Source organism: Perognathus longimembris, chromosome 3 (assembly GCF_023159225.1).
Source record: "Perognathus longimembris pacificus isolate PPM17 chromosome 3, ASM2315922v1, whole genome shotgun sequence".
Lineage (NCBI taxonomy): Eukaryota > Metazoa > Chordata > Mammalia > Rodentia > Heteromyidae > Perognathus > Perognathus longimembris.
In genome coordinates this window covers 123,089,728-123,203,164 of record NC_063163.1, presented here as the reverse complement: position 1 = coordinate 123,203,164, position 113,437 = coordinate 123,089,728, and the positions used below count along the sequence as shown (strand labels likewise).

The 113,437-nt window shown below is 43.9% G+C and overlaps 4 protein-coding genes across 15 annotated transcripts in view; 3 read left to right on the top strand and 1 right to left on the bottom strand.

The window, feature by feature from the left end:
- The first annotated feature begins 2,363 nt into the window (after positions 1 to 2,363).
- Amotl1 (angiomotin like 1) lies at positions 2,364 to 81,530 on the top strand. Of its 10 annotated transcripts, XM_048344075.1 has the most exons (14): positions 24,199 to 24,331; positions 26,207 to 26,383; positions 29,966 to 30,115; positions 33,682 to 34,603; positions 43,046 to 43,334; positions 49,056 to 49,200; positions 50,888 to 50,977; positions 61,603 to 61,748; positions 64,170 to 64,319; positions 68,138 to 68,328; positions 69,949 to 70,074; positions 71,328 to 71,554; positions 74,620 to 74,895; positions 76,076 to 81,530. In XM_048344075.1, the coding sequence occupies exons 2-14, from the start codon at positions 26,374 to 26,376 to the stop codon at positions 76,165 to 76,167; spliced, it is 2,814 nt and encodes a 937-aa protein (XP_048200032.1). In that variant the 5' UTR covers positions 24,199 to 24,331; positions 26,207 to 26,373; the 3' UTR covers positions 76,168 to 81,530. The 10 variants fall into 10 exon arrangements, with proteins under 10 accessions (XP_048200037.1, XP_048200039.1, XP_048200034.1 ...); XM_048344080.1 differs by lacking the exons at positions 24,199 to 24,331; positions 26,207 to 26,383 and adding an exon at positions 2,364 to 2,458; XM_048344082.1 differs by lacking the exons at positions 24,199 to 24,331; positions 26,207 to 26,383 and adding an exon at positions 15,706 to 15,776.
- A 1,122-nt stretch (positions 81,531 to 82,652) lies between these two features.
- Cwc15 (CWC15 spliceosome associated protein homolog) lies at positions 82,653 to 94,317 on the bottom strand. Of its 2 annotated transcripts, none has more exons than XM_048344086.1 (7): positions 94,266 to 94,317; positions 92,026 to 92,164; positions 91,135 to 91,247; positions 90,325 to 90,407; positions 89,876 to 89,983; positions 85,656 to 85,774; positions 82,653 to 83,088 (listed from the first exon to the last, which is right to left on the bottom strand). In XM_048344086.1, the coding sequence occupies exons 2-7, from the start codon at positions 92,154 to 92,156 to the stop codon at positions 82,959 to 82,961; spliced, it is 684 nt and encodes a 227-aa protein (XP_048200043.1). In that variant the 5' UTR covers positions 92,157 to 92,164; positions 94,266 to 94,317; the 3' UTR covers positions 82,653 to 82,958. The 2 variants fall into 2 exon arrangements, with proteins under 2 accessions (XP_048200043.1, XP_048200044.1); XM_048344087.1 differs by lacking the exon at positions 94,266 to 94,317 and adding an exon at positions 93,813 to 93,845.
- A 54-nt stretch (positions 94,318 to 94,371) lies between these two features.
- Kdm4d (lysine demethylase 4D) lies at positions 94,372 to 98,924 on the top strand. The gene is given in 3 exon segments (XM_048344085.1): positions 94,372 to 94,736; positions 96,389 to 97,028; positions 97,031 to 98,924. Coding segments are annotated over 2 exon segments (1,386 nt in total). The 5' UTR covers positions 94,372 to 94,736; positions 96,389 to 96,739; the 3' UTR covers positions 98,128 to 98,924.
- Positions 98,925 to 110,409: 11,485 nt separating this feature from the next.
- Positions 110,410 to 113,437, top strand: part of Endod1 (endonuclease domain containing 1) — a 12,789-nt gene continuing 9,761 nt past the window's right edge. Inside the window, exon 1 of one of the 2 annotated variants that reach the window (XM_048344084.1) lies at positions 110,410 to 110,667. In XM_048344084.1, the coding sequence (XP_048200041.1) occupies positions 110,512 to 110,667 (156 nt within the window). In that variant the 5' untranslated portion in view covers positions 110,410 to 110,511. Of the gene's footprint in view, positions 110,812 to 113,437 lie in introns of both variants that reach the window. The other variant, XM_048344083.1, reaches the window with a different exon arrangement.

The window sequence follows — 113,437 nt, the reverse complement described above, 5'->3', positions numbered from 1 at the left end:
AAATAGCTCAGCAAGAAATGTAATACATGTCCAGTGACCTAAAGTCACCCACGTAGAAGTATGGGAGAAAGGGCAGCTGGCTGTAAGACAGAGCCCGATGCTCCACTTCCAAGACAAGGTCACCCATTGCCATTCCTTTATGTGGTATCCCAGCCAGAAATCCTTTACTTGTGAGTCCATCCTGGGGCTTGAACTCAGAGCCTGTGCACTTTCTCTGAGCTTTTTGCTCAAGGCCAAGCTAAAAATCTTTCTCTAAGTTCAGTCTAAAGACTTGGCATCAAGAGGAGGAATCTGGAAAAAATTATACTAAGTGAAGTGAGCCAGACCCAAAGAAACATGGACTCTATGGTCTCCCTCATAGGGAATAATTAGCACAGGTTTAGGCTAGTCATAGCAGAAGATCACAAGAGCCCAATAGCTATGCCCTTATGAACACATAAGATGATGCTAAGTGAAATGAACTCCAGGTTATGGAAATGACTGTTATATCACTCTTGTAATTACTTTCAATATGCCATGTGAAACCGTAGCTTCTATTGTTGATGATCTTCTTGTATCCCCTTCCTGTGGTTATACCCGCACTATCACTGGATCTCATCTGAGTACACTGGATACTGTATATACTGGTATTAAAACTAGGAAAGTGAAAGGGAATATCAAAATCGAGAAACACAAGATAAAAAGACAAAAGACACCAAAAGCAATGCTTGCAAAACCATTTGGTGTAAACCAACTGAACAACTCATGGGGGGAGAGGGAAAGGGGGAAGAGGAAGGGGAGAATGAGGGAGGAGGTAACAAATAGTACAAGAAATGTATCCAAGGCCTAACATATGAAACTGTAACCTCTCTGTACATCACTTTGACAATAAATAAGAAAAAATATATATCTAAAAAAATAAAAAAAGAGGAGGAATCTGGCCCAATGAGTAGTTTGCCATGGCCTTGAATCTCATGAAAGATATCCAACTGGTGTATCCTCAACTTTTAACATATAGAAAAAAATTCTTATTTAGATGTTCTAAAATTTTCCTGGTCAAAAGTAGACACCTTTTGGGCTGGGAATGTGGCTTAGTGGTAGAGTGCTTGCCTAGAATGCATGAAGCCCTGGGTTTAATTCCTCAGTACCACATAAACAGAAAAAGCCGGAAGTGGCGCTGTGGCTCAAGAGGTAGAGTGCTAGCCTTGAGCAAAAAGAAGCCAGGGACGGTGATCAGGCCCTCAGTCCCAAGCCCCAAGACTGCCAAAAAAAAAAAAAAAGAAAAAAAGGAGATACATTTTGCCAAGCACCAGTGGCTCATACCTGTAATCCTAGCTACTCAGGAGGCTGAGATCAGGATCTCAGTCTGAAAACAGCCCAGGCAGGAAACTCCGTGAGACTTTTACCTTTAACTACTCAAAAAAGCAGGAAGTGAGGAAGAGGAGCTGCAGCTCAAGAAGTAAAGCACTCACTTTGACTAAAAGAAGCTCAGGTTCAAGCCCCAGGACTGGCAAAAAAAAAAAAAAGTAGACACATTTTGAGCTGGTGTATTAGTATCACAAATGACCCTCAAGTTGGCTAAGTGATACTGTATTCAACAAAAAGAAAATAAGAATCATCAGGGTACCAGTGGCTCATATCTATAATCCTAGCTTCTCAGGAGGCTCAGATCTGAGGGTCTCAGTTTGAAGCTAGCCTGGGCAGGAAAGTCCATAAGATGCTCAAAAGACCAGAAAACCAGAAGTGGTGCTGTGCATCAAAGTGGTAGAGCACTAGCTTTGAATGCAAAAGCTCAGGGACAATGCCCAGGCCCTGAATTCAAGCCCCATGACCAAAATTTTTTTTAATTAATTTCCTTTGTAAGAAAACTTTTCATACTTTCTTTCCTCAAATGACCCACTCCTGTTCTTAAATGAATATCCAGACAGTCACTCATTTGTCATCTTTGTGCACTTGCAAATCTACCATTTCTGAAAACTTCTTTGGAAGGTTATAGTTCCCAGCTTTTTTGACAGCTCTTCCTCCCAGCTGGAATAGCTTTGCTGTTTCTCCCTCTTTGCCACTTTCTGAAACTATCAGAAGTCTATCTTGTTCCTTCCCTGGAGTTGGACTCTTGGAGATGATACAATTCAAGGGAGTAGGTAGATGGTTTGCCTCTCCTTGCTGCCAGTCCAGGTGATGGGTGCTTTAGGACCTGGTGAGCTCTGAAAACAGCAGAGCGAGTCAGGCTCCAGCCATCCACCTTCTTGAGGCTGAGCATGTCCGGGCAACAGCTGAATAATCTGGATGGAGGCATCACTGACTAGGTAGAGTTGGCTCAGTCAGAGAGCACTCGCTGCTCTTTTTAAACTCCACGGCCCCAGGGGTGAGGTCACTTTTCTTGTTTTGAAACAGAGTGGATTTGCCTTGGGAGTCCCTGTCACTTCTATAAGAACTTAGTGTTTGTTTTTTTCCACTCATCCTCAGGATTTTCTCTCTGGTAAGTAAGTGTTTACTTAAATGGGTGCCCATCCAGGAGAGCTTAATTTGGTGGTGGGGGCACTTAGTTTGGGGGTACACTAATCCTGAGTGTATCTGGAAAGAGAGATCAGGAGACACTCAATCATCCAGTGAGGAGAATGGCTGGAGACTCCATGTTGCTCTACCTGGTGAGGTGATGGACTCCAGCTGGGAGAACTCCACTGTGAGCTACAAGGTTGGCCATGGAAATAGAATACAGGCTTGTTTTGGGTTCCTATTCTAGTAGTTGTGTGAGTCTAGTAGTTGGTGTGTCAGTTGGCAGTCATCTCCTTTGGGCTACCTCCATCCATAACCTCTTGTCCCCATACTAACTGGTTTTGCACTTGGATAGACCCATATAGGGTCGGGTTATAACATCTGGTGTACAGAAAATCAGAAGCTCTCTGGTTAGCCTTGATTTGGTTTTTACCTGGCTTGAATGCTTCTGGCATGTAACAAGAAACAAAGGGGCCCAGGATCCCTGTCCTGACATGCAGGAATCTCTTGTAATCAACAGTTGTGCTGCAATGGGTTGGGAAGAAGTTCTTGTTTATACAAGTTCTTTGGAGAAAATGAGCATGAAATGGGGGTGGGGGAAGGAAGAAAGGAAGGGAGAGAGGGAGGGAGGGAGGGAGAGAAAGGAAAAAAAATGTCTCCAGTAGAGAATCTGAATGAGCACTGCTTAACTGGGACCAGTCAACCCAGGAGACAGCAATATTTTGAATTGTCTAAGTTTGGTGGTGGGTTTTGATGCAGCCTGTTGTAGAGCATTTGGGCTTGGATATTGCAAAAAGTGCTACAATGAACATAGGTGTGCAGGTGCCTCTATTGTATCCTGACATGCATTCCTTTGAATTAAGAGTGGCATTGACAGATTGTATGGTAGTTTTGTCTTTAGGTTTTCTGTATGTTCTTTTTTTTTAAAAAATTTCTTTTTTATTATACAGGTAATGCATACAGGGGTTATAGTTACCCACTCCTTCAGTTTCTCCTGCTCCCCCCCCCAACTTTTTGTATGTTCTTTTGTTTGTTTTTGAGGAAGGAAACTCATACTGACTTCCATAATAGCCTCACTGGTTTACATTCCCATAGTGTCCTAATGGTTCCTTTTTTGCATTGTCATCATTCTATCCAGCATTTGTTGTTCCTATTCTTAATGACCGCCATTCTGATTTGCATTTCTTTATGGCCAGAGATGCTGAGCATCTCTTCATATATTTGTTAGCCATTTGTACTTTTTTTGAGAAGTACCTGCTCAGTTCATTTGTCCATTTATTAATTGGTTTATTAATTATCTAAGATTTTAGTTTTTGAGCTACCTTTATGTTCTGGTTATCAACCCTCTTTACATGTATAACTGGCAGAGTTTCCTCCCATTCTTAGGCTGTCTTTTGAGGCTAATGACTATGTTTTTGCTATGCAAAAACCTCTTTATCTTGATGCAGTCTTATTTGTTGATTTTTTGTTCCTATTAGAACTCCTAATAATCCAAATACAAAATATATTAGAATACTTGTCTCAGTTTAAGACAAAATTCAGATGTACCAATTTAAAAAAAAAACACTTTAAGTATCCACTGAGAAAAAAATGCCCCTTTTCATGAGTCAAAATTTATGCAATGCTGGACAGAGAGAGACCTCCTCCATCTGGAATGGCTGATGTTTGAGAGCTGAGATGATTATCTGGGTATTCTTATTTTCCAAGAATTCTTACCAGTCTTGTAGAATGAAAAGCTTCAGTAACTTGCAAACTGGCTTGTCCAACTGGACAGAGTATTTATAATGTTACTATGTAATTTATTGATGTGAATACTTTAAGCATTCCAATAAATAATATGTGCCACCACTCTGAGGAGCCATGGAAAACAGCATATTTTTATGAAACCTAATAAAGTTAAAAAGTTATGAGATCTTCGGCAGAACTCTTAGTAACTCAGGCCTTTTGTCTCTAATTTTACCCATTAAAATCTAACTCAGAGATCTCCCTCTCCCTCTGTAAAACATTACCAGGCAGACTTTTCCTTCTCCCTTTGTTTCTCACAACTTTTTGTGGGGGAGGGAGGTTGATCATGGGGCTTGAACTCAGGGCCTGGCCGCTATGCCTGAACAATTTTTGCTCAAGATTAGGGCTCTACCACTTTGAGCCACAGCTCTACTTCCAGTGTTTGAGTAGTTAACTGGAGGTAAGAGTCTCACGGCAGTGTGTGTGTGTGTGTGTGTGTGTGTGTGTGTGTGTGTGTGTGTGTGTGTGTGTGTAGGGGAATATGGCATAGTGGTAGAATGCTTGCCTCCTATGAATGAAACTCTGGAGAGTGCTAGCCTTGAGCAAAAAGAAGCCAGGGACAGTGCTCAGGCCCTGAGTTCAAGCCCCAGTACTGGAAAAAAAAAATCTCATGGGGACTTATCTGCCTGGTCTGGCTTCAAACTGAGATCCTAGGATTACAGGCTTGAGCCACCGGCACCTGGCTCTCAGAACTCTTAATATTCATTAGACAATATGGTTCCAATGGAGCATCGTACTCTAATATGATTGTCTTTCCTGTTAGAATGCTGTTTCCCCAGGACAAAGTCACATCCTACCCACCCTCCTAACACAATATGCCTGATCAGACTTGGCATCGCTTCAGCTAAGGCATAATGCAGAGTTATGCTGGGAACCATAGCAGGATACTTTTCACCAAGAGAAGTCATCTAGTCAGCTCTACACCCAAGTATGCATTAATGAGTAAAGGGGTTCTCATCTATTGCTTTATCTCTCTGAAATGCAGTTTTTCTAATATATGAAATAGGGCTCATGAAGTTCTTCCTTCTTAAATGTCACATGGGTCTAGATAATCATCAAAACAATACATGAAAGCAAAACAGTGCTAGTATTTCAGCAAATTTGCTTATGACACCAACAGCAGTTCAGGATTGAATTTTTGTTTGGTTGCTCAACTTAGGAGGTGATGTGGTGGGTGGGAGGCACCATGAACATAGCAGTGAAGACCAAGGACTTTGGGATGGGTCTGGACTTTGTCCCACACCTGCCATTTCTTAGCAGTGGACTGTAGGCAAGACACAGAACATCACTGAGACTGATTTTCCCATGTGCAACAAGGACTCTTAGTAATGCTTTGTCAGATATTGTAAGGTTAGATGAGCCATATCTGTAAGGACCTAGAGAAATCTGAGCCAGTGGTAAAAACTCAGGATGTAACAATAGGTACTTGGTAGTTAGGGGTTGTTTTTACTATTACCATTATTAAAATTTCTAGCAGATATACTTCTGAAAGTGACTTGATCCTACCCTTCACTCCCTTCCATGGGTTATTGGAATGAATTGTGTGGAAGCTTTGGGAGGAAGAGATGTTGGCTAGAATATACTTCTCCAGAAAAAGATAGATGAAAAAAATGGGTAAGGGTGCAATGCAAATGCGACTCCATTGCTGTGTGCCAATTCTTGAAAGTGGGGAGGCGGGGAGAAAGCCAAGAAAGGGCAACAGACTGTGAATAGGCAGAGGGAAATTCTGACAGTGCCTGCTGAGACAGCGCCACTGGCATCCCAGGCTGGCAAGGGTGCAAGGAAACCACAGGAAAGGATTAAGTGGCCCTATCTGAGAGAAGGTGCTGGACTGAAGCCTGGGAGACAAACAGCCAAAATGAGATAAACTACCACAGCTCCAGTTACCAACTAAGAATAGTGTGTTGATGAGCCCACCACAAGGACTGTTGTTCGTACACACATCTTGCAGCCATATCTGGGCAGGAGAAATACCACGGTTACTATCCAACTCTGTGCAACCCATTAAAAACATGTGAGCCACATCTAGTGTTTCAAATTCTCTAATACTACATTTTAGCAAGCTCAGAATAGGATAACAAAATACTAACAAAATAGGATAACAAAATACGTGTGGCTTAAACCACAGACATTAATGCTCACAGTCCTGGAGACTGGGAAATCCCCAGACCAAATGCCAACGGATTCTATTAAAACACCTTTTCGGGTCTGGGAATATGGCCTAGTGGCAAGAGTGCTTGCCTCGTATATATGAAGCCCTGGGTTGGATTCCCAAGCACCACATATATAGAAAATGGCCAGAAGTGGCACTATGGCTCAAGTGGCATAGTGCTAGCCTTGAGCAAAAAGAAGCCAGGGACAGTGCTCAAGCCATGAGCCCAAGGCCCAGGACTGGCAAAAAAAAAAAAAAAGAAAAGAAAAGAAAAAAAAGAATGGCAACTCCTTTGTACAACTAACTAAAGAAAATAAAAATATAGGGGCTGGGAATATGGCCTAGTGGCAAGAGTGCTTGCCTCATATACATGAAGCCCTGGGTTGGATTCCCCAGCACCACATATACAGAAAACGGCCAGAAGTGGCGCTGTGGCTCAAGTGGCAGAGTGCTAGCCTTGAGCAAAAAGAAGCCAGGGACAGTGCTCAGGCCCTGAGTTGAAGGCCCAGGACTGGCAAAGTAAATAAATAAATAAATAAGAAAACACCTTTTCCTGGGTTGTGGATGGTAACCTTTTCCCTTTCCCCACATACTGGAGAACGTGAGAGCAAGCATGTACTCCAGACTCTCCTTCCCTCCCTCCGTCCTGCCCTTCCCTTCTTCCTCCCTCCCTTCCTTCCCCTCCTCTCTTTCTCTCTCCCTCCCTCCTTCCTTCCCTCTTTCCTTCCTTCTCTTCCTCTCTCTCTGCTCTCTTTTACCTTTTTTTTTTTTCTTTTTTGGTGGTATTGGGGTTAAACTTAGGACTTCAAGCTTGCTAGGAAATTCCTTTGCCATTTAAAGTATGTCCGTAGCCCTTTTTGCTTTAGGTCATTTTTAGATAGAGTCATAGTTTTTTTTAATCTTGGAGCTCTTTTGGGATTGCCAATACCATTCACAGTGTAAGAGAAATTCTTGGCTGTTCCTGGCTTTCAATGATATTCTGTATTTTTCAGGGTTATAGCTAGTTTACAAAGAAATTCCTTACATGTTGGAGGAGTCTGAATGACTTTTCTTTTGATTTCAAATTTTAAAATGCCTACCATTACACAACGCAAGTTATTTTCCATGTCTTTCCTTGGACTTGTTTTTACTCGTTCTCATGACATTACATTCCAGCCTGACAGAGAAGTTATGGATTACTCCAGATTACATTACCAAGTAATTATCTTTTGAAACTACTTAATCACAGTGGCCTTCTAGGGACCCTTGAAGCCACACTTTGTCTACATACAAATCATCGGAGAACTTCTGAAATATACTGGTGTCTCAGGCTCTGGTCCAGGGTGAAGTCAACCTCTGGGGCAAGTTCCCTGAGCACCCATCTTTCTTGTTTTGTTTTTGTTTTTTTGGCCAATCCTGGGGCTTGGACTCAGGGCCTGAGCACTGTCCCTGGCTTCTTCTTGCTCAAGGCTAGCACTCTGCCACTTGAGCCACAGCGCCACTTCTGGCCATTTTCTGTATATGTGGTGCTGGGGAATCGAACCCAGGGCCTCATGTATACGAGGCAAGCACTCTTGCCACTAGGCCATATCCCCAGCCCCGCACCCATCTTTCTTATGTAGAGTATCAACTGAGAAACCCGATGTTCAAAATATGTTCTTCTATGGATGTGGGTTTCTGGCAGAGAAAATCAGATACCATTATACTTTCATGTGCTCCTTTCTCAAAGTTGTCTATGCCTCTCTGTAAATATGTATATATAAACATGTGAAATAGTGAACTATGAAGACAAAATTAAACAATATAATCTTGTTAGGATAGACAGAATATTTGGTAGAACAGACTAAAACTCACCTTGTTTGAGAGATTAGGGTTTAAGAGGATAGAGGGGGTGGGCGATGGAGAGAGATTTAGTGAGTGAATACAGTCATAATACTCATGTACACATGTGAAAATGGAACACAATGATGAGGGGAGGATTATGGAGGGGATGGAACATGGGGGAGGATGGTGGAAGTGATGACACAAACAAGGTGCACTGTGCTCATGAACTGACATATTGAAACTCCCTTGTACAACTACTTTAAAAAATAAAATAGAGGCTGGGAATGTGGCTTAGTGGTAGAGTGCTTGCCTAGCATACATGAAGCCCCAAGTTTGATTTCTCAGCACCACATGAATAGAAAGGCCAGAAATGTCACTGTGGTTCAAGTGGTAGAGTGCTAACCTTGAGCAGAAGGAAGCCAGAGACAGTGTTCAGGCCCTGAGTTCAAGCTCCAGGACTGGATAAATAAATAAATAAATAAATAAATAAATAAATAATAAATCAAATGAATTTTGCCAGGCCCAACATTATGGGCTCACACCTGTACTCCTACCTACTCAGAAGGCTGAGATCTGAGGATTACTGTTTGAAACCACCCCAGGCAGAAAAGTCATGGTGAGACTCTTTTTTTTTTTTTGCCAGTCCTGGGCCTTGGACTCAGGGCCTGAGCACTGTCCCTGGCTTCTTTTTGCTCAAGGCTAGCACTCTGCCACTTGAGCCACAGCGCCACTTCGGGCCGTTTTCTATATATGTGGTGCTGGGGAATCGAACCCAGGGCTTCATGTATGCGAGGCAAGCACTTTTGCCACTAGGCCATATTCCCAGCCCCATGGTGAGACTCTTATCTCTAATTAACCACTCAAAAACTAGAAGTGGTGCTCTAGCTCAAACTTCTACACTAGACTTGAGAAAAAAGTTCAGGAACAGCTCACAGGCACACAGTTTAAGTTCAGGACCAACAGAAAATAAAATTTAAAAACACTTTGTTGAGAATCTAAAAATTAATTATATGACAGAAGTGTTTACAATGGGTTACTTGGGGAGGAAGTGAGCTCCTTTTCACTGGTGTTGTTTAAGAATAAACTGAGTTAGGCATATACCAGGGAGTCATCCATAAGATTATCTTCCAGCTTCTAGAGTCTATTTGTAGATCCCTGGTTGACTCTGTGTATACTTCTACATTTGTACTTAGCACATTGTTCTATTTGTCTCCTCCACAAGTCTGAAAAACTACTTGAAGAAAAGAACAATATTTATTCTTCTGTATCATAAGTGCTTAGCATAATACATGTTGAATATCAGTATGTATACACATGCGTATATCTTAATTTATAGTTTAAGCTATCAGCAAGTTGCCTTGCTTGCTGTGATTGTGTTTATATTCCTTAGAACCAATGATTCCTTAAATATTTGGATGATGAAATGTTTATTCTCCAAGCATGGTACTTATACCTAATTAATTTCTTTTCTATAGTTGGAACCACAAAATGGAATGTGAAATAAAGCCAAAGTATGAGCCAGGACTTCTGAATTTATATTACTAGTGCCAGAAATAGCTCTGGGAGTGGTGGTTTGAGCCCCAGGGGTGACTCAGCTGCAATGGGTAGCAGGTGTCTCCCAGGGTTAATAGGAAACATGAAGAGAGAAATTGATGTGTGAGAGATGTTCTGGAGGCATTTTGGGCTTGGGGGCAGGTATGCAAGTTCACATATGAGGTGAAATTTGGGTGGGGAATGTCAGCTGGCTAAGACTGGATAAGGTTTGAATGGAGTAGGAAGCAGAGGCAAACAAGGTATGGTTTTGAGGTAGAGAAATTACTAATGAAGCAGAGTAGGTGGGTGAAGCTGCAAACAGAATGCTTTTAACCTGACATGTTAACTTGAGGTAGGCTATGCCAAACACAACCATTTCATTTGCTCATATTCATTCATTCATTCATTCAGCATAGCCATGTTGAATGTTTACCTTGTGATAGTCACTGCAGAGATGCTAAGGATATCAGTGCAATAAGAAAGAAGTTTGTTCTTAAGTATATAAATGATAAACCAAATTCTACAAACACAACACGGTGAGATAAAAATAAAACCAAGTAAGCACAAATAGGCTGTGGGAGTTCCGAGGAACATGTGACCCTGTGCAAAATGAAACTGAAGGATAAATTATAGTGAGCAAGGTGTAGAGGATGGGTAGCAATAACAACCCTTTATTACCTTATTAGAATTTTTGTTTAGTGCAATTCCCACGAGTACTATCCTTTTCTAGGCAGCCATTCAAAATGTAACAAGTCAGTCTGTCATGTCTGCAATGCAGCAGGCAGCACAGGATCTTTTTTTTTTTTTTTTGGCCAGTCCTGGGCCTTGGACTCAGGGCCTGAGCACTGTCCCTGGCTTCTTCCGCTCAAGGCTAGCACTCTGCCACTTGAGCCACAGCGCCACTTCTGGCCATTTTCTGTATATGTGGTGCTGGGGAATCGAACCCAGGGCCTCATGTATACGAGGCAAACGCTCTTGCCACTAGGCCATATCCCCAGCCCAAGCAGCACAGGATCTTACAGGGTAACTTTGATCAGTACTCTTGAGACTAAACAAGCTATGCTAAGGACAGCAAATGGTGATCAGTGTCCATCCTAATTATGCTGGCAGGATTTCTACCATAGAGGATGTTCTACTTTCTGTCTTCATAGGTATGTGACTCAGTCATGTTCAATTATTTAACCACTTTTATTTTAAGGACATGTTACATGCACAGTTTTGTTACAATCTATTTATAATGTGGGTAGAATTTGGCCATGAGTTATTATCAGTCCAGATATAGTTTATACATACCTATTCTCCAGGAGGGCCTTCTCAGAGGCAGACAGCATAATGAGATAACTTTTCCATGAAAGTTAGGAATCTTTGTGACAAGCGCCTTTCTATTATGATTTTCAAAAGGAAGTTGAGAACTGCTCTCCTTGTCCTCCTTCTTGGCTGTGGGGTTTTTAAGTAATACTTATGTAACACATTTCTGATTACAAAAGTATAAGTTTGGCCTAGTGGCAAGAGTGCTTGCCTCGTATACATGAAGCCCTAGGTTAGATTCCTCAGCACCACATATATAGAAAAGGGCAGAAGTGGTGCTGTGACTCTGGTGGTAGAGTGCTATCCTTGAGTAAAAAAAAAAAAAAAAAAAGCCAGGGACAGTGCTCAGGCCCTGCGTTCAAGCCCCAGGACTGGCAAATAAATTAATAAATAAATAAAATATTTTTTTTAAAGTATAAGTTTGCTTTAAAGTTGCAGAATATTAAAAAGACAATCAAAATGAGTTAATAATTTCAATACAATTATAGCGACTTAACAACGCTTTTTGGTGGTGGTGGTGGGGCTTGATCTCAGGGCCTGGGTACTGTCCTTGAGGGCTTTTTGTTTGTTTATTTTAAACTCAAGTTTACTGCTCTGCCACAGTGCCACTTCCAGTTTTCTGGTGGTTAACTGGAGATAAAAGTCTGATGGGCTTTCTTGCTGGGCTGTCTTTGAACCTTGATCCTCAGATCTCAGCCTTTTGAGTAGCTAGGATTCTTGGTGTGAGCCACCAGCACGCAGTAGTTCACAACTTTTTAGTAGAAAATTTGCCAATTTTTTTGATCTTCATTTTAGACACATTTAAGATTATATACCTCTTTCCTCATTTTGTTTTGTTTGGTTTTGTTTTTCTAGAAATTAAGATCCCATGTATCCTTCCCTGAAATAACTAAGGGAATGAAGTAGAAACTGGCTATTTTCCTCTCAGAAATCTTCCTGAGAGGCATCCGTAGGCCTCTTTTGTGCTTATTATGTATTTTAGGAGATTTCATTGAGAGCTGCACATACAAGGGGTTTTGTGGAAATATGGACCTTGGTGAGAAATGGGCTTTGGAGGAAGGAAACTGGATGTCTCAGGCTGGAATTCATCGTTTTCCAAACACCAGTGGGGGTATGGCCACCTTTGATGTCCCTGATATACATGGTGCTCTTCAACTTGAACAGCTCATTATGCTAGCCCAGGTGCTTTCAGGATGTGACCAGTGTGGCTGCCCTTTTCAAAAGCAGCTGGATAGATAGGAAAGGTATAGGCTTTGAAGTCAGTTGAACCTACTTTCAGATCCTGAATTTCTTCTTTATAAGCTATGTGGCCTTAAGAAAAGCTGTTTCATGGGGTCTAATGTGACAGTAAGAATTCCTATTTCACAAGGTTCTGCTAGAGTCATCAGTTAATGTAGACAGCTATTTTCTTGACTTCTGTCCCTCACCAGGACATCAGTAAACATCTTTGTCACATACTATGTGTTGAACACTATGTTTTTGTTGTGCTCATCTCCTCTGATCAAACATCAAATGAGGGACACAGCAACCACTGCAAACCAAAGGTCAGCTACCCTTGCTTCTTTTTCTTTATTAATTATCTAATCAATATAGTATACTCTTAAAAGACAGTGAGATGGTTGCTTTCTTAGAGTGGAAAATGCAAGGTACAAAACAGAACCTCAACACAGAGCTGTGGCCCTCTAATGTTAGGCTGATCCCTCAAATCTGAGGGAGATCTACACTGATGGGGAAAATATTCCTCCCACTTGCTGTTTATTCATCTGCTTGAGACTACTACTGAGAGTCTATTATATGCTACACCCTGGAATACAAGAAAGAGAGCAAGGAAGATATAGCTATCACTTAGTGTTATAAGTATTGATGAGCTTGTCAAACAGCCATTCTTTCTATAGGACAGAATGTAAGTTCAGCTCTGGTTAGAATGTAAGAGGTGGAAGGAAGTTGAAGGAAAATTGTTGTGATAGGGATGGGCGGTACATGTCTATAATCCTAGCACATGGGAGGTAGAGGGAGGAGGATGTTGGATTTGAGGCTGTATGGGCCACGTTGTGGGTTCCAGGCCAGCTTGAGCAACATAACAAGACTTTGTCTCAAAGTTCAAAAAAGAATTTTTTTAAAAAAAAAAGAAAGGAAGAAAACTGGTTTTGTGCTCACATCCTGATAATAACCAATGTGTGAGTTTCCAGACCAAATTTGCTTAGATTGTCGAAGTCTAAGCAGATGTCAACTGAGTCTAGTACCCTATAGTTTAAGTCCTGACAGTGCTCAGTGTTAGTGCAGCTCTCACATGTTGAGGGCTCAGCTGCCCTTCTCCCTTTACATGAAATCAATTCCTAGCCTTTTTCTTTCCCTTGAGGTTGGCTGGGTGTGAAAGAGTTGCATCAGCTGAAGGTTCCAAACGTTTAAGTTGGTTCTGCGGGCAATCAGCCCCAATTCTGAGTCTAGGCAGGGACTTTTCAGCTGCAGGTCATCTTACTAGCATAAATTCAGATATGGTGGAGAGAAATAGCTATAAAAAAATTAAAAATACTCCTGTCACCTTCCTCACTCATGAAACTCCAAAGGTTTTAGCAGGTCTATGCCAGAAATCAGCAACAAAGCCCAAATACTGGGGATTGGACTCAGGGCTTGAGCACTGTCCCTGGCTTCTTTTTGCTCAAGGCTAGCATTCTACCACTTCAGCCACAGCGCCACTTCTGGATTTTTCTATCTATGTGGTGCTGAGGAATCGAACCCAGGGCTTCATGTATATGAGGCAAGCACTCTAACAGTAGGCCATATTCCCAGCCCCAAATACTCTTTTTTTTTGTTGATGTTGGTCATCGGATTTGAACTCAGGGCTGGGCACTGTCCCTGAGCTTTCTTGCTCAAGACAAGTGCTCTACAACTTTGAGCCACAGCTCCACTTTCAGTTTTCTGATGATTAATTGGAGATGAGAGTCTCATGGACTTTCCTAACCACCATCTCAGTCTCCTATGTAGCTAGGATCACAGGTATGAGCCACCAGTGCCTAGCTCCAAATACTCTTAACAAAAGATGCTGCTATCATTTCCATTACTCAGGAAGTCAGAAGGGTTTTAGGAGTGCTTTGCCTGCAACTGGGGATGAAGATCAAATATATGTTCCTTACTGTATCACATTAGAGAAATCCTAAAAATGGAGTTAGAATTCTATTTTATTGTTGTTACTCATTTGAAACACTTACTTTTCTTGCTTAAAGAGTGGAATTGTCTTTATTGTCCCACATAGCACCAAACTATCTTTACTTCTCAGTATCCTATCTAGTCTTCAAAAATCCAAACGATCGTGGGCTGGGAATATGGCCTAGTGGTAAAGTGCTCGCCTGGTATACAAGAAACCCTGGGTTTGATTCCTCAGTACCACATATATAGAAAAAAATGCCAGAAGTGGCGCTGTGGCTCAAGTGGTAGAGTGCTAGCCTTGAGCAAAAAGAAGCCAGGGACAGTGTTCAGGCCCTGAGTCCACACCCAGGACTGGCAACAAAAACAAAAACAAAAAAATCCAAATGGTCTCTCTGTCATACTTACTTTATTACTCCAGCTATTATGACTGAGCCTCAATTTTGGTCATAGGCGCTTATTCTTTTGTACTATTTAGAAAACATTGGGCTGCTGTAACAATGGTCAAAATGATAATTACCTAAAGAAGATACAAACTAATTTTCCTTTCACTAGCAGGGTTGGAAAATCTGTTTTTCTGCCAATGGCCATTTGAATATTTACAACATCATTTTCAGGCCATACTAAATTATCAGTAGACTAGCACTAGGAATCCCATGAGAAGAACCTATGTCTGTCTGCAATGATTTCATGGGCCTTACATGGCTAGGGAATGGACACTGCCTTAGAACGTAAGTCGTCCAGAGTTGATATGGGGATGTTTTTGGTGTAGTGTCCTAAGTAGCTGGTTTAAAAAAATTAATGTCAAGGTGATATACAGGGGGGTTACAGTTACATACATAAAGTAGAGAGTACATATCTTGTCAAACTTGTTACCTCCTCCATCATTTTTCTCCCACCTTCTTCCCTCCTCCCCAATTCCCCCCAAGTAGCTGGTTTTGAGATACTGTTACATCCATATTCCAATTTATAGGAAAAAAATAGTAGTCACAACCTAAAGCTTATATTCTATTTAATTTCTCTCTCTCTCTCTCTCTCTCTCGCTCTCTCTCTCTCTCTCTCTCGTCAGTCCTGGGACTTGAACTCAGGGCCTAGGCACTGTCCCTGAGCTTCTTTTGCTCAAGGCTAGCCACTGCACCACTGTTTATGTGGTACCAAGGAATCGAACCTAGGGCTTCATGCATGCTAGGCAAGGCAAGCACTTTACCACCAAGCCACATTCCCAGCCCTTCATTTATATTTCATTGCTCTAGACTTTAGTCTTATGACCATACTTTGCTCCAAACAAGCTGGAAATTGGTTGGGAATAGAAAGGAGTCAGTTTTCAGAATAATTGAGTAGAGGGAGAGGAGGTACTGGATGACTAGGCACCCTAAAAGCCATCCTCAAATCATTCTTTGGGGATGATACTGTGGTTTCAATTTAGGATTCCTTTGCTAGACAAGGGCTCTACCAGTTGAGATATACTTCCAGCCCATTTTACTTATTTTTCAGGTAGGGTCTCAGTTTTGCCTGCCTGAGCCAACCTTGGACTGCAATTCCTCCTGTTCTTCCTTCCGCATAGCTGGGATTGTGGGTATGTATCACTATACCTGGCAAGATGTCTTGTCCTCTTCCTATGGGCCCCAGAGGGAGATGACAGGGAGGGAGTTCTCACTCCATTTTAACTTTTTCTCAGGATGATTGCAGTGGAAAATTCAATTCCCTCCACAGGAAACCTCACCCTACCATAGGGTGTGGTCCAATCTCCAGGCTCCAGCAAAACAATCACAGAAGATGTCAGCCTTGTTGCAGTTCCCCACATCTGGGCAGCATGATCTCTCCCATAACTGATTCTTTAGGGCATATCAACTCATTTCATCTCCAGAACAACTCAGTGAAGCAGATAGAGTGGCTTTCATTTTATGAAGGAGAAAAAAGAAGCTCAGAACAGTTAAATGATCTACGCAGTGTCACACGGTTGCTGAGAGGTTTAGATTGAACATATCTCTAGAATCAATCTCAGTTTCTTGCAGGGAGGAATACACAGTTACTCTTCTTCAGGGAGATTTTGTTGTGGACATAATAAAATAATATTTGCAGAAATACAGTGTACTTGTACCTCTGGTTTATACATCTGCAGATTCAACCAACTATTTTTTTTTAAAAACTTATTACACTGAACATGTACACACTTTTTGTTATTATTTCCTAAGCAATACTGTGTAACTACAGTATTAACATAGCATTTGCATTGCAATAGGTGTAGGTAATAGAGATAAAGTTTGTGGGAGGCTGTACATAGGTTATATGCAAACACTAAGCCATTTTAAATGAAGAGCCTGAGAATGTATAGATTTTGGTAACCCTATGAGTGGTTGTGGAGCCACTTCCTTATGGGTATAGAGGGTTGATAGTATGCCGCAGAGAACCTGGAGTAAGTGACTGTTTAGGACATGATTGTTAATTAATTGCGTTTTATTTTATTCAAGTATTCAGTATGCTCCAAAGGAATTTTCCATAATGGAGACTATTATATCCACATAAACACTTCTTAGCTTACTGCAGCATTGAACTACTGCTCTGTATAGCAGCCATGCCTAGACAGAACATGAAATCTCTCATGGTTCCTTATGGTATGTACTGACCCACTTTTTTTTTTTTGACACTGGGTCCTGAGGTTGTGGACCTGGCTGGCCTAGAATCTGTGGTCTTCCTGCTTCTACCTCCTAAGTGCTAGGATGTTAGGTGTTGGCCACCACTTCTGGTTTCTGAACCACTTTTGGAGGAAAACAAAGTTTAGCAGAGCATATACTGGAGCAGGGCGGTAGAAATCAGGCACAGTATGGAAGTATCATGGAAGGTAACTGGGACTCAGATGAGTGTGTAAGATGGATCACTGTGACTTCCCTAAATTTGCTTGCAGTGATGTTATGCCTTGTCTAGAAGTGAAGTTTCCTAGTTGGGAAAGAGAATGAAGTCAAAAATGGGATAATGACAATTAATTATAAGGGATAAATGGTCATCTACTTTGGTTGAAACAACAGAAAATAGAGCAAAGAAAGGATATGGAATTCTGAGATAAAATACACACACACACACACACACACACACACACACACACACACGGACATTTTCTTTACCAAAGATAGTAGCTACTCATTCTCAAACATCTATAAGCATGATTCTACAGCAATGGTGCTATTTTACTAATTGTTGAGCACAAGGAGTCTTGGTCATTTCCAGGCTTCTATTTCCAGTATGGTTTTTGGATCACCTTCTTACTGGATGAAAATTCTGGAAGATGGACTGTTTGTTTCTATCATGTTCCTCTAATCTGTTTTACCTACTACAGTGGACACATTAAGTTGATTTGCTGTCATTGTTTAGTGTTTCGCTCATGCCCTTGTCCCCATTTCTTCCCTCTTTCCTTGCCCATTTCTCTCCTCTTTCTCTCTCCTTGCTCATTTCTCCCTTCTGTCTCCTTGCCCATTTCTCCCCTCTGTCTCTCTCCTTCCCCATTTCTATCTCTGTTTCCTTAGGTCACTCTTCCCTTCTTCCTCTTCTTTCTCTCTGACCTTCCTTTTTCTACCTGAAGTTGGAATATGGAGAGAAAAAAAACAAGACAGTGCTTATTTTCCCAAAGTCTTTTGTCAGAATGTAACAGGTCTCATTATAAAAGGGGATTTTAAAAAGTGTTTGTTGGCACAATGAGAGAAACAGATGTTCAAAGATGTTTTTGCTGTCTCTTACCTCTTGCTCCCTGATGAAACACATTGCTTTGTCACCAGAGCACACTTACTTATGTCTGAATGTTTATTTTTCTTTAATTCTCTCTTTCTTGTCCCCTCAAGTCTAGCTTTGGTAATGTTATTGACTATTTAGTTAGTCGTATTATTTTCATCATCTTTTCAGAGCTATGAAAAGGACAAACAAACTACCCCCCTCCCCCAAAGGCCACTAGGAAGAGTGGGCATGGTAGCTGCTTCAGATCACTTTGTAACAAACAGTAAACATACTATAGAAACTTCACATTCTCAAGAAAGTAGAAAGGAACTGGAGGAGTAGCCTGGTCTGGAATAACTCTGAGGAAATCTTAGGAGGGATTGTGGGAAGGAAAAAGGAAATGATGTTCACTTACCAGCCTGCCAGAGCTCCTTTGCTTCCATCTCCAAAGGTTTGCTGTCTGTGGCCGTCAACCACAAACAAATGCTCATTATTACTGCTCTTATGGTTGGGTAGCCAAAAAGCTTAAACTTTCTCTTTTCAGAAAAGATTGCCCTTTTGAGAGTCAAACCAAGACTCTAGCCTCTGAATATTTCATATGGATGGAGGACTGTAGCAAATCAATTTTCATTTTGCTGTTGTTCTGTTTTTTCTCCACCCCCTCCCCATTTTTTGGACAGGGTCTCACTGGGTAACCCAGGTTGTCCTCACATTGGTGCTTCTCATGCCTCAGCTTCTAGGTGTGCAATCCCACACCTGGGTGGCAGGCCATTTTATGTGTAGGTTAGCTTCGTGTCTATGCACTCCTTCTACCTCCTTTACTGACTTACAGTGGTACCTGACAAGCATTCTCCTTCAGTTCCTTATTCCCCTTCTGCTGCTTTCCATTCTTGCTTGCTTTTCTCTACCTCCCTCATCACAGTTAGGGATGGCTTCTTTCCCACAAATCTAGGCCATTTCTATTCCCTCTTCCTGGACTATTCCTGGTTGCTCCATATGGGGTCCTTGCAGGGTCCAAACTCCCTTTGCTTCCTTAGAGATGCTCACATTCAAGGGGAACTCTGAATGGGCTGCTTGCTCAGGCTGTTCCTCTTTCTTCCTCCTCCTGTGGTTAAGCCTTCCTGTTCTGAGGTTACAGGCATACACTACAAACACTTTGTTTTTAATATTGGTTGTTACATTGCCATGGTTTTAGAAACTTTAGTTTGTTTCTAGTTTTATAATAAAAAAGTCTGTATCATTGCTGGAAATAAAATAGGATTAGTTTTTTGGTTCAAGAAAGGATAATACAGCAACTGCCATCATATGACATGTTGATGACACATGGATAGAAAACTGTGATTCACTGATAGACTGCTTTCTGTCAGTATACAAATGGATTCACTCAACAGATCAGTGGAATGGTCAATATAGTTAGGAGTTTGGGAGTTTCTTGAAGCCAATTCAGTTGTTTTCAGCCAAGGGAAAATTAAGGGACTAAAAATGATTTGTCAATGTCTGGAGATGTTTTCATAAATGGGGGTCAAAGGGACTGGTTGCTACTAGCATCTGACAGGTAGAGGCTATCCTAGAATGCATAGGGCAACCACATGAAAGAAATTCTAAGCCCCAATGTCAGTAAGTGCCCAAGATTAAGACAAGGTGAATTAACCAACCAGTCAGTACTCCCACGGTTTCTGTAGTAATGAGAATAATTATCTTTTGTTGAATTATCCTTTGTTGTTACCATATACCAAGTTCTTTATATTCACAGCTCTTTTGTCTCATGCAGAATCTGATCCCAGGTTAGTTTGTAGCTATTGTCTCTACTCCTTGTCCTTATCTATCTGGTGTTGGTGTAATTTCTCTCTGGACACGATCATATTTGCTGTGTGTGTACACGCGTGCGTGCGCACATGTGTGTGCTTGTCTACATGCAGGTCCTGGGGCTTGAACTCAGGGCCTGAGCACTGTCCCTGGCTTCTTTTTGCTCAAGGCTAGCACTCTACCACTTGGACCATAGCACCACTTCCAGCCTTTGATGTTTACATGATACCAAGGAATTGAACCCAGGGCTTCATGCATGCTAGGAAAGCACTCTACCACTAAGCCACATTTCCAGCCCTGCTCTCGCCCTTTGAGCCACAGCTGTTTCTGGCTTTTGGTGATTAATTGGAGATAAGAGTCTTTCTGACTTTTCTACCTAGGCTGCTTTCGAACCTCCATCCTCAGATCTTAGCCTCCTGAGTAGCTAGGATTACAGGCATGAACCACCAATGTATATCTGCCTTCTTTCCCCCCCAGATTAAACATAGATCAAACGACATGTTTAGTGCCTATTAGTTAATAAAACTCATAAGAGAAAGCAATGAGACAAGGAGACTGGTATGTCACTGCAAACAACCAGATAAACAGGCTTCCAATCCAAAACTTAGCAAGTGAGCCAGGCTCCCCATTGGGCTACTAAATATTTATTGGGATTTTTTTTTCATAATTGAAGCAGAATCCTTGGAGAAGAGTTTCCAAATGATCCATTCAGTTATGTCACATTTGATTTTTCCTAGGAGTTGTTTTTTTCACCCATAGAGAGCTGCTATTTCCAGACCACAGGGTATCTTGCCTTTTTTTTTTTTTAACTCTTCCATTCTTATTCCATCTGGTCCTGGCAAGGGCTCATCCCTCTTTTCACAGTACTGATGTACATCCAGCACCCAAGGGCACTCTTAGTGTTCCCTGAATTATGCCCCTGTCAACTGTTGGCACAATGAGTACAGGGAATATGTCAGAATCTCCAGAGGAGGCATGCACTGTGTGAAAAAGCCTATTCAAGAACATGATTTTATCTTTGGAAACAAGCCGAGGAGTACAGAGGACTGAACAACTATTGTCTTTGTAAAACAGAGGAGTGAAAGGAAAGCTTGGAAAAAAGTATTTTGCCTGATGATAATACAGTGGTGCTCCCTTATGTAGGCTAGATATGTTCCAGGATGACCTGGAACTTTATTGCCAAACAGGTATTATCTTTTTTCCTATACATGCATATGATAAAGTTGAACTTACTAAATAGGCATTGTAATAGATTGAGTAAACTATGAAAACAGAATAAGGAAATCTGCTGGGAGTGCTATTTTTCAGGGGGGAAGAAAACAGTGTGACAGAGTGGGTGAAATTGATTGGAATACTGTGTAAATATGTGGAGATGTAATGAAATCTTTGTATAAAACTAAGCCAATAAAAAGAGAAATAATGAGATAAAATAATTCTCATAAGGAACTGTCGTAGAAGTAGGTGTAGTTCTGTGTCTTGGGGTATTCTGTATTGGTCACACTAATGGGTGGGTAGCATATTCTGAATGCATACTGTGGACAAAGATGTGCAGGCAGGTCAGAACTTGTCACACTGTTCACAAAGGCATGCAAATCTTAGGATTTTCTTTTTAATCTTAAAATGTTCCTTTTAGCATTTCTGGACTGCAGCTGACTGAGTTAAATGCCACACAGAAAGAGAAAACACAGATAAAGGAGGACTTATTATCTGTGAGGACATAAACAGGGACTTACCAAATCAGGTTTTGGTATGACCATTTTATGTTTATGAAGAGGGTAAAAGAAAAAGTATTGAAAAATGTAATATATCCCCCCCCCCCTTTTCTTAAAAAAAAAAGGCACACTGTGTATGCACGGCAGTGTATGCGGCTTTTTGTGGGTCTATGGCTATGCTTGAAACATATTCCTTTCAGCACTTGGATTGCTTGGAACCGATCCTTGTATATCTATCTGTGCTCCTATACTGTTTTTTTTTCACCCTTAATAAGTTGCATCACCCTTTGCTTCTAGTAGGTTAAGTTCTGATGTTGTCAGTCAATGTTTCTGGAAAAAAAAAAAAAAAAGCAAGATCACCAGAACCCCAGTGAGCCAGTGAGAAATGTCAGGATGCTGGAACTGACCTGTTTGAGCTCTGGGACTCTACCCTTAGGCATTCTGAAATCTGGAGGTGAGACAGGAGGAATTTAAATGTTGACATGCTTTGGTTCATAAATCACACTTTGCAGCACTGGGGAACTTGGACTTTAAAATATCCTAACTTAAGTCAGTGCTTATGGCTCAAGCCTGTAATCCTAGCTGGTAGGAAAATAGAGGAGAACAGAAAAGGAATAGGCCAGACTCAACAACAGGTGATGATTGTTTATTGGGGGCACAAAATTTCCCGCAGGTTTGGCGGTTGTGTGAGGGGATGAATTTGGGACCAGGCACATATGGGGACTGAGCAAGGAGGCTGAGGTTACTGAAAGTGCCATTAGGTCTAGGAAGTTGGTGGCTTTTCCTTGGGCCCACCCAGCTGGGCCTAGGTGAACTGCCCTGCCTGCATAGCAAAGCAGGTTCACAAATACCTGAGGCTTTGCCTGGTGTCTGTATGAGCCTGGGGCAATAGGGTGGGGGTCAATCCTTCACTAGCCTACTCTGGAGGATGAGACCTGAGGATCAAGGGAGATCAGAAGCCAGCCCAGTCAGAAAAGTCCCCTTGAGACTCTTTCTTATCTCCAAATTAACCACTCAAAAAACCAGTGGTGGGGCTGTGGCTAAAAGTGGGGGAGCACTAGCCTTGAGCAAAAGAGCTCAGGGACAACACCAAGGCTCTGAGTTCAAGCCCCACAAGCAATAAACAAATACATAAAAAATAAAAATACAACCATTTAACTTTTTCTCCCGAAGCAGAAGTGATTTTGGTTAAAGTAGCCTGATTCTTTTCAATAATTTGTTCATTTAAGTCATTGTGATCTACATATTATAGTAACTGTCTTAAGGGAGGATGGGCAGTAGCTGATTCTTTTGTGGTCATGTCCACCCTCTTGCCTTTGCTATTTGCCCTCTTCCTCCCAGCAAGCTCTGACCCACCCTTAGGGTCTACCGTGCAAATAGTTTAGTGGATAGTTAGAACCTGGATGGGAACTTAGGTTTATTTAGATGCCTTCATCACCTCAACCCCCCCCCCCCAACTTTTTCACAGCCGTTACCCTTATCAGGAACATCCTGATAAATATCCTATTTGGGAATTAAAGAATGTTCTTTGGCCGTTCAAAAGAAAGCTTAGAAAACATTGCCTGGTACAATTCTGCAGGGGTTAGCAAGTGGCTAATTTATAAAGGGTGCTGGCTGGTCTTTAGCGGTGTGTCTGTGAACACAGACCCCCAAAGGCACAGAGGTGGCTCACGGCTCAGCTGCTAGTACAGCTTGCATACATTTTCCTTTTCTATTTTTTAAATAATTGTGAAGCGATGAAGGAGCTCAGCATGAGAAGGGGGAAGTGGGCAGGACTCGGCCTGCGCCCCACCCATGCGATAACTTGGGACCAACGTGAGCCCACGGGCGGCGCCAAGCCCTCCACGGCAAGTCTTTTATAGCTTTGTGTGTTGTTTTTCCAGAGCTGAGGACCGAACTCGGGGAGCCTTGCGCTCGCCAGGCAGGCGCTCTTCCGCTGAGCCACGGGTCTGGGATCTGTGGCCACGGGGAAGCCGACTTCCCAACACTTCCTCTGCCCCCTCCCCCCAGCGTCTACGGGCCCCAGCGCTTCCTACTTCCCCGGCTCTCGGCCCGCGTTCGCTGGTGGCCGCCCTCTCGGTTCTCTCCCGTCGCCGTCGCCCATCCTTGCCTTGAGCCAGGTCTGGGTGCCGCCGCTTCCCCTCTCGGCTCCGAAGCGCGATCGTTCCAGGAATAGCTCGCCGCTACCCGACCGCAGCTAACTCGGCCACCTCCCCAGCGCTCTCCTTGGCCCGGGAAAGCCATTTTCAGCGGGAAGAGTACAATCTCGCTTCACACCTGGCCGGGTCTGTGGTGTCTTTTCTTTCCCTGGCTCCCGTCGCACCTGGCCCGCTCCCCCTCAGGGTGGAGGCCAATGGCACGGGCGTCCGCCGCCCGCGATGCTCCCGGTCCTCTCACCCCCACCCCCAACCACGCCGCACACTCCGCCGCCTCCGGGGCACCGGCCGGGCCGGAGCCGGACGTTCGGACTTCGGGCAAATCCCGGCCGCGAACTCGGCCAGACGTGGGAGGATACCGCCCCGAGCCTGACGCGGACTCCGGCGCGGCCCGGCAGTGCGGGCCCCGAGGGGCGGCGGCGGGCGGGCTTTAGGGCCGCGCGGCCGGGTGGGACGCGTTTGGGGCAGCCCGGCCCCAGCTACCCACGGGCGGGCGCGAGCCGAGCTGCGCGGAGCCCGGGGGGCGGCGGCGCGGGCGAGGCCCGAGGCGCGCGGACCCCGCGGAGGGCGTCGGGTTCCGGGCGGGGGCGGGGCCTGGCCTTTCCCGGCTTCCCGCGTGGCCCGGCCGCCCGTCGGGAGCCGCCCGCGCGCCGCCCCGCCGGCGGCCGTCCCCTCGCGCCGCGGGCCGCGCCATGGTCGCCCCATGTGGAGGACGAGGCCGCGTCGGGGAGCTGCTGGGCCGGCGAAGGGAGGTAAGCAGGCCGGAGGCGCCCGAGATGCCCACTCGGAGGGCCCGTGCCCCGGCGTTCGCGGTTCCCCCCACCCCCGCCCCGCGCCTCCAGATGTTGCGGCTTAGGCCACCGACCCGTGGCGGGAGCCCGTGAGGGCCCGCCGAGGGGTGGGGGTGGGGGGCCAGGGACCCGCGCCTCTCTTCAACCCTGGCCCCGCGCCGCCGCCTCCCTGGTTCTGGTGCCCACGTCGCATGTGGGAACGGCCAGGCGCCCATCGAAGATTGGAAACTTGTGCCCATCACCGGGGCCGCCCTTCCCGGAGGGCGCTGCCGAGGGGCCTGAGCCCCGGACGCCCGGGTGTCCCGGCCTTGGAAGGAAGGGTGGAACGGGGGGGGGGGGGCGGGCAGCTTCTCCCCCGAAGCCCTTCCAAGCCCCTGTGCCGGCTCCAGGTGTCCATCCTCCCCCCGCCCTCCCCGGAGCCCCTTCTCCCGCCCTAACTCCCCCTCCCCCGCCCCCTCCCCCATCTTTCCTACCCTCCTCCCTCGGAACCCCCTCTTCCCCCCCCCCCGGCGCCCACCCCTCCCCCGGTGCAGACAAAGACGCCGGCGGCCCTTCCCGCCCCCTCCCTGCTGCGGGGTCCGGCTCTTGCGAGCGGGCGGCGCCGGGACCCCCGGCCTCGGTCCCAGCAACCCCGCGCCCTTTGTTCTCGCCGGGACTCGGTTCGGGGACGGCCGGGCGGTCTGGGCCCTCTCCAGCCTGCCGGGCCCGCTAGTAAGAGTGGTTTCCGGGGACCGTGAACTTTCCGTGCGGAGCCGGTCCTCCGGGGACGGGACGACTGCGGCGAGGGGAGGCGCTGCCAGCCCGAGGTGGGGGAACGGGGCCCGAGGCCGGGGGCGCCGGGAGGCTGGGGGCGGGGCCTGAGGGCCGGGGCCGGGGGCGGGGGGGCGGGGCGGCGGAGAGCCTGAGGCCCGGGGCCGGAGCCGGAGGCCGAGGGCCGGGGCGGGGCCCCCCTCCGGGCCCCCAAGGCCAGGCCGAGCTCGGCGCCCGGTTTCCCCTCTGACTTCCAGGCCGCGGCTCCAGGCCTGGCCTGCAGGCTGGAGCAATGCTCTTCCTCTGGAGTTGGTGGCTGAAGACCACCGGTTCCTTGGGCCTCCCCGGCCTTGGGTGCGGGCGTACCGACCCCGCAGGGCCAGCGACGTCTACCGGCCCCCGAGGCATTGCAGCCGGGACTGGCCGTTCATCACACTGCCGGTCCTTTTGACTACCCAAAACAGTGCCCCTATGTCACCAGAGGGGACTAAAGCCAGAAGAGAAAGATATGAATGGCTACAACTCCAGAAAATTCCCTTCCTTGAAACAGCAGAAAGTCGGGCTTGAAACACTCAATAATCATGGCTCCTTGCTTCCGAAACTGGGCCGTGGGTCCCTGCCAGAGTAGCTAAGATTTCGTCTGGCCGGCACTTCTGGCCCCAGCCCACTGGCACTGAAGATCCAGATTCATGGTTCGGGGTCAGGATCACAGCGTCTTGAAGAATCAGAGCTCTGAGCCCTGAACATTGTACAGTAACTGTCTGCTAGGAAACTTTTTCATGAGAGTAATGTGTGAAGATTTAAATACATTTTGAACCTATCTGAAGGGGATTGTAAAGGGCCAGGGAGCACCAGTTGGACCAGAATGAGGACTAGGACCAAGTGGAAGGCTCTAGATTAGATACCTCTTCACCGGTTAGAGGTGTCTGGTCAGCCAGAGGGGAGGACATTTAGTTCTTTCATAGTCATAATTTTGCTTTTGCTTTTTGTGGTACGTTTTTCAAGATAAATAGAGAAATCCTTGTGCATGTGCAAGTGGACAGGAGAGAGAGGGGTACTACCTCTATAATTCCCTTCTCACTTTAGATGCACAGAATCTTGGGTCTTTTAAGCTCTGCAGATGAAGGGTGAAGAATGCTAATGTACTGAAGGGCATGAGGAAATCAAAGCATTTAATACATCTTCATGAAGCTAATGGAGGACTTTCAGAGTAAATGAGGCTTTAAAGTGCAGACCTTAAGAAAAGCACACGAATGAAGAAATGTGAGCAACTTTATGGGGAGGCCCTCTGCCCGTGGCCAGTTAGTCTGGAACTTCTCACGAGGGTAGGGGTGCTCCTTTATGATGCTGCACTAACTCAAGGTAGAGTTCTGCACAGGATAGCCTCTAAGTGTGATGCTACATTTCTTCAAGTGGAAGTGCTTTGAAAATGATAAAGCACAGTACAGGATTAGGCTTTAAAAATAATGACATGAGGGGCTGGGGATATAGCCTAGTGGCAAGAGTGCCTGCCTCGGATACACGAGGCCCTAGGTTCGATTCCCCAGCACCACATATACAGAAAACGGCCAGAAGCGGCGCTGTGGCTCACGTGGCAGAGTGCTAGCCTTGAGCGGGAAGAAGCCAGGGACAGTGCTCAGGCCCTGAGTCCAAGGCCCAGGACTGGCCAAAAAAAAAAAAATAAATAAATAATGACATGAAACAAGGAAAATTGTAATGGAAATGATTTTTTTAACCAAAAAGTTAAAATTATAAACCTATTAATATTTCTGGTATGTAAATTCTCCTTAAGCAATACTTCTTTCCTTTTTATGGGGGGGGAGAATGGGGTCAGATTTGGAATGTGAGGTGTGGCTGTGTGCACTTTAAATGCATTGGAAAGTTTGGGTCAGGGAAATTTGCAATATTTCGAATAAGTTTCCTTCAGTTTCTTTTCGGTGATTTTGGATGGCTCTCACAATCCAGAAGTCAGAATATAATAGAATCCTTGAAAAACAAGGGTGGTATAGAGGTCAAACAATATTTGATTACAAGGGTTGCTGGAAATAGTTGTTTAGGATTATTGAGGATTTTTTGTTTGTTTGCTGGTGACTTTTTTCTTTTTCTGGGTTGACTCTGTTTTGTCCTGGAGAAGAGATGTAATGTAAATCCTGGCTGCTGTGGGTAAGTACACACTTTTGCTGGAAGGAAGCCACCTGACCTCCTGGCTTATGTATTGGTACCAGACTGAGTTCTCCTATCATGGTGAGACTTGGCTCCACCCTGCAGGCCATGTTTCAAAACATTTCAATATATACATAGCAGCCATCAATATATAGTGTGTTCATATCTGTATTTTGGACCTTCACTGGCCAGTATTACAGGAAATACACCTCTTGCTGGTCATTTTGTTTTTTAGTAAAATGTCAGTTGTGGTTTAAAAAAATTTTTTTAGCTGCTCTAATAGATACTCTGTGTGTGTGTGTATGTGTGTGTGTGTTTGTGTGTGTGTGTGTTCGTGTGTGTTCATGGGTTTGAAGTCAGGGCCTGGGCACTGTCCCTGAGCTTTTTGGCTCAAGGTTAGTACTCTACCACTTTGAGCCACAGTGTTGCTTCCAGTTTTCTAGGGGTTAATTGGAGATAATGGTCTCATGGACTTTCTTTCCTGGGCTGGCTCTGAACCACTATCCTCAGATCTGAGCCTCCTGAGTAGCTAGGACTACAGACGTGAGCCACCAGTGCCTGGCTCTAATGTGTTTTAATATTATTGTGGTTTTAATTTGCATTTCCCTAATAGATAATGGTTTTGAGCAGTTTTTCCTATGCTTATTACTTGCCATTCATGTTTCTTCTTAGCTGAAATGTTTATTTATATCTTCTTCCCATTTTCTAACTGGATTATTTATTTTACTACTGAACTTTGACTTTGTATAGTATAGATGTGAATCCTTCCTCAGGTGTGTGGCTTGAGTATGTATCCTCCCTTCAGGTTGTCTTTCTTTTCTTCCTGGGACATTTGTAGAGTAAATTTTATTTATTTGTTTATTTTTTCTGGTGCTAGAAATTGAACTTTGGGATTGCATTATTAGGCAGTTGCTCTACCACTAAACTAAATGTCTGCCCTTTGTTATTTTTATTTTGGGATAGGACCTCACAAAGTTGCCCAGACCAGCCTGGTGCTTACTATTGCAGCCCAGTTTTGCCTTAAATGTGTGATTCTCCTGCTCTAACTCATATCTTAGCTTACAAGTGTGTGACACCACACCCGGCTAAAGTTTTAAATTTTGATATAGACTATTTTGTTGACTTTTGCTTCAAGGAGGTTTTGCATTTAACATTTAATTTATAGCTCACTTTTATCTTAAGAATTCAAGTTGGAAGTAATGCTGTAGCTCAAGTGGTAGAGTGTTAGCTTTGAGAAATTCAGAGACAGCACCTAGAAATGGCAAAATAAAAATAAAAAGAAGTCTTAGATATTGACTAGGCATTTAGCATTCTTCAACTATACAGAGTGACATGGGCATGGTTCCTGTTCTCAAGAGCGCCCAGGTCCTGTGGACATTTAACACACATTAGGAACTATAATATAGACACATGGTACTTATGGGGCCCAGGGGATAAATCAGTTCTCTGAGCTGAGAGAGCTCCCTTCAGCCCTCGTAGTGGCAATAAAATTGCCCCTTGCCTTTGATCCAGTTCTTGGATATCTTTATTAGCATCACTCATTCAATGTATATTACTATAAATTCTTGAGTATAGACTGAAGGAGCTGGGTTAGTGGAGTGGCTTAAGACTTTTTTTCTTTAGATAAGATATCTCTATGATAACAGGTCAGCACACATACTAATGCCATTGCACATGTTGAGGTCAAGCCTCAGGAAGAAGAGTACATTCCCTAGCTCAGGGTCTTCAGAATCATTAGTCACTTCCCATAGTTTTGACCTGAGAAATGGCTAAGTAACTCAACTAGGGAGCAATTTCACATAACTGATTTGAAGCAATTGCTGAAAATGTTATTTTTCCTTTAATGGGATTATCTTTTGGACAGGGACTTTTATTTAATAACTAGTGTCACTTCCCAGAGTAAACTAATTTATTTGTGCATTTTTCCAAAAAGAGCCTTAAACTTAATTCTTACACAGAGAAGCCAGAGTAGAGGGAGAAAGCAGGTTCAACCTACCCTGCTAGAAGTTCTCACGAGTGTGGCATGTGTGCTATCAGTATTTCTGGGGTGGTATCTCGTGTTGGTGACTGTGGGACAGACCACAGTGTCACATTTAATTGGAACAGGAAGCACATTCTAGTTCTGTATGGAGCAGATTAACGAGTTGAAAGGCCTGCACTTGGCTGAGGCCCAGAACCTAGGCTCCATGCTGCCACATTGACTTTGGAAACCTTCAAATGAAGCAAAATATACTGTATTCTGTGCTGGAACATTCTCTTACTAGGGCCTAACCTTGCAAAGTGACCACCTCATTTCTATATCTTGCATGTATTTTGGGACATAGCTGTTGTTCTGTTTTAGTTTTCCTTTTCTGATCTCATTTCCTCTCCTTCCCCACCTCCCCAGTTTGCCCATCTGGAACTTTGTGGCTCTAATTCCACAGAGGACTTTTGTTGGTGTTGCTCTTGTTGCCCTTGGAACTGGGAAGTGTAAAAAGCATTTGGGCCTTCACTTAGTGCGTCTTTAAGACTTCTGTTGAGGCTGGGCTTGGAATCATTCTGAATAGTAACTTTGGAATTTTGTGAATCAGGGAAACAGCTTCCATGACCAGTGGAAGTGTGGGAGAGTGACTCTCATGCCTGTGATTCACAGGAAGGAGAAGCACTTCATCAGCACTAACATGAACTTTCCTTTCCTTTTAGTAGCATTGCCTTCCGTCTGTTACAGCCCCAGCAGTCCTGGGCAGACCCAACAAGACTCAAGCTGCTTTTATACAGACTGGCAGCTCTCTTATAGGAGATATGAAGCATCTTCTTTGGTAGAGGCAAACACCAGCATCAGGGAAAAAGTCGGTAAGTCCTACTGCTGTCACTGGTATTGGAACCAGAGGGCCCTGTTTCTTATTTGTAACCCTTATCTTTGACTGCATTTTTCCATAGCTTCCAATTATGTGAGGTCAACTGAAGTCTGAAAATGTTAAATGAAAAATAGCAGGAATTACCAATTTGTATATTTCAGATAACCTCATTGCAGTATGTTCCATTTTATTCGTTTAAAATTTCTGAGTGCCTAATCTGTAAATTTAACTTCATCATATGTGTGTACAGGAAAAAAAGCATATGTAGGATTTGGTAGTACCGTTGGTTTCAGGCACTCACTTGGGGTCTTGGAATATAGCTTCCAAGGATAAACAGGGACTACTCAGTGCATATTTCCCATTATTTCCTTTCCTCCTTTTAAAAATAAACATGTGAGATTATTGGTTTCTTTATTGGAAAGTGCTTTATTTATCATCATGTCCTGTGATGTAAGAACTTCAGAGGTGTATCATTTAGTCTCTAGTTTTTCCTCTAACTCTTTTTCCTACTGTTTCTCAGAATCTTAAACTTTTTTGCAAATAATGAAGAAATTCAAAGACATAATTCAAAACTAGTATGGAAGGAACTACCTCCTTTGTAGTAATTTCCTGTCTGTGAAGACTTTGGAAACTGATAAAGCAATCAGAACATTTAAAAAATTATTTTAGGGTTCTGGGTTTTTTTGTTTTGTTTTGTTTTTTTGGCAAGTCCTGGGGCTTGAACCCAGGGTCTGGGCACTGTCCCTGAGCTTTTTTTTTTTTTTTCTTTCTTTTTTTTTTGTTCAAGGCTAACACTCTTGTCACTTAAACCACATATCCACTTCCAGCTTTTTCTGTTTATGTGGTACTGAGAAATGGAACCCAGGGTTTCATGCGTGCTAAGCAAGCACTCTACCACTAAGCCACATTCTCAGCCAGAACTTAGGGTTCTTTTTTTTGGGGGGGCCAGTCCTGGGCCTTGGACTCAGGGCCTGAGCACTGTCCCTGGCTTCTTCCCGCTCAAGGCTAGCACTCTGCCACTTGAGCCACAGCGCCGCTTCTGGCCATTTTCTGTATATGTGGTGCTGGGGAATCGAACCTAGGGCCTCATGTATCCGAGGCAGGCACTCTTGCCACTAGGCTATATCCCCAGCCCAGAACTTAGGGTTCTTGACAAATGTACTTATAACTCATCTCTGTCCAGTGAAAAAGTAGTTCTATAGTTGAAAATTTTAATCCAAATTATTTTCTATTAGAATTATATTTTTACCTTAGCTTATTGATTTCTTCTTTGAACTTTTATTTAGATTCTTATCTAAATAAGGTTTTCCATTAATTCAGATCTGTTACCCAATGGTAAATGCTCTTTCCTCTTTAGTCTCATACTTTCAACACTTACCAGCATATAATAGCTTTCAAGACATTTTTGTCAAGTGAATGGGTGGGCTCACATTGATCTCTTCTCAGAATGTTCATTGTTTTTTACATTTATCTGCCAATTCATCTTACATGAACTTTTTTTTTTTTTTTTCTGCCAGTCCTGGGGCTTGAACTCAGGGCCTAAGCACTGTCCCTGGGTTCTGTTTTGCCCAAGGCTAGCATTCTACCACTTGAGCCACAACGCCACTTCTGGCTTTTTCTATATATGTGGTGCTGAGGAATTGAACCCAGGGCTTCATGCATGCTAGGCAAACACTCTACCACTAGGCACATTCCCAGCTTACATGAACTTTTGACAATCTATTTTTATTGTTGTACTTTTGGGTTTATGTTTCAATTACAGCATGCATTCCTTAAAGCTAAGGGATAAGTCTGACTTGATAGTCTTATTTTTCAACTATTTTTCAAATAGTCTTATTTTTCAAAATTATTTGGCAGAAAAGCCAAATAATTTGCCTGAGATAGCAGTAAGTTTTTGTTTTATTTATTTATTTACTTAATTTATTTTGCAAGGAGTTAGGGCAAATCTTAAGATCAAAGCTCAGTTTCAGGGGGCTGGGGATATAGCCTAGTGGCAAGAGTGCCTGCCTCAGATACACGAGGCCCTAGGTTCGATTCCCCAGCACCACATATACAGAAAATGGCCAGAAGCGGCGCTGTGGCTCAAGTGGCAGAGTGCTAGCCTTGAGCGGGAAGAAGCCAGGGACAGTGCTCAGGCCCTGAGTCCAAGGCCCAGGACTGGCCAAAACAAAACAAAACAAAAACAAAGCTCAGTTTCAGGGTCTATAAAATTGTTCAGAATTTTCTTGGGGAGGCCTATGCTGGGGCTTAGACTTGGGGCCTTGTGCCCATAGATAGATGTTCTACTGTGGAGTCATGCCTCCAGCCCTGTACAATTTCTTAGTTTTTCCAGCAGTCGCCTACTGGATATCCCTATGTATAGGCCAGTGTTATAGGTAGTGGGGACATAACCCCTGGCATACTAGACAGCTTTCTCTGCCACTGGAGATTGGATTTGGAGAAGAGGTCAGAGGCTTAGGATTAGCAGGCTGTCAGGATGCCTCAGCAACTGGTACTTGTACTGGAGTCAGATCCTGGCTCTGTGATTTACTTCATCTAAGTGTCTTTGCTCACTAAATTGGGGGGATTAACATCTTCATCATAGGATTATATGTGGAATGAATAAAATAACACATAGAAAGACCTTTGTGTAATGCATAGCACCTCATTTATAATTTTAAAATAATTCTTTGAAGGGATGAAGAATTTAGGAGGGAGGTATAGCAAAGGGAGTTAGGGAATAAGTACACAGAGGTATGAGGAGGAGCAGCCTGGATACTGAATTCGGAGAACATTCAGGAGGAGCATGAGCCATGTCAAGTGTGTAGGAGGCCAGATGTTTAATGAGAGCTGGATACTCTCCTTGGGCTTTGTTATTAATCAGAGCATTTGAGATTTTGGGTGTGTAGGTTGCTCACTGAAGGCAACTAGAAGACAAGAAAAGGAGAGATAAAGTGTAACAATTAGAAGTCTGTGGTGGAACCCTCAGAAGGTAGTTTTTTTTGTGTATGTTTGAATTGGTTTGAGCTTTTAAATTTTTTATTTTTTAAGATGGGAGAGAGTTGGATATGTTTACATGGTGAAGAGGAGGGACCTGTGGAGAGATTAAAGGAAAAGGGCGGGGGGCTGGGGATATAGCCTAGCGGCAAGAGTGCCAGCCTCGGATACACGAGGCCCTAGGTTCGATTCCCCAGCACCACATATACAGAAAACGGCCAGAAGCGGCGCTGTGGCTCAAGTGGCAGAGTGCTAGCCTTGAGCGGGAAGAAGCCAGGGACAGTGCTCAGGCCCTGAGTCCAAAGCCCAGGACTGGAAAAAAAAAAAAAAGGAAAAGGGCGGGGGCGGGGTTGAAGGATACAGAAGTTTATGAGTGAGTGCAGAGAGGGACTGAAGAATAGGGAGGGAATGCTGGGAGTTGGAGAAATAGGTCCATGAGATATCACAGGGGAGATGAAATTGATGGTATATTTGACATTTTGTCTTTAAATGTTACTGTAATGAAAATGTTAATTGTTTGCCACACACAGATACATGCTTTCTGGGGAATGGCCTGATGTTTCTTTTCTTGTGTTTATCCTTTAGTTGAAGATCCTCTTTGTAACTTCCTGAGGATCTCAGAGGTGGAAATGAGAGGTTCAGAAGATGTGGCAGCTGGAACAGTGTTACAGCGGCTGATCCAGGAACAACTGCGCTATGGCACTCCTACCGAGAACATGAATTTGCTGGCCATTCAGCACCAGGCCACAGGGAGTGCAGGACCATCCCACACAACAAACAACTTTTCTTCCACAGAAAACCTCATTCAAGAAGACCCACAAATGGTCTACCAGTCAGCACGCCAGGAGCCGCAGGGTCAGGAACACCAGGTGGACAATACGGTGATGGAGAAACAGGTCCGGCCCACGCAGCCTCAGCAGAACAATGAGGAACTGCCCACATATGAGGAGGCCAAAGCCCAGTCACAGTTTTTCAGAGGGCAGCAACAGCAGCAGCAACCACAGCAGCAGCAGCAGCAGACACCTGTGGGCCATGGCTACTACATGGCTGGGGGCACAAGCCAGAAGTCTCGCACCGAGGGGAGACCCACAGTGAACCGTGCCAACAGTGGACAGGCACATAAGGATGAGGCTTTGAAAGAACTAAAGCAGGGTCACGTCCGCTCTCTCAGTGAGAGGATTATGCAGCTGTCATTGGAAAGGAATGGTGCAAAGCAACACCTCCCTGGCTCAGGGAATGGAAAGGGATTCAAAGCTGGAGGTGGACCCAGTCCAGCCCAGCCTGCTAGTAAAGCCCTGGACCCTCGCGGTCCTCCACCCGATTACCCCTTCAAGACCAAGCAGATGGTATCCCCAGTCAGCAAGAACCAGGATCATGGACTTTTCTACAGCGACCAGCACCCTGGGATGCTCCATGAGATGGTCACACCTTACCCTGCCCCTCAGCCTGTGAGAACGGAAGTGGCAGTCCTGAGATACCAGCCTCCTCCAGAGTATGGGGTCACCAGGTGATTATCAAGCCTAGAGGCTCAGTTCAGCAACTCTGTTCTCAGTGCTTACTACTTTCAAGGCATGTTAGTTCTCTTCACTTTTTTTTCACTTGTGCATAATATTTAATAAGATGATTTAGGGCTAAAATTTGTAGGCTGGAATAAAGTGCAAGCAACTGGGGGTTCCCTTCATACCCAGCAGAGGTTGACTGGCGAAGGAAGGGTGTTAGAGAGCAGCTTTCCATGTGGCCCTTTGGAGCTCTGCCTAGAGGCCTGCACAAGAGCAGCCTACCTGACTGGCCTTGTAGAGTGTCCAGGTTCCTGGAACATGTTTATTATAAGGGCTTTATAGTCTGCATTGTAGATTTAAAGGAAAAATGCTAGGATGGAAGTATAAAAGAAACTATGGAACAGTCATTTAACAGATGGACACTAAAGCCTGGAAAGATTAATAAATGTCCAAAGCACAAGCTCTCAGGCCACAAGAGGCTAGACACAAGTAGCCTGATGAAGGGCATCTTCACTCTCCTGACCTAATTCCTCTTGTAGTCTTTTAAAGCTCTTTTGGCTGATTCATAGATTCAGCAACACTTCCTGAGGATGTACTATGTAGCCCTATGCCAAGTTCAAGTTCAAGATAAAGATAGGGTCACTGCACCAAGCACTTTGTACCATCATTTCCAGGGAAAGTAGTATTGACCACAGTGTGTTTAGGAGAGAAGTATGCAACAAGTACTAAGGGAATAGACAGAACAGTATTGTTCATAACTAGAGTAGAACTAGAGATAGACCGTGGGAATTTGCCTGCAACAAGGGAAAAAACACAGAGCACAGCTGGACTAGGTATGTTAAGAATGACAGATGATGTGTTTGAACAGGAAATTCGCAACAGTGGGTCCCGGTCATACTAAGGAATTTAGAATTTATCCATTAACAGGGTCAAAGTGTTGATGCTTAAGGGCTGAACATTGGCTGTGTAGGATGGATTAGAGGAAAGACAGGAATCATGAGGCCAGAGAATGAATGAGGGTAGATGAAGCTTGAGGCAGTAGGAATAAAGAAATACTATATGTTAAGAGAGTCAGGAAAGCTGAGCACTGGTGGCTCACACTGTTAATCCTAGAAAATCAGGAGCCTGAGATCTGAGGATTGCAGTTCAAAGCTAGCCCAGGCAGGAAAGTCCCCATGAGATTCTTATATTCAGTTAACCACCAGAAAACCAAAGTGGAGCTATGGCTCAAAGTGCTAGCCTTGAGCAAAAGAGCTCAAGGACAGTGTCCAGACCCTGAGTTCATGTCCCATGACCAACGAAAAAAAAAAAGAAAAGAGAGTCAGGGAAATAGAATTGATAGGATTCTATGATTGGTTGAATATCGGCGATGAACACAGTAGTTGGGAATAGGGCAGTTTGAAAGGCCATTAGGAGAGAATTTGGGAGTCACCAGTGTTTGGATGTGGCTGGGTTTATGCAGGAAGAACATAAATCATGAGAAGAAAAAACTCATGTCCCCTCTGTACCTGGTTGTATCACTCTAGGGGTCCCCATGAGAGCTCAGTGGTGGGTTGCTGGGTGTGCTCTGTGGCATACATACCTTCTACCGCCAGCATACCCTGGGTACATAGCTTCTGGAACAGGGGTCAGTGGAGCATAGCAGTACATGCTGGCAAGCCTCCTCCATACTCCCTAGCTCTGATGCATGGCTGCAGTAGGTGGGGAAGGCTTGCTCTGAAGCAGCCAACTGTAAGGCCCCTGACGGACAGTGGAACACCTTCTTCCTAATGGAGCTGAAGATAACGTCACAGGGGAGTATGAGACAGGGCCTGGGGCACTTCTTTGCTTTCATGGCTCCTATTTCAAAGGAGAAATTTAAAAAAGCCATTAAATCTCTGATATTTTCATCATAATGGTTTACCTCACTTGTTTTAAAATACTACATGGTGTTACTTGAACATCATTCAGACCTTGTGATTTTTCACTTTTTCCCTGAACATTTAACTCAGCCTCCACATAGCTCAATAAAGGGTGAAATAAAGTTGCCTATCTCCATAGTGTTTTTCATATTTGTTAAGTGGCCATGTTGTGAGCCTGGCTGTAGCCAGCTAGCATGGCTCCAATGGTGCAGCTCTTGGCTGGCTGGGCACACAGAGCTGCCTGCACTCGTCCTGTTCTGACATCACCTTATGGCAAAGAGTTGGACTTGAAACTCAGCATTATGTGTGTTCAGCTTAATTTTGACCCAAGAGACAAGCAATCCTGAATTTTACCAACATGTTCTTCTGTTGGCTGTATAAATTCCATATCACAGACTCTTAAGACCAGAGGAAAGACTTCTGACCGAGGTCACCCAGTTCCATCCCCCTGCCCAGTGCTGCAAGCTTGAGCACAAGATTTAATGAATACTAGTGGTTTGGCTCAATTCATTATGCTTTGAGATTTCTTTTCATCTCAGACAGATCTGAAGAGACAAGTGAGAGAATTTAGGAGAAAAACAAGAATTTGGATTTCTTGTTTTCATTTCTGACTCACTGTTGGTTATATATCCCTCTCTTTGCTGTGATGCACTGAAGAAGAGTTGTCTGGTAGACGATACACTAGTTTTCCAGAAGCAGAAAGAAGAGCCATGCCTCTTAACTAATATTCTGTTCGTCTATGAATATTTTGTTCATCTATGACTTTTAGTGTATAGCTACTTAATAAAAGCATTAGGATGCAAGTGTTTAGTCCAGCTCTTCTGTCCTAGGCTAACTAAAACATCTTCAAGATAGTGTTAGAGCCAGAGGTGCTGTGGATTTCCTTCCACAGATCTAGATTCGCACTTCTTGTCTCATGCCTGCCTCCAGTACCCCTTTTCTTCTCTTTGGTGCAAGGGATCTGCAGTGTACTATGTTAATTGAGGAGAACTTGTGATATGACTAATTTCCCTATTTTCCCTATGACTATTTTCCTTATAAAAATGTGTTATCCAAAACAAATGTGTTGTCCATTTATTCTCCAGAAAACACCCTGGTTTTGTTTTGCTTAGAATGCAGTCAGATGTCATTTCTGGGAAGATGAGAAAGGACACTGCACAGAGAAGGGAGAGAGTAATGGGGAGAGGACAGCCCTGGAGGGCATGTGAAAATTAAAGATAATTCCATCCTTAAGGAATCCACATCAACCCAGCAATGCAGCAGCAACACTGTTTAGCAAGAATAGTCATAAAGAAACGTGTTAAGTGGAAGGTCTTTCTCTTGGTGGGATCCATGTTTAGCATGTGCTGCATTAGAAAAAAGAAACTTTGGAGAAAAAAGAAACTTTGACCGGGCTCCAGTGACTCAGGCCTGTAACCTTAGCTAGTCAGGAGGCTGAGATCTGAGGATTTCAGGTTGAAGCTAACTCAGGCAGGAAAGTCTGTGAGACATTTATCTCCAATTAAACACAAAAAACTGAAAGTAGAGCTGTGGCTCAAGTGGTACAGCACTGGTCTTGAGTACAAAAGCTCAGCCCAGGCTTGGGCCCAAGACTTGGCAACAAAAAAAAAAAAAAAAAGAGAGAAAGAAAAGAAAAGAAAAAGTAAGATACTTTGGTGGTCCCATAGTTAGAAGTGGCTGAAGGAAGGAGGAGAGTTTTGAGTTATGTGTGTGTTTCCAAAATGGTAAATTACAATTTGCAGCTTATGCCATAGGGTCAAAAGGTGGTAAACCAGATTTACATTTGTTCAGTTAAAAATAGTGTGTTTCACTTAGTGAAAGTAAGGCCATGGAGACTTGTTTCAACGCCACCATGAAAGCACGTTAGAATATCAGCATCAGAACTTGGGAGGTTCTGTGGTGTTTAGGCTTACCGCTGGGTAAGACAAGTAAAATGCCCTTTGTTCTGACACAGCTCTGCAGTGTGGGAATTTTAAGAAGTTGGGGTCAAGATCAAGTTACTTTCAAGAAACTTGTCAAGAAACGACAATTCCATCTATAATTCATTAAAGGAATGACTTTTCTAAACAAGAGAGTTATCTGTATTTACCTACATAGCAATCATTTTGATTTTAGTTTACCCAACCATCGAGACTTGATTTTAACATTTATGAAACAGGTTTGCTTCACCAAAGGAATTCAGGTGGATAGTTTGATGTGTTTGGGAAGTTTCTAAGGGGTTTCAGTTCTGGTTCTCCCCTGATGTGACAGCAAACTAAGTTCCCAAAACCACAGTTTCACCTCTCTCTCTCCCTCCCTCTCTTTCCCTATGTGTTTCTCTCTTCTCTTTCCTCCTCTTCTCTTCTCCCTCTGTCCTACTCTGTCTATGAGTGTTTCACTGTGTTGCTCAGCTGGTCTTGAACACTTGAGCTCAAGTGATCTCTTGCCTCAACTTTCTAAGTAACTGGGCTTATAGGCATGTACTACTCTTGTTTTTATCCACAATTTGTTATAGCCATTTTTTCTTTAAACTAACTGACATACTTCCACAAATAAAACATGCTCATTGTGGATAGTTGGGAAATACATGTAATTCCTATCATTTTACTTGTTCCTCTAAAAGACGGAAAATAGTAATCACCTCAGTGATAATCAGAGATAATCAATTTAAACAAATTGTTTACTATGTAGCTTTGAGAGTCAGAAAATTCTAGAAAATATTGACAGTTGCAGAACTCCCAATAAATATGAAGTGTTCTTACTGAATGAAAAGTATCCAAATTTGAACCTTTCCATGGCAAAAAAGGCCTTTATCATTCCATTTTTTTTCAGTTTTGTTTATAGTTTCTTCTCTTCTATGCTGCATATGTATTACTTAGGTAATGATTTATGTTTTAACATATAGCTATGCACATTCATTATTGAAAATGTGTAAAGAACAACCAAGTATGAAAAATCAGAAAAAACCCATTAACCCTTTGCTTGGAGGCCATTGCCTTTAGTCTGGGGCTTTAGTTTTATTTTAATTTATATTTTATATACTGAATTTTTACATAGAAAAAATTCTAATATGTATTATATCTTGGGAAATCTTTTTAAAATCCTTGCTTAGGGGCTCAGTAAAAGTTTATGGAACTGAATTGTTAATATTTATAAACCGAAAAAATACTTTCATTATATTTTGTTGTTTATCAGTTTATGTTGAAAAATAGGTATTTAGCCACTTCTGCCTCTCTTTTGTGAATTACTTAGCTAGATCATTCATCTGTCTATTATTTTTTTCTTATCATATTTTACAAGGCTTTGTCAGCCAACCATTTTTACTAAAGATTGGGCTGATGGCTAAGTGTAGCAGTTGTAAAGTTTATCATATTGAACACAGTGTATGTTTACTACTCAGGCCATTCACGTGGGCCTGGGACTCCAGGGTAGGACAGCCAGTTGGCATTTCTCTGCTCTCCAAGGTGAGGATCTGTGGTGCAGTGCTGTACAGTGCGGGCTAGCAGAGCATTGTCTGATGGAATTATAGTATGAGCTTCATGTCTCATGTAAAGATGTCTAGCTGCCACTTTTTTTTTAATGTGTGCTTGTTCCAGGGCTTGAACTCAGGGCCTGAGCACTGTGGCTGAGCTTTTTTTGTGAAATGATAGTACTCTACTACTTGAACTACAGAGCCTTGTGGCAGCTAATTGGAGATGAGCCTTATGATTTTTCCCTGCTTGGGCTGGCTTTGAACCACCATTCTCAGAGGTATGAGCTACCAGTGCCTGGCTCTAGCTGCTTCTTTTTTTTTTTTTTTTTTTTTGCCAGTCCTGGGGCTTGGACTCAGGGCCTGAGCACTGTCCCTGGCTTCTTCCCGCTCAAGGCTAGTACTCTGCCACTTGAGCCACAGCGCCACCTCTGGCCATTTTCTGTATATGTGGTGCCGGGAAATTGAACCCAGGGCCTCATGTATACGAGGCAAGTGCTCTTGCCACTAGGCCATATCCCCAGCCCTGTTTTTTTTTTTTTTTTTTTTTTTGGCCAGTCCTGGGGCTTGGACTTAGGGCCTGAGCACTGTCCCTGGCTTCTTTTTTGCTCAAGGCTAGCACTCTGCCACTTGAGCCACAGCGCCACTTCTGGCCATTTTCTGTATGTGTGGTGCTGGGGAATTGAACCCAGGGCTTCATGCATGCTAGACAAGCTCTCTACCACTAAGCCAGATTCCCAGACCCTGACAATGCTTCAAGTGTATATGCATCATTTCATTTAATTATCAGAATTCTGAGATGGATACTATTATTGCCACCACTTAAAGGCAAAGAACAAGTTAAAAACTTAATCATGATTATATGGCTAACGTAGCAGAACCAGAATTCAACCCCAGGGTGAATGTTATTTCTTATATTAAGAAACAGTGCTGTTATATGTTAAATACAAGAAGCAGCTTGGTGTGATGAGCTTGTGTGGAATCAAAACTCATTGTTTCCTGTGTGAGATCTTTGGTTTATTGTGTGAATCTTCTGAGCGTTGATTTGTATATTTACAGAATAGCACTAGATATGGAATATAGTGCTTGTGAGGGATAAGCATGCAATAAAAAGTGGTACCTGGCAAACAGCATAGACCATCAGTAAACATTAGCTAAATGCTTTCTGTAAGACAAGGTCTTAACCTGTGGGACATGATCTAGTTTGTAGTCCAGGAAAACCACTTGGGCAGGTTTCTAGCCCTCAGCATCAATCCCAGGATCTCTTGAAACTTCAAAAACTTCCATTGACTTGAAACCCTCTGTACAACTCCTTAAAGCTAATTAAGAAAATAATACAAAAAAGTTCTGTTGGGCTGGGAATATGGCTTAGCGGTAAAGTGTTTGCCTTGTATACATGAAGCCCTGGATTTGATTCCTCAGCACCACATATATAGAAAAAGCCAGAAGTGGGGCTGTGGCTCAAGGGGTAGAGTGCTAGCCTTGAGCAAAAAAGAAGCTCAGGGACAGTGCCCAGGCCCTGAGTTAAAGCCCCAGGACTGGCCAAAAAAAAAAAAAAAAAATTCTGTTGACATCGTTTTAGAATGTGAATCACACATACAATGATAGCTCAGGCTGGGTCACAATTAAATGTTATAAAACAGGAGTAGAGCACCAAAGAATGGCTGCCTTTCCTCTTAGCTTATTCTCCAATATCCATAGGTGAGCCGTGAACAGCAGGAATTCTAGAATCAGCATGCCTGTATTTGACTTTCCTTTATGTTCCTTTTGTCTGTTTTAATCTGTTCCTGAATTTTGCAGATAACTTCCCATGCCTTGTTTTGCTTGTCTAAATTGATTTACCATGATACTAATTTCATAAAGGTCACAATGGGTCACTACATTTAGCAGCTGGTACCATAGTGGCTGGAGCATAAAAAGGTCTCAGTAAATGTTTGTCAAAACATATGTTCACTTTGGCAGCACTTACACTAAACTAGAGAAAGAGAGAACTTCAGTTTTGTTTTGTTTTGTTTTTGGCCAGTCCTGGGCCTTGGACTCAGGGCCTGAGCACTGTCCCTGGCTTCTTCCCGCTCAAGGCTAGCACTCTGCCACTTGAGCCACAGCGCCACTTCTGGCCATTTTCTGTATATGTGGTGCTGGGGAATCGAACCTAGGGCCTCGTGTATCCGAGGCAGGCACTCTTGCCACTAGGCTATATCCCCAGCCCGAGAACTTCAGTTTTAACAGAAACATTTACTGAGCTTCTCATGAGTGCCTATGCTGGATTCTGTGTTAGGGAAGGTAGAACACAACAATAGTTGTCATAATGGTGACACAAGAGTTAACATTTGGAAAAGCTTACTACATGCCAGTCTTCATGAAAGTCTTTTAGATCCTTTACAATAAATTCTATGAGAAGAGTATGTGTATATAAACACGAGTATATACACACACATATGCATATACACACATATTACTAGAAAACGGAGGCACAGGCTGTCTTCTATGAGATTGCGCTGTTCAGTCTATTTTCTTCCTTCTTTCCTTTTTAAAATTTTAAACTGGGCCTTGCACTTAGTAGACAAACACTCTATCACTTGAGCTATTCCTCCAGCCTCCCTTACTTTACAGTCTAGGAGGGTTCCTTCTTTTTCCATTTTCTTTTCATCTCTACTACTGGGAAATGTTTATCCCAGTAATGGCTCTTAGTTTCCATCCTTTGTGAAGAGGGCATAGTCTTGTTTTGCATTCCCTGTCTAGTCCCTCCGTAGACCTGTCTTTAGCTACTGTTTGCTGGTGTGCTGTATATTGGCTTGCGTTCTTCCACTTGTTGGTTCTGGTACTAGTTCTTGCCATTGACCCTGTGCACTAGCAGATTCCTCTCCTAGAATGCAAGCTTCTGAGAGCAGGACCTGGTCTGCTGGCTCACGGTGTCTCTACCAGCCCACAGGGTGTGATTCAGAGAAATAAGCGTCTGGGGTGCACCACCGAACCTGCCACTCAGCTGAGCACATTACCTCTTGGCATGGAAGCCATGGACAGTGCGTGCTTGGTGAGTTTCCTCCCTTCTTGCACTGCTTACCCCTGGGGTCTGACTACTTGTCTTCTGTTCCCTGCAGCCGCCCATGCCAGCTTCCATTCCCGTCAACAGTACAGCAGCACAGCCCTATGTCCTCCCAGACCTCCTCCATCAGCGGGCCGCTGCATTCTGTCTCCTTGCCACTTCCACTTCCAATGGCCTTGGCAGCTCCCCAGGCCCCACCAGCCTCTCCCAGCCAGCAGCTGGGTCCCGATGCGTTTGCAATTGTGGAGCGAGCCCAGCAGATGGTGGAGATCCTCACGGAGGAGAATCGTGTGCTTCACCAGGAGCTTCAGGGTTATTATGACAACGCTGACAAGCTGCACAAGGTGTGTGACTCCCAAGCATGGGATGGGGACTTCTTGGAAGAGCTAAAGGATTTGATGATGACTTAAATTTGGTTTAAGGACTTAATTCCAGTGTTTCTTGAGGCCCTTTTTTGTGCCAGCGACTGCAAAGCTTTAGGGAGTCAAAAATAAGTATGACCTGGTGCCTAATGCCTGCTGGATAGAGCTTGTAGTCCCAAAGGGGAGAAGTTGTGTAAGTTAATACCTACAGAGGAGTGTGCAGAAGCTCCAGCAGGACAGCCCAGGTGACCCTCGCTGACCGACTCTGAGGCAAAGTGGGGGTTTCCCAGTTTTGGAAGAGGAAACACAGAGTAACCTGGGAATGGATCCAGAGTAATTTCCTTGAAATCTAGGAAGCTTAGGAACCTTGTGATGGTCATGTTTGTTTCACTGGGTGATAACTAAAACAGTATTACCTTGACACTGGCAGGTCAAGAGTAAGTGTTATTGGGCTGGAGAATTTGTCATTCAAGTGGTAGACTTGCTTAAGAAATGTGAGACCCCCAGGTTCAAATCCTAGTACCACAAAAAGAAAGGGGAAGAGAGACAGGAAGGGAGGGAGGGGGAAAGGAGGAAGGGTGCAGGTTTCTGTGTTCTTCCCTTTACTTGCCCCTGTCAGGTTGGAAGACACTTAGTCCTTGCAGCTTCTGTAGGCATCGTGGAGCTATCAGATCATGTGGGGACCTTTTATCCTTAGAACTAAGAGCTGAAGTAAAGAGAATATCACCCAGCAAGGGTGATTCATGACTCACCTATCAGGGTCTGATGTGCTGCAGGATAAAGAGGAGAAGAGATAAAGGTATGGTATGTTTCCAGCCACAGGACCCTGGAGTTTGGTTTCGACTGGACGGGACAGGACAGGACGAGGTTGTGTGGTGGTAGGGATCTTAGGAGTCCTAAGTGCCTGATTCTGTCCTGGCAATAGGGGATTTTGTAAGGCGAGACAGCAGGAATGTTGACGCTCATGGTTCTTTGGGCTCCACACGAGAGTGAATGGTCCTGACTGGACCATTCCTTGTGCATTACTTAACAGTGCTCCCACAGGGAAGGCTGTCTTTTCATGAGGGTTTGGCTCCTCTTTTACCAGGGGTCTGGGCTAGACAGTTCAGTGATTACTTACTTGTGCTTTCGTGGGTCCAAGTTAATCATTACTTAGTAGTGCTTTAAAGGTTCATCTTTTCACAAGAGTGTGGCCCCATCCACTTCCAAGCGCTGTCACTAAACCGCTGGGGGTAGCAGTGTATTTGATGATGCACATGTACACAGATCTGTCAGGGCAGATCTAGGCAGAGTTTCCACCAAAAGGTCTGGAGATACCAGGAGACCAAACTTGAGTCTTGGTATTGGAGGGGAAATGTTAGAGCCAGAAACAAACAGAGTTGCCTGAAGGTTGTACCTGAACCCTTAGAGGCTGAAAAATACAACATGTTACCTTCTGGCTCCAGCTTGCTTCTGACACACATCAGGGTAGCTCTTCCTTTGTACAGCCTGAGCATTAGGAAGGCCCACTCAGCACCTAAGAAGACAAGCATGTCTTCTTCCTTATAGAATCTCCGGGGCAGACATTCCTGAGAGCTCTAAGGACTCCCCTGAGGGCATTGTGGTACTGGGCCTTTATATGGGTGGTGGAGAAAGGTCTTTATCTTTCTCATTATTTTGTACTTTTTACTGACCAGTAACATGTCTTAAGTTTGAAGTACAATTCTCTGTGTCTCTGTTTCTGTTGGTCTCTTTGTCTCTCTCCCAGTGCCAATACTGGGGCTTTAAACTCAGGGCTTGACACTGTCACTTGGCTTCTTTTCTCCCAGTTGGTGTTCTACCACTTGAGCCAGTTTAGCCAGAGGTAGCCTCCAGTCTAGCATTTTTCAGGTTAATTGGTCAGTTGGAGATGGCTTTTCTGCATGGACTGTCTTTAAACCATGATCCTCCAGGTCTCAGCCCTTGAGTGGCTAGGATTGCAGGTGTGAACCACTGTTACCTGTCTGTACATTTCTCTTTTAAAAAATAAAATCTTCCAATGTATAATTTCTCTGCATAGAGGATGATCCTTAGAAATTGGGGCCAAAAGGATTGAAATGACTTATGGAAAAGAAGACAAAAGTTGTTCTACTTCTGGAATCTACAACTTTATTCCCTTGAATATTATAAATGGTTCTATAAATACTGCATTCTGTTGTCCTATCATGTGTTAAGACAGTTGTTAACTTGCAACTCTAGATTCTGTGATACACATCTCTAGTTCTACAGCTGTTTTCAGCAAGGATGATATGTGACTTAAATTTCTGTAGCTTATGACAAAGCCAGACTCAGAATTTAGGATTTCAGGTCCTGGTGGTGTAGTTTTTCCTGTTGCCCAAAAGGGCAGAAGGAGGTGGTTGTGGGGATAGAGATGGTCAGTGTGCTTCCATGGGAGACAGACGTCACTACTGCAGAGATTCCTCTGGTCATGGTATGGAAGATGCTGGGGGAGTCAGCACGGTGATGCAGTGAGGCACTTGTGGGTTTGTATAAAGGTGAAAGCGGAAAACGGACTGAGAGGGGAGAGTTGTAAGCTTCTTTTCTCGTCTAGTTCATTCTAAATAAATGATACCTAGTTTATTAAATGGCAGTCCTCAGATCTCAGCATCCTGAGTAGCTAGGATTATGGGCATCAGCCACCAGCACCTGGTCTAGTTTATTTTTTATGCAACACAGTAGTTCTTTTTAAGAAAACATGAACATTTTAATCAGCATAAAATTGTATTTGACCATTTTCCTTTATTTGAGCAACAGTTTAATCCTAGTGCTGCTCTTTCTAGGCCATCTTTCCTGTTTGACTCTATACTGCATGGTTAGGCTGTGCCTTCTGTTATAGGAGTCACATGATAAAGTACTTCCATATTTAAACAGCAGTCACATAGTTTCCAATGAGGGAAGTGCCTCAGAAGCACTCTGAAGTCAGGACTGGGGATGTCTTCTGGATGATGTGGTTCAGGAAGGCCTCCCATGTCCTGGGTTTGCAGAATCCGTGGCCTTCTTGGGGCAGGTGCTTTAGAATCTTTTTAGTGATGTGGGGAGGCTCTGTAGCCTTGAAGGGGACTGTCCCTGCTTACACTCCTTTAACCAGAATCAAAGACCTCCTTTTACACATAAAATTAGCATAAAGTGATGATTTGGAGCTGTCTATTTAGAAAACAATATGAAAAGGAAGGAACATTGTACAGTAGCACAGTGAACACAACTTTAGAACATGCTATTCTCTGTGTCATCATGCTACCAGCAATTCATGGTATCTGGAAGAACAGAAAGGCTTTGTGGGATATGCAGAGAGTGGAGAGCAAACTCTGGCATAATTCAGCCTCAAGTAGAAGAGAGTGCAACCAAAAGGAGCCTTGATATCTGGGCCCCACCCACACTGGCTGCCTCCAAGGAGAAGTCCCAAGGGCCTTCTAACTTTTCATTGGTCTTCTCCCAGACTGTCTTGGTTGTACTGTCACTTCTAGGAGCATTGGCCATGATTTCTCTTCTTTTTAAAGCTTTTCACTCCAGTACATAAAGCACCACTGGAGTCTCTCCCCCTGGTTCTTTTGCCCCACTCCTCTCTCACCCATTCTCTCTCTTGTCCCCTTAATCTTGTGACACTTTGTCTTTGTTCTTGACCATTGTCATCTGTTCACTGATGATACTACAAATACTTGCCTGACTTTCAGACCTGTACCTCTCCCTGCTAATGGGAAATCTTTGATATTCTGCCGGATCCTCAAACATGGTATTTTCATAGCTAAATAGGTTTTCTTTCTTCAGCAAACCTGTTCTCTTACCATCGTTTATCTTGGTTCAGTTGTATTACCCATCTTCTACACCATTTGTCTTTGATTTCTTTTTCTCCTACCATTTAGCCAAGACCTACTCATTCTGCTCTTCAATAACCTTGTATTTTGTGTTTTAAGTTGTCCTAGTTTGTGTCTTGTTATCTGCTTCTGAACTGTTTACATTGTCTTTGCACCTAGACTTGTTTTCTCCTGGTTCTTCCATCCATTCCTGCTCTCAACCCCATTCTTGAGTTTTACCTGTGTAAAATTATATTGTCCACCCCTCCATAACTCTTCTTTACCCTGCTCTTCCCAGAACTCTACCTTGCCTGTAATGTAAAGAAAGCCCTTCCTTTGGTCCTGGCTCCTGCCACTTCTACCTGTTCTCAGCCCTGGACTGGATGTGCACTTATTTTCATGGAGCTGTTTTTTTGCTCATTTTCTGCCTAGAATGCCAAAGCCCATTGACCTTTCTTAGGAAAGGAATAGGAAATTTTCCTGTTTGCCTTAAGTCTCATTTCAAATGAAATGAGATTTTTTTCAAGGAACCCCCTATTAAATTACTTATGCCATCTCTAGGTCTCATGGCATTTTACTGTCATACCCCTTAGAACTCTATATTGTATGAGGACACGTGGTTGAGTACACACCAGCTTAGCCTTGACTCCCTAGAAGTAGAGAATTGTCTTGCTTCTTTGTATATTCTGAGACCCAGAAGACTATACATTGTAAAAACAGAATGAATGTACTTTAGTGTTTGTGTTATTCATTTAAATCCAGGGAGCCACTTTCTGATCTAGATAGTTGGATTCAGAAAAGAGGTTCCCATGCCATTGTTCTCTTCTAGAATGATGAAAAATTGTGATTCTGGCCTTTTGGAGTCCAGTGAGGTGCACTAGTAATTTCATTTTGTCAACTCTGCTTCAGATTCTGTCTACCACAGCAGCTTCCACGTTTACAGACCTCTTACCCAGTTCTTACCTTTCCTCATACATTTGTTACTTAGCAACACTTCAAGAATCTTCAAAAACAAGATTATTTTAGATTCATTATAGCAATTGTGGCTACTTGTCATTATGGTTTTCAATTTAGTGAAATATGGAAAATAAATCATTTTAATCCTGCATATATGGGGGAATTTCTGTAGTACATTTGTTTGTTTGTTTTTGTTTTTGCCAGTCCTGGGGCTTGAAGTAAGGGCCTGAGCACTGTCCCTGGCTTCTTTGTGCTCAAGGCTAGCACTCTACCACTTAAGCCACAGCACTACTTCTGGCTTTTTCTGTTTATGTGGTGCTGAGGAATTGAACCCAGGGCTTCATGCATGCTAGGCAAGCACTCTACCACTAGGCCACATTCCTAGCCCCTCTGTAGTACATTTGTTTATACTTTGCTACAAGCTCATTAATCTCTTATAGAGGTAATTTCACAGACAGGAGGTAAAAATACTTAATAATCACTCAGTAATGAAGCCTCTTGTGGAATGGAAACAGGTGAGAAGTTCTCTGAGAATAGCATTGTACTTGAGGGCCTAGAAGTTTGGGGTTTGGTTGTAGTGTTTTTGGTTTACTGTGTTTTAACCTTTTCTTCATGTTAAGTGGGAATGGTAATACTAGTTACCAATGGCCACCAAAATGTAAGTGGTTTAAATTGGATTTAATTTAATTTATTTAATTAATTAAGATTTACCCCTTCCTAGTATCAGTACAGAGAAACATACAAAGTGACATAGGATGGTCTAGCCAGACTTAGGCATTTACAGAAACCTAACTGACCTTTAAAGGGCAGAGTGGGGGTGAAATTGATTCCACAATTTGGTAGACACAAAATGTGAGGTGCACCTGAAATGTTAAGAGAGTCAATACCACTGAGACACTTGTGTGGATGCTACTTCAATGCCAGTTCTTTCTTACAGTTTGAAAAAGAACTTCAAAGAATTTCAGAAGCCTATGAGAGTCTGGTCAAGTCCACCACCAAACGAGAATCACTGGACAAGGCAATGAGAAATAAACTGGAAGGGGAAATCAGAAGACTGCATGATTTCAACAGAGACCTTCGAGGCATGTCACCTCTACTCATATTCTCTCCACCCTGATTACTTGTATAGTTAACAGCTTGGTCAGGACCAGGTTGCCTTGCCACCCATGCTCTTCTATCTGTTTTAGAAAATCTTATAAATATCATCAGTGTGGAGAAAGTGGAGGTGCTCAAAGAGAAGAACTATTCTTTCTGCCTTGTTTTATTGTCATTATTGCAAGGAGCTTTTGAAGTGACCATGGCAGGAGGATCTGGATGAAAAAGAGTTTGTGTGCAAATGGTGACTCATCATTGTGTGACTAGGGATGTTTAAAGAGACCAGTGTTGAGTGCACTCGCCTTTCCAGACTTGGTAGAATTCTTTAGAAGACAGAACCTCACTTGCAAGATACAATATAGAGGATGGAAGTAGACATATGCTCATCCTTCAGAAAAGATAGAAGGAAAGTAGGGAAGGAGAGAAGACACACAGTTGTACAAAGAATAGGTCCATACCCTTCCTGAAAGATAAAAGCCACTTGATGAAGGATCTTGATTTATTTATACAACTTTTTATTAAGACATACATGAAAATGTGTTTAACCCAGTGATTCCGAAAGACTGAAAAACAATAGTTTCCTGTTTCTCTTTATAACCTCAGCTGTTCAATCTAAGAGATAAGCACTTTTCTCAGCTTTTCCTTCTGGTAGGTACGTTTGTGGCTCTTTCCAAATAAGTTTTTACTTTTCAAGAGAATGCATGCATAACATGTAGTTGTTAAAATCTTCTAAACCTTATAAAAATCCTAGCAGTCCTGCCCCACTCGTCACAGTTCTTCGAGCAGTGACCTAATTACTAGCAGTGGTTTTCTCAAGTCACTATTTGTCCTATTTTCATTTATATTATTTTCCTCTTATACTGTCCCCAAACTGTGCTCACATTTGGGGTCAGGCAACTATCACCTCATTTTGATTATATACATGCTACTCATTGCTGAGTAAAACAGAGCTTTTGTTATTTACTTCTTTTTTATGGATTGCTTAATTGCATCTCCACATCAATTCTGTGTGCTTTACTTACTTCCAGCCTACTTCTTTCCAAGATGTATGATAATTTAACCCATAAAATCTTACCTCTCTTTTTTCCACTTGCCTCATACATTCCAACATTCCCCAGTAGTTAAAACCTACCTTTTCTGTTTCTCTATACCTTTTTCTGTTGGCTGTTGTATGCATTCAGTAAATACTTGCTGAGCTGCATCATTTAGTTGAATAAAGATATGCCTAGTGGTTTGAGCAAATATAGAACTCACTATATAGTCTTCATCCATTGTCATTTTGACCTAGGAATTAATTGGTTGCTTTCATTAATTTTTGATTCTATAATTCAGGTAGTAGTTGCTGCATAAAATATAAGGCTATTGGTCAAAGTTGGAGTAGGGCTTGATTTGAGGTTACGAAGACTGACTGTCTTTGTGAGGATTTTAGAACAGAGGTTTGGGCTTCAGAAGCGATGAGGTAGTGTTCCTCTCAGCCTGTCCCTTGTTACCCACTGCTGATTCACAGGATACAGGTGGTATCTGAGACTTTTCTTTAGATGTTCTGGAATTCAGTTATTGTTCCTCCCCAAGAATCTTGCCTGAGTATCTTTTCATACTGAGCTCTTGTAGACCCCTTTATATCTTGCTTAAACCCACATGTAAGTCTTTTAATTATTTTCTAATTGTTCACAGATCGACTTGAGACAGCCAACAGGCAACTGTCAAGCAGGGAATATGATGAGCATGAAGACATAGTTGCAGAGGGACATTTTGCTTCTCAGAGTGAGTCTCTGTGTTTATTTATCCCCAAATTAGTGTTTAAAAAACTGGTGGCTGATTAGTTTTCAGCAGGATTGATGGTATTTGCTTTTTGTGTGTTAATTTAGCATACAGTCTACTGGCCTCAGATGCAGGCCTCTGGGGTATGCCAGAGAAAAAGCTGAATTTAACATACATTATTTCAGTGATGTTGAGTCTGTCCTTCTAATCTATAATTCCTCTCTATCTCTATAATTTGTCCAAGGAGTAGCAACATCAGTAGAAATGCTGCTTCCTCTCACTCACTATTTCAAATGGATTTTTTTTTCTTCAAGAAAGCAAAAGAGGCCAAGGGGTGAGGTCTGGACTTCTGGCAGGCTGAGGAGGAACCCTGGATTGGCTGGCAGGCTGAGGAGGGACTCTGGATGGGCTGGCAGGTTGAGGGACTCTGGTTTGGCTGGCAGGCTGAGAAGGGACACTGGATTGGCTGGCAGGTTGAGGGACTTTAGATTGGCTGCCAAGTTGAGGAGTAACCCTGGATTCTCTGGCAGGTTGAGGAGGGACTCTGGATTGGCTGGCAGGTTGAGAGACTTTGGATTCGCTGCCACTTTGACAGCATATGATATACAGAAATCATCACAGTGTCTTTTCTTTTTTGCCAGTCCTGAGGCTTGAACTCAGGGCCTGGGCACTGTCCCTGAGCTTCTTTTTTTTTTTTTTTTTTTTGCCAGTCCTAGGCTGTGAACTCAGGGCCTGAGCGCTGTCCCTGGCTTCTTTTTTGCTCAAGGCTAGCACTCTGCCACTTGAGCCACAGCGCCACTTCTGGCCATTTTTTGTATATGTGATGCTGAGGAATCGAACCCAGGGCCTCATGTATACGAGGCAAGCACTCTTGCCACTAGGCCATGTTCCCAGCCAACCCTGAGCTTCTTTTGCTCAAGGCTAGCACTCTACCACTTGAGCCACAGCACCACTTCTGGCTTGTTCTATTTATGTGGTACTGAGGAATCAAACTCAGGGCTTCATGCATGCTAGGCAATCACTGTCTATCTTGGTTCATCATTTCTCATTCCCAAAAGCTGCTGAACGGGCTGGGGATATAGCCTAGTGGCAAGAGTGCCTGCCTCGGATACACGAGGCCCTAGGTTCGATTCCCCAGCACCACATATACAGAAAATGGCCAGAAGCGGCGCTGTGGCTCAAGTGGCAGAGTGCTAGCCTTGAGCGGGAAGAAGCCAGGGACAGTGCTCAGGCCCTGAGTCCAAGGCCCAGGACTGGCCAAAAAAAAAAAAAAAAAAAGCTGCTGAACCCATTTCCACCAGGAACAGTGAAGAAAGTTGTGCCTACTATTCAGAGATGTTAGTCCATATGTCCAGGTGAACCGTGACTGGGTATGAAGGGTATTAAAGAGAACCCATGATAACTGAATTCTCAATCTATAGCATTCCATCTTTCTTTAATGATGAATTTCTGAGCTTGGTCAGCACAGTCTTCAACACTGTTGTGACTCCTCAGAGTAAGTCATGTTATAGAGTGGTGCTTTGATGCTTGGGTTCATCAACACCCTACCTTCTAATGACTGGAAAATAATTGGCAAACTTCCTGATTGTCAGTACTGTTTGGTTTCAGTTCCTTCATGATTCAGTATTATTTATTATTATTTTTTTGTCAGTTGTAGGGCTTGCACTCTAGGCCTGGGTGCTGTCTCTGAGCTCTGAGCTCAAGGGTAGCGCTCTACCACTTGAACCACAGCACCACTTCCAGTTTTCTGGTGGTTAATTGGAGATAAGAGTCTCATGGACTTTCCTGCCCAGGCTGGCTTTGAACCATGATTCTCAGATCTGAGCTTCCTGAGTGGCTAGGATTATGGGCGTGATCCATTGGCACATGGCTTCAGTTTTAATTTTTAACCCCCACTTCATTAAAAAAAAATTGTCCTTGGTGAGTGGACATTAATACTATTTAGGGGGTTTGCTTTAGATTTGTTTTTACAGTCTTGCAGATTCTGTGAAGTTACGTCAACACTTCAAATAGCCATCTCATCTCTAACCATCACTAACAGCACTGCTGTGCCTCCTTGTCAGGGTGCACTTGACATTTAATTCAGGTCAGAGTGGAAAAGCCAGTCCCTTGCATCCAATGAGCATGTTTATCCTGGACCACTCTGGTGCTGATGGAATTCTAGGGTTTAATGTATGACCTCAGTCACATTCCTGACTCAAAGTTGAAATCTCCGTAATTAGGCCCTTCCAGCTTTACAAGGGATGGTGTGTTCTGTGCAGACACGCTCTACTGTATTTCAGAGGCATAAACAAGAAAGACGAGAAGCATTTTCAGGTGTTGAGTGGTATCTCAGTGTTGATATATGATGTAATTTGAAACTAGGTAGGGCATATCAAGACATGAAAAATTACTTAGAAACAGCTTAAAACTACCCAAATTTCTTTTGTCCTTTTTCTTCCCTCACTCCCCTTTTTTGTCCAAGTAGAATAATACTCAAGAAAAATTTTTTTCATTAAGAAAAGTAATGGTGAAGCCAGACACTGGTGGCTCAGGAGGGCACTAGCTACTCAGGAGGCTAAGATCATGGTTGAAAGGCAGCCCAGGCAGAAAAGTCCATGAGACTCTTATCTCCAACTAATCACCAAAAACACTGGAAGTGGTCCTGTGGCTCAAAGTGGTAGGCCTTGAGCAGAAAGAGTGCAGGGACAGGGCTCAGGCCCTGAGTTCAAGCCCCAGGACAGGAGAGAAAAAAAAAAAAAAGAAATGTTGGATATAGTGGTGCACATCTGTAATCCTCTGGAGTCCCCCACAAGGGGATCTTTTGTTCAAGGCCAGCCTGGATTACTTAGTGAGAACCTGTCTCAAAGAAACAAAAGAATGGGGCTGGGGATATAGCCTAGTGGCAAGAGTGCCTGCCTCGGATACACGAGGCCCTAGGTTCGATTCCCCAGCACCACATATACAGAAAACGGCCAGAAGCGGCGCTGTGGCTCAAGTGGCAGAGTGCTAGCCTTGAGCGGGAAGAAGCCAGGGACGGTGCTCAGGCCCTGAGTCCAAGGCCCAGGACTGGCCAAAAAAAAAAAGAAACAAAAGAAATAGACCCCCCCCCCCCAAAAAAAAACCAGTAGAGTATCTATAGCTACTTTATATTAACTTCATTTTGTGTTCCCTTGATTCTTCTTTTTTTTAAGTTACAGTAGTTTATAAATGTATGAAGTCTTAATATGAAATGGAAAAAGAATCATACTCCATATGGAGTTACTTCACTTATTGAAGGCCTTCTGTTTGTAAAAATATGCAATAATTTATATAAATTATTTTCCAGATTAGATCACTCTAATCAACACAGTTCTGCGGACATTATAAATGGGTGTATGTTAAAATCTTAGAAAAACATATAGCATTTTCCTGAGTAAATAATCTGCTCTGGAAAGGAAACTGGCTTTCGGCCCCTCCCAAAGGCTTTCCTGGCCACGTCTGCAGGCTTTCTTGCTTGGCTTTTTCCTTTTGCAGCTAGACTCTCCGAGGGAGAAATCAGCTTAATTTCCACTGGAGGAGAAAACCCAGACCTCTCTTTCCTTGTTTTTTGGTTCCCTGTTTTTTTCTTCATAGTCCTGGCTCTCTTCACATTTTGTTCTTCTACAGCTTCCACTGATTTAGTGTCACCTTCCACCTCATCTACAATCTTAGAGATTCCTTTCTATTACTTTGTTGTGGTTATGCTGGAAGTGAGTGTTGGATGTGATATATAAAAGGTTTTGTAGTGATCAGTCAAATGCTGACATTGAGCAATGCATAGACCATGGGAGATACCATAGATTGGTGCCATAGGCAAACGGGAAAGACTTGCCCATGATGCCTGCCAAAGTGGCCTCACTACGAGAAGGATGTCTTGTCCTAGATTAGCCAGTTTTCCTTAAAGATAATTGCTACTTTTCACAGGACTGTGCAGCTTTAAGACTTTAAGAAATTTTATAGGCATGGGCCCCAGAAAGTAACTGCAGCATCTTCTGAATGTCAGTGTCTGAAGTTAAATGCTTAATCTTCCTTACCTTCATTGTTTTAAAGGGATAGTGGAATAAAACCCCTAGGTTAGCCTCTAGAGCTCTGAGATTAACCAGAGATAGGAAATGCAAAGACAACTGTGAAATAGAGCTATTATGCCTATTCTACAAGGTTTATTCCTGACTCCTTCATCTGTTTCAGCCTTCACCTTCTCTGGAAGGATCTGATGATGTTCAGGGAAGGGGACCTGTTGTGTTCCCTAAGAATGCTTGTGTGACTTGAGTTGGACCTGCTGCATCTGGAAAGCAGAGCATGTGAGGTGCTTAAGCCCCCTTGGTCAGCTTTGACAGGCAGCACTGGCCCGTCCCTGTCTGACAGCCCGAAGTGCACACTGTCCCCAATATGTGCTCACCCAGAGCTTCTCATCAAGTTTTGAAATGAATGTTACTCAAGTTAGACTCTAGATTTTCCACGCGTAATGAGTGGAGCTGATTGAAGAACTGTCTCTTAGTCATATGTTGATGTCTGGTGTCCAGCAAATGAACATGGGCTATGATTTTCATTTAAATTGATTTAAAGATATGTTTTCCTTAGAATTACCATTGTAAGGTTAAAAATCAAGCTTAAAAATTTTTATAGTCCACATTCTTTTTTTTTTTTTTTTGCCAGTCCTGGGGCTTGGACTCTGGGCCTGAGCACTGTCCCTGGCTTCTTCCCGCTCAAGGCTAGCACTCTGCCACTTGAGCCACAGCGCCACTTCTGGCCATTTTCTGTATGTGTGGTGCTGGGGAGTCGAACCCAGGGCCTCATGTATATGAGGCAGGCACTCTTGCCACTAGGCCATATCCCCAGCCACATTCTTTACAGTGCATAGCTAGATAAGTGGATATAGTAAATACAGACTGAAATATGCTTGCATTTCATCCATTTGCATTTCATGAGCAGCGGGGAGCCTTCATTTGCCCTGACAGTACAGAACCAGGAAGTCTATTTAAGATCTCAACTTAAATGTCAGTTTTTGGGGTAGGCTTCCTAAGATATATTAGATCTTTCTGTTATATATTCCTAATAATGTACTCTTCCCTCTGTGTAGACTCATCAGTTGTGTAGAAGTGACTGTATAACCATTTTCTGTCTTTTTCCCTCATCCTGTGTACACACCAAGGGCAAAGGCCTGTCTCTTATCTTCACCATTGCAGTCCCAACGATTACAATTCCAGAGCTTGGCATTGTGCCTGCCACATAGAGCATTTAACAAACATTTGCTCAGGGCTAGGAATGTGGCTTAGCGGTAGAGTGCTTGCCTTGCATGCATGAAGCCCTGGGTTCAATTCCTCAGCACCACATAAACAGAAAAGGCCAGAAAGTGGCACTGTGGCTCAAGAGGTAGAGTGCTAGCCTTGAGCAAAAAGAAGCCAGAGACAGTGCTCAGGCCCTGAGTCCTAAGCCCCAGGACTGACAAAAAACAAAAAAAAACATTTATTTGCTCAATGTTAAATGAAATGATGACTGTCATATATTCAAAGAAACAGTTACAGGCGATCTGTGAACTCACTATATGTTCTGTGCCATGATCAGCAATCCTTCTGTTATAGGCAAGGTAGAAAGTACTTCAGGCTTTGAGGCAATAAGTACTCAACTCTGCTCATAAGGCCCAAAAGCCACTGCACATGATTCATAAATAAGTGGGGGTGGCTATGGAGGAGTGAAACATTACTTCCAAATCAGTCTGGGGCTGCATTTGGCCTGTGGGCCTTACTCTCCCCCCCTCCCAGGACCCCTTCCAGTTTTCTAGTGGTTCATTGGAGATATGAGTCTCATGGACTTTCCTGTCCAGGTTGGCTCTGAACCGTGATGAACCTCAGATCTCAGCCTCCTGAGTATCTAGGATTATAGGCATGAGCCACAGGCACCCGGTCAGATGTTAGTTTTCTATCTTCAGTTCCAGACAGTAGTAATGGAAGAGGAAGATGAATAAAGAGCCCAAGCAAAACAAATATTTAAGGAAGATGCAAAATAAAGAACTGTAAAAGCATTTCCTGGATTTTACTTCATAAGTTGTCTTAATTTATAGACCATGATGTAATTGTCCTTTTCTTTTTTTAAGCCCTTATCAGGGGAACATAGTTATTATTTTCAGAAAATAGAAAACCAAGACACAGAAACATAGCCAAAGTCCCAGTTACCTTGTAACAATCCAGGTGCCATGGGTTTGCCATAATACTTAATTATCTGAGCCTCCCTCTTCTTAAAGATTTCAGGTCTGGTCACCAGTCACATACTCATCTTTAAAACCAGAACTGACTAAGCTGCCAACTCATGGCCACTGTTAGTGACATAGTCCCAAAGGCTGTTAATCTGATGGTCAAGTTTATCCTTTGCAAGTTTGCTCCTGATCCCTTCTTCTGGTCCTTTTGGTCCTGGTTCAGGCCTGGTACAGCCAAAGCTGCCAACACTAGTTGAGTAATTACTGTGAGCCAAGCACTATTTTAGATACATTGTAAGAACATTGTTTCTTTTTAAAAATCATTTTATTATTGATTGATTGATTGCCAGTCCTTGGCTTGGACTCAGGGCCTGAGCACTGTCCCTGGCTTCTTTTTTGCTCAAGGCTAGCACTCTTATCTCTTGAGCCACAGTGCCCCTTCTGGTTTTTTTTCTATATATGTGGTGCTGAGGAATTGAACCCAGGGCTTCATGTATGCGAGGTGAGCACTTTACTACTGGGCCATATTCCCAGCCCGAGAACATTGTTTCTTTTAATCCTCCAAGCAAGCCTTTGAGATAGGTATTACTCCAGGTTTTTTACAGATGAGGAAACTGGGGCATGGAAAGGCGAAGTGACTTTTCATGGTCATATAAGCTGGTAAATGGACCAGACAGGCTTTGAACTCAGATCATTGTGATTGCCCTTGGGGAACCACTGGCAGGATCATTGAGATTGAGAAAGGACAGGATGTGAAAAGGACAGTATTGGTCTTACGGTGATTTTAGGCCTCAGCATACTGACTGTCTTACAAAAGAAGAAACTGCAACCAAGAGCAAGACTTGCCTGAAGCCCTGCAGGTGTTTCACAGCTAGAATTGGAACTTCTCAAATTTTTCCTTCCCTTTTTCCAGAAGAGTGAGTGATTTCTTGGTGTAGGGTTGAGTGAAGATGTCATGTTTTTTTGTTTGTTTGTTTGTTTTTTTTTGGTCAGTCCTGGGCCTTGGACTCAGGGCCTGAGCACTGTCCCTGGCTTCCTTTTGCTCAAGGCTAGCACTCTGCCACTTGAGCCACAGCACCACTTCTGGCCGTTTTCTATAGATGTGGTGCTGGGGAATTGAACCCAGGGCTTCATGTATACGAGGCAAGTGCTTTTGCCACTAGGCCATATCCCCAGCCCCAAGATGTCATGTTTTTACTCTGAGAAGCATCCTGGATAGCAAAAAAAGAAAAAGAAAAAACCCCAAAACCCCAACATTTTTTATACTATAAGTTGTATTTGGCTGTAAGTAACTTAGCCAGAACTGTTACTTACTATTAATATATTCAGGCCACCATCCCAATGTGTTCTGTTAGAATCAACATTCTGAGTTCTTCATCCATCTTTGAACCAGAGCCAATTGTGATAAAACATTTGTTTAATGATCCAGTGTATCCTCTACAGATAGTTTTTACTTATTATAAAAAATTTTAATATGTTCTTGATACATTGTATATTGTATATATGCCTACCTGACCTAGAGAAGGGAAAGAAAAACAGGATGTAAGATATCACAAGAAATATACACACTGCCCTAGTACCCTTTTTGCACAATACCTTGTCAAAAAAAATTGTGTTCAATTAATAAAAAAATTAAATTAAAAAAAATTTTAGAGTCTAAAATGTAGTGTCTAGAAAACGTCTGTAGTCAAACCTTTTGTTCTCTGTATGATAAAATAAAAAGCAAACAATACAATGGGGAACTATGGTTTTTTTACAGTAAGTTTTGGAACTATTTTTAGTTTATGAATTATAGTGAGAGCCTACAGCTGTATCTTGATGGAGCCAGAGAACTTTGAGGGACAAAGTGTTTGTTTTAAGTCCAGAAAATTTGGTTGTAGGCCATTGAAAATAAGCTTGCATCTGCTACTAATTTTCTTCCTTAGAAAGACTGGTTTGTATGTTGCTTTACAGCAAGTTACAAAATGACAATAGGAGGGGTTGCACAAATTAAAATAAAGGAAGGGAGAACAAACATGTAATTGTAGGCAACACATTGCTTTCTCCCTGATCAGTCTTAATTTGGACCACTTCTTTGTTCAGATCGAACAATTTCCCCCTTTAATCTTTGTACCATATCCTGGTGTTGAGTCACAGATGCCCTTTACAAGGGTATTTGAAAAACATAGGTCTGGGGGTGTAACTTGAGGACCTGGTTTCAGCCCCCATCCCCACCAACAAACAATCAAATGAAAATATAAAAAGCATTATTATGGATAGATAGGCATATATGTACCCAGGCAGGCATATATTATACCTTAAGTTAAATATAGATCAGTAAGTACATTTTATTATATACAACAAAATTTGTACATCCTAAGTGTTGAGTTTTGTTTCTGTACTTAGCACATCCACAGTTTTCATCAGTCAGCTTCCTGAGTAGCTAGGATTATAGGAATGAGCCACTGACACCCACTGTGGGATCACATATTTTTTCTTTTTTCTCTATTGTCAAAGTGTGATACAGAGGGGTTACAGATTCATATGAAAGGCAGTGAGTACATTTCTTGTTCTACTTATTATCTCTTCCCTCATTCCCCCCTCCCTTGGATTACATATTTTTATTGGCATATACTAAATTGCACATGGTAAGGAGTTTTACCATGACATTTTAATGCATGCAGACGATTCACTTTAGACGATCCACTTTCATGGTATGCCCCCTCATTATGAATACAGGCAGATATACATATTTGTTCATGTCCATGAACATGTATTGTCTTTTAGGTCTAGTTTCCACATGACTGAAAAACATGCAATGTCTTTTTTTTTTTTTTTGATGTTGTCTTGTCTCACTCAATATGATATCCTCTGTTTCTGTCTACTTTCCTGCAAGTGACATGATTTCATCTTCCTTAAAGGTATATAATATTGTTAATATCCATTATCAGTGAGATGTGTTTCTTGTAGACTCTTATTTCTTGATTGGATCCTGTTTTTAGGTGCTTGTTGCTGTTGTTTATCTTTTGAATGGAGAGTTGACCATTAACATTTAAAGTTAATATTGAAAGGTGTCCAGTGCTGTTAATTCATACCTATAATCCTACCCACTCAAGAGGCTGGGATCTGAGGATCACAGTTCAAAGTCAGCCTGGACAGAAAAAGTGTGTGAGACTCTGATTTTCCACCTAACCAGCAAAAAGCAGAAAGGAGAGCTGTGGTTCAAGTGGTGTAGTACCAGCCCTGAGCATAAGAAGCTAAGGTAGGGTGTCCTGACCCTGAGTGCAAGCCCTAAAAACAAACACCAAAACAAGCACCAAAAAACAAACATAACAACAAAAAGAAAATCATTGGCAAGTATTCCATATTAACTGCCATTTTGTTGCTTTGTAGTGTGTGATTCGTTGCTCTTCCAGCTATGACAGCCCATCCCATTCCCAGTAGTAGTCCCCCTGAGTGTTTACCCAGCAGAAGTTACTAAGACCCCTCATCCCATGGGCCCACCAGCAGGGAGTGCAGATCTCAGTAGTCAAAGGAAACAATTGAGCAGGCTGTCCACTGTGGCCCTCAGGATGGGTAAGGTGAAAGGGAGCCTCCTCAGATCAGAGGCCTACTAAAGCGAGGGGACTGCTGCTGATCTGGTACCAGTACCACAGTTATGCTTGCTTTGTTTTCTTGTCTGTCAAATGGAGCTGATGCAAGGATTCAGGGAGTTCTCATTTAAAGCCTGTGGCTTGGTGCCTGGGATGTGCTAAGTCTCCAGGGTATATGCTAGATCTTGTTACTATTTATGAAGCGTATGTTATGTGCACTGACAGTCATTTTAATCTTCATTTGAAGAGATGGAAGCTCAGAATGATGAAGTCACATGCAATGATCTCTGGTATGAAAGGGACCAGAATCAAGTCAGCTTGGCTACAGAGTTTGTGCCATTGCTGTGGTTTTGAGAGTAAACAGTGTGTGAGCAGACATCTGTGTAAATGGGACCACAGCCATCAGGCCAAACAACTCCCATTCCACATAGCTCTGGGTAATTGACATCCACTGAGTAAACAGCCATTCTGAGCATAAATTCCCTGGTGTGACAACTTGCCTGTTGTAGGTATTCTCAGTTATATACATCAGAACTCTGCCAAAACTTGAGTGTAAAGCTGGTCTTTCTGGAGGTTTGTTATAACAAAGTAAGGACCTTTCTGTGAGAGGGAGACTTAGCCACTAATAAATTGCAAGAGTCTTTCTGTGAGGTGGGGGCTCCTTTACCAGCTCTTAAAGGATAACTTTTGGGAAAGAGCTCAGTACATCTTAAATACCACTGCTGTTAAGAAAGAATAATAGCAGAAATTCATCTCTGTAAACATTTGCTTTTATATTTTTAATCTTTGCCAGGAAGATGGCAGGGAGCCCGGCAACTAAGCACTTTCTGATGGAGCTAGCTCTGTTCCTTTCTCCTTTCCAGACAAAGAATTCTTGAAGGAAAAGGAGAAGTTAGAAATGGAGTTAGCAGTAGTGCGGACTGCAAGTGAGGACCATCGGAGACACATCGAGATCCTGGACCAGGCTTTGAGCAATGCCCAGGCCAGAGTCATCAAGCTGGAGGAGGAGGTGAGACCAGACAGTAGGGATTGGGGCCAGAAGGGAGAGAGGCTTCAAGGTTCTTTCCTAACACAGCTACTTTAACCAGAGATATTCCTAGGAGCTGATATGGGAGGGATCATAAAAGTAAATAAAAGCAAAGTGTGGCTAACCCAGAGCCAAGCATAGTATAAACACCACCAACAGCAACCTCATGGCCTATACTGGAGAACTGGACACCTGATGCGTGTACAAAAGAGAGGCTAACAATTGAGAAAAAAAAATAGGTCAGTTGCTGGCGCTTTGGGTTCCCTATTACAGGGGAAAAGGCAAAAATCTTCTGATAGTGGGTTAGAGTGGGGTGAAATTCAGCAGCTCCATCTCTGATTTCCAGAAATTGGCTGGGCTGTGCACTACTCTATAACCTTAACCCAGGGAATTTTGATGGTACTCAAGTATTTACCCACTTAGTAGTTTCTGATGAAATCGACCCATTGGCTTAATTTTTATGAAGTGACTTTTCCCTTAAGCCTAACTGAGGAATAAGCATTTCTAAGGTCCAAGCTAGGGTGTTTGGGCAATGGAAGTTGAGGCAGGAGGAGGAGGAGAGATGGAGGCAATCAGGTCCTCTGTGGGGCCGTTGTCACCTTTGTGTCATCAGGCTGACTTGAGCACCCTTGCCTGTTGGAAATCCTGTAGGTTCAAAGTATGAAAGTGGCCAGAGATAATATATATGCTAGCACACTGAAAATATGCTTTCAAAAATGATGTCGTTAATCCAATTGTTATTGAAGAAAAGTTGTTCCTACAGGAAATATGTGAGCTTCAACTATAGAGGTAGTGCAGCTGGAGAGGAAGAGTTGCTTAACCAAGATTTTACCCCTTAGAAGCCTTTATACCCCACAAGTCCTGTGTAGAAACTACAGTTTTAATACAAACAGGCCAAAGCCAGAGTGTCTTCTTTGTCTCCAAAAAAAGCAACCTAACCCCTGGAGGATAGGAGGTCAGTTCTGAGCGAACTGACCAGGGAAGCCTGGACTGTGTGCTACTCTCATCACTGAACACTTCCTGAGGCTCATCTCCATGTGTGGCGCTAAGGAAAAGTATAATTTATCAAATCTTTTCATATTCCTAAAGAAGTAAGTTCATTATTAGTCCTTAAAGACAGGTTCTTCATGATCATCAATATGTTATTTTACTGTCATTTGTGTGTGTGTAGCATCTTGGTTTAGTTAAATGGAACCTTTTGAAAATGTCTTGTGTCTTGTTTCCAGTCTAATTTCTTGTTCTTATTAATGTTGCTTTTGAAGGCTTTTAATTTAGTCCAGATGTCTTATACTGAGTATATACTGTCGTTTACTACAGCGGTAAAGAGTGGATGCTAGAGCTAGGCTGGTGGAAATGGAATGCATGAGCCCCACACTGTGTCAGCTGTGTGTGTTACTTGGAGCATCCCTGAAGACTTTTTGCCCTTAGCTATCTCATTTCTTTGTGTGTGCGCGCCTCTGCTGGTATACAGGGGCTTGAACTGAGGTGCTGTCCCTTAGCTTTTTCTACTAGGGCTAGTTCTTTACCACTCAAGCTGTAGCTTCTATTCCAGATTTCTGGAGGTTTTTTGGAGATGAGGCTTATGTACTTTCCTGCTTAGGCTGGCTTTGAACCACAATCTTCACATATCAGCCTCCTGAGTTGCTAGGATTACAGGAATGTGCCACCAGTAACCCGACGCTTTTCTCGTTTCTTAAATGAAAATAAGAAAAAACTTTTCTTCTTATTGTCAGTGGGAGGCATTAAATGAAACATTACATATAAAGCACAGTGCTTAGTGTAGCAGTGCTGTAAAAGCATTGGCTGATATAATAACTATTACTAATCAGACTCATCTTGTACTTAACCTTGATTCAGAGGAGAAGGGTGCAGACCCATGCTTTCAAGGACTTTACTGTTTTGTAGGGATCATATTAATCCATTTAGTAAGGATGTACCAGGTGTCTCCTGGATGCCAGCACAGTGCATGGCATACACTGCTTACTGGCTCAGCAGGAGCAAAACAGGCAGATCTTGTGGTTGTGTTCTGCTGTCTGTTCTGCACACTGAGAAAATGGTATGTGGTGGAAGTAATTTATGAGTGGTACGTGCAACATCTGACCTAATGAGACTTCTTAGAGGCGCTTATTAGACTTTCAAAAGTTTATAGCAAACACAGTGAATGATCCCCAAAGCAGGTGTGGAGTGATCTGAACTGTTGCTGCCTTCTCTGAGAAAGAGCAGAGGAGCCTCCATCTTACTTCAGAAGCTTCAGACAGGACGGGGTGCATCTCCTGCCTGCTCAGCCAGAAACCTCACTGAGCTACAAGCCACTCAGGCATTGGCACATTTCTACTGCCACCCCCTCCACAGCAGTGAGAACCCTGCTCTCAGGTCTGTGCTGTTTTACTCTTCTCTGCTCAGCTCCGAGAGAAGCAAGCATATGTGGAAAAAGTTGAGAAGCTGCAGCAGGCCCTGACCCAGCTACAGTCTGCATGTGAGAAGCGAGAGCAGATGGAGCGCAGGCTGCGGACCTGGCTGGAGAGGGAGCTGGATGCACTGAGGACCCAGCAGGTGAGGGGCCTGGGGTGCAGTCAGTGAAATAGACAGACCCTGTGGGAACACATGCAGTCTAGGGCTGCACTCCGCACCCAGGCTCAGAGGGATCAGTGTCCTTTTCCCAGGTTATCTTGAGGTTCTGGTGGGTACCTGTGGGTGACTATGCAGAGCTCTCTGCTCTGAGGAGGCAAATGGCCTCACAAGGAAAGAAGAGGGCTCACCTCTTTGAGGCTGGGGAGAAGGGAATGTGCTTTAGATAGCAGCAGCATCCTCAATACCTGCTTGTGCTTTCTCCTCTTGGTGGAGACGTGACTGCATGTGACAAGCTTCCACCGCAAAGAGCGCACTCTGTCTCTGTACCTGCTAGAAATTGTGCTCAGTTCACACTGTAACAAAGCAGATTTGTCCCTACCTTCCCCAAAATGAAAGTGAGATCAGCTTCTCTGACCCTTCCCACATGATTCTGGAGAGACTTGGGCATGTCAGAGAACTCTAGGGGTCAGCACCACACAGGCACTGTGTGAAGGGCTGGGACTAGGACCCAGCCAGGGCTCTCCCTGGGAGCAGAGTGATCTTGCCACACTTGCAAGGCGTCTAGGACCCTCCCAGAGGCTGGACATGGCTGGAGATTATCAGAATGCCAAAAAATCCAGTCTTGACTGGGAGCATAGGTTCCAGGGCTAGACCCTGCCTTCTTTGAAGAAAATAGCCATGGGTGAGTGACCTCTCTGAGTCACAACATCCTTGTCTGTAATATGAGGAAAATAGACTGACCTCATACACATAAATACTATTAAGAAAATCTTCCAGAGTGCTTATCCATCACAATGGCTGGCACTTAACAATTGATGAAGAGTCATTTCTCTCCACTGTCATTAACATTGCCTTCAGAGTCATTTGAAGCCCTAGAGTATTCTTGATACCCTCTCTCAAATTCTGTATTTACCCAACTTTTCTGCTGAAGAGGTGGAATAAAGGGTAAAGAGAAAAAGAAGTCCAGACAGTAGGAACTAGCAGGAAAAAAACTGAACCAACAGTTCTTGTCATTAAAAGTAATCTCTCCTATACCAGAGATGATGTAGAGGAACAGGAGGAAAACAAATACATTTTTTTGTTTTCTTTAAATAAAGGTGATGTACAGAGGGGTTACAGTTACATAAACCAGTTTAATGAGTACATTTCTTTTTAAACAATGTCATCCCTTCACTCTCCCAGTTTTTCCCTCCCATCCCCTTCCCACAAGTTGTGTAGTTCAGTTTCAACATAGTGTCTACTGAGTACCATGGTTGCATCCTTTTTTCTGTTCTCCCTTTGCCCTCCCAAAGACAGATAAATGAACACAAAAACATTCTTTTTTTTTTTTTTTTTTTTTTGGCCAGCCCTGGGGCTTGGACTCAGGGCCTGAGCACTGTCCCTGGCTTCTTTTTTGCTCAAGGCTAGCACTCTGCCACTTGAGCCACAGCGCCACTTCTGGCCGTTTTCTGTATATGTGGTGCTGGGGAATCGAACCCAGGGCCTCATGTATATGAGGCAGGCACTCTTGCCACTAGGCCATATCCCCAGCTCCCACAAAAACATTCTTAAGTGCTCACAATTGTATCTTTTTTTTTTTTAAAGCAAAGACCTTAAAGTAATTTTCATTTCTTTCACAGTAGTCCTATGAGGTAGAAGGGAAAAGCTGACAATGTTTTGGAAGAGAAGAATGAGGCTCAGGGAGGTTGAGGCCAGCCCAAGGCCATGTGGTTCATCAGGACATTTTCTGATAGGTTTTACTGCTGTGTCCCAAGAACATGCATGGTACATAGTAATTGTGGTCCAGCTAAATGGGTGTCAGACACTGCCTGTCTTGATTTTCAGTTCCATTTTCTGATTGGCAGAGTTACTTGTATGCTTGAATGCTGAAATTCATACATTTAACTCTTGGTGATCTGCATTAAAGGAACAATGAAGAGTTGTTCTGATCTCGTGAAAGGTCAAGAGGATTCTGAAATAATAAACTTTGATGGCAACTGGATAGGAAATGATAAGCATAAATAGCAGCTTAGGGAAGCTGTGGGAGCTTTCTTGGAAAGTGTCTAAAAATAGAGGATTTTTCATCTTGGTGGCCTGGTTCATCTGTCCTCTACCTGAGTCCAGGTCCAAATGGGATTGGCAACTTCCTCACAAGGTCAAGTAAGGACAGGTGCCTCCTGCTCGGTTTTACTGCAGTGTTGGTCACTGGCAAGCTGCCACTTCCTAGAATAACACATATTTGAAGATTTAAAAATAGAATTGAAGGGGCTGGGAATATGGCCTAGTGGCAAGAGTGCTTGCCTCCCATACATGAAGCCCTGGGTTTGATTCCTCAGCACCACATATATAGAAAAGGCCAGAAGTGGTTCTGTGGCTCAAATGGTAGAGTGCTAGCCTTGAGCAAAAAGAAGCCAGGGACAGTGCCCAGGCCCTGAGTCCAAGCCCCAGGACTGGCCAAAAAAAAAGAATTGAAACTGGGAGTATGGTTCAGTGGTAGACCGCTTGCTCAGTATGCACAAGGTCCTGAGTTCAATCCCTAGACCTTCAAAAGATTTTTATTTATTTATTTATTTATTTATTTTGCCAATTCTGGCCCTTAAACTCAGGGCCTGAGTCCTGCCCCTGGCTTCTTTATGCTGAAGTCCCTGAGTTTAAGCCCCAGGACTGGCAAAAAAAAAAAAAAAAAAAAAAAAAGAATCGAAGCACATGGTACAAAGAGCCTATAGGACTCTGTGCACTCACCTCTGGTGAGCCAGTCTGTTGCTACAGCTCTGATGTCAGCTGTTGCTCTGGGCGGTTCCCTGGTCCTTTTGTTAATTTTGAGCATTACATAGCATCAGTTAAAGCATTGCAGCCAGCTCTGCATTTAAAATTTGCAATCACAATAGAAACTGTGCAGGGAATGAGTACTTGTCTGAGGATGAAGTTGCCCGCCTGTCCCAATTGTGCAGAGGCCCACATTCAGACCGAAGCTCACTTTGGCCTGGAACCATGCCACTAGAGCTTGAACCTCCTCAGAACTGCCCCCACCCCCAATGGTGGGTGTTTTAGGGGGAATAGAGTATTTCAGTATAAGAGGAAAAACTTTGGCATGTGAATATACTCTTCTTGTGAACAGTCTAGATAACTCAACTTGATTTCCTTTTACTGACAGAGATGAAAAGAAGGGGCAGAAGAATACATTTTCTATGCTTTAGAGGTGATTTACTTAACAACTGTTACCTCATTTGCTTCTCATTCTCAGGCCTCCCATGGGGCAGGCCCTAACATCTCCACTGATGAGAGCCTGGCAGCTAGGTGTTCATGATAGGACATCGTATTTCCACATCTTGTGCCTTCCATTTTATCTCCCATTTGGAGGAGAAACAGAGCAACTGGAATCTGCCCGTGGGATTCTAGACAAAATGCTGAGACCAAGAAGCCAAGATTTCATCCATTGTTTTCTCTGGTATAAATCAACAGCCGTCGTCACTTCTTATGTTAGAACCTTGAGGCTGTGGAGCCAGACCCGAGTTTGAATCCTGACTACAGCAGATTAGCCAAGATAGCTGATGGTTGTTAATTCAGTCTCTTTGGAGTTTAGTTTCTCTGTAGAATTGGATAATGCCTCGCTTCATAGCTGAGTGAGTATTAACTGAGAAAAGACAGATAAGGAGGTGGTGGTAGAATCATTTGGTCGTGTACACACCAGGGAGAGGGAGCATGCGCATGAGCTGCCAGATCTGGAGGACTATGTCTATTCTGTAGTTGACTGCACACACTGTTGGTGTGGTCCACCTTACAGATGTTTTAAGCATCAGATGTTGTTTCTGCTTCTCCAGAAACATGGAAATAGCCAATCAGCCAGCATCCCTGAATACAATGCTCCAGCCCTCATGGAGCTTGTGCGGGAGAAGGAGGAGCGGATCTTGGCCCTGGAAGCCGACATGACTAAGTGGGAGCAGAAATACCTGGAAGAGAGCACCATCCGCCACTTTGCCATGAATGCTGCAGCTTCTGCTGCAGCTGAGAGGTGAGGCACTGGTGCAGTCAGTCAGAAAAGCAATGCTGGAAACAACCTCAGAACAGCAGGGCCCCAGGGGTCCTCAGACCAGAGAAGCCTATCCCAGAGGAAGAGATCATGTAAGGATAATTTTGTTTTAAAGGCTGTAGGCTAAGCGGACAGTGGTGGCTCATGCCTATAATCCTAGCTACTTGGGAGGCTGAGATCTGAGTGTTCAAAGCCAGCCCAGGCAGAAAAGTCTCTGAGGTGCTTATCTCCAATAAACTACTCAGAAAAGGCTCAAGTGGGAGAGTGTGAGCCTTGAGCAAAAGGAGCTCAGGACAGCACTCAGGCCCAGAGTTTGAGCCCAGGACTAGTGGAAAAAAAAAAGACTGTAGACTAGCTAAAGAACAAGATGATGTAACATTTCTGAAAGATAATGACAGTATGTACCTGTCTTTAGTAAGAGAATCTAGTTCCTGACATTTATCTTAAGGTTATCATTATGCATGTCCAAAGAGTTATGCCCAAGGTGTTCATCACATTGTTGCCAAAAATATCAGTGGACTTTAAACTGATTCAAGTCTAAGGAATTTCATTTGATAATGTAACATCCATTCACTCTGTGGAATGCTCTGTGATCTTTAAGAATGATGTTAACATAGTATATTTTTTTATTTTTATAGCATGGTGCTATATCATAGAATCCTCATTGCAACCATGAGAGCAGGTACTCCTTTTGTAAGTGAAGGAAACAAGCCTCTGAGATATTGTGGTTGGTCCCACATTGTGTTGGTAGTAAGAGCTGGACCATGAGTCACCTGAGATCTGATTCACTTCCTTTGAAATCTTTCTCCAATGTTGACAGTGGACACTTCTGTTGCTTTACTTTCTCTCGGTAGGCATGTAGCCTAATTCCTCCTTTAAATGTTTGCTTAAAGTGTACTGTAATGCACAAAACTAAGTCACAAAGAAGCATCTAAGTCAACAAAGCAGTTCTCCTTGGTCTTGAGTGGCTGGCTCTCAGATGCAGACATTGCATTGCTACCCTTACATAGGGCTGTGCATTGGTTTTCAATGCCCTTCATGCCTTTTTCTTAGTTTGACTTTTACCCAGAAGTCATGTTGGCCTTTTAGTTTATAGGTGCTTAAAACCCACCAAAGTTTTAGGGTCTGTATATATAGGGGAGACCCAAATTGTGTAATAGGAGAAGGATGAAAGGCAGAAGCATAAAGTCATAAAGTATAAGGATAATTAAATCTGTAGGTGCTCATAAAATAACATAGCATAAAATAATACCCTATAGGAAGGGCAGAGAATTTTTATTTTTGAATTTTAGTTTGCTTTCCTTAGATACTGTTGTAATTCTTCAAGTTTAGGAGGAGAATTGAGTAGAGTCGGGGAGACAGAAGCTGGGTGAGGAGTTTGCAGGGAGATTTTTAAGCACAGTGCTCTTGGGTTGCTTCATCCTGGGCACTGCCATCCTTCTCTGTGTTGACGTCTATGGGGCAGAGCTGGGTGGGGAAGTGGAGACGGGAGGCCTTTGGGCTCCCATAGAAGGTGAAGAGCAGAATGCCTTCCTCTCCATTCTGCATCTGCACTGATTCCAAGCAAGGCTTCTGTGATCCCCTGTGTGCTCTGTGTTCCAGGGACACCACAATCATCAACCACTCGCGGAATGGCAGCTATGGCGAGAGCTCACTGGAGGCCCACATCTGGCAGGAGGAGGAAGAGGTGGTTCAGGCCAACAGGAGATGTCAGGACATGGAGTACACGTAAGAGAGCCATCATACTGGCCACTCCCCTCCACTAAGAACAGGGGTCACCAGCCACTGCTGTACTCACAGTCTAGCCAGCTCATCCAGAGAGTTCTCTACCCTGCTCTGATGAGCCATGAACTTGAGAGCTCCAGAAGCTCCCATCACCTGGAGCAAAGAGGTTCATGACTAAGCCAGTTGCCCTGTTCAGCAGCAGGACTGGTGCTTGTTGTGGGGATAACTTCAGATCAATGCCAGGGTTAAGATGGAGGCTGTTTCATGACAGGAAAATTTAGATGTCCATGTTAGCTCTGGGTATACCATGACCTGGAAAGGAGAAACAAGTCATCTCAATGACAGAGGTTTTAAGCCAGAGTTTACATTATTTCATTTAAAGATGAAGACATAAGTTGGGCACTGGTGGCTCATGCCTATAATCCTAGCTATTCAGGAGGCTGAGATCTGAGGATCGTAGTTCAAAGCCAGCCCTGAGACTTTTACCTTGACTTAAACCACCAGAAAAACGGAAGTGGCTCTATGTCTCAAAGTGGTAGTGCGCTAGCCTTGAGCAAAAGAGTTCAGGGACAGTATCCAATCCCCAAGTTCAAGCCCCATGACCGACAGAGATAAAAGACATAGTTAGCTAATGCCCTCTTCTGGTGGGCTACATGATTTCCAGCAGACTAACAAACACTAGCTTGCCCTGCTTGACTTAATCCTGTGTACCCCTGGGTTCCCTGAGTTTCTTGGGTACTGATATAAAAGTAAGGCTGTGGTGTTAGGCCCAGCCAGTCACTACCAGAGTCATGCAGAGAACTCAAGCGTTCACTGCTTCCACAAGGAGAACTCATCTTTCTCCAGAACCTATCCAGCTCTTCATTTTTTTCTCCCTTAGGAAAAAGAGTGTGGCATTTTGCCCTGTTTGGGGCCACAGAGTTTATGTGTTATCCCATCCCCTGCCAGCCCCATTCTGGACCTGATGAGTGTGGCCCCTGAGTCCCTTGGTCCAGGGAGATGCACATGTGGGGCGTAGTTGTCTTCACAACAGCCAGAAGTCTAGAACCTCCCTCAGTGCCAGAGCAGGTACATTCTCTGATCGGCTTCAGAAGCCTCACCTGAAACAATTTGGAGATTGTAAATGTTTGAAGATGTGAACAACACTTGAATTCCATCACAGATTTACAGTTCAAGTTCCTCAGATGGCCTGAGAGAAATGTTACTGTTTTCTAACCAAATGATATTTTATGAAGACTGTTTTGTTTTGTTTTTAGTATTAAAAATCTCCATGCCAAAATCATAGAGAAGGATGCCATGATCAAGGTGCTCCAGCAACGATCACGTAAGGATGCCGGAAAGATGGACCCTTTGAGCCTACGGCCTGCCCGTTCTGTCCCATCCATTGCAGCAGCCTCCGGGACTCACTCCCGCCAGACCTCCCTTACCAGTGGCCAGCTGACTGAGGAGAAGAAGGAGGAAAAGACCTGGAAGGGGAGCGCAGGTGAGCCCACTCTTCCCTCAGCCAGGGTCATGAGCATGAGGCCACATGGAAATTAATAAGTCATGACCTTGTCACTCCTGAGACATGGGAGTGTCGCTGAAGTTGTCCTGTCCCCTCCTCTGTAAAGTGAGGAAGTGACAGCAGTCATACTTAGGTTGTGGGAATTAAATGAGACTCCAAAGCACTGTAAATCCTAAAAGGTATTCCAACAGAGTATTCGCCTTGGGTTGACCATCTCAGGTATGCCTGTGAGGTGCACGTGTGTGTGAATGTGAATGTGAATACTGGGGTTGAACTCAGGGCCTCTTGCTCAGCTTTTCCCTTCAATGGCTAGTCCTCTGCCACTTGAGCCATGTCTCCAGAACCAGCTTTTATGCCAGTTAGTTGCAGATACAGTCTTGCAGACACTTTCGTGAGATTTCACACTGAAGTTTTAAACTACAGTCCTCAGCTCTCAGCTTCCTGAGCAGCTGGGTTACAGTTTTGAGCCTCAAGTGTCTTGCTGCTTATGCCATTACCCTTGAAGTTTTGGATAAATAAATATGTAAGTAAACAAAAAATTCAGGTACAACAAAAATGTCCTGATAGAAAGAGTCGAGAGGCATTGGGCCTCTGGATTTGGCTCTCCCCAGACAAGTTGACTGTCTGCTCCCTTCTGCCTCCAGATCTCAGGGAGGCAGTCTGTCTGTGCCACAAAAGGAAGTTATGGGGAAGTGCACCGGAAAAAGCTTCCCTCAGTGGAAGGGGGAAGTGGTAGTGGTGGATTTTGTTGTGTTGTTGCTGTATAGGTAGACCTGAGAATTCTACAAAGGTAGTCTTTTCCCGGAGTGGTTTTCTAGAGCTAGGGCTGAGCTGTTGACTGGCTAGGCCAGTGAGCCTGGGGAGAAAGCAACCAGCATTCCTACACATGTGTCCTCTGTTCCTGCTCGCTGCATGCTAGCACCTCCAGGGGTCTGACCCTTCCTTGATGCATGTTTCTGGGTCAGCTTGTGGTTTCATTTTTTGTTGAAGCTAAAACCCTATGCAGGATCCCAGAGAGAGAAATCCGGTTGCTTTGCACCACAAGGCATAAGAACTTGCATGTGAACCAGTGAAGCTAGAAAATCAAAGGCTCCCAGCTAGAATCTGTTTGAAGTCCTCCACTGGGGGCCTCAGCAGCTCCTGCCCCCAAAGGAAGTTCACATCAAAAAGGACCACAGCTGAGATCATCAAAGACCATCCCAAGGTCATGGACCTCCCTGCCCAGTTAGAGATATTCAGGCCATGTGGTTAAGGAGTTGAAGATTTGCTCATCTCTGGTGGAAACCTCCCCTGGAGACGCCTGTTTTTGACATACATCTTGCCCCGAGCATCTCTGTATCTGTACCCCAGGATTCGGCAGGTCTGCAGTGGGCTGGGAGCTGAGGACCTTGGCCTGAAGAAGTTGCTGTGTTGTCTGCAGTGGTATTCCCTTCATTATTAGAATTGGCGTCCATGTGTCACAACAATGGGAGAGACCCTGAGGATTCAAGCAGAGGCAAACCTTCATGGTCCGCTGCACTGCCCCCTACATTTCTGTCACTTCTTATCTAAGGAGCTTTGGGAGGAGAGGGAGGTGACAGGGTCTACCTTCCTGGATGCTCAACAGCTCCCAGATGGCTGGCTAGTGATGATTTAACTTGTCACCCCTATTCAAGAACACCTTGTCCGTTCTCAACTTTAACACACAGGGTGATGAAGTAGCACGAATGTAGGTTGTGCTCCAAATCAGGGTTTATATCACAGCTTGGTTTGCCTCTCATTATTGCTACTTCTTAGCTATGAAATATTAGTTTCTCTGAACTTCCATTTCCTTCTCTGTTAGAGAAGTGTAAGAGCTATCTCACAGGAATGTTGTGTACTCCAAAATGAGATATGTGTGAAGCACCTAGGCAAAGACCTTGCTGCTCCAAATGGTACTGCATCACCTGGGAGCACGATGGGAAGACAGAATCACCAGCCCCAGAATTGGACCAAACCTTCATTTTAACTGTACTGCCAAGTAACATCTTTAAGAAGTGAGCCCTAGCATGGATGGGTGCTTTATGAATGGCTGGCTTGTTAAGATGAATGAACAAATTCTTCCTGTAGACTTGAGCTCTGGAGTGGCAGTACTCTTCTGAATGTGTGCTGTGTTTAAATCCTCTGGTCCAGCTTTGTGGGAAGCATTTGAGGAAAATGGATACTGCCTCACACCTTCTCCTTTTTCCATAGCCAGTGTATCCTCTTCCTTACCCCAGCCTTGCCATGAAGAAGGACGAGGATGAAGGGACTTTCCTTGAGCCTGACTGGCTTTTTGCTTTTGGGGAGCCTAGCTTTTCACCAGAGGTCTTGTTTACAGAACAATATGTACAGTTAGTGGTTGCTTCAACCAGGGAGCACGTTTGCTTTTGAACTGGGCTGTGGGAGACCCATCTTTCTATTATCAATAGTGGAATGGAACTGAGACTGTTCAAAGAGCAGGTCAGTGGGAATGTGCATGGGACCAGAGAAGCAGAGAAGCATTCTAATTTTTCTTAAGCACACAACTTCTGACTAGCCCTGCTGGCCACTCATGTCAGGTAAGACAAACATAGTCTCGAGAAGATTTGCAGAAATCTCCCACCCTCTCATTCTCTAGCTATAAGCACCTCTTTTCTGCTTTTTCTCAACCCTGTTGTTCCTTCTCCAACTGTGGCAAGTTAAGGATAGCCCTTTCCAATGGCTCTGTCCTGTGAATAATTTTATTCTACAATTTATTATATATTTAACCAGTTTACTTGAAAACACCTCTTGACCCCCTCTAAAACAAAAGTATATATTTTTAGAGACCAAACTGAGTTCTTTCTATTTTTATTCTCTGTGTTTGTGTTTGGCAATAAATCATTGAATGAGTTAAGCACTCCTGAGTCAAGAAGAAAATCTCCAAGATTAGGTTTTTTGTTTGTTAGTACTTAGAGAGGGGGAAAGGAGAAAGAAAAAGAAGAAGGGAGGGTGGGAAGGAGGAGAGAGAAGGAGGGAGGGAAAAGGAAAGCAGAGTGTTTCTGTAAAAGCTCTTCTGCCTGCAGGGGTGCTGCTTGGGAAGGATCACCATGAACATGCCTCTGCCACCTTGCTGCCTGCCCCACCTGCCTCTGCCCTGTCCCCTCCAGCCTCTGCCTCGGCAGGCAGCAGCGCCCATGCCAAGACAGGCAGCAAAGACAGCAGCACCCAGACTGACAAGAGCACTGAACTGTTGTGGCCCAGTGTGGCCTCCCTCCCCAGCCGTGGAAGACTGAGCACAACCCCTTCCAACAGTCCTCTCCTGAAACACCTAGCAGCTAAAGGGACTGCAGAAAAACTAGGTATGTAGCTGCCAGCCCCACCAGACTTTTGTGCGCTGTGTGATACAGGGGAAAGAGTCTCATGAGAGCGGAGCACTTTCCAGTCATGCTCATGCCAACACCCTTAAGCTGTGTATGTGGGTTGTTGTGTCTGTGTAGACACTCATACCTATTACAATGTGAAGTGAGCACACTCTTTGTTCCACCTTGGTTGTGTGTACCATGTAACTAACCCTTCCCCAGAGGAGGTGCAAACGGACCGGAGGTCTGGAGCGCACTAACTGCCCCTCAAGGTCATGGACATTACCTTCAATGTATTAACATGCCACGGACTCATGCCTCAGTGGCAGGTGTCCTGATGGAAAGAGAGGCAGACTCAACTCATGAGCCAGATTCATCACAGTGCTGGGTCAGCGCTGACCCAGCACTGCACTGACTCAAAAGAAGATAACTTGGCAGGGGGTGAGCTTTCAGTCTCTAGCGGAATACTAGACTTGACCTAGATTACCATAGTTATAAGGACAATCTCTGAAATTCTGAGAAGAGGTGAAGCTATTTGAGGCATGAGTTAATAGTTTGTTTCCCCCAAGAAGGTCCCTTATTTTTACTCTCCAAAGTGGACAAGTGTAAACTGTCATCATTTTTTGGAGATGTAATTCTTAAAATAACCCTTTTCTAAGTAAAGCTCCTCTACAGAGCCCCAACTTCATCATCAACTCCTCTTTCATCACCATCATGGTTCTTCGTTGTTTTTGTATTAGTATTAGGGCTTGAACTCAGCCTCATTCTCGCTGGACTTTTTCCACTCAGGGCTGGAGCTCTACCACTTCAACCACTTCAACCACACCTCCAGTTCTGGTTTTTTTACTGGTTAATTGGAAGTAAGAGTCTTTTAGATTTCTCTGCCAGAGCTGACTCCAACCTGTCACCGTCCAATCGCAGCCTTTTGAGTAGCTAGGATTGGAGGTTCAAACCACCAGAGTCTTGGCCTGATTACTTTTATTTGGCTTTGAGTCCTGTCATTCAGCTTTTCTCGGCTATGAGATAGGTAACCAGTGGCCACACACACACAAACACACACATGCACGCGTGCATGCGCGCGTGTGTGTGTGTGTGTGTGTGGTGAAGGAAGCTTCTAAGTGGGCCACAGCATTTAAAATGAAACCATGTTAAGAGTGCTGCTGTTTCTTCTGTTTGACAGAGAACTCTCCTAGCCATGGGAGAGGCCGGATCAGCAGTTTGCTGCATAAGATGGAGTTCCCTGATGGAGAGATGATGGAAGTTCTCATCTAACTGCCACCCATTTAGTATCTGAAAACTGACAAAGAAGAAAAGTAGCAGAGAGAGAAAAGGAAGATCAAGATGGTTGCAGATAAGAAGCCAGGAAAGGCATTGTCAAAGATTCCAGATTAATAAGAATACTTTTCATAACTGTTACAAAGAACAGGAAGCCTACATAACTACAGAGAGAGGAGAAAGTTATGGATTTCTATCCCATATAGTGGAAGAGGAGATGTATTTAGATTTGGAATCAGAGTTCAGAAGAAATAGGAAATGGAATTTCACATTGTAGGTGGGAATGCTCTGTGTAACCCTATTCTTTGGCTTTAAGCAGATAAACCGAGCCTAGATATTCCTTGGAAAACCCCCATTCTCCTTGCTTCTTAGCATGTTTAATTTAAGAAGAACCTGCTAGAAATACCTAGAGCTCACCTTGGCATAATTCAGTATCACTATGCCATTGTGGGATATTTCTAAGTGAGGGATAAGGAATTGCCAGGGATGATGATCATCATCTCATTGCCGGCTTCGTTTTCAGGAGGTCATGAGGCTTCTTAAGTCTTCTGGACTCAACAGTATTTTTTAAACAAAATAGGAGCATTATGACCTTGTTCCTCTTTCATCATAACTTCTCTCAGTTTATCACTGTCTCTGCTTTGTTCTCTTTAATTTTACTTTTTTGTTATGTGGTGTTTTGTTTTTGTTTTGTTTTTTGTCTGTTTAGTAAGACATGGCAGAGTTCTTTAGGCCTAGAACTTAGGAAGACATTTGAACTTGTCATCATTTCATTCCTGATATATCTGATAGTAGTCAGTAGGACAAAGATACATACTGGCTTCCTGGCTGCTGCCTCATCTATGCCAGGCTGGGCTGCTCTCAGTCTCATTCTGTGAACTGAGGAAGGTGGTTGAGGAGTAGATCCCATGGCTCACTGTGACTTCTTGCATCAAGATCATGGCTCTGGCTTTCTTCTTTTACATGAGCTCTCTTGTAAGGAGTTACTGATTCTACCCCATTGCTTTGTTGGAGCAAGACTTTCAAGATAGCACTGCAGGAAATGGATGGCAGTTTGCAAACAGTTGCTTTGATGGCCTCTAGAATCTTTCCAGGTTCCCTTGTCCCACTTTCTTGCATGTGGGGCTAAGGAGCACCTGCACCACTCTTGTGCAGTTGTCTGCTTGGTGCTGATGAGCACACAGGCTTCCCTCCTCAGCCATGAACTTGCTTTGAAAGTGGTCTGTTGAGTAGATACACAGCATGCTTATGGTTTTCCAAGTTACAGATGTGAGGAAAAAGTGTTACAGAAATAAGCCAGGAGTATAAGACGGTGGGTCTCTTGTGTGTTTGCTGTGATGTTTTGCATGGAACTCCAGAGACATTGGCTTCCCTTACAAATCTAGGAGATGCTGGCTTAGAGAAGAGAAACTAATTAGGTGATAGGACACTGACTTTTCTCTCGGAATGTGATTTCCCAAGATGTTTTTCTTTAAACTCTTAAAATACTGAAGACAACACTAGTTGGGACACTGCTTGGATAGTCTGTTTTAGGACTGGTCTTTGGAGTGTAACCTGAGTGAAGTTACAGTTGCCTCAAAATGAGTTTGTAGAAGGAAGACAAGACAGGTCAGCCAGAGGAGAGAAAGAAAGCAATGGCCTTTGCCAGTAGGCCTCTGAGCCCAATAGAGGAATTGGGGATTGACTTCCTCAAACTCTGCTCTGAGGTGGGTACTGAGCTTTGTGCTGCCTGCTCTCTGTCTCTTCGAATCATCTCACATTGAGCAGCAGAGTATTGTGCAGAATGAGAAATCAAGGCAGCTCTGAAAACCTGAACAGAGCTTGCCCTGTTCTTGGGGGTGAAGAGGCAACACAAGCAGCCTTATCAGTAGGACATGGAGTTTAATATGGAATGGATGGGGATGAATTAGAGGGATTCTGTCTACTGGTGCATGTGGTTCAATTGTTTGTCACAAACTCTTAAAATGCATTTTGGCCCCAAGTAATGTTGAGGTCAGACTAGGAAGTATAGATGGGAAAGCTAAGGCAGTTCTACCAGCCTCACTTGCATGTCTGGGCCACCCTAACCTTACAGTATGCCAGCAACAGGTAAAGACAGGAACCACTGCCCAGTTTCTCCAGATGCCTGACCACCACATTGGAACACTCAAGCATCAGGCTGGTCCTGCTAAATTGTCAAGCATTTTAATTGTTAGAAGTTGAATGGGAACAGGAACATTTTACCAACTACAGTAGTGCTGTGGCTTTTGTCCATCTTCTGTTTTGTTTTATCTTAACCTAGTAAGATTTCTTCTTGAGAAAGGGCATCTATAGCGTTTTCGGAAGACACCTCCTGTCAAGCCAGGGCCTTCAATCATTTTGTGCTCATAGTTTCCTTTAAACTCACTTAATTTGTAATAAGCAAGAATACAGTTGCTGAGCATCTACTCTGAACTCTGGGACATGTACAGCATCTTACTTCCTTTTGCTCTGAGAAGAGCACTGGAACTAGCTAGCTAGCTCTGTTTTGTGGAACTGCCTGTGTAGACTGTGGTGCTAGTCCTCCGAGCACCAAGGGAGCAGGCACAAATTTATTCTCCTGACTGCAGATGCAGAAACAGCTCAGAAAGGTCAAATCCTTTCTCAAATCTTCACAGGCAGGAGAAGCTAGGTTTTAAAGCAAAGGCCTAGAAGGGAAGCCTGAACTATGGGATGCATGGCCTCAAGTATAACATGCAACACTATGCCTGGACTCTGTCCCATATTTGTGAGATGTATGTGTAACACACATATGGTTGCCATATCTTTTAGAGCCTAAGAAATAAGACTAAACACAGAACTTTTAGAATTGCCCATCACTACTGGGCATGAATGTTTCCTTTTGTGTTCTATTATAAGCACAGCTGCAGACTTACATAAAAAACTATATCCAAAGTCTTGATCATCTTGATTTTCTCAATGGACATCTGATCATAGAACTTGAGAGTATTGTGTCAGAGTGAAGGATAAAGGCTTTGGCTTTGAGTAAAGGTATGTCAAAATAATTCTGCTTTCATCTCGAGTGGGCTTTCTGGCAATTCCAGTTTCTGCATGCTGCCAGTGTCATATGGAGTATGAGAAGTAGTTGGATCAGGAATTGACCCTGTAGCTTTACTTAATTGATGATTCTGTAGGCAACAAACATTACTGTCTGTAGGTCCATAAAACTAAATTGCAAAGAAAGCCATATCATTTACCAAAAATTTTACAGCATTTTCAGAATATATTCTGAGCATTTTCTTCTCAATATTTCTTCTGCTTCCTAGAAGCTGGTGGCCAAAGGGTATAGAGGTCAGCATGTCTACACTATGCCTGCAGCTCATGGCAGCCTTGTTGCCCCTCAGTTTTGGCTGAGAGGGGAGGAAGTGGTGGAGATTCCCATTTAAGATTTAGGAATGTGTCATTTGGAACTCATACGAATTTGATTCTACGGTGCTAGGAGTAGAGATCTAGGTAGTTGCTCCAAATAGATTCTGAGGTTTGGAAGAGAGAATTTAGTAGTTCTTTTGTTAATGGCAGAAACTCGAAATGTACCCTGCAGAGAAGTGACTTTGTTCTTGTCAGGAGTAGCCTCGGCCTCCTACATCCTCAAGATGGAGTGGCTGAGTACACCTTTATGCCAAGTACTGATGGGTGGAGAATCTTTGTTTGCTGGCAGCCTTCTGAATCCCAGAGAGAGATTTGCAAGGGAAGATTGAGGTCCTGGGAGGCAATGATGAAGAGAATAGGAGTTGAAAAGATTTTCGAGGCAGACAGCTCCCATGTAGACTCTAGAAAGCCATGCTGAGATGCTTTCTCTAAAACCCAAATATTCTGCTTTGTGTCTGTACTGGAGCAAGCAGTGTGTTTTTCTAAGATCTCTAAATGACTCTCATTTCTGATTGAAGAAGTCTCATGGTCATTGTGAACTAGGGTCTCCTGAAGGTTCCTAAATGGTGAGGGCCTTAAGAAGCCAGAGAATAGCCAGCCCTCCAACACATCTGAGAACCTGAGACAGGCATGATAAATGGTTTTATGCTTTGTAAACGTTGGCTTTTTTTTTTTTTCTAACTTGTGTTTAAATGATCTTTATTTCACGTGAGGATTGTTGAAATATTTGCCTTTGTTCTGTGGCTCCATGGAAGATGAGCAGATAATTAAGAAGTTACCAGAAGCTAGTCAGCTGGGAGCATGCAAACTTCGCCCTTCAGCAAATGCATCTCTTGGAATTAATGGGCAGCTTTTCCTTTGAAGTAGCGAACCTGTTTTTCATTTAGTAATTGAATTATACATCAGGATGTATATACGCATGAGGTGTGACTATAGGGTTGTGAGTAACATTTCTTATTCTGAGGGCTTCCTCTTACTCCTTTTGGGGGTTACTACAGTGCTGCCCAAGTTTGAAAAAAATTGGGAATTCCTCTATTAGAGTGGCAGTGGCCTTCAAAGTCTGCTTCAATTTCCCTTAGAAGGGAAAAATCTTCACCCTTTGAGGATAGATTTAAGCTTTGGAAATAATCCCAAGTTGTTCAAAGCTTGGATGAGTAAATACAGATGGCAGTGAAGGTAAGTCACACCATTTTTAAGAAACCTCTTGGTATGAATCTATTAAGAGGGAGAGCAGTACTCACACATGGACAGCTTCCATTGTCTGACCATGCTTCGTGTTCACATCTCTGCACACTACAGATGTCAGTGCCCCCCCCCCCAGTAGCTCTCTTGCAAAGGCAAGTTATACTTAAGTGCATGTTATTGTCATGTTTGCAGTGATTGAAGTATGTCCTGGCCATGAAACTTGGGCTTCTTTGCAGAATTAAATACTGCCCTGTGCATAAGGCAGAGTGTATGCAACATTTTCTTGTATCAGCTCCTGCAGTTTTGATGCCCAGTATCATGTTAAATGTGATTTTGCCCAGGATTCTGCTCTTGGATAGATGCCTGTGTTCATTACAAATGAGATCTGTCCACAGTATTTGAGTCAAGGCATTTTTCCCTTTTGAGGAGGGAACAGTGGAGCCTACTCAAGGAAGCTCTTGCACATCTGTGTAAAGTTCTGTGAAACAAGGTGCGTGCAAGTACCTGATTCAGCCCAAAGATGACAGTCCTGGTGTCACTGTTCTCTTTACCTGCTGTGTGTCATTGTGCTGCAGACATGTGTTTTGGGCATCTTTGTGTCACTGGCCTCAACTGAGAGGTATATGGGTCTGTATGGCCAGATGGGTCTGTACAGAGCTGGGGAGTGCAAGAACACCAGATGTCCCACATAGCAAATATGGATACAGTTGTCAGCCAAAGATTTTCCTATTCTGTGCTGCTTAAACCTGTGCCTTAATCTTGTAATATAATAAATGGATAAAATAGCAGAGTGGTTCCTCTTCGCTCGCTGCTTTTCTCTTTTGAAGATCCAACACTGGGTGCTTCCTGAATGTTTCACTGTGCAGCACAGAAGCAGCTCCACTCGGGTTGTTTTTCCACTCCTGTGTGAGCCCTGGTGCAGGCTGCCAGGCAACTCTGGTGCTGAGGAAGTGAGTTGTGCTGCTGCTGCATTTGGCAGCCCAAACTCTCTGGGCCTCCAGAGATGTGTGTATGTTCTTGAAGGGAGTTTCTGGATTCAGAGCCTGTTGGGGAATGCTAGAATGGCTCTGCTGCAGGGATTTTTGGCCAGTCAGCCTAGAAAATAAGAGGGCTCTAAATTAGTGAGATTCAGGCTAGGGCTAAGCAGTAAAGGCCCACGGGGAGACTGTGACCCTAGGATCCCTAGCATAGGAGAGGCGCAGTGCCTTGTTTCCTAGCTGTGCCTTTTTTCTCTTGTGCCCACTTTTCTCGTTTTTCCTGGCCCTAGTGTAGAAGAGCTCACCGAGACTATGAACTAGGCATCCCTAGACTTCCAAAAACCTTGGGTGTGATTTGCATGAAATGGTCTCCTTTGACCTTAACAGACTGTATCTCACTTTAAAACTGAGAAACTATAGCTTCAAACTAGTGTGAAAGATGGTAGGATGGGCATCAGAACCTAGATACTATGAACTTCCATGTGAAAGGTGAGTGGGTACAGGGAAGGCAGGTGAGCTCAGGCTCCTGTTTGGTTTCTTGTCTGTATTGCTTCCTACCCAAAAAAAATCTTCATGCCCTCAGCATAAAGGGCCAGTATTTATGGGTTCCCAGCCCCTGCACCTCAAGAGTCCTCTAAGGAAACTGCTGGAGGACCAAACAGGATACTTCTGGGAGACAGCACACCATGAGTAGAAAGCTGTGTCATGCCTCTCTCCAGCTTGGCTTCTCACTGCTAGTACCTGATGGGAAGGGGGCCAGGGCAAGAAATAGCCCCCAGTGACATGCTCCCCACTCATCTATTATTCCAGCTAGGCCCCATCTCCTAAAATTTCCAGTACTACTAGATGGGGACCAAGCATTTAACACATTTGCCTGCACGGGAAGTGAAGAGAGGAAAGTAACACATAAAGGCATTTTTTCCTTTGAAATGTAATTATACAACATTTTATAGCCTAAGTCACAACAAAAAGGATACAAATTAAGATTAAAATATTTATTACAAGCAGATTTGTTTTCCCTACATTAAAAAGAAAACATGACGAAACATTCAGAGAATGGGAACTGCTAAAACAATTCTCAAGTCCATCATCAAATTCAGTATCACTAAAGGAAGAGATATTTGGAAATTATAATTAGGGAGCTTATATACCACTTACACAGGGAGAAAGGAGAAAAAAAACTACAAAAACAAACAAACTGATCTTCAACATTCTAGTGTTTAAGCACATAAAACTGTACTATTTAATGTATTTCTCCATGAACTTTTTATGAAATTCAGATCGTAGAGTATCATTTACAAATCGTTTGTCTTTCTTTTGATCATCTACACCTTTCGCACAATTCTTGAAGACAACATCATCATCCCACCTAAAGGGGAAAAAGAAAATGTCAGGAGACAAGATACCATGTGCACTGCAAAACTTACTTATCAAACAAAAATATGCTAACATGCACATTGCTTGACCCAATAAAAACACAAAGTAATCTAGAATACATAATGTTGCTTTATTATAATGAGGACAATTCCTATTTGAACCATACAAGCTCGTTTTGTTTTTTACTCCAGTAAATCTTTCAAAGAAAATTTTCTTTGAAAGAAATTTTGAATTTCTTTAAAATTTTTTTCTTTGAAAGAAATTTTGAATTATAAAGTGAAAGTACATAGACTTTAATATGCATGTTTACTGTTTTCAGGTCTAAAAGGCAGCATTAGTGCCATGTATAGTGGACATAACCTGACTTATTAAGGGGTTTAGGTCAGGTGATTTTTGAAGATTTTGTAGACTTGTCAACATTGAGTAGTCTTAAAAGCCACACATGCATGGGCTACAAAACATATAACTTCAGAATATTATCTAGAATACAAAATATAAACCCACACACATGAAATGTAAGCCCATATATGTATGTTACTATACATTTGCCAGGAGAAATTGCACATGGAAAACAGGGAAAGAACCTAGCATCTTTGGAAATTGTTAGTAAAGATCACAGCTGCAGTGCACAAAATGGGAAAAGCTCAGCACAGCAATATGACCCGGGTTCTCTCATTTTCATCCAAAAAGGGAAGAATATGCTGTGTGGCATTAATAAACATGTCATTGATAGGCTTTTTTTTTGTATCTATTCTCTGTAGCCAACAGGCTTTGGCCCCTCCTCTCCAACACCAGACTCTTCCACGTTGCTAAGTTACAGTACTCATTTTACTCACCCTGATAGCAGTGTCTGGACCAGAGGACCTTTCCTCCTCTTGAAACACTGTTTACCTAGCTTGCCTGGCTTGCCAGATGCCAACTGTTTGGTTTCTGGTATTACCCAATATCCCAGGCTTTAAAAAACCAATAAAATGACAAGTCCCAAGTACATCATCTGCAGTATAGACTAACTGCAGAAACATCTCAAGTTACCCTTTCAAATATATATATATATATATATATATATGTACACATATATATGTTGCCTCAAAGCTATGTCTTACCTGTGTGTAAATGTATATAAACATCCCAAGGCTATGGTAGCTTCAATTTGCCTGCCCTGCCCTTCGCCCCAGTTAGTCTGCATTCTTTCCCACCTTAGTCTCCCAACTGCTCAGGTAGGAATGCCTTGGAGTTTGGTCTTTAATAACTTGTCACTTTGTTAGCAAACCCTGGCCTCTGCATCGCAAGGGAACACTTTTTACTATGAGTGAGTTAAGTAGCCACTGAAGGTTTACTCCAAAAATTGGTGAGTTGATAGTTTTGATAGAATTAGGTTCGAGGAAAAAAAAGCCAAAGCCTGGAATGAGGATGAAGAGGGTGTGTGTGCATGCAGGAGCATGTGCCACTCCTGCTAGAAGACAGCAATGTAGTGGTGATGAGGAATAATGAACACAGGGAAGTCGGCAAGATTCTCCAGTTACCTTATACAAATAATGAACTTCCTCTTGTTCAGCATCTTTTATAAGCTATTTGCTTTCTGTAAGCATTTTACTTTTCTACACTTTACCACCATCTGAAGTACTATACAGTATTTACTGTTTATATTCTCTGCTCCTTAGCCCTCAGCCCTCCACAGACCAAGTACAGAAGTCTTAACATGCAAACCATTTTTATGTCAGCTTGCAAAGTTGGCTTCCACTGGCATTTAGAAACCTGTGTTCAGGCATCCTGTCAGTTTACTCCCCTTTCTGGAGTTTGGATTTTGGTATGTACTTGGCAGAAGTTGCCTAAAAGACGAGTCTCAATAGAAACCTTGACACTGGGTCGCTAGTGACTACCCTGGGCACCATACACACATTCTGATACATTTTCTTTGCTCTGTGTGACCTCTTTTGGAAAGAGACAGCATAAAAAAGCCTGTACACAGGTGCCTCCAGCCTCCGCTTCTATCTTTTCTCTTTGTAAGCAGGCTGTGTGTCTTGACTATGCTAGTCATGAAGACAGCCCTATAGCAAGTCTCCTGAATCAACCCTTCTGCTGGATGTCTGAATGTGAACGGTGGTCTTGAGGACCCTCCATATTTGGACTAACATACAAGCTTTATAGTGTCATGGGCTCAGTTCACTACTGTCTTAGATCATTATGAAGTACACAGCTGGTTATTACAGGTACCTACTGAAAATGAATTCATTTTCCTTCTGACAAAGAAAGGTATCAGTGGATGGTGAGGTTTTAGAAGCTTTACATAATGCACCCTGCTGTACAACTCACAACCATTATACTCCTATATTACCATATTACTTCTAGTACCTTCTTTTTTTTTAATTTTTATTTTTTTCCAGTCCTGTCAGGACCTGAGCGCTGTCCCTGGCTTCCGTTTGCTCAAGGCTAGCACTTGGTCACAGCACAATTCCGGCCTTTTCTGTTTATGTGGTGCTGAGGAATCGAACCTAGGACTTCATGCATGCTAGGCAAGCACTTTACCACACTAAGCCACATTCCCAGCCCCTCTAGTACCTTCTTTTAACTTTGAAATTGGCCTGAGGCTGAGATGGGCCAGTGAGATTAAGAAGAGGGTTTCCACTCAGAATGTTTTCCATACGAATCCTCTCTTCTTCGGCTTTTTGCTCTTGTTCCTGTCAATGACAGAGGAAACCTCAAACTTGCTATGTTAACTACATGTCAATTTTCTTACATTAGCTCATAACAAAAAAAGGTCAGGGTTGTATGAGAAAAATAAGTATCAAGATAGGTTTCTCTCTCCCCTTTCCTTTTTCCTTTCTTGATTTCCTTTCCTCCCTGATTTTTTATACCACAAAAGTCTCACCAAAATAATTTGATGTTTTTTATTATAAATTATGCTTTCCACCAGTCAGGAATCTGTCTTAACTCTTGAAAAGCTATGAGATGCATATTAAACCTGTTTCCTTTTGAAATGCATACAATACTACTTTAAATTTTGAGAATACGTAATAAACTTTATGTTTACAATTTAAGAACATTAAAAAAAAATCAAAGACAGCAAAGCTATTAACTCACTTTTTAAATGGCTATGCACAAATGTGGTTAACATTAATTTTGAGTTATCAACAACAATCTTTATCTCTTCAGATCAATAAAATTATTATAAATAAGTCAAACTACCATGTAAACAGCTATATTCCATTAACATGCAACAACCATTCCATTATGATGTTACTTTCTACTTTTTTTGTGTGTGTGTTGGTTCTGGGGCTTGAACTCTGGACCTGGACAATATCCTTGAGCTCTTGTCTCAATGCTAGCTCTCTACTACTTTGAGCCACAGTGCCATTTCGTTTTCTGGTGGTTAACTGGAGAAGAGTCTTATGGCCTTTCCTGCCTGGGCTGGCTTTGAACTGTGATCCTCAGACCTCAGCCTCCTGAGTAGCTAGGATTACAGGTGTGAGCCACTGGTGCCTGGCTCTTTTTTTTTTTTTTTGCCAGTCCTGGGGCTTGAACTCAGGGCCTAAGCACTGTCCCTGGCTTCTTTTTGCTCAAGGCTAGAACTCTACCATGTGAGCCACAGCACCTCTTCTGGCTTTTTCTATATATGTGCTGTTGAAGAATGGAACCAGAGCTTCATGTATACAAGGCGAGCACTTTACCACTAGCTCATATTCCCAGCCCTCTTCCTACTTTCATTCCTCTTCTTCACTAGGTAAAAATTATTCCTTTTTTTTTTTTTTTTAAGAAACAAAGTCTTTCAAAGGAGTCTGAGCTGACTTCAAACTCTACGCTCCTGGCTCAGCCTTCCAAGTTAATGGGATTATAGGTGTGCAGCACCATACCTGGCCTCATTCCACTTTTATTTTGGCACTATTTTCTTAACTTTTAGACCTATTGGTAATATCTTAAAATAAATATAAATCCTACTTTCCTGTGTTTGAAGGATGACAAACTACTGACTTAATAGGTCAAGGAGAAAGAGGTTGCATGGGAATAATTTGGTAATGAACCTAATCTTCCATATTAGTTCCTATACTTTAATGCATAGACGTGAACAACTGATTTCATTCTTATCTGGAGGTGAGGAAGTCCAACATTGCTCGATTAACAGCTTTCTAAAAACTGTATTTATTTTCTTAAACATTATGCTGATACTTAAAAGCATAAGACATTTCTCTCCAAGTTGTCAGAAAAGCAGCTCAAGGATACAATGTATACTACTACTACTAATAATGTGTGAAACATAAAGTCCTGGCCTTTGAATGTTATTTTAGTTACCTGATTATCACAGACAGCACTGATAAAAAAGGAACCATCTCTTTTCACATTCAAATGTTCAATCCAAACAATCCCACTTTCTCAGTTTGAGAATAAAATTTTGCCTAAACAATACCACACATATTCATTTATGTACTATTTATGGTGCTATTTTGTGGTGGTGGTGTGTAGTATTTGAGTAGTTCCAACAGCTTAAAGTATTTACTATGTAGCCCTTTCTTCACACATTAACTTATGACACAGGCTACTCAGTTTGAAAATGTTCCTTTGGGACACCATTAAAAAACAATACCAATAATTCATTCTTCCTCATTCAGAGATCAGATAAAGTATCTCATAATCGTTAAGACCTATTTTCAGTCTCTCTTAGATTCTATTCCCTGACCTGCAGACTCACATTTTAGCATTAACCTATATGTCTCTCCAGTGTTTTCTGTTTCTTTTTTAAAGAGAACAATTCTTGGATTAAACAGAATTTCATACTAAAGTCCATGCCAAAAAAAAAAAAAAAAAAAAGCAACTCTGGTTGAAAATGGGTGCAATGTTTACCTAGAAACTGGAGATCGGGGCTGGGAATATGGCCTAGTGGTAAAGCACTTGCCTGTATACATGAAGCCCTGGGTTCAATTCCTCAGCACCACAGACATAGAAAAAAGCCAGAAGTGGTGCTGTGGCTCAAGAGGTAGAGTGCTAGCCTTGAGCAAAAAGAAGCCAAGGAGAGTGCTCAGGCCCTGAGTCCACGCCTCAGGACTGGCAAAAAACAACAACAACAACAACAAAACAAATAAAGGAAACTGGAGATCATCTTTGCTGCCACTGCCAATCCAATTATTTGGCCAATTCTACTTCCTTTATATCTCTATCAGAACCTATTACTTTCAAATCCAAGTACATATCAAGCAAATTAAAAATTCTCTTAGTTGCCTGTGAGGATTCTTGAAATAGCCTAACTCAGTTTTACCATCCCCCTCCCAAAATCTGTCATCTACATTTTTGTGAGTCATGTTTCTAAAATGCAAAAAGCAGTCATCAATCTCCTGAAATCAAATGGTTCCTCATATCCTTCAGAACAAAATCCAGACTCCATTAGTACTAGCTTACTGCCCTGTACTCAGAGGCATGCAGGCACTCCAATTTCATCTCTTTCTCTTTGTTGAGATAGGGTCTCATATCATATAGTCTAAGCTATTTCAGAACTTACTCAAACTCAAAATCTTCCTGTCTCCAAGTTCTGCAACCCATTTTCAACTCCTGGGGGGTTTTGCCTTGTGTCAGTACTGGGGCTTGAACTCAGGGCTTGGGAACTGTCCTTTAACTTTTTCACTGAAGGTTAAAGCTCCCACTTGAGCCACAGCTCCACTTCAAGACTTTTTTTTTTTTTTTTTGGCCAGTCCCAGGCCTTGGACTCAGGGCCTGAGCACTGTCCCTGGCCTCTTCTTGCTCAAGGCTAGCACTCTGCCACTTGAGCCACAGCACCCCCTCTGGCCGATTTCCATATATGTAGTGCTGGGGAACTGAGAGCTTCATGTGTAGGAGGCAAGCACTCTTGCTACTAGGCCATACTCCCAGCCCCACTTCAAGACTTCTGGTGGTTAATTAAAGATAGGAGTCTCAACTTCCTGGCCCAAACTTCCTGGCCTCCTGAGTAGCTAGGAATGTAGATATGAGCAACATTTAATTTTGAGTTAGATATCTCCCCCAAGTCCCCACTGTGTAATTACAAAGTCTAAGAATATTCAGAAGTTATCAAATCTACTGACAAAATGTCTCATTTAGGCAAGAGATGCAAGAAGCTTTTAGACTATAACTATATCTTAATTATCTTCAAATCTTCTAATACTTAATAGGAGTAAGTTGACTTAGAAAGAATTTCCAACAAAACTAAGAAGCTTAAAATGTCATATAAAAATAATCCGATTTAAGGCTGGGTGTCAGTGGCTCACACCTGTAACCCCAGCTACTCTATAGGCCAAGATCTAAGGAACAAAATTCAAAGCTAGCCAAGGCAGAAAAATCCCTGAAGCCCTTATCTCCAATGAATCACCAAAACAAGCCAGAAATGGAGCTGTAGGCTCAAGTGGTAGAATGCTACCCTGGGGCAAAAAATGCTCAAGGACAGTGGCCAGGCCTTGAGTTAAAGTCCCAGAATAGGTGAACACATGTGTGCAAACACATCAAAAAAATCATGTATGTATAGGTGCAATAAGGGACATTTCTGACATTATTTTACTTGAGTTAAACAATGTTTCCACTTTTAAAACAAAGAAATCCCCACCTGTATAACTAATGTAAACTAAAAGAACTATTTTTAGTTTTAAGCACTGGGGACCTATTAATAAACAAAGCAGACAGTCTCTGCAGAGCTTATATTCTAATGGAGGAAGACAAATAAAAATGAATAAATTATAAACTATGGTTGAAGATTAAAAAATATTGACACTATTGGATATGTAAGATGAGAAGATATAAACACCTGACACTTTGATTTTTACCTTTCTGGCCTGCTCCTCAGCTCTTTCTTTTTTAATCTTTTCCAGTTCAGCTAGAAGTGCTGCAGTATCATCATCATCACTCTCCTCTTCAAAATCTTCATCTTCCTCCTAAAGCAAAAGTAATAACAATTCAGGAGACTGGAGAGAAAACATACACTTATTTTCCCTCTAAATAAATAAATTAATGTACTTACCCAATCGAATATGTCTATAATCACCAAACAATCAAAATCTAAATAAAATCCCACAAAAGTTTATGAATTCTTATTAATATGCCAATCTGATAAAAGACTACTGTGCAAGCTTACACAGGACTGGCAAAAATAAGTAAATAAATAAATAAATAAAAATGCGGGTCATTGCTTAATGCTAACAGCCTAAGAAAGCACCCCAGAAAAGCATGATGAATAAATTACTCTAGAGGGATAAAAGCAGAAAACAGAACCTACATCTGTTAGAGGATCATCTGCGTCAAGGTTGGCAGCAGGAATCTGGTCTAACCGAGGCTTCTTGGACACTGAAGTTGTATGTTCTGGCAGAAACAAACATATAACTTTGTGATACAAGTGTTGCATTTCCTTTTTCTCCACTTTTACTGAGACAACATCTTGCTACACAGCCCCTCAAATACTGAATCTTCCTGCCTCAAACTCCTGAGTGCTAGGAGGACAGATATACCACCATACCTGTCCAAATACAGCACAGGAAGCTAGGGTCACAAAGGGTCCATATTAAAAGCATCATGACAGCAGGGATAATACGTCATTTCCACAGTGACAGGCACATAAGCCTCTAGGAAATGTTTGTTGCTAAATAGTAAATTACAAAAGCATTAATACAACTGCTGCCTCTAGAAATTCAGGGAACATTTTTCATAGGCTGGACATATAACAAAAATACAACTGATACTCTAGATGCCCTCCAATAGCCAGTTGCAAAAATGAAAAACTCTCTAGACAGAAGAAAACAGTTTCACTTGACTGAAATGATTGCTGAATATTCTTTCTAATACAGAAACAAAAATATAGAATGAGAACAATCATCGTAGTATCCCCAATTTTTTAAGAGGAAAAATTATGACAACACAAAAACGTTAACTTTTTCCAATTGCCACAAAGAGTAACACAAGGTAAATTTAATCAAAGTACATTATATGTATTAAACTCCTTTGTACAATTCATCAAAAAATAGAACAATTACTACATAAAAGAAAATCCACAACAATTAAATGAGACAAACATTTTGGACGATTGTGGTACCTCTGTTTGGACGATCCCTATTTTTTTCTCTGGCAGCTGCTCTCTCTCTCTCTTCCAACTCTCTCCTGAAGTCACGGTTACGAACCTCTTCAGGAGCATCCTGAGTAGTTTGTCTGAAACAAAAACAAACCAGGACAAAAGTATAACAACCCACAAAAAAACCACCTGGCTGTAACAATCAAAGACCATTTACAAATCCAACTATCTCCTCAAGCATAAAACAAGGAAGAGGACAAAATAATAAACTGAAAGTTATTAACAGGCATTATGATGTTTCCATCACATTTCAAGAAGTCCAAACTGAACCACATATTGTTTCATGATATGACTGCAGATTGCTTAAAATGTCTTTGATTCTTGGGGCTGGGAATACGGCCTAGTGGCAAGAGTGCTTGCCTTGTATACATGAAGCCCAGGGTTCGATTCCCCAGCGCCACATATATAGAAAATGGCCAGAAGTGGCGCTGTGGCTCAAGTGGCAGAGTACTAGCCTTGAGCAAAAAGAAGCCAGGGACAGTGCTCAGGCCCTGAGTCCAAGGCCCAGGACTGGTAAAAATAACTAACTAACTAAATAAATAAATGTCTTTGATTCTTGTTTTTATACCAACTCAAGAGCTTGTGACAATATCACTTTTCTCATATTAACTACTGCTGAGAATCCATATTCTCTGGAATAATACATTAGTTACTATCCCACCTATTAATGGAATTCCTGGTTAATAGAAATTCCTGGTAGCACTTTCAAATCACAGAGCAAAATTTTACTGCTGAAACTTCTCTCGTATTCCATTCCTATAAAAATAGATAAGTGACAGACTCTAGCATTCTATTGCTATGAAGACAGGAAGTGATAGAACTTAAACATGAACAAGATAAATGTGTCTTCTATACCTGTATTTTATCTTTGTGTGAGAGGGGAGGTCTCTGCTTGAATACTGCTTTGAAAGTTGGCTCAAGTCACCTTCTCCTTTTCCTCTTCCACCTCTTGCAGGTTCAAAGGTTGGCCTGGCTGCTGTAGTCATCTTTTATTCTTTGTGTAAGAACAGTACAACTCTCATTTTCTAAATTATTCACTAATACCTATTCTTCTGAAATGATTTTCAAAACTCATTACCCAAAAAGTTGATTAAATAGTCTTAAACACAAGTTCTTAAGAAAACAAAATTATGAAAGAACCATGCACATTCACCAGACATTGCTTTGGCTTTGCTCCTTTGGTTATAGATAAATTAGATAAAACTGCTTTTTTTTCAGATGTCACCTGGTATTGAAAACATTAAGACATTCTTTAATTTGTCTATAACTGATATAAAAGAATCCCTTCACAAATTTTGCTGAGTAGCATTCTACACTTAAGCTGCACCTCCAGTCAGCTTTGCTGATCTTAATGATTAACCTTGATGTGTTACTGAGAATGAGTATTATCCTCAACAGTCACTTTACAGTAGTTTGAGACTTACGTTGAAGTTTGGTGCATTCTGATCCCATTTTGTATTTGCGATAAACAAAAATGTAATAGGAAAAACCCTTAGAATAACCAGTATTTTAACTTTATTCAAAAACTTGGTACTTCAAAGTATCAACAGAGGATGCTGAAAATGCATTTGACTTTTACTTTGGTCAGATGACTGTGATCTGATTTCTTAATTTCTATATTCAAAATCTTTTGAATTAGGTATATAATTAAAGCCGAACATTAAAAAATAGTGTAATTCAGCAATATAATTCAAGAATGAAGTTTTATTTTCTAGGTAAAATATAGCTTATCATATCAAATTTAAATGTTACTTTATAATGGTAAATTCCTTTAAAAGAATATTTAAACTATGTTGCATACTTCCTACCCCCTCCAAGACATCAAAACATTGTAATAGTGTATTAACTATGTAAATTTTGCCTTATTAAACATTGTGCCTCACTTTATTAAGTTTTGTTGAAATCCAGCTCTATATTTCAGGAAAATAACAGTATTTTATTCGTAATGAATAAGAATTTACTCTTAAAAAATCTAAAATCCTCATAATGTTTGTATTTGCCTATTATTGCTTACCTGTTTATTAAACTTATTCAATACATTAATCAAAAAAAAAAGAAAACAAAATTATGAAGCTCAGCTGTGTTCTAGTTCTGGTGGCTTGTTCATGTCATCTGTGGCATACCCCAAAATGACTGCTATGAGAACTGTAAGATATGCCATAACGAAGCTCTTGTAAAATAGGGTATGGTCAAAATTTTTCAACCTTATTACATCAGATTCCCTAACAGTTGCACTTTATTTAAACCTCATAAAACAAGAAAAAAAAAAAGAGGTAGGAGGATGGGAATGTGGCTTAGTGGTAGAGTGCTTGTCTAGCATGCATGAAGCCCTGGGTTCGATTCCTCGGTGCCAACATAAACAGAGAAAGCCGGAAGTGGCGCTGTGCCTCAAGTGGTAGAGCGTTAGCCTTGAGTAAAAGAAGCTCAGGGACAGTGCCCTGGCCCTGAGTTAAAAGCCCCCCAAGGGGAGGGCAGGAAAAACAATAAAAAAAAATCACCAGCAAACTTACTAAATGTCCTGATCCCTAAGACTAGTGTGCTAGGCTCATGAGTTAAATGGGAAAACCCTCCAACAATGACTTGGATCGTTTTCTTCTATAACAGCCATTACGGTGTAAATCTGAAACCCAATGCAGTGATACATTCAGCCTTAAGCAAATCAGGTCTAGTAGCTGCTAAAATCCGCTTGCGTCGGGAATCAAGAGCAGAGAGAAGATGCAGAAAATGCCAAGATTTCCTCCCCACCTAGCCCCCTTGTTTACTTCTCTTGATTTTCAGAAAAGGTAAAGGTACGTCTCCAGAGGGAGAAGAGGGACGGCCGCTGCTGGGGCGCGCTGCCGCCCCGGCTCCAAGCGACCATCCCTCACTCGGGCTCGCGGCCTGTTCCTCCCGATCGGCGTCACCAGGGCCCCCGGGCGGCCCGGACGCGCAGCCTCTCCACAGGACCAGCGCCACTCGGGTCCCAGCTGGAACCTGGAGGCGGCGGGCAGCAAAGAAAAGCCCGGGCCCACCGCCGACTCGACCGCCCCGCCTCGCCCACCCTCGCCCGGCCTCTCACGCGGGAAGGGAAGACGCTGCGACCTCCCGCTGCTCACCAGGTCAGACGCCGCAGCCACCGAGATCTCACACACACACCATGGCGGCTCCTGACTCCCAGAAGCCTTAGCGCCCGGCACTGCGGCCCAAGACCCGGAAGGGAAACCACGGGGGCTTGACGGAGCTAGTGCAGAGGCAGCAACCAATGCGAAGACGCCTCGGTGGCGCGTGTCGTGACGTCACGACAGGCGGGGCCTCGGCCGCCGGGGGCGGGAGTTTGAAATCAGAGCCGCGGAGGCGGCCCGGGGGCCGCTTCACGCCTTGGGCGGCGCGTTACTTCATGTGTTTCCCCGCCCCCCCCGCCCGACCCCGGCCGGCCCCGACCTTCCCCGACGCCCTCGCCCGGCGCTGCGTGGACGGGAGCCCGGGCCAGCGGGAGCGAGCGGGCGGGTCGCGCCGGGCGACGGAGGTCCCGGGCTGCTCGCCGGGGTTCGCCTGGGCCAGCGGAGAGGACCGAGGAGCCTGAGCAGGTACTGGGCGGGCCGGCGACGGCCGGGGCGCCCGGGCCTCGGTGGGGGGGCGGGGGAAGGGGGAGAGGCGCCCCCGACCCAGGCAGTTGGGGCGGCGGGCCCCACCGCCGGGAGCGCGGGATTCGAGATGGCTCCTCGGGCGTTAGCGGGTTGACAGGGCCCCAATTCATCTGTGGACCTCGGGGATAGTACGTGCGCTGCAAGTGCTGGATGAAAATTCGCTTTTGGATGTAAGACTGATGAAATAAGATTTTAATCCCGTCTTTGAAACTTGCAAATGAGGAACGTAGAAAAAAGCCCCATTTCTCCGTAAATTCAGAACGAAAACCCTGAATTTTAATAAGGAATTCTTGGCCAATCTGACCCGTATTAAAGGACATTACTGTCATAAATCCCAGATACCTACTTAAAATTCCTTTCTTTCACTCTTCACATCCTGCTCCTTTGCCCCCTCCCTAAATCCCATTCCACTGCCACCACCCTCATCTAAGCCACCATTCTAGCCCCCTTGAGTTGCAGTTGTCTCCTAGTGGATCTTCCTGCTTCCTCTTGCTACCGTTTTGTGTGTACCATTGTACGACCCCACTCACAACAACCTCTCTTCACACTTAAGGGTGTGTGACACTACCCACAGCGGTCTCTTCACACTGCTGCGTGTGAGACCTCACCTACACAACCTCTCCACACTGCTGGGTATGCAGCTCCACCCACATACAGCCTCTCCTCCTCCCTTTGACCTTTCCAAAGGTGGCTACTACTCTGAGTTTGAAAACAGATTCCTTAATCTCCCTTTTGATCTTTAAGTAAATAGAATCATATGACAGATATTATCATGAATCTTATGCATTTACTCACTGTTTTCTGCATTAAACCTATTGTATTATACAGTTTATATCATCATTGCTAAATGACATTGCATTGTATGATTATACTTCATTGAACTTATCCACTTAGACATTTGGGTTATTCATAGTTTCAATTACTAGAATAAGGTTATGAACATTCTTTTTTTTTTTTTTTTTTTTTTTGGCCAGTCCTGGGCTTTGGACTTAGGGCCTGAGAACTGTCCCTGGCTTCTTCCCGCTCAAGGCTAGCACTCTGCCACTTGAGCCACAGCGCCGCTTCTGGCCGTTTTCTGTATATGTGGTGCTGGGGAATCGAACCTAGGGCCTCGTGTATATGAGGCAGGCACTCTTGCCACTAGGCTATATCCCCAGCCCTATGAACATTCTTAAACGTTACTTTTACTGCACAGCCATACAGGTTAGCAGATAGTTCATAGCACATGTGTGCCCACGCACATTGTTTATATTGACAATTATGTAGCATTTTAGTTTTTTCTATCTTGTTACCGTGTTTAATTTGTAGCTTCCTGACAACTTATTCTTTTTTTTTTTTTTGGTCAGGCCTGGGCTTGAACTTAGGGCCTGAGCACTATCTCTGGCTTCTTTTTGCTCTAGGCTAGCACTCTACTACTTGAGCCACAGTGCCACTTCTGTTTTTTTGTTTGTTTGTTTGTTTGTTTATATGGAGCTGAGGAATCAACCCAGGGTGTTGTGCATGCTAGGCAAGCACTCTATCACTAAACCACATTCCCATCCCCCCCACAACATTTTCTAAACATTAATTTTCAGTCTTTATTACTTTTTTAGGCTTTGTTTTAAACCCTGCCTGAAAATACATTCTGCTTTTCTGAATCATATACAGATCTGAATAGTTCAGCAGCTTTCAAGAGGACACAGCCAGGGGGGTCCATTTGAGGAGCCTAATAGAAACTCAGGGTGAGACACTATTAGTTTCTGGGCTTTCCAGAGTGGATTCCTCTTGGTTGGGCAACAATCCAGAGAAAGTATTGCTATCTTCTTGCACTGAGGTTGGGGGGGGTCGTGGATCTCTCATTCTCATACCAAAAAAAATACATTTTTGAAAAATATATTCCTGTATCCTCAACTATTTAGAATACATCTAAACATTGAGAGTCTGCTGCTTATTAAATTAAAATTATGAAGTCTAAAACCAACTGTGCTCATAATCCAACTTGCAGCATAATGATTTTTCGTCCAACCAAAGAAGAGTTTAACAATGATTTTGATCAATACATTGCTTACATGGAATCCCAGGGTACACATCGGGCCGGGCTGGCCAAGGTGATCCCCCCGAAAGAGTGGACGGTCAGGCACTCCTCCTAGCGCCTCCTGATCGCCTCACCCCTGCAGCATGTGGTTTCCGGCGGGGCAGGTGTCTTTACCCAGTACCATAGGAGGAAGAAGGCCATGACAGTGGAGCAGCACCAACGCTGGCCAGCAGCAACAAATACCGCACCCCCCCACACCTGAACTTTGAAGATCTGGAACGAAAGTACTGGAAGCATCGCCTGTATGATTCACCGCCAATTTATGGCGCAGATGTGAGTGGCTCCCTATTTGATGAGGGCACGAAGGAGTGGAACCTGGGCCACCTGGGGACCATCCAGGACCTGCTAGAGCAGGAGTGTGGTGTGGTGATTGAGAGGGTGAACACACCCTACCTGTACTTTGGTATGTGGAAGTCTACCTTCGCCTGGCACACAGAGGACATGGACCTGTACAGCATCAACTACATGCACTTCGGGGCCCCCAAGACATGGTATGCAGTGCCCCCCCCCCCCCCCCCCCCCGCACAGGGGCAGCTCCTGGAGTGCCTGGCCTGAGAACTCTTTCCCCGCAGCGTCCAGGGCTGCGAGGCCTTCCTCCGGCACAAGCTAGCCCTGATCTCGCCCCACTTGCTCCGGGAGAAAGGCATCCCCTTCGGCCGCATGACCCAGGAGGCCGGGGAGTTCATGGTCACCTTTCCCTACGGGTACCACGTGGGCTTCAACCACGGCTTCAACTCGGCCGAGGCCATCAACTTCGCCACTCTGCGGTGGATCGACTATGGCAAAGCAGCCTCACAGTGCAGCTGTGGGGAGGCCAGGGTCAGCTTCTCCATGGACGCCTCTGTGCGCATCCTGCAGCCAGAGCGGTACAAGCGGTGGAAACATGGGAAAGACCGGGCCCTGGTGGACCACAGGGAGCCCACAGGGCCGTTGCTGACCTTCGGGCCAGCGCTAACCCCCAGGCCACAGGTGATGCCTAGGAGGGATGTCCATGTCTCCAAAAAAGCTTCTCTGGGACACAGGCATCTTCCCCTAGGCTGGACGCCGCATCCCACTTTGCCTCTGGCCACAGACACTGGAAGCTGTTGCAAAAGCCAGGTGCGCCAGGTGACTGGCAGAGTGTCAGCTTCCAGAGGGTCCGCCCACCTCTCCCAGAAGCGTGGCCGAGCCCCTCTGCCATCCTTAGCCCCATCTTTCCCTGATCTCCAGGGATCACAGGGCCTAAGGGTCCAGCCAAAAGGCGTTTGGGCAAAGTGAGCCCAACTATAGACCCAGAGCTTGCCTCTCTGCCCGGGCCTGGAGTGTTAATGGTCAAACCTGTTTCCTTGAGTCCCGGGCCACAGCCCCCTGCCATGGCTTCCAGATGCTGCCTGGCCTCTGGCCCCTAAGCCAAGGGACTGCCTCTGTAGGAGCTCACTGAGGCTGGCCATGGGTCCATAGCACTGGCTGCTCTGGGAACCCGCTGGCCATGCATGGGAGAGCTCCTCCTGTTGGAGCCCCAGGAAGCTGCTGATCCCTTGGTGGTTACTAAGGTCACCATGCTTCTTCCCAGATTTTGTAATGACTTTGGTAACTTTCCCCCATGGAGCACTTTCTTGTCCCTCAGAGCTAGGGGCTGCTGAGACTATCCAGACCTGGTCTCCCACAGCATCCCTCCCTCCAAGAGAGGTACTGAGGAATGCTGCTGCGTTTGGGCTCTCCTTCAGTTTCCCTCCTCCATTCTGTACCCTCACCTGTAATACAGATGAGGCACTTTTCACCAAATAGGTCAGTGTAGTCAGAGAAATACATGACCTTTCTAGCCGCTGATGTATTTAAAATGTGTTGTCCCATACTTGTTCACAACTATATTGAAGTTATGTAACCAAAATGTTAAGATGTGTCTTTCTAACACTATTTTCAAATAAGGAGGAGGAGGAAGGCAGATGTCATTTTTTAGGCAATGTATTAACTTTTTCTTTAGGCCATTTGCATTCTATGGTGAGATGAGTGAGTTTGGGGGTGCGCTAGCTATCTAGCTGGCTGGGATAGGCTTGTCCTGTCCCCTGAGGGTCCTGTACTAGCTGTAACAAGGCTAGCCAGGATGTAATATGCTGGGAGAAGTGAGTAAACAGAAAACTTAATCTATTTTCCTCAGAATTGAACTATACTTTTGAGCTTGCTAAGCAACTGGTCTACCACTGAGCTATACCACCCCAATCCCCAGATTAATTTATTCAACCCAATAAGTAGGTCCACAAATCAATGTACAAGATTATTTTGATTAGTACCACATACTGTGAAGGGACAGAATTAGAAGTGGACAATATAGCAGAAAGGGAAGCTGCTGTTCTTTAGACCTTTCTGAAGCCCAACTGGAGGAATAAAAAAAAGGGAAGTCCATAAGAGACCTAACTTGAAACCTGGTAATTCTGTTTTTCCAGAAGTGAATTTTTTAAAGCATAACTGTGTGCCAGTCTTGCACCTATAATCCTAGATACTCAAGAGGCTGAGATCCGGGGATCAATGATAGTGGCTGGCTTAGGCAGGCAAATCTGAGAGACACCGCTAATTAGCAAGAAAAGGATTGGCGTACTTAGCTCAAGTGGTAAAGCTGATGGAGAATGCACAGGAGGAAGCTGACTTGTGTCTGAGGCACTGAGAGAAAGAAGAGGCAGGCACAGAGCTTGTGGGCCTCATGTTTCTGATTCATTACTTTCTTTCACTTTGAGATAAAAAAGCATTGAAGTTTAAAACAGCAATTGACAGGCGAAAACTTTTTTGTTTCTATATTTTGAGTGATAATTGGTGATTCCTGGACTCATAAGGTAGAATTAAATTGTGAATATGGCAGAGCAGGAAAATAAGAAATTCTGGGGGAAAAAGACTTGTTTGTTATTATTATTTGCAGTATTGGTGATTGAACTAGGAACCTTGCATTTGCTAAGCAGGTACTCTGCTACTTGAGCTTACAACTCTAGCCCTTGAAAAAAATTTTTAAGAATTTTTAAATCGTTATTATAAATGTGATGTACAATGTGGTTACAGTTGCATAAGTCAGATAAAGAGTACATTTCTTGTTGGACAATGTCATATCTTCCTTCTTGCTCTGTCTCAGACATGCTGTTGTTTTTTTTAAAGTATTTTTTCATTTTATTTTTAGTGGTGATAGTGAAGTTTGAGTCCCAGTATCATCCTTTCTAGGTTATACCAGTTGAGCCATGACTCCTGTCTGCTTTGCTTTAGTTTTTAGATAGGGTCTTAAAGCTTTTGTTCTGGGGGACGTGAGTCTGAGACCCTCCTTCCTCTGCCTCCTGAAGTAGCAGGCATTACAGGCACATATACCATTGGAAGTTGATTCTCAAAGAGACAGGGTCTTGATAACTTCTTGTGAAAGACTACAATCTTATCTCCACATGCCAAATAGCTAGGATTACAGTTGTGAGCTACCATGCCCAGCATATTTAACACTTTTTAAGCTATGCAAGACATTCTGGTCTCATATATTTCCTTGTCCAGTGCTAAAAATTTAATTTCTTATTCATCAATTCCCATTTATTTTTCCTTAAAGGCATCTGATTTCAGTTTTATTATTTATGTCAACTTTGGTATATTTTTGTTTTCCTTTTTGTTCATCATCATATATATATATATATATATTTTTTTTTTTTTTTTTTTTTTTTGGTCAGTCCTGAGGCTTGAACTCAGGGCCTGGGCACTGTCCCTGAGCTTCCTTTGCTCAAGGCTAGCACTCTACCACTTGAGCCACCATGCCACTTGTAGCTTTTTCTGTGTATGTGGTACTGAGGAATCAATCCCACGGCTTCATGCATACTAGGCAAGCACTCTAACATGATGCCATATTCCCAGCCCTTATTATTTTCATACTTTACTTTTGCTGAATTTGGTTTGGTTTGGTTTGATTTTACTAAGTGGTTAAGTTGAAAATAAGAGGAATGGCTTTTTAGAAATGTGAATATTAATTTTCAAATAAATTATTTTCTTTTGATTTTATTTAATTGTAATCTAGACTGTTCATTATTGATTTAATGACATTTTGATTGTAGTTCTACATTGATAAATTTTTGTAAATATTTTATGTATATTAAAAAGTATCTTCCATTTATTGGCCTTGTAGTTGCTGTGAGTTATATGATAAAAGTTACTTAGTTGTTCAAGTTTCTACAGCATCATTAAAATTTTTGGCAATGTTTTGACTCCGTACCTGTCCAATGCTAGACAAACACTATACCATTTGAGCCAACTCAAGGATAACACATTCCTCTACTCCTAATATCCTACTAGTTTCTGAAGAAGTGGTGGGGAAAGACAGACAAAACAATATTCTCAGCATGAATTACATTGTCAGATTTAAATCACAGTTCTTTGATTTAGTTTCTATGTTTGGTTAGGTATATAAGTTCACCACTAAAACATAATCCTAGTGACTTTTTCCCTCAGAATAACTATAAAATGTTCCCATTCTTCAAATATGTTTGATTTTAAGTTGCTATTTCAGCCTTTTAAATTTTAATTTTTATTATTATAGAGGAGATATGCAGAGGGGTTACAGTTACAAAAGTCAGGTAACAAGTATATTTCTTTCCTATATGTCTCTCCTTCCCTTTCTCCCAGTTTTTCCCTCCCATGCCCATGCACAAGTTGTATAGTTCATTTTCAACATAATATCCAGTGAGTTTGTTCACCCTTGTCTCTCCAATCAGCTTTCTTTGTTTAATATTTTCCCTTAACTTTCAGCCTCTAGATTTGATTAGAGTGGTTAAAAACAGAGGTTGACTTTTGGTTAAATGAAACAGGAGGTTGGGTGTGCTAACTAGGTGGCAGGGTTCAATCCCTGGGACCTCCATGTGGAGTGGCACTCCTAGGAGGAAACCCTCTCCCTCTGAGCCAGATTCCCTTTATCACTATTTTGTTAATGGAAGATAGATCACTTTGGTTCACTGTTGGACCAGTTTTTCAGTTTTGTACATTAAAGAAAAACTACCACTAAGTTGTTCCTAAAGATTTAATTATAATTCTTAGAAAAAAAAGACCCTAGTAAATTTTAGCTATGCCTGGCTTTGTTTTATCAGTGTGATGCATACATGTACCTATACATATGTATCCATAAATATTGACCTCCTTCAAGTCTATTGTTTTACTGTACAACTTGTCTATGCCTTTAGTTTGCATCTCTTCTCTACTGGGGTGAGGAACTTTTCTTCCCTACAGGCCATTTGGATGGCTACAGTATCCCTCATGGGCTATGTAAGATTATAAATACAGGCAGCAGGGAGAACATGAGAAGCATCTATTTTCCTGAAAATGACAATTTCATTTGTCTTTATGGCTGTGTAATATTCCAATGTGTATAAATATATAAACCACATCTTGTATTACTTACTTCTTTTTTTGTATGCTGGTCCAGGGGCTTGAACTCAGGACCTGGGCAGTCCCTGAACTTTTTTGCTCAAGGCTACCAGTTGATCCACAGTGCCATTTCTGACTTCTTGGTAATTAATTGGAAATAAGAGTCTCATGGATTTTCCTGCTCCGGCTTGTTTGGACTGTGATCCTGAGATTTCAGCCTCTAGCTACTTGCAGCTAGAATTACAGGTATGAACCACTGAAGCCCAGCTTATTTTGCCTTTTTTTTTTTTTTGGCCAGTCCTGGGCCTTGGACTCAGGGCCTGAGCACTGTCCCTGGCTTCTTCCCGCTCAAGGCTAGCACTCTGCCACTTGAGCCACAGCGCCACTTCTGGCCGTTTTCTGTATATGTGGTGCTGGAATCGAACCTAGGGCCTCGTGCATCCGAGGCAGGCACTCTTGCCACTAGGCTATATCCCCAGCCCCTTATTTTGCCTTTTAATTAAAAAAAAAGTTGAATGGTAATATATGTATATGTATATATATATATGCATATATATGAAAATGTTCAATATCCCAGGCCATAAAAGAAATGCAAATCAAAACAACTCCAAGATTCCATCTCATACCAGTTACATAGGCCAGAACATCACAAGCCAGGATACCATAATGGCACTTACACATCCATGTTCATTGTAGAACTAGTCACAATAGCCAAGTTAATGAAACAGCCCAGATGCCCTACAATAGATGAGAGAATTAAAAAAAAAATGTTCCTGTACACAGCCAGGTGCTGGGGGCTCATGTCTGTCATCCTAGCTACTCAGGAGGCTGAGATCTGAGGGTCACAGTATGAAGCCAGCCCAGCCAGGAAAGGCCTTGAGACCCTTAACTCCAATAATTCAGAAAAGCCAGGAAGTGGGCTGGGGATATAGCCTAGTGGCGAGAGTGCCTGCCTCGGATACACGAGGCCCTAGGTTCGATTCCCCAGCACCACATATACAGAAAACAGCCAGAAGCAGCGCTGTGGCCCAAGTGGCAGAGTGCTAGCCTTGAGCGGGAAGAAGCCAGGGACAGTGCTCAGGCCCTGAGTCCAAGGCCCAGGACTGGCCAAAAAAAAAAAAAAAAGAAAAGCCAGGAAGTGTGTTGCTCAAGTGGCAGAGCACTAACCTTGAACCAAAGAAGCTCAGGGACAGCACCTAGGCCCAGAGTACAAGCCCCAGGACCAACAACAAACACAAAGAAGACCTGTATACATGGAATTTCACAGTCACTAGGATGAGTATTATGCCCTTTGTAGGGAAACGGATAGACTTAGAACAAGTAATGCTAAGTGAGGTAAGCCAAGCTCAGAGAGACAAATGGCACATGTTTTACATGTGGAAGTTACACCAGGACATGATAAATTATACAGGATTCTAGGCATTCACATACAGTGAGAACAAAGGACCACACTCCTAGGGTAAGAACACAGAGGCACCATGCTTCTATGCCTATGACCATATAAAATAATATTCACTGAAATTTTAAAAAATGTCATCATTATATTGAAATTAGTTAAATATAGCAGAAATTTCTATAACACGCACTTGGTTGGCCATGGCCCCAGGCTTGTCTCTTGTTTTTTCAGTAATGGTGATTGAACTCTGGGCTTCTTGCTTTATAAGTGCTGTAGCCCCAGTCTTTGTTTTTTAACACCATCTCACTATGTTGTGCAGGATGGCCTGGAAACTGGGCTGTCCTTAAATTCATGATCCTCATATTTTACTTTACTATTTTCTGGGATTATCAATGTATGTCACTACATCTGGCTTTTAATTTCTTCTTTAAGACACTTTTTCCAACCTTGAGTTCATAAAGGCATTCTTCTATTCTGTAATAGTGTTAGGAGTTCTCTTTGAACACTCTGTCTCTAATTTATTTATGTAAGTGGTATATTTATGTAAGTGGTATGGAGCAGGCCTTGTTTCTCTTATTTGAGAAACCCTTTAAGATCAATATCACTTGGGAATTTTTTTGGTTTTCTTTTTTTTTTCCTGTTGGTCATGGGGTTTGAATGCTGGGCTTGGACACTTTCCCTGAGCTTCTTCAACTCAAAGCTAGCACTCTACCAATTGAGCCACAGTACCACTTCCAGTTTTCTGGTGGTTAACTGGAGATAAGAATCTCAAGGCCTTTCCTGCCCAGGCTGGCTCTGAACCGAGGTGATTCTCAGCCTCCTGAGTAGCTAGGATAACAGGCATGAGCCACCAGCACTTGGCAGCACTTGTTGAATAATTCTTCTCACTGGTTTGTCCCTCCATCTCTGTTACATACAATATCCCACATTTTGTTTGTTTGGTTTTGTTTTTGTTGTCAGTCCTGGGGCTTGAACTCAGGGCCTAAGCACTGTCCCTGGCTTTTTGCTCAAGGCTAGCACTCTGCCACTTGAGCCACAGTGCCACTTCTGGCTTTTTCTATATTTGTGGTGCTGAGGAATCGAACCCAGGGCATCATGTATAGGAGACGAGCACTTTACCATTAGGCCATATTCCCAGCCCCAATAGCCCACATTTTGCTAATTAATTGGAGACAAGAGTCTGAACCAGCTGGCTTTGAACTTCAATACCCAGCTCTCAGCCTCCTGAGTAGCTAAGATTATAGGCATGAGCCGTTAGTTCATATTGCAGGTGGTGTGTGTGTGTGTGTGTGTGTGTGTGTGTGTGTGTGTGTTATGGTACTCAAGCTTAGGGCTTGAGTGCTGTCCCTGAGCATTTTCACTCAGTGCTAGCACTCTACCTCTTGAGCCATGCCTCCATTTCTGGCTTTTTGGTAGTTAATTGGGGATGAGTCTCATGGACTTTCCTGCCCAGGCTGGCTTTGAACCCAAATCCTCAGGTCTCTACATCAGTAGCTAGAATTATAAGCATGACCCATTGATGCCAAGCTCATTTTATAACTTTAATTGTACATCTTTAATTTTATATCCTCAATTCTCTAATTCTTTATTCACTTGGTTGTTGAGCTTGGAGTTTTTGTTGTTTTCCTGGCAATACTAGGGCCTCATGCTTGCTTTATAGGCACTCTACCTTGAGCCACATCCTCTAGTTCTTTTACTGTAGCTATTTTTTATGTAAGGTTTCTTTTCATTTTCACCTGGGAACAGACTTTGATCCTTCTACTATATCTCCCTTATCCCTGGGGTCTCTGGTGAGTCCCCAGCCTGGCTTGTTAGTTGAGATGTGATTTCACTAATATTTTGCTTGAACTTCTCCCTTCATCTCTGCTTCCTGAGGAGCTAGAATTATGGGTGTTAGCTGCCTTGCCTAGCTGACCTTAGTGTTTGTTTATTCTGGTACCTAAGTATGAGCTCAGAGCCTCAAGGTCTGGTTCGCTTGCTTAGTTGATGTTCTACCATTTGAACCACACCCTAAGCCTGGCCTTTTGCTGTTTATTTTTAAGGTAAACTTTTCTACTTGGGTTGGCTTTGCCTACAATCCTCCAGAGTGGTTAGTATTGCAGGCGTGAGCCACTAGCTGCTCAGCCTTAAAATTTGAGATTAACATAGCAATTTGAGATTGACATAGCAATCATGTTTAACATAACTGGTTTGGGGTGTCCCTTTGCCATCTTCTTATTTTCAGATACTGTGTATTTTTTTTATTTTGGTCTAGGCTTCCTGTTTAACATTCTTGAAGAGATATTCTAGTACCCTGGAACCAGAAGCTATTTCCTCACCCCCACCCCCGTCCCCATTTATTTGTTTGTTTTTGCTGGTACAAAAGCTTGAACTCATCCTTCTGCTGTCTAATTTAAAGATGGAGTTTCACAGACTCTTCTGTCTGAGCTGATTTAAAACTGATCCTCTCCATCTCATTCAGGTTATAGATGTGAGCCAGCACATCTGGTTTGTTTTTTTCTAATTAGTATACATTAGTTGTGCAGGGTGGGGTTCATTGTGATGTTTCCACACAAATACATAATGTCTCCCCAGGTGTCATTGTCTGTTTTTATACATGTGCATAAACTACATGGCCACATTCATCCTCACTGAACCCTTTCTGTTAGCTGTCACCCTCCTGGTGCCCATCGCTTCCCTCTCCATTGGAGCCTATTTTACTTTTCTCTCTTTTTATTTTTTGTGTTGTTTTTGTTACTATGGCTCCGTAATGTAATTTGGAGTCTGGTTTTGTGATACTCTAGTTCTGATTAGTCTTTTTACTCAGAATTGCTTTTGCAATTTATTATTTTTATGTCTCTACATGAATTTTTTTTTAAAACTTTTTTTTTTTTTTTTTTTTTTTGGCCAGTCCTGGGCCTTGGACTCAGGGCCTGAGCACTGTCCCTGGCTTCTTCCCGCTCAAGGCTAGCACTCTGCCACTTGAGCCACAGCGCCGCTTCTGGCCGTTTTCTGTATATGTGGTGCTGGGGAATCGAACCTAGGGCCTCGTGTATCCGAGGCAAGCACTCTTGCCACTAGGCTATATCCCCAGCCCTCTACATGAATTTTTGATTGATTTTTCTACCTCTGTGAAGAATCATATTGCCAAGATACTTTTTCACTATGATAAAGTCTGCTAACATGATAAGTAAAATACTATTTTTTGAGGCAAGGTTTTGGTATGATATAGCCCAGGCAGGACTTGAATTCAAGATCTGTTTGCCTCAGCCTCCAGCGTCCTAGAATTACTGGTGAGAGCAATCATGCCACCTAGATCCTTGGGTAAGTTATGGGCAAAACTAAGTTGGAAGCATTGCTGTACCAAGTGCTAGAGCTATTTGAAGCACTGTTTCTTGACCTAGCCTTCCCACTGGAGTCATTTTTCATACACACTGATGTCCGAGCCTAAAATAATGTTGTGTTAATTGGCTGGTGTTCAAAACCTTAAAAGCTCCCTTGGTAACAGTGATTGGTGAGTGTGCAGTCAAGGCTAGGCCACTCACCCAGCATTGGCCCCTGGCAACTTAGGCATCAGGGATGCATAGGGGTTCCTTTTCTTCACAACTACCGGTAAGAATTCTGGTTTGTTTTGCTTCTTTTCAGACCTAGAAGAAAGCGTGTGAAGGGACCCAAGGAAGACACATCCTTTCGCCCACCCCCTCATTTTCATATGTTTGTCCAGTCAACAGCATGAGAGACAAAGGCGCTTGGCCAATTTTGTTTCTCTTTGTGCAGTTGACAACACCCAGGCTGCAGTGTTTGACCTTGTTTCTCTCAAGTCACTGTGATGTGGCTTAGCTTTTCTGGGATACAATTGTATATTTCTTTGCAATATGGTCCTTGTCCTTGCATCTTCTCCTGTCCATTAATCATAGGATGCAGATGCTGTGGAGAAAATGCAAAAATCTCTTACATCAAACTCATAACTGGGGGGGAATCCAGAATCCCAGGAGGCCAGGAAAATGACCTAAGAGAATATTGCTGCCAGGACAATGGCATATGCCTTTTTATGAGGTCAGTGACTTAGAGCATAGGTGTGGGAGGCAGCTCACAGTTTGTAGTAATGAGTATCATGTGGCAATCATTTTCTGAGATTTTGTGAGAGTTGGAAACTTGGAAGTTTATGAAAAATGTTTGGAATTTTCAGTATCTGCAGCTAATTAAAAACAACAACAACAATCTTAAGCGGGGTGCTATGGCTCATGCCTGTAATCCTACTTACTTGAGGCTAAGATTTGGAAGATCTTAGCTCAAACCCAACCCCACAAAATTCTGTGACCAGCAAAATACTGAACAAGAGGCATGACTCTAGTTTAGGCATCAGCCATAGCAGACCCTTTGCCAAGCCCAGGCACAGCTACTTCTGACTTCACTTGCATCTGCTGTGTGAATTTCTAGGACCTCAGTGACCCTTTGTGCTTGACCTGGGGCCAGACATCATTGGAGCTGTGATGGTATATCTGGTGTTCTCTTGGAATAGCAGAACCAAGGGAAAGAAAGGATATTTACTAAGCCCTCCTGTCTTCCTTCCTCTCCTCCCTCTCTTTTGGCTCCCCCTATTCTGCAGAGCACAGGCATCTGACAGAGTTCCTTGTTTATGGCTGCTACATCTCTGTAAGCCAGCAAATGTTTTTCCCTCAATGTTCTCTTTATACAAGATGATGTGACTTTGTGTTTGTTGCTAATATTAGATGTGTAACAGATGCCCTCATTGTTGGGTCCTGGGTACAAGCAGAGCAGATTGATAATCCAAACACAGAGGCCTCCACTGCCCACTGCCCAAGGACTTTGACAGCAGATGTAAATGCTGTTTACATTTGCTGCAAATGTCAGAGGCTTGTGTTGACTGGAGGCAGGGGAAACCCAGGAATCCCATGCCTTGGGTGGATATCATTGGAAACATAGGCAGAGTTCTTGGGGCATGAGTGTGTAAAGAACCATGAGAAGCATCTTCATGTGGATACAGGTGAAACACCCAGGTCTATGTGCAAATGAGTTATGTGGTCATCACTGGTATCCAAGCAACCAGACAGCAAGCCAAGGGGGCCATGTCAGTAGATGCTTCCATGGTCAGTACCATGCTAGGGTTCTTTCTGCTCCTTCCCACTTGTCTCAAAAAAAAAAAAAAGGGCTGGGGATATAGCCTAGTGGCAAGAGTGCCTGCCTCGGATACACGAGGCCCTAGGTTCGATTCCCCAGCACCACATATACAGAAAACGGCCAGAAGCGGCGCTGTGGCTCAAGTGGCAGAGTGCTAGCCTTGAGCGGGAAGAAGCCAGGGACAGTGCTCAGGCCCTGAGTCCAAGGCCCAGGACTGGCCAAAAAAAAAAAAAAAGCCTGCTTAGGCAAACCAGAGGAGGCTGGGTGGGTTCCAAACAAGGAACCTTTGGGATCTAGGCATGAACATCTGGGCTCTCTTCCTTTCTCCCTCACCCCCAGAATGCTCCTGTCTCATTTCTGCAAGGCAGTTTGTTTCTTGAAGTCTGCCGGTGTTTTACCCCCTGGTTTCATTTGCTAGACACTTGCGGGTGTTAATGTTACTTCCTGTGGTAGAGAACGTCTGTTTCTATTGCCTCTCACACAGCCACGTGCTGGAAGACACGGTCCTTCCTGAGCACCACGGTCCTTCCTGAGCACCACAGCCCTCCCAGGGCACCCGTAGGCTGCTAACGGCTTGCCTTGGAGTCAGTGGGTCAAACAGATCCCAGAGGAGTGCATGGGAAAGACTCTTTTCTTACAGATTTAATCTTGTTTTGGTGTTGCCTTATCTGGCTGACACCTTTGGCTAGCTAGCCTATAAAACTGTTCAATCTTTCTGATAACAAAACAATAGGGCCTGATATATTGCCTGGTAATTTTCAGTTCTCCCCCACCCCCACCCAGTACTGAGGGCTCAACCTAGGACTTCTAGCATGCCATGCAAGCTTGGCACCACTTACGCTAGCTATGTCCTGGCTCGTTGGGAAAAGGCTCTGGCTGACTTTGCCTGGGCTGGCAGTTTGTGATCCTCCTTCCTGTCACCCTTAAGTCCCCCAGCACGTCTTCGGAAAGACCCTTACTCAGGCCCTCTGCCTGGCGAGGCAAGGCAGCGCAGTGCGGATGCTACTGCTTAAGGCAGGCTATCCAAGACTATCTATGATCTTGTGAGCAGGGCCCGTGCTTAGTCATTCCTTTTGCTGGGTGACAGGCTTTCTCTGGGGGCTGTTGTCTTCAGGACAAGAGCCTAACTCCCGCTAGAAGAGAAATGAAAGAATTTGCCAAGCAACCAATCACCCAACGAGGTTGGAGGCCCTTCTTCCTCCTGTGGATGGGTCAGGTTGGAGACCCTGCTGGAGTAGCCCGCAGGCCGGGCCGCACTGCTGCCAGGCTAGTGGTCACTTCCTTAGCAGGGTCTCCGAGGCTTGGGGATTGGCAGGTTCCCTCGAGAGCCACAGCCCAGTCACTCCTTGGCTCCCGGGCATCCCCGAAGGCCCGAGGGCGCTGCTCAGGGTTCTCAGCGCCTGGACCGGCCACCGACCCTGTCCGGCGCGGGCGCCCCCCGAGGACCGCGGGTCCGGGGGAGGTGGCGGGGTCTCCGGCGCGGGCGCCCCCCGAGGACCGCGGGTCCGGGGGAGGTGGCGGGGTCTCCGGCGCGGGCGCCCCCCGAGGACCGCGGGTCTGGCGCGGACGCATCCCCGCGGGGGTGGCCGCGTTCCAAAGCCGCCGCCCGGCACCGCCCTCCATCTTCCGGGAGGCCCGGAGGGAGGCGGAGAAGAGGCGCGGCCTGAGCACCGGGACCGCCTCGCCGCCGGAACCGTCCCCGGGGCTCCGCCGCGCCCGCCCGCCCGCCCGCCCGCCCACTCCCCGCGCGTCCCGGCCGCGCTCGCCCGGCCGCCATGGACGCCGCGCGCTGGCTGGCGCTGGGCGGCCTCCTGGCCCTGGCCGGGCCCCGGGAAGGCCGGCTGGTGCGCGAGCCGGGGCCCACCTTCGGCGAGTGCGGCCGGTTCTTCTATGCCGGGACCCCGCCGGTCGGCCCGGAGGCCGAGTCGCAGGTGAAAATCTGCCAGCGGTCGGGGGGCGCAGCGCGCTTCGCCACCCTGTACGGCGCCGCCGGCCGCGCGCCCATCTTCTCCGCCTTCCGCGCCGCGCGCCCCGCGCCGCCCCGCGCCGGGCAGCGCTGGCTGCTGGAGCCGCAGGTAGGCGACCCCGCCCCGGGCCCCGCACTTCCGTGCTGCAGTCGGAATAACTGGGGAGCTGGGTGAGCGGGAGCCTTCGGCGGAGCCGCGGGGCAGGGCGCGGACTCAGCGGGGTCTGCTCCCGGCGGGGTGAGGACGGGAGACCGCAGCCGAGCGCGGGACGTCCGGCGGCACCGCATTCGCGGGGACGGGGCCCCCACTTCTGCGGGTGCGGACCTGGAGGGGCCGGCCGGAGGCGTCGGCTCGCCGCCCGGGGCGGAGCAGGGGCGCTGCCCCTCGCCCAGGCCCCGCGCGCCGCCGTTGGGGGCTCTCCAGGCAGCCGGACTGCGCAGGCGGGCGGCGGAATCCCTGGGCGGGGACGCGAGGCGTGGGGCTGCGAGATAAGAGCGAGGGGTTCCAGGCGAGCTGTCCGTATAGCATAGCCGGTGTGGGAAGCCCGAGACGTCAGGGCGCTGCCCGGCGCCCAGGTGCGTGCGGGCGCCCGGCTGCGCAGCCCTCCCAGACAGGCGGGCCAAGCCCCCTGCACCGCCCTCGGGGCGCTCAGGCGGGCCGGACGGTAGGGGCGAGGGAGGCGGAGAGGACGGGAGGACACGGCGCGGGGGCTCCGGAACGCACCCGCGGCCCCTCTGAGCCCCTGGGGTCGGCTCCTGCCAAGAGCCCCACTGCAGAGGTGCGCGGGGCTCAGCAGCGCGGCGGCCCCCCGTGCTCCCAGCACCGCCCAGGAGCGGTCCGGCGACGGAAGGGGGAGGCAGCCGGGCACAGCCTTCCCGCAGTGAGTCAGCCCGCGCCGCGCTGGCCCTGCGATTCCCAGCCTTGCAGCTCCCCTTTGAAAAAAGCTTCTGCATGGAAGGTTTCCGAAACTGAGTCACACTGCTTGAAGTCTGTAGGGCGTTGGCTGCCCAGCACCTGCAGGACCAAGTCCAGACTGCAGAGCCAATTTACAAGGCCCTCGGTTTCTCACGATTCCCTCCCCACCCCTCTTTGCGTCCCAGCGTCGTGGAGCTGCCCAGCGCCCTCTCAGACCTGTCTGCGGTTTCCCTTTGCCTGGTAGCCTGTCTACCCTGCCCCCGCCTGGCCCTTTGCTCCCGCTAGAGTGCCAGTGGTATGGCCCCCCAGCTTATCTCTTCTCTGCTTACTTGAATACAGGTTCCCATGTCTGCCCATGCTGGGGGAGGTTGGGAGAAACCTTCTTTGGGACAGAAGGAAAAATGTAAAGGAACCCAGGAGGCAAAGAACTGTTGCGGTTTCATGTGAAAAGTGTTTGCCTTTACATTGAGAATGGAGAGACAGGAAGGCCTATCTTTCTCTGAAATATGGAGATGATCTAAATCTCATGTGTATCCATTCAAGATTAATTTTCTTTTTTTGCCTGTCCTGGGACTTGAACTCAGGGCCTGATCACTGTCCCTGAGCTTCTTTGCTTAAGGCTAGCACTCTACCACTTGAGCCACAGCACCACTTCTGGCTTTTTCTGTATATGTGGTGCTGAGGAATCGAACCCAGAGCTTCATGCATGCTAGGCAAGCACTCTACCACTAAACCACATTCCCAGCCCTCCATTCAAGATTCGTAAAACTCTGACAACTAGGTTTTGAATTAGTGCATGAGACCTGAATCTCAAAGGAATTTCTGAAATCCTTTCCATTTAATGGAATAATTTTTTGCAAAGGATGCCAATGATTTCCACAAAGTATATTGCGAAGTCAAGCCAAAAGCCAACACATGGTAAATAGGAACACTTGAAGGGAACTGTCTTTATAATCAGGAATAACAGTGAGCAGTTATGTAATCTTATGACAACACCGTGGGATAGATTAGGAAACTGGCTCAGAGGGGTTACTGCTCATGTCTCAGGTCACACAGACTGGATTTGAATGCATACGAGTAGCTGCTCTCAGTCTACCTCACTTTGCACACTGCAAGGAGAAAGGAGAAGGTGAAGTTTGAGAATCGTTTCCTGGGATAATGTCATTGTAGAGGTGAATTTTTGGTGTGGACCTGAAGAAAATGGTAAAGCCAATTAGGCAGATTATCTGGGCCAGATTATTCTGGTCTGAGAGAATAGTAAGTACAAGGCCCTGAGGTTTGTATGCTCAGCCAAAGTGGCCAGAAGGGTGAGTGAGAAGAGTAGCAGGAGATGAGATCAGAAAGGTGAAGAGGGAGATGACAGGTCACTTAGGATTTTGTGAACTATAAGAAATTTGGTTTTTGCTATGTGAAATGGGAAGCCATGGTGTTCTGAGAAGAGTTTTGACATGATCTGTGTGGCGTTCTCGTAGAGTCATTTTGGCTTTTGGATTAACAGACTAATGGGGTGATAGGTAGAAGTGAATAGACTAGCTGGGAGTTTCAGTGATCTGGCAAGAGACCATGGTGAGACAATGGTGGCCTGGCCAAGGGTGTAGTGACACATTTGGCAGCATGACATTGTGGTTCTGGACATACTTCAAAGAGACAACTAAACTCTTTGGGATCAAAGAATGGAAAGGGTCACAGATGACTCAACAGGTTGGGCCCAAGCAACCAGAAGAATGGGGATGCTGTAAGATGAGAAGACTTGATAGGAAGAACTGGCTTGGGACAGCTAGCGCTCTCCCCACCCCCCACCTCTCCTCCTCTCTCTTCC

What these genes read in the sequence shown, in the direction of transcription:
- Amotl1 (XM_048344072.1), top strand. Translation starts at nt 24,283, where the DNA reads ATGTGGAGGACGAGGCCGCGTCGGGGAGCTGCTGGGCCGGCGAAGGGA. An exon ending in GGGACATTTTGCTTCTCAGA is followed by an intron (nt 50,978 to 61,602) that starts GTGAGTCTCTGT and finishes TCTCCTTTCCAG; the next exon opens with ACAAAGAATTCTTGAAGGAA. An exon ending in ATGCACTGAGGACCCAGCAG is followed by an intron (nt 64,320 to 68,137) that starts GTGAGGGGCCTG and finishes CTGCTTCTCCAG; the next exon opens with AAACATGGAAATAGCCAATC.
- Cwc15 (XM_048344086.1), bottom strand. Translation starts at nt 92,156, where the DNA reads ATGACTACAGCAGCCAGGCCAACCTTTGAACCTGCAAGAGGTGGAAGA. An exon ending in TAGGGATCGTCCAAACAGAG is followed by an intron (nt 90,408 to 91,134) that starts GTACCACAATCG and finishes TGTTTCTGCCAG; the next exon opens with AACATACAACTTCAGTGTCC. An exon ending in AATTTCAAAGTTAAAAGAAG is followed by an intron (nt 83,089 to 85,655) that starts GTACTAGAGGGG and finishes TTTCCCCTTTAG; the next exon opens with GTGGGATGATGATGTTGTCT.